This window comes from Pelodiscus sinensis, chromosome 8 (assembly GCF_052426305.1).
Source record: "Pelodiscus sinensis isolate ZL-2025 chromosome 8, ASM5242630v1, whole genome shotgun sequence".
NCBI lineage: Eukaryota > Metazoa > Chordata > Testudines > Trionychidae > Pelodiscus > Pelodiscus sinensis.
The window spans coordinates 57,429,334-57,551,229 of NC_143059.1; the positions used below are offsets into that span (position 1 = coordinate 57,429,334).

General features: G+C 41.6%; 2 protein-coding genes across 3 annotated transcripts; one reads left to right on the forward strand and one right to left on the reverse strand.

Moving 5' to 3' along the window:
- Nucleotides 1-43,883: 43,883 nt before the first annotated feature.
- Nucleotides 43,884-90,147, reverse strand: SEC23IP (SEC23 interacting protein). Its single transcript, XM_075935356.2, has 19 exons — nucleotides 89,922-90,147; nucleotides 81,334-81,872; nucleotides 80,021-80,237; nucleotides 78,292-78,485; nucleotides 76,476-76,565; nucleotides 74,436-74,556; nucleotides 72,910-72,999; nucleotides 72,164-72,305; nucleotides 70,789-70,997; nucleotides 69,210-69,331; nucleotides 68,259-68,429; nucleotides 67,821-67,916; nucleotides 62,777-62,989; nucleotides 61,497-61,652; nucleotides 60,249-60,351; nucleotides 58,170-58,355; nucleotides 57,113-57,275; nucleotides 48,240-48,340; nucleotides 43,884-46,213 (listed from the first exon to the last, which is right to left on the reverse strand). Exons 1-18 carry the CDS (start codon nucleotides 90,070-90,072, stop codon nucleotides 48,259-48,261), a joined length of 3,045 nt encoding a protein of 1,014 aa, XP_075791471.2. The 5' UTR covers nucleotides 90,073-90,147; the 3' UTR covers nucleotides 43,884-46,213; nucleotides 48,240-48,258.
- A 77-nt stretch (nucleotides 90,148-90,224) lies between these two features.
- MCMBP (minichromosome maintenance complex binding protein) lies at nucleotides 90,225-121,593 on the forward strand. Of its 2 annotated transcripts, none has more exons than XM_075935357.2 (16): nucleotides 90,225-90,438; nucleotides 92,454-92,551; nucleotides 95,788-95,928; nucleotides 96,327-96,368; nucleotides 97,687-97,788; nucleotides 98,349-98,481; nucleotides 99,998-100,149; nucleotides 100,853-100,953; nucleotides 105,307-105,479; nucleotides 107,813-107,936; nucleotides 110,179-110,296; nucleotides 111,038-111,203; nucleotides 118,953-119,086; nucleotides 119,855-120,019; nucleotides 120,592-120,680; nucleotides 121,207-121,593. In XM_075935357.2, exons 1-16 carry the CDS (start codon nucleotides 90,381-90,383, stop codon nucleotides 121,331-121,333), a joined length of 1,923 nt encoding a protein of 640 aa, XP_075791472.1. In that variant the 5' UTR covers nucleotides 90,225-90,380; the 3' UTR covers nucleotides 121,334-121,593. The 2 variants fall into 2 exon arrangements, with proteins under 2 accessions (XP_075791472.1, XP_075791473.1); XM_075935358.2 differs by having other exon boundaries at nucleotides 90,226-90,438; nucleotides 92,466-92,551.
- Nucleotides 121,594-121,896: the final 303 nt, after the last annotated feature.

The following is a 121,896-nucleotide window of genomic DNA, read 5'->3' on the forward strand; positions in this document are numbered from 1 at the left end:
TCAGCCATCACTGAGTGCTCAGTGTCAGAGGGTGGCTATTTATTTCCCCACCACCAACAGAAACAAAATGACAGGTTCATAAATGAGAAAAGGAAAAGTTGTGTCTCATCAGTCTATGCAAAAAAATCTCATTAAGAATCTCATGAAAAGTAGGAAAATATTTCTGTGAAACTGTTATGCAATTGTCCCAGCCTGTATTATACATGGCTTTTCAAAAGGAGAAATACAGACTGCAATTACGCATTTCCCTGTGTTATGTGTTATTTATTAGGCATTGAATTTGCTGCAAAATGATGGGGGAGGGAGGAGAGGAAGTAATTTGATGCAAAAAGAGCATAAGAAAAGACTAGGTGCCAAATACAGTTACAGCTAAGGAAATACAGAATGGATGCAAAAAATACTGAACAGACTCTTGAAACAAAACTGACAGACTCAATGGCTAATTCTCAGCTGGTGTCAATTACACCAGTTTAGTGGAATAAAAAAACCTCATTTACTGTTTTTTCCGTTTTTCTTGTATAAAATAAAATATGGCAGCCCTTAACCCACTTTGTCAGCACCTTTTCTTTGCATGCAGCAAACACAGTATTTGGTTCAGAAAAGGTCCATTTCTTTGAGAGCAGAGTTCTAAAATCTTCCTGAGTGAAACCATTTTCTAACCTGAATACTACTATTCTATAATTAAATCTATAATGCTGCAAGTGGACTTCATTGTCCATCATGCTTTCCCTCACACCTGCCCCTCAATTTTATAATTCTTTCATCCCGATCTTTTCTATTTAATCTCCATATCTTAGCTTAACATGCAGTGTATTTTTTTCTGCTGTGACTTATATTAGGAGCTTGAGAACTCCCCTACAAGCCACTTTTCTATTTGGAAAGTCCAGCTAGAGCAGAACTCAAGAGCCAAGTTGCACTGTGGTGTTTTTGCAAAGAGCATGTTACCTATGCATCATATGATCTCTACTGGCCTTCAGTTGTTTTCAGGTGTGATTCATCTTATTATATTTCACTTATAACACCCTCAATGGTGAGGAATCTGGCTTTCTAAGAGATTGCCTCTTTCCTTGTGTGCAGAGCAGTTCTTACCAACGTAGAATATGCAGCTTGTAGGACACCTGAAAATCTGAGGCACCATAGGAGTCTTAATATCCATCCAACCACCTCTTCCTATCCCTGGTCTGTGGCTCTGCTTTCTCCAGGGAGGGTCTAGTTAACATAAAACTAAAAAACTCTGACAAACTGATTAGCAGAGCATGTTTCACTAAACATGTGAAAGAGCCATTCAAATGGTAATTAAACCATTTAATAGGAGTTTGCCAACCCCAGGCATATACTGTCAGTTTCTGAATTTACTGTGTTAGTCTCTAGGACCTTTGTTTAAATTTTTTTTTAAATACTTCATTAATGTGTTGCTAAAGACTATAATAGTCACATCTCTAAAAACTCATCAGGCTGTCGTTGGGCATAAGGCACCAGTTTAACAGTACTGTGTACAGCCCCCTAAATCCTAAGGATGTCCCTGCTTGTGTGATACTGTTGTAATTAAGGACAGCTGTGGTGTTCCAGCTGATAAAAGCCAAGTTTGAATGAGAGACCTGCTTAAGCAGGTATGCCAGGGAGGGGCTGTGGTACTTGGCCTGACAGAGTTTGAAGGTGAGATTCTGGGCTGTGCCTCAAAGAAGTACCACATGAATCTCACAGCCCCGGGGCAGGATAGAGCAGCTTTAAGGGTACATCTACACTGCACACTTATTTCGGAATAAGCTATTCCTGAAGAAATATTTTGAAATAGTTTATTCTGCAATAGTGCATCTACACTACAGGGAAGCTTCAAAATTAGTCCGAGGTGAGCTCCCCTAATGTAGATGTGCTATCTTGAATTAGAGCCTCAGGAGGTGTTGGGAATTAATTACTTTGAATGGCCTTGGGGAGGAACTATTTCAAAATAGCAACGGAATGTCCACACTACAGCTATTTCGAAATAGCTATTTTGGAATAGGTATTATTCCTCAAGGAATGAGGTTTACAGAAGTCAGAATAAGCCGGCCGTTATTTCACATTTATTTCGAAATAACAGTACTGCTGTGTAGACACGCACATTGTTATTTTGAAACAATGTCAGTTATTTTGAAATAACTGTGCTGTGTAGACGCACCCTAAGTGACCTTTACTCCACTGTGATCCTGAGTTGCTCTAGAGCTTTCGACATCACTTAGTTATTCTAGGGGTCTGTCTAAATGGTCACAGTCTCCCCAGGTTGCCCTGTGGGCTGTAGTTCCAGGTGTACTTTCCATAATGCTGCATGGGGCAGGATTGCTCCTTCTCTCTCAGACCCCCCTCCTTACACACTACCTGCAGCCAGCCTTAGGAGGAGAAGGAGGAAGAGGAGGAGGAGGAGATCTTCAGAAGGTAACCTGTTGTCTCCGTTCTGCTGTACTTGTACCACGAGACTGCTTCCCTAGCTGGATATAGGACCCTGTTATACCCTTACAGCGCTTATAAATGGTAGAACGGGGCAAGAACCGTGGTGAGATTTGTTGATGTGAGGCCAAATGAGTTGTTTTCCCAGGTTTTGGTGAGTAGGAGGGTTAAGATTAATTAGCTAGTCTCCCTATGATGCTTTGAAGATGACACATGCAAAATAAATGCTGGGTACTGTTAGTGGAAAAGGGGTCCTTGTTGTTGGATGGGTGAGACATTTGTTATTTGATACATTTTAGGCCTACCACGTCCTGCAGGGGCCATTTCTAGGGATGAGAGTATAAGGCTGCTTCCATGGTGTATGCACTCCACCATCATCTATCCGATTAGGTGCCATTTAGTACAACTGTGAAAAGATGAATGGAAACAGGCCGATAGCGTTTTTGTGTGATTTCTATCATGCTTTTTTTGGGAGGGTGGGGGGAAGGGGAAGGGTTGGTGAATGTAGTGTAGACCTTTCCCACTCTGCTTATCCAGAATACCCTGTGAAGTTCTGAGAAAACACTTCATAAGTTTTCTGGGATCCAAAAACACAGTTCAGCTCTCGCTCACCACTCGGGTTACTTTATTGGGCATGTAGTTCCCCACTGCCAGCAAGATCTATGCCGACATTCAGAAATAATTATGAGTGACACATCCTTAGGCTCTTCTTTAGGACATCTCATAAATAAATGGGGAAAGGGTTTGTGTGATATACCAATATTTATTGGCAGAATGTAATGAAAGGCAGTAACTTAATATAAAACAACACCAACAACAAAGAAATTTACTTATTAAATGCATAAAGTCATAACATCAACCATATCTCTGTCACCACAAAAGTTATATCTGAGAGCTGCTGTACTGTTCTTGTTTTTCCTTTGGAAAATAGTAGACAAAAATAAGAACTTTCAGGCAAAGACCTTTTTAACGAATTACAAACATGTTGGGTTGAGAGTGAAATCCTCCTTTTCTGTTCATTCCCGTATTGCTCGAGTGGCCCCATTTCATGTGTAATGGGCACAAACCAAAAATCCAATGTTTTGGGGTGCTCAGAGCTTACGTCCACACTGCAATCATGTTCTTTTGAAAAAAATCAAAAGAACAGATGGGTTTTTCTGACATTGGTAAACCTCTATGAGGAAGAAGCCTTTTTCTGAAAGAGCTCTTTTGGAAAAAGGTGTGTGGGGATGGGGAAGAAGAACTTCTTTTGAAAGAAGAGGAAATAGGAAAAAGCATAGGTGCCCTGGTGGCCACTCCATCCATAGTAATCACAGTTTAAATGCGAGAGCACGTCCATTCAGTGTGGACGCAATCTTTCAAAAAAGCAGATCACTTTTCCTATGCGATTTTGCTGTGTAGATGCTTACTTTTGGAAGAAGTTTTTTCGGAAAAATCTCTTCTGGAAAAGCTTCTTCCAAAAGAAGGCTGCAGTCAAGACAGCTTCAGAGGGCAATCCAAGATTGGTCCTAAAGAAGTAGCTGACAGCTTCCCACCCCTCCTCACATAAACATCCATGAGACAGGGCAAGGTCACCATGCAAAAGGTCCTCTCCACATGCAGCTCTCTGGGGATCTGGTTCTATTAATCTACTACGCAGAGTTGCCAGGAAGAGCCCCAATAAGGTCTCAACTAGCTTTTTGTTCCTTTTTCTAGCGACTGTGTGAAGAACATGATGGCCTTGGCCATAACACCACCACTTGACACTATCTTCCCTGGGACAGGGAAATAAGCTATGCAACCTCACGGCCCAACGGAGCTTGATTTACCGGGCAAGTATGATGCCTGCATGTTCATTCAGACTTTTTCTAATGGGGTAGATTGAGTCGAAAGGGTCCTAAGTCTATGGTATTGTTGCACCTGGATGGGGCCAGTGAAGTGTCACTGTTGAAACTGATTGTGTTTGTGTTATGAGTTTTCATTTTCAGTGAGTGAGTGACACTGCCATAAGCTCCCTAAGGAAATAGAATATATTTTTAAACCGAATAAATGTGGGTGGACCAGACTAAACTCAGACTTTTTTCAGGGCATGGAGTGTGAGGCGTTTGTGAGATTTCAAGTCAAGAACTCTTCTAAGACTTCCTGCAGCCCTGCACGAACCTCTTCTTGTAAAGAGAAAGGTCCATTCACAGAAATCTTTCACCTATAAGAATCTATTTTGTAGTGCAATATCGCCCTGAACACACACCGTCAGTTCTGGAGAGTAAAATGTCCCCTTGGGTCTGTCCATGCACCCATCTAAATGAACATGAGACCATATTTCTGTTCCCATTAAGCTGCACGGAAACAAGAGAAGGAAAAGCAAGAGCCATGTCGAAATGCAATTCACCCACCTTTCTTGTCAACCCCATGCAATCAGGTTCTCTCATTTTTTTAGGAGGCAGAAGAGCCATTTAATCCCTTGAAAGAAAAAAGTGATGAGCCAGAAAATGGATGAATCATAAGCAAGTGCAGCCAATCCATGGGAGAACAATGATGTGATGTGGTTCTTGCAGTCCAATTGTATGTGCGTGTGCATGTGCGAGAGAGAGAGAAGAAAAATGTCATTGATATTTTCCCACTTCACTTTTAACTCCGAAAAGGAAAGAGCTGCCAAATCAGAATCAAATAAAATGGGGAGGAAAATATGGCCTCTTTAGGAGTATCTTTTGAGCACCACTTACCACACAGTGATTAACATTTTGCAAGGAAATAGGCCTGAATTAATGCTAAGAAAATTAAGTGTGACCTTTAAATGTGACTTAAAAAATATTGTGGCACTAATTGACTTTTTCTACCATCATATTGTTTGTCTGTTAAACCCCCCTTCCCTACCTTGTGTCTGTGTTATCTACTGCTCTATTTGTATAGTGCTCAATGTAATGGGTCCCCTTTCTTGGTCATTTCCGAGACACCACGGCAATAATATAATTAGCAACCATAATTTAGGTTCCCACAAATTCAATAAGAGTCGAGTACCTCAAACCTACCAACTCCACTGAAAATCCCATCCCTAATTTGTTAGCCATAATAATTCAATTTTGTGGGTGTCCTCATCAAATATAAATACCAGGTGTGCCCACATAGTTCAAACCACTGCATGTGACTAGTTTGAGGATTAAGGCCTCAATTCTGCAGTTTGATTCACTTGGACAGACTCACATGGCCAGACATTTAAGTTATAGGTTCACCCATTTAGCTCTTATTCCAAAATCAAGGTCTATCTTACTGTGTGCGCCACAAATATCATGTAGATTATATATTTTCACACATCATATAAGCACATGCAGAGGAATGGGCATATTATTACACTTGTGATGCTAAACTGTGATCATTTGACCTAGTATAAGGGCCATTTGGTTAACTAAAATCCTGGTACTGAAATAATGATTTAAAAATATTTTTGCCTACAATTCACCAATTTTCTTGATTTAGGAACATTGCTTACTTAAATAATTAAAAGCAATTGATGCTAAAACTATGTATGATTTTTTAAATGTTATTTTTATATATATATATAAACACGTGATGCATGTATATAACATGCATGGAGGATATAAAACATATGGCAGTTTGACACTTGGACATACTGAGAGTTTGTTTACACAAATAAATTTACTGTCATAATTATACTGATGTAAACTTCCCTATGTGGACATTTAGACTGCAAAATAAGAGTGCCCATGTGGGGATTTATATGCAAACAATTACAGCCATCTAATTTTACTGGTGTGTTTCTCTGTTTGACATACCTTTACTATATACTGTTGGTTTCGGTTTTGTTAGAGATCAATTAGATTGCTATGGTTTGGAATATAAATTAGGCCAGCAGATGTCAATATTATGTGCCTGTTGTGGGCACCACACTGCTGTAAGTTACTTACAGTGATGGATTGGATAAGTGTCAAGTTTTAGGAGGTAAGAAATAACTGGTTTAGAGACACATAGGCACAGGTGCTTGGAAGGGTTTACCTCTGCAATGGCATGTTAACTTTTTCTTTCAGGCTCATCCAAAGTTCTAGTATAGTGTGTGATAAGATATTATAATATTATGCTTTTAAGGCCATTGGACCTTCCTGTAAACCAGGGGTGGGCAATAATTTTTGATGCGGGGCCACTCCAAGATTCTGGAAAGTGGTCAACAACCTCACTTTTGTGCGGAGGAGGTGCAGGGTCTAGGATGGAGGTTGGGGGGCAAAAGGGCAGACGGGGTAAGAGACTGGGGGTGTAGGAGATGGTGTGAGGTCTAAGAGGGAATTTGGGTGAAGGAGAGGGTTATGACCTATGTCGGGAGATTGGGGTGCAGGAGAGGATTCTAGCCTGGGGGAGATGTATAGAAGGGGGTATAGAGTCTGGGAGGGAGTTGTGAGCTGGGTCGGCAGGGGTCCAGAGGATTTGGATGGTGACCTCGGGGAGGGAGTTGGGTTTCAGGAGGGGGCAGGGGTGCCAGAGACAGGCTCCGGCTGGGAGGCACTTACCTAAGTGTCTCCCAGCCAGAAACTTTGCAGCGCCTCCCCTCCCCCCGCCCCAGGCAAGATGGGCTCCCTGCCTGCTGCTGCCCCAGATAGCTTGAAAATGCAGGCTGCTCCCTCCATGTGGCTCTCCTCTCCAGGAGGGGGCAGAGGCTTGTGCCGCCTCGTCCCCCAGGCCAAGCTCTTCACTCCTATTGGCTGGTTGTTTCTGGCCAATCAGAGCTGAGAGATTGGCTGGGGTCAGTTCCTATTGGCTGATTGTTTCCATCCAATAGGAGCTGAGGATTGGGCTGGGGGCAGGGAGATCACCCAAAGCTTCCCCCTCCCTCCACAGTAGAGTCACACGGAGCAGCCCTGTGCTTAAACCAGCAGGTGCTGTGTGCCTGAGGGTCCTGGCAGAGGTGTCTGCAGGCCAAATCTGGCCCACAAACGGTATCTTGCCCACCCCTGCTATAAACCCAATTTTCAAGCATTGGCCTCTAAAATTTTTCCAACCAACTCTACTGACTTTTCCTTAAAGGGGCCCTAACAGCTCATTTAAATTGTCTGAAAATAGCACTTTACAATATCCGATATTGATTTGCACCTTTCATTTGATTTTTTTTATTTCACTGAAAACTCTTTTCTGATTGAAGTTTAAATGCCATGCCTTTCTACTTGGGCAACTCAAATATTGCAATACTCTGCTAATGCAGAAAGTGAAATACATTAGGGTTATTATTTTTGTCCAAGACAAAGAATGTGTCAACAGTAAACTGACAGCATAATATAAAAGTGGTGAGTGAAAAGTAAATGAGATTTTTAAAATTCATTCAGAATTAATAATATTGGGTAGTAGTAGGTAAGGATTTTGTTTTAATGAGTTTTTATACCTGATAATTAAAAAAACAATTTACAGACAGGACATTAACTTATCTGTTTGAAATGCTAACACAGATTTCATTCGTTACTCATCCCTAGCAATGCTTAATTCAAACAAACATTCTTGTCTTGATTACAACTTATCAATTAACCATAAAACATTTATCTTTCATGATTCTTTTGTCATGTTGTATAACTGCTATTATTCACTGAAAAATCAGCACAGTTATGTGCCCATCAATCACTGATTCTTTTCATTCTCGATTCCCCCTCACCTTCTCCAGGGTTATTGGTTTCTTGCTGGATGGGAATATTGCATGACAGTTCCATTTATATCCGATATGTTACATAAAAATGTGAAATTTCTATTATCTTGTAAGGCTTACAGTACAGTACTTGCTACATATTCTTGCAGGAACAATACAGCTAAATCCAGCTTTCTTCTAGACCCTTATATGGGAAAATGTAGCTGACCTAATTAAGACAGCAAACTGAATTAATCTTAAAATTAGATATGTTGAATGTATTTTGTTACATTTGCTAGATTTTAACTAAAAATCTTGAGCAAAATTCTCAAGCCAGCCAAACTGTTCACCAATATACAATTGGTGCAAAGGGCCAACCACAGATTCTACAAGTATAGGATGAACCTCTCTAGTCCAGCACCCTTGGGAATGACCAATGCTGAACCAGGGAATCTGCCAGACCATGGGAAGTCAATATTGTCTAGCAGCGTAACCAACACGTCCATTGCTTACTGGGCTCTCAAAAGACATTTAGGGGTTAATAATAGCATAAAATACTGAGAATCAGGAGGGGTGGCTGTAAACAAACTTTATGGGACCTCAGAAAACTTGGCCACAGCCATGATAAGTGGACATTTGGCTAACTAAAATCATGACAGACCATGGACGTTGCTGGACTAGAAAGTGTCGGACTAGAGAGGTTCAACCTGTACCAACAAGTTCACTAAATGTTTGCTCTACTACTGGCTGGCTCATACCTATGAGCTTGAACCTATGCCCCGTATTCAAAGACAGGCTGAAATATACTGAAGTTCTAATAATACAAATATATCCTCATCTCTGCTTCCCAAGAGGAAGCAAACTAATCTAATGGACCAAATAGTCTGCTGGTGTAAATCACTATCACTCACAGTTACACGGATTTACATCAGATGGAGGGTCCTGACCCAACTAGTAAGAGGAAAGCAAACCTTCTAACTCCACCTGCATTCTTACAGTAAGTTTCCATTTCACTCAGCTAATGCAGTCTAAGGTCCTGTAACCAGCAGTATATTATTTTTCCAGTACTGCACTGTTCATGCAGATGCTGTGAAAATAAACCTTTATTTCACTGGGCAGAGTGAACATTTTAGCACAGTTGTTACCCCTAAGTGTATTTACACAAGGCCCACGTACAGAGGCAATATGGCCAGTGTTTCTCAATCTTTTTTTTTTATAAAGTACCCCTTTTAAAAAAAAAGTACCCCCAGAATCTACAGCTTTCAGACACACAATATTTTTCTAGCATTGCAACACATTTCTTTAAACAACTTAATCATAGCTGGGTGGGTGATGAAATGTTTGGGTGTCAAAAGTACACAAATAATAAAGTGCTGTAAAACTTAAAACAAAAATTCAATGTTCTCCAAATTTCATTGTGTTGATGTACCCTCCAGACTTCTCTCAAGTACCCCTAAGGGTACTCTTACCACTGGTTGAAAGGACTAGTGGATAGCACTGCACTAACACTCAGTATGCTTCATTCTAATCTGAATTCTGCTACTGGATTGCTAGATGTACTTGACATGTCACTTCACCTCCCCCAGCCTCTGTTTCCATATCTGTATAAAGCCAATAAAACCCTAGCTTCCTCTGTAAAGGACTTTGAGATCTGAGAGTGATGAACACTATAGGAGAGGCATTTTTACTGTTATTCTCCAAACCTTTGACTCAGGAAAGATCAGCTTAATAGCCCTACCATTTGAAAATATCTGCTTGGCAATTAAAACCTCACTAATGAATGAGGTATTGGCAGAATCTCCTCATTCACCACAAAATAAGATGCCTAAATCCTACATTTTACTGACAAATTACTCCTAGCCTAAGTCCAACACAAATAATAACCAGGAGCTATGCCTAGCCACAGGGGAGCACACTGTCAAAAGCAGGAAAGTCCATGAGAGTCACCTGCCATCGTTTAGGCTCTTTTGGGATCTACAAGTCCCCAAACTCCCTCCTCAGAGAGCCTGAAAGTAATGGTGCAGATCTATGGAGCCTCCTAGTTTTCATGGGGTTGGCAAGAGGCAATGCCCTGGAGAACCCCAATGCTCTGTTTCTTCCCCAGCCCTACACAGAACAAGTCCATGGAGCACCAGTGCAGGGGCTCCATCTGTGGGAATGATGCAGCTGAAGAGGTAAAGTCCTCCTCAGAGGATTCTGCCTAGCTAAGATTCCCTCTGCTTACACAAGCCCAAGGGAGGTTCAAAGCCTGGTCCTGTTAGTGTATTTTTCTTGTGCTCCCTTTGCTTCCTAAACCTGGCATCCTTGCAAGGAAGCATCGAAAAATATCACAACAGGGCAGTGTCAAGGTAATGAGCATTATGCACAAAAAATGTATAAGCAATAGCACTTCAGCCATTTCTTCAATCTGTGTAGTATCCACTAAGCTGAGTGCTTGGGTAGCCACTTAGGAAAGATTCAAATGCCACCCAGCTGATTAGCAGAGCCCTCCCAGACAGCAGCATGCATTTCTACTGGTGGTATACATTCTCGTGTGCCTCAGTGCACACAAAAATTATTCTGCACAGAGATGGAAATATATTAGAGGAAACATTGGTAGCACCTTGCCCAAAACTGGCTCCCAGTTCATTCAGTGGCAAAAACTCCCATCAACTTGGGTAGGGGTAGCATTAGCCCCAGTGGTGGAAACTGTCTTCCACCTCTCATTTCCAATAGCCCTAGTATGCTGCTGTACCTGATCTTGCACAGAGTACAGCTACTTTAGATACAATTCCCCCAGGTGTCATCAGAATGGTGAGCACTAGAAAAAGTGTCAAAAACCATAAAGCAGCTCCAACGGCTGGGTGATACCAGAAGAGATTAAAACCAAGCAGGAGTCAGAGCAGAACAGCCTGGGTAAATATGTTGATGCATCATCATGTCAATAAAAACTGGGGGAAAAAATGTAGGAGGCTAGCAAATTGCTAAAATGCATGTTTGTCACCTCCGGAGCAACGCACATGCCATCAGTGATGGCTCATTTTAAGTTAAATCTCTAAGATTCCTTCTAAACTCATCGTATACTATATGCTCTGCTGCTGACATTTAAACCAGAGCAGCATACTAATAAGCCCAGGAAAAGACACACATTTCCAGTACCAGCTTTAAAGCTTCTGTACATTTAGCAAGAGAAACAACACTGCTATAATAGCTGCTTTGCCAACCTGTATTGAGAGAAGAATATAGCAATTGATTACTAGCACTGAGGAACAACTTGTATGGTGGCTCAGCTCCAAAATCATTCTGTGTTTTTTCTTGTATGGCTTCCTTTAACAAAATTGGCTGTTAGGAAAATAATACACGATAAAAACAGATCGGGCCAGATTCTCAGCTAGCATGAATCAGCATAACTCCAGGGAAGTCAAAGCAGCAACACCAATTTACAGCAGCAGAGGATTGGAATCAGAATCTCCAGTTAGTTGATATGACTCATTTATTGGCAGTCCTACATACAGCTCTGCCTGCTTTGCCATGCATGTGTATGTAATCGGGTGGAACTCACCTCACACAAGCGCCCCACTCTGGCCGAGTGCATGTGCCTGCACTGCCTTAGTTTGTTAGCCAAAAGTCTCTTCAGCAACACAGCCCTCCAGCCAAGTCACACTCCTGAGGATCACAAACCCTCCCGGGGTACACTTCTTATAGGGACCCATCCCAGTGCCCTCTTCAGTGTGTCTCAGTTCACTGTCCATTCTCTCAGCTCATTCTCCATGCTCCAATCAAGAGTGATGATTTCAGGGGTCCTCCTCTTGGAGACAACTCCCTTGCCTTTTTCTTAGGGCTTTATCTTTAAATCTGTCAATCTCTCAGCAGCTCTCTACTGGGAGCTGTCCACTACCGCTTCCTCAGACAGCCAGTTACCCCAGTCTCTCCTTCAGGGCTCCACTGAATCTAAACCGCTGCTGAGGTGTTCAGCTCCTTTTGTAGGCCTCCCGGGCCCCCTATTGGTTGGTTTCTTCTGTTGCTGCTCTAGTCTCCTGGAGGACTTGTCCATGGTCCTTTTTGGCCTCAAGCCTAGTACACCTCATTACAGTGTAATTTCATGATCTGGTGGTTTCTAAGTCTCTTCCAAGTCCACAAATACAATGTCTCATTTGCAACAATTAACTACCTAAAACAAATCTAACATTCCTTAACAGCTGAAACGAATACAGGGTCTGGTGGGAGCTATGCATTGCTTAAACAAAATATATACATGGGTTTCTGTTGTGCCATGTAGGGCCAGTCCAAAAAGGGGGGTTGTTTAGTGCTAACCACTACAGGAAGAGCTCAAGATGTAGCATACATCACAGCAGCAAGGACATGAGACCATGCTTCTTCACCATCCCTTTTGGGGATGTGGAGGATAGGGTTGCCAGATGGTATAACCAAAAATACCAAACACCGCCCCACACCCAAAAAAATCACTGGGGGAAAATTCTGTGGAGAGGGGGGGAGAGAAGGGAGAAGACCAAAGTTGTTGAGAAAAAAAAGGACCCTGAAAATTAAGCAAAAAAAATTAAAATAGAACAAAACAAAACAAAACAAAACTGCATTAAAACAGCATTGCCTCTTTAAGTGCGAGATGGGAGAGGTTGAGCACTAAGACCCAGTGAAGGCATTGCTTCAGGTCTTTTTGCCAGCAGCCATCTTGTTTTCTTGATCAAGGCTCTCCTCCCCCGCTCAGGTAAGCAGAGGGTCCAGGGATAGGGGGGCTGGGAGGGGACTGGGTGCTAGGTCAAGTTGCCGAGTATGTCTTAGGGTTGCCAGATGTCTGGTATTTTCGTCTCCTGGCAGGGAAAACCACCACAAAATACCAGACATTTCAGGTGTCTGGTATTTTCTGAATTTTTTTTACTGGACAGGAGGTGAAAATACTGGACTGTCTGGGTCAATACCGGACACCTGGCAACCCTAGTGGAGGATGCAATCCTTGCACTCCTCCAAGACCTACTGTAATAATCCCTTGAATGTGGCATCTAAAAGGGAGCAGTTCCATGTGTGCATCCCACCACAATGAAATGAGTAGGGAAGAAATCGTTTCCCATGATAACCTGCTGTTTACTCAGCACATTTTCATCCCATGGTTCTGCAAAAGCCTCCGAGCACATCTTCATGGACTCATCTTTGTTGTTAGGAGGTAGATGGAAAATGTTCTCACTGCAGTCATTTCCCACCTTGCACCCTGAGCCAATACTTTCATAAGAGAGAATTTGTGAATACTGGGGCTTAAAAAATTAAGGGGCATATAGGTAAAATCCTGGCTAAATAATTGTATATACTGTTTGCTTGTGTGTGTGTGTTACTGGAAAACAACATCCATGCATCTTCATTCAACTTTCCTTGATCAAATACAAAGTGTTCAAATGCCAAATTACTGTATTTTCATTTCATGCAGTGGGAAAAGCCTGGCGTAACCAGAAACCAAACCCATTTCCAAGATCTAGAATGTATCTTCAAATCTATGGCCCCCTGACCTTAGAGAAAGTTTGTGTATGGATGTGAGTTTGCAGCTCAAGCCAATTTCTCAAGTTAAATACCCGATCTCCGTGTTGGCTCAATTAGATCTTCCTTCCTGACCTCTAGATTGCAGATACAGTGGGCCTCATTAAAATATCAGCATTGCCATACTTAATTTTAACATAATATTTGTGATAGTCCTTATATTGAGAATGGATAATACCACAAATATAGTCTTGGTAAACACTGATATTTATAGCAACCACTACAACAGTTGTTTTTTAAAAATATGATACATCTTTGTTTTCCAGAAATATGGTCATTGGGCCATTTGGTTCAACAGCACAAGTAACTCAGAAATAAGTGTGGATGTGGAAAATTGACTTTGCTCATAAGAAACACACAGCAGAAACTGCTCAGTATGAAGTTATAATCTCCATTGTTTGCAAAGAAGTGCCAAAAATCAAGTATAAATGGAGCAAATGAAAAAAGTGCTGACACCTAACACTATAACTCCACCAACAAAATAGGTTAGAAGTTCAGTCCTGAATTTTGACTGTAATGAATTTCTCTATTTTGTACTGAAATCCCTTTCTACCCTGTTTTCCTCTAAAACAGGAATAATATCCCTTATTATAGTTATACAGACTTATGGACCTAAAGCTGAATGTTGTATTTACCCAATCATTGAGGTATTAGTTGGGAAATCAGCCAAAACCCAAATTTCTAGTATTATTTCTAAATTGTATATAAATAACTATAACTGCTTTAATAGTTAAGTTACTGTTGCTGCCCAGTGGCGGCCCATCCATAGAGGCGAACTAGGTAGTTGACTAGAGCGCCAAAGTTAAATGGCATTGAGGAGTTTGGAGGCGGGGGTACCAATCGTGCGCTTAGCCTAGGGCACCAGTTGCCAGCAGCTCATTTAGGGCTGCTCCTGTAATGTTGCCCCTGTCACAATATCGTGTTATTCCAAGGCTAGTGCACAAAAGGATGTGTTTTGATGTAAATGAAGAGCATCTGCTTTTTTAGTCATTGGAGCTACTATAAATGTACTCTCCTATAGGTGAGATCAGAATCTTGTCCCTAACTTACAATTTTATTTATTTATTTATATTTATTTTTGTAATTTACAGAATTCTTCTGCAAATTACTTCTATTACCTTATCAAGACCCAGGAACCAAAATTCACAAACAACTCAATCTTATGACTGTATAAAAGTGAATATAGCAAACTTAAAATTCTGTTTCGGAGGCTGCACCCAATTACAAAAGTAATTACTATGCACTTGTGTCCAATTTGTGAGGAACAAGACAGACATTTTACCATTTTAAATCCTGTATCCTAAATCCCAGGGCAAGATACTGTTATGTGATCCCTCCACATTCCTCTGCTTTTTTACATTTTCTTATTAACTTCCAATTTCCTTTCCATTACATTCCTCGTTATGCCAGCCGTACACTCAGGTGACCCCTGCTGCAGGAGGAAAAAAAGTGGATTTAACTCTGTGAGTTTATAATTACCAGCCTACGAATGACAGTACAATGGATGGAAGTACACTGGCCTCCAGGTAGATAAGTCCTCGTTTTGCTCAGATATGAGCCTTAACTATTAATCTTTCTAACCACAGAGCATAAAACACTCATCATCAAATGGAACTAATCTCTCCTGACTACATTCAAGACACCTCAGCTACTTGCGCTCAGGTGTGAGTATCAAAAGCTGATACGTTGTAGCTGGGATGTTAGTGATGACTCTGCGTTGCATCAATTGTCCCTTAGCTCAGGGGGCCTCCATCTTGCTGAAGAATTCTGAGACCAGAAAAGTGCAAAGATTCTAGAACAAGAAGCACAGCATGGATCTACAGGAATGAAGGTGGGAAAGGAAATAAGACCACTGATGATGCTTGGGAGGAGCTCCCCCAAAACATCTGCAGAGCTACATCAATATCCTGCTTGAAAAACTCTCCTCTGCCATTATTCCTACAAAAAAACCTTGACAAGGGTGAGACCGACCATGCCCGGAGACTATTGCCTATCGTTCTGACCACTAATGTCTCATTGTTTCCTTGTTTTCCCCATCTTTCTGTCTGCATCCTTTGGTTGTCTCATCTTAGATTTGAATTGAAACTGGTGGCAGGGATTGTTGTTCTGTGTTGGTATGACACCTAGCAAGGACTCCTATGCACTGTGGCAATACAAATAAATAATAATGGCACTTCCAAAAGAACAGAAGCAGAGCAGGTGACAGAAACATGAGACTAAAGTATTAGTTTCTGCATGTGCATACTCTGGAAGGGGCCATCACATGCCCCACTATACAAGCAGCTCTGTGTGCTGCCATTTTACAAGGTGAGAACAGGGTAGTGGTGGAACTAACAGTCGAGTTGTCAGCATTTCCAGGTACTTCACTGTACAAGGTTCCAGGGGCCCTCAAGGGCCGCTGAAGTCAGGAGCTGCTCAGCAACTTGCAAAAACCAGCTCTCACTTGACCAGGAAGAAAATTCTTACATGTTGGTTGAGGAAAAAGAGCATGAGCTCCATTAAGGTAAATATGATTGAGGGGAAGGGGGAGAGCAGCTGTCATTTAAATTAGCATCTAGTAAAAGTCCAGGAGCCAAGAATTTCACCTGGGGCAGCACAAATACTCATAAAATCTAGACAGAACTTTTTCTACTTATTTCTTAGTTAATATAGAGGGTACACCCACAGAGAAACTAATAGAAGTATCCAAGAAGCTGGATATACATATTTAATGGAGAAAGCAGGGTGAAAATGCCATTTATTCTTAAAAAAGGGGTAGGGATGCTCATCTGGATCTTCCGAGTTTCCTTCAGTTTAGAGAGCCTGATCCAAAGCCCATTAACTTCAATGAGAGGTTTGTAATTCAGGCAGTGTTTGTTCTGACGTCCCTTGTCTAATTTTCCCTTTTAAATTGAGAGGCTGTCATTGTCTTAATTAAATTCTTATGTGTGTGTGGAACTTACTCACATGCAGAGACCTACCCGTATAAAAGATCAAAGCACATAACAAACCTAATCAAAAGATTGAACATAACAAACCAATATCTTGGTCTTTCTTCAACATCTAGATGTACTATACATTAAAAATGAATATGCTATGCTGTGTCCTCTGCTGATGGGCTAGAACAAAAGCAGAGCAGAGGACAGAAATAGAAGAGTTGTATCTGAGTTGTGTCTTCCTATGATTTCTCTCAGGAGAACTGAGGAAATTCCTGCCAGCATGGCTTCTTATTTATTGGCCCTGAAAGACAGCTACTTTCAATAAACATTTAAAGTATCTGCTCATGCATGCACTTTAAATGCAGAGCTAATTGAAAGTTGTGTAGCAGACTACGTTGATTATAGTCAATTTCCATCTATTTTAAAATGCCCTTTATTAGTATGGTCTTTTGCAATTGCTGTATTGATTTGTTTTGTTTTTGTTTTGTTTTGCTTTCAGAACAAATCTACTTAGACATTCATTTATGGCACTAGAAAGTTAGACTTTTTAAAGGTACGGTGACATTTTTAACAACACTACACACCTGAGCTTTATTTCTGAAAGGCAACTTTGCTAGGAGGAAGGAAAGAATCTTTATTGTACACAATTTTAAGAATCCCTATTTTATAAAAAGGTGCATAAAAAAGTCATTTTCCTTTGAATTGCTAGCTCAGGTTATTAGAGATGGGCCCACTTTGCAAAGCTCAGATCCAGAACCAGAACTGATAATGTTCAGGTCTAGGGTGTTGATTTGTACCCTTTAACTTTTGGATGTCTTGACTAAAAATACATTTTTTTAACATATCTGTCTGATGGAGATCTTGGAAGGGGATTGTGGCTGCATATTTTTCACTCATTAAAAAATTAACAACTGTGTGTCATAAATACTACATATTCCTCCTCTTTTTCTCTATGGGCACATTCAATGTTAGCTATTTGCAAAGCACTACAGGATGACTTTTTCCAGGTGCTGTTGATTTCCTGCAACTCTTTAGTCTGCATTGAGGGTGGGCAATATCTTGCTGGGTAGAGCTTTGTAGTGTTATTTAAAGGGCATGATCCTGATCTTATTTGCACTGACTTTACTCCATTGTCACCAGTGGAGTTACTCCAGATTTACCTCAGCATTAGTGGGATCAGAATCAGGCAAGCTCTATGCTTATTTTTTGTTCAGATACTTAAAGAAAGGGTCTGTTGTAGCAATTTAAATTTCAATCCCTCTGTTCTAAAGTTACCTCAATTAGTTCCAAAGATCTCCTACTAGAAAGACAAATGGGATCCTGTATACTGAAGCATCCCATGTAAAATGGAGGAAAACTTTGGTGCACACTTTGCATTATGGTCTTGGCCACAAGACTCTTATGCAAGTCTTGTCTGGCTACTGGGTCAGGAGAGAAAAACAAGTGAATGGAGAGTAGAGACAAAACAGTCACAGACTAGGAAAATGACTAATAGGGAAATAGAAAACCACTCAAAGATGACAAGAAAATAACTACCAGAGACCCTGAAGCTGAACTGAAAAGAATCAAGAGATGAAGGATGTACGTTATTGTTCTTATTATAGCAGGGAAAGCTGGTATTTAGCAACTAAGCCATTTTTACGTAATGTTTACATAACTAACACAATAGTAACCAGGGTCTTATATACACTGCAGCTCCATAATCTCTCTAGTTCAGAAGCCTGACTTACAAAATGAAGAGTGATCTTTGGCCTCTGAAGCTGCTCCCTCCATCCTTATATAACAATAGTAGCAGGCCTCAAACACATATCAGCAACTGCATCTCCATTTCCAACTGACAGGTGCTTTCTTGTTTCCCTATCCCTTCTGAACAACAGTGATAATTTATTTGTCTTAGAGTAGCATCCATAGCTTCTCCCCCTCTCGCTCCCCGCCAAGAGTGGAGCCCCACTGCACATCACAAACACACAGGAGGAGACAATACCTGGCCCCAGTAATTTTACAATGTAAATAAAGGAGGCAAAGGCTAGGAGGGGAGACAGACTCACAGAGAGGTGAAGTATTTTAGCCAGAATCAGACAGCAAGGCAATTGCTGAATCAGGAATACAACCCATATTCCTAAGTCCCTGTGTAGTGCTCTACCCATTAAACCACACTGCCTCTCATAAGTAATTTCATTGCCAATTAACAAAGGAGGTGAAGGAGAAACTCAGCCCTTTAGATGATGCACAAGGTGAACACAGTGGTCACACAATGCAGCAGTGGACTGCACTAATAAAGTGGAATGAGTTGCAAGCACCACCAACTTAAAGTCTTAGCCTTGCTCTACAAACTTATGTTGACATAACTCTTCCACTTGGGATCTGGAAAATCCACACCCTGACTGATGCAGTTATACTGACTGAACTCCCAGAGTAGAGGAGGGCTGTCAGGAGGGCTTCTCCAGTTGGCATAGCTACCACCTCTCATTTATGACAGAAAGCATTTCCCTAGTCAGCATATGTAGTGTCTTCACTAAGTGCTCCAGTGCCTTAGAGAAGGTGAGCAGCTAGATTTATGTCTAAGGTTTCCCTTCTCTCTTCAAGATGCAGGAGTACCAAGAAGAAAGACACCATCAAAGATCTCTCAATCCATTGTGGATTTCTGATTCAAACGCAATCCTTAATTCTCCTTAAGGCCAGTGAGAATCACACTGCAACACAGATCTCATTGAGAAAGCAACTAAGCAGACCTGAGAGAGAAGGCAAAATTCGATGAAAGCTTCAATACTTGCACATCTTGTGTGTCCTTACGGAGCAGAGGCTAGTACAAAATTTACAAGTAATGCCTATATAAACAGTTTCTTCTGGGACCATGGAAATGTTTAGTTTCTCTTCACCTGGAATCTCTCAAGTCAGGACTACACTACGCAGAAGATAGATGCTGACCCAGTCAATCTTCTGGAATTCAATTTAGCGGGTCTAGTAAAGACCCGCTAAATTGAACTCTGAGGAAGCTAAGCTGATGGGAGCGTTTGCTCCCATCAGCCTCCTGCTGTGTTGATGGCACAGAAACTCGATTTAAGATATGTTGACTCCAGCTATGCAATTAACATAGCGGGAGTTGTGTATCTTAATTTGACCTTCTGCTGTAGTGTAGACCTGGCCTCAGTGCTGCTTTACCAAGCAATGGGGTGTAACTCACTTTACAGAGATAAGCAGCCCTAAGATCCAGCTGACAGTGTAAGATGGAAAAGGTACTAATCCTGAATCTTAGTTGACAGGCAGTTCTGCTGAATTCAGTTTGAATTCATCTCATTTCCAGAAGGCTTTTAGTACCCTCCTTAGGCTTTAAAGGGCACTAATATCACCATGGGCACTTGCTGCAGCTCATTTTTTCTTCTCACCATGCTAATCTCGGGCTGACCTCAGCTTATGGGTTAGAAATTCTATTTAGCTATTTATTGCATGGATGAGCTTATAATAAAGCTCATTTCACTGCCGAATTTTGAAACAATGTCTTCTTATTCATCCCATGGTGCTTTGCTTTTCTTCATAAATAATCAATCATGGCTGTATCTTGTCTCTACAAGGAATTGTTCGATTGCCTTGTCAGATTTCAGTAACTGTGTGTCAGGTTCATACTTGGGAGCTTTCCAACTCTAGCAGACAAGATTCATATGCAGTTTTGTGACCTTCCTAACACAAAAGCCCAGACTTTTCTCTGAGTTACTCTCCCTGGGTTGGGTTTAATTGGTTTGGGTTTATGCAGGGCTGAACACGCGGCCCACAGGTGGGATCCTTTGAACATGGTCTCCACTGGGAACCATAATGGCAAGTCAATATAATATTCTGTTTATATGCGTTTTTGTAGTTAAATTCCTGGACTGTGATTGCTCATTAAAAGTGCTGCCATATGGGTGGAAATCGGGTAAATATTGCATTTTATTAATATCAGCAGAACTGACTTAAATGGGACCTGCATGTTGTAAAGTCTTGCTTTAATCTTTGTATTCATGCCCGTCAATGTGAAAGAAGTTATTTGCATATACTTTTGCATGTACATGCAACCACACTTAAGTTGTAGCCCTTGGCATGTGCTGTGAGTATCATCGTGGCCCCCGTGGCTTCCAAAGTTAAGTAGCCCTGCACTATAGCTTTGCATAGTTTAAAAAAATTTATGGGCCCCTAAACAACGTTCCCTCTAATATTTTTCATCTCTGCGCAGACTTTTTTCCATCCATGTGTGGAATAATTTTATGTGCACTGAGGCATGTGTGAATGTGCACAACCAGTAGAAACAAACTAGCTATGAATGCTCTGCTAGTCATTTAAATTTTTCTTGAATGGCTGCACAAGAGTACTAGGAATGGGTTTACTCTCCTGTAACAGTAACTCCTTACAATCCTGACAAACTCGCTATTCCCAATATATTGCATTCATAGTATTTATCCAAAGAAGGTCAAGTGAAGTCGCTCATGAAAGTCTATATTGTTACCCAGAATTTTCAGAACCCAAAGCAAGTGGTAACTTAACTGACTTTCTCCAGGTGGTGTCAAGACTAAGTCAGTGGGAGGAACAGTTCCTCTGTCTGATATGTGATTGATACAAACCACAGTGCTTTTATCTAAAACTACTTTTTATTAGATCTTAAGTGCATGCACACGCGCGTGCACACACTATTGCAGTAGGTTGAGAGTTCCTTACACCAGTGGTTCCCAACCTTTTTCGAGCATGCAGGCCCCTTTTCTATATATTAACATTTCACTGATCCCCTTCCCTGGGGAGAAAAAAAAAAAGAAAAGAAAAGAAAAAAAGTGAGGATGGGGCCCACCACTGTGAGCCCGTCCTTATTTTTAAACTTTCCTGCAGTACTGGCACAGACCACCAGGAATCCACAGACCACAGGTTGGGAACCACTGCCTTATACCTTTATATTTACCAAAGTTTAGATGGTAAGGCAGAGCTCTAGGAGACCCCTCCTTCCATCTAGCTGCTGGGGAACTTAGGAGTCAAATCCTTGCCCAAAGAGAGCTTCCTTGGACTGCTCCAAAGCAACCTAACAACACTTTTTATAATAAAAGCACATAACACATCAAATCCCCTAATAAGCTAACAGCCAATACATATATTCTCCTTAGCAGCAATTCATTTTTAGTCATAACAGAAAAATATACGTCAAAGCACCTAAAACCAAGGCTATGTCTAGACTACAATTGGAAAAAGAAACGCAATTTGCAGTATGCAAATTGCGTATATTTTTCTGATTTACTTCCGAAAGAGGCTTTTCCAAAATATGGCCCATCTATACGAGCCCAAATGTCTGGAAAAAAAACCTCTTTCAGAACATCTCTTCTTCCTTGTGAAACAAGGTTTACAGGGATGCCAATAAAAGGCGTCTGCTTTTCCAACATTTTTTTCTGAACCCTTTCCTTGGACGCAGTATCCCAGAAAAGCTCTGCAGTCTAGATTGACCCCAATAGTGGCCAAACATTGCTTCTATTTCCGTGAAACCTTAACTCCATGTCCTAACCTCCTATCCTGACAGCTGCACTGCCAACCTGAACCTTGCTTTTTCAGAACCCTACAAAGATTTCTAGCTGTGTGATGTTTGGCTTTCATCTGGCTGTGAGAGAACATACAAAAGAGCTAAATGCAGTACAGTCAAATTCTGGAGTGCACACAGGAATGCCAAGTTCAGGGGTTCCAATGTCCCACTGAACCTCATAATCGTTGTGAGGTGTATGGATGGGTGACACTTAAGGAGTTCTGTGAATAACCTGGAAAATAGGTTTGGAAATCTGAATTAAAGCAGGATTGCTAAGCAGGTTTTTCCCAAGCAGAGGAGGCACAGTCACATCTCTGCCTTGGTTCACATGTAAAATAGACCCTCTAAGCCAACAACAGAAAGCTACTTATATCCGATGTCGACATGAGGCTGTGAAGGCAACAGGGAGTACTTAGGAAAATCTTAAGTAGGAGTAGAAAAGTTGTTTTACCTCTGTACTTGGCACTGGTGCAGCCTCTGCTGGAATAACATTTCTACTTTTAATGTCCCAAAAAATATATTTAAAAATGAAAGAGTTCAGAGAAGAACCACAAGAATGATTAAAGGATTAGAAAATATGCCTCATACTGACAGCTTCAGCTCCCTGAATCTATCTGGCTTAACAAAGATAACATTGCAGTGCCCTGATCACAGTCAATAAGTACCCTACATAGGGACAGAAAATTGAGGATAGAAGGCTTTCAAGTAGCAAACAAAGGTACAGCAAGATTCAATAAGTTCAAAGTAGACAAATTAGACCTTCAATAAGGCACAGATTTTTTTTTAAACAGAAACAAAAGACAGAACTATGTAGCACTTTAAAGACTAAAAAGATGGTTTATTAGGTGATGAGTTTTCATGGGTCTGGCCCATGAAAGCTCATCACCTAATAAACCATCTTGTTAGTCTTTAAAGTGCTACATAGTTCTGTCTTTCATTTCAGCTAGACCAGACTAACTCGGCTGCATCTCTATAACTATTTTTTTTAAAAACAGTGAAGGTAATTAACCATTAGAATTATTTCAGGAAATTCAATGGCCAATGTTATTCAGGAGGTAGGATTAACTCATTATTATCATGTTCCCGCTGATCTTATTATGTTTTACAAACTGGTTGTGATTAGTGGCTAAACGTAAAACTCCCTTGGGATTTTAAAGAGAAGGTATAAATTTCACTTATCCAGCAATACAATAAATTCTAATAGCCCATTCTGAGAGTGTCAAACTTAACATTTATGAATTAAGCTCAGAATACGTATGTGTGGTTAAGTTGTTATCCACATTTTACAGGTGAAAAAATTGAGGTTGGAGCTTTGGGTGATGTAAAAACATTACCTAGTCTGTGGCAGAGTCAAGAATATAGCCAACTCCTGGTGAATCCCCAGTAAGAGTGCTTGTCTTCTCCATCACGTGTATTAATTGTCAACTTAATAGTAATTCAAGACAAAACACGCTATTTGTTAAGTCTTTGTACAGTGCTTCCCCCAAAGGGGTCCAGTGTTCCCTGTAAGCTGAGCGCTTGAGTGGCCACCTAGGTTCAGAAGGGCACCATAGGCAGCACATCCATACATGCCTCAGTGTACATAAAATTTATTCTGCATATGAATGGAAAAAATTAGAGGGGGGACATTGTGCATGACATGGGGTTCCTACACCCTTTGGTAATATAAATAATATCTTTATTTGTATTTGTGAGTTGTATCATGTTATATTGTGCTCTTCTCATCACCTAGGAAGGTTAGAAATTAGTTTTGAAATGGAAAAAAAAGGTAGGCTCCCTACTTCCACTGATATCCCTGAAAATAAAACGTATTTAGGCTCCTGGGAAACTGGGATCTTGGCACTATTTCTGTCATCGTTACCTCTTTCATTTCTCTCATCTTAGACAAGAAAAATTAAAGTCAACTTCATTTTTGACGTTACTCAAGGTTTACATCCCACAACCTTTAAAGTATAGGTCCAACAAGGAGAAGCCCATCTAGAATTTAAATGCAACACCACATTTCTATTGATCTATGGTTTTGTAAAACAAGTTTTAGACCAAGTGTAAAGTAAAAATGTTCCCATAACCTGAACTCTGCAATTTGAAGAGAGCATATGATGGATAGGAGGGGTGCTGGTCTCCTAAAGTGTTAAACTCAGGTAACTAGCAAAAGTGTTGGCAGGGGGGCAAGAAGAACCAACAGGGATACAGTACTGAAATTTTAATTGTATAAGATAGCTTGCCTACTTTCTTTGTGGGGGGAGAATTAAACCAGGAGTTGAGACACACAGAATGATTTAAACCCATGCAGCTACCAGGCTTCGAAGGAATTTGGGGCATGGGAGTGGATTTAACAGGAAGGGATCATGAGTAAATAAAGGGGGAAAATATGTATCTAGTTGCGATCAGGGTATTTTTCTTTATTTTGGGTTGTTTGGTTTAAACTTCTCTGTGTGAATCCATGTCTTCCCTTCCCCCCATTCACCATTTAAGTTACTGCCCAAAGGACTTTGGTCCTTTGAGTTTTGATTTGTTCTTTCCTAGTTGCTCTGTAAAATCTAGCAACCAAGTATGCTTTATCAAGTATCTCTTTTGTTTTGTTAATAAAAATATTTTTTAAAGTGATGATTTGATTCTTGTGTCCTGGAAAATAGCAGAGCTCTGGGGGTATGTCTAGACTACAGCCCTCTGTTCGCAGAGGGATGCAGGTTAGGCAGGTCAACATTGCAAATGAAGCAGGGATTTAAATATTCCGTGCTTAATTTGCATACAATAGCCGCTGTTTTTGCCAACTCAGCACTTTGTCGGCCAAAAGAGGCAGTCTCGAGGGGGATCTGTCGAGAAAGAAAACCTTTTTCGACAGATCCTGTAAACCTCCTTGCAGGAGGCATAAGGGATCTGTCAAAGGCTTTCTTTCTCAACAGATCTCCCTCTAGACTGCCTCTTTTGGCCAACAAATGCTGAGTCGGCAAACATGGCGGCCATTTTATGCAAATTAAGCAGATATTTAAATCTCCACTTTATTTGCAATGTCCACCTGCCTAATCTGCAACCCTCTGCCAACAGAGGGGATGCAGTCTAGATATACCATGTGTGTGTAATTGCTTGCCTGAGACTGGGCAGTTAGCTACCAGAGACAGCAGCTTGTTTCTCTCTTTTCTTTTTTCAAATTCTTTGTAGCAAAAGAGCTTGGGGTACCTGTGGGAGAGGAATTCAAATATTGCCCCCCCCCCTTTTTTAGGGTCAATCACCTGATGGTGGCAGCTTTAGTTTCCCCCCTCCCAGTGCCAGGGCATCTGTAACTCTGGGAGTTTTTAGAAGCAGGGCCCAGAGGCACAGGTATTTAAGGTCTTTGTGGATCACCACATTCTGCATTTGGAGGTCCAGAACAAAATAGTTATATTTAGTTACATAAGCTTTAGAAACCTTGTATTCATCTAAAACGCTGACACTCAGACTGCAGCTCATGAGCCACAAGTGGCGAGGGGGGTGGGTGGGCAACCAAATTGTTGGGTCCCTGGGCAAGATGGAGGGTAGCTCTGTGCTCTTGGAAGGGACGGGGCCTTAGGCAGAAGGGGTGGCACTGAGGGCTAGCCTGCCCCTACCAGCTCTTAAGTATCTCCCAGGGCTCCGGTAGCTATTTAAAGGGCCTGGGGCTTTGGCTCCCATCGTGCCACAAAAGCTGCAGTGACAGCTGGGAAGCCCTGGCCCTTTTGAATCGCTAGGTCCTGGGACAGTTGCCTCCAGTCTCCCCTTTTCCCTCCCTTATCGGTGGACCTGCAAGTGGCTCTTTAATGTGCCTCCTGCAGCTCTTTGCAGCATTTGATATTAAACTGCAGAGTGATTTGATTAACCAACAACGTAAATTAACTACCAATCTGGATACTTTTCCTGTATTATCAATGGTCATTGATAAAATAATAATAATGCTTGGGCAGTCATTTTGCTGTGAGAATAATTTATACACTCCAAATATTTTCCCTGTCCTATTGTTTAAGTATGAATATGTAGTGCTGTAGTAAGTGAAACAATCAATTAACACTACTGTGGCTCCGTGGGCTAATGTGGATTGTTCATTTGGCTCCTGCACCACTGAGGTCTCAGTAAAAAACTCAGCCAAACATACTCTGTATTGTATTGCCCTCTTCACCTAAATCAAATGCTGATCGCGATATTGTGGCTACTGTTCTGTTGAAGGACACTTTTCCCTAATGGAACTAAATAAGAAAACAAACATATCCATTGTTAATAACCTAAAAAAAAGTCTCATTCAGCTGCCTCATCAGCTTCAAAAAGGCAACAAAGAGAACTTAAAACTGCCTCCCTGATCACTCGAGAGTACCATGAGGAGCGCTGTACCTGTTCTCTTTTCCAAATAGCCAATTACACAGTGGCTACGAAAAAGCCACAAGAAAAATTGGGAATGACACTCACTAATCAGCCCATTTTCCCTCTAAAATTTACCTGCCAATCAAGAGCGGTGTTGCTAATTTAGAGACCATCCTCCACAAAAGCCAGAATGGGTAGAGAATGTCATAGATGCTATCTGGTCACAGCAATGAACAACAGAGCAGGGCGGGAGAGAGGGAAAAAATTAGTAAGTTTTTATAACACCAACAGGGTAGGCAGAACTGCAATCCCAGCCTTACTGCAATTATTCAGTTAAAGCTTCAAGAATCAACATGACCAAGTAAGTCCTGGACCAGGAGATAGGATTGCTGGGTTCTATTCTCATCACTTCCCTCTCTGTGCCCATTTCCTCTCCTCTATTCTCTGTCTTGTTTATTCAGACTTGTAAGCTCTTTCGGGCAGGGGAGGTCTCTCGTTCTGGATTCGTGCAGTGCCCAGCATCTCAGGGCCCTGATTATGTCTGGGCCATTAGGCACTATTAAAAGAGAAACAATAAATATTAAAACAGCATAACCCTGTTTTAAGCTCCTCTTTCTAAATACATGATAGCAGTGCAAAGTAGTAACACAATGCCAACACTACATTTATATCTGTATATCAGATGACATGGAGCTTTAAGAAGGCAACTCTCAAAATGTGATGCCAGCAAATCTGGTATGGACTTCAACAATATGGTTATTTGTGTTTTAAAATCTGGTTTTATTAGCATGACATTTTATGTACAATTTTATTGTGCACTGAAAGTATTAAGTTACTAATCAGCTCTCTCTTTTGTCTGCGTACCTATCTTTCTAATTTACTATTTTTTCCTTGGAGGAATGGCAAAAGGAGACTATACTGAATGGAGGCAAATTGAGTTATGCTAGCTCAATGCATCAGCTGCACACCAATAATGTTGCAGTGGCAAAGTGCATGAGCAATACCAACTCTCTTGACACTTCCAATCTGTGCGATGCAGAGAAAGAAGGGTAAGGATATTGTACAACTGTCTCCAGGGCTGACCTTACCATGAGGTGAACTGAGGTGGCCGCCTCAGATGTCAGACTGTGTGTGTGGGAGGGGGAGGGGGTGCCACTAGGACCCAGAGTGTAGAAAATTGTGCAGCTGTTGGTACCTATGTATCCTCTCTGCAGTACCATGAGAAGAGTAGAACAGGAAGAAAGCAGAATTGAGACCTTTCAAAGTTTTGGCCCAAGCGAGGGGGCAAGGGACATCAGTTGAGCTCCCTACCTCAGGTGTCAAAATGTTGTAGGCTGGCCCTGACTGTCTCTGGCAGGCTAGTTGGTAGGAATTTTATTTGTTTTATAAATTGGAGCTAATTTAATACTGGACTGCAAGACTGCACCATCTGAAACTTCCGCTGGGAACACACTCCCTAAGAAAGAAATGTACTATCATCCTAAAAGCTTTACAAGAGGGGATGTATGCTCACAATACCTCGGGTGCTTTTTGAAACATAATGGGAAACTTATGCTCATTCCAGGTAGCAGAAAAAGCCCCATTCGTAGAGTCAAAAAAGGAACAGAACAGGACCCTTTCACAGACTGGTGAGAGCTCTGAGAGGAGTAGGACTCAGTTTTGCCTGTGATGTACCAGCTACCCTCATCTGATCCTGATGTTTGCTGTTACCATCAGTAACCCTTCCCCAGCTGGGGCTCACTAATTGTAACTGAGTCCAGAATAGGACTGGCTGCCAATTAAGTGCTAAGTCACAGGTCAGGCTGAGCTCAACACCTGTTAAAGTGCTTTCCCAGCTGTATGAACACATTTCATTTTGTGATTGTTGGATTATGTGCCAGAATAATAATACAAATTGTGTCCTTACTCCAGTACATTATTTATTTGTATTCACTTGTGTAGCCCTTCCCTCCACAGAGCTCGGTGGAAAGAGACATAGGTATTGGAATAAGCAGGCTCAATAGAATGACAGATGGAGGAGACAGCTGTCAGTCAAGTGGAACCTGCAGAGGCAAGTCTTTGCAGTGACAATCTGGGATGACTCTGGCTCGGAGCCAGGTTATTTTCTTATCACTCTTGACCTGCTGTCCTAGTCAAGACAGCTTTAACTTATCCTGATACAGATGGTCTTTAAAAAAGGCTGGAACTGTCGTCTTTTATTCAATCTTGAGTGTAAGGGCATTTTGAGAGGGTGGGGGAAGCTCTTATAGAAAGAACATCTCAGATATTTATCAATTCTTTCACTTCAAGTTTATCACATGGACTCCGTGTTAGGAATCAGAGAGGATTTGGAATGATTTGGCTCACTTTTCAGCCAATCCCAAACCTGTAAGTTGAAAACAGCATGGCTGTGCACAACAATCTTTGTTTCCACTATACATGCCTGTTAAGTGGGGCAAGGAAGCATTAAATAGCCACTAGTTGACAGGAAATTCATTCATGATTCAAAAATAATGAAGCAACAATTTCTATGGGATGGTGGCACATATCCGTGTCTGTGAATTGCGGGAGCTCCCTGTTCAAATGGCATCTCTTGAAGAAGCAACTATTAAACACCTATTGAAGATCCCATCTCTATCCCCTGTTATTCTTGCTAAATTTGACTCCAATTGTGGGGGTTTTTTGGGTGGACAAGGAGAGACTTCAAGTCTGGCTTACTTCACAAATAGAAAGCAGGGAAGTTGATAGATTATTAGCCACAATTAGGGCTAGTCTACACTAGAAGTACTAAGGTGGTGAAAAACTATGCAGACAGGCAAGCTCTACCAGCAGCATAATAAAACCAACTCCAGGAGGTGTTAACGATGGTGAGATAAACTATCCCGCCAACGCAATGCAGCCCACACTAGTACTTAGGTCAGTGTAATGTACATCTCTCAGGAGTGGCATAAAAATGAGTAGTCTTGTAGCACCTTAGACACTAACAAAAATATATATGGTATGATGAAATTTCATGGGTAAAACCTACTTCCTCAGCTGAACAGAGTGGAGAGAGAAGGGGGGACCCTCACAATTTATAACAGAAAAAGAAGGGGGGGGGGGGGAAGCACCTGTCAAGTGTAGTGCTGGTGCCAGTGAAGCTAATTGAGTGAGCTGGAAGTGTCATAAACTTAGCTTTTGATGTCAAATGGGTGTTGAATGTAAGTAAGGAAGGCAGGTTTTATAATGGGCCATCCAGTTCAGGTCTTTGTTTAAGCCACAAGAGATGGTGTCAAATTTGTATATGAAGGCCAATTCCACTCACTCTGTTGTTGGCTTTTGAAATTGCTTTGTAGAAGAATGGGTACTTAAGTCCATTAAGGAGTGCCCAGGTAGGTTAAAATTTTCCCCTACAAGTTTCTGTTTGTTCCATTTCTGATAGTGGACTTGTATCCATTTATCCTTTGTTGTAGTGACTGTCCATTTTGGCCAAAATACACAGCAGAGAGGTGTTGATAGCACAAGTTATACTGGCAAACAGGTACAAGCGTTTAGCTTATCTGCCTTTGTTTTTGGTGAAGCTCTGAATGATCTCAGAGGTGTGCTACAGTGCAGGATGGATATGCACAACACGCTGCACCTTTCTTGGCACTTGTCTATATTACATATCACTGTGCTCAGCGGTGTTACACAGCTTTCTAACACCTCCCATATTCCAATGCCACTGAAATGCTACTTTGTTTTCTATTTCCCCAGTACTAGAATGTTTGCAATGCAGGATTAAGTAATAGCCTTCTCCTAGTAGTGGTGTTAAACCCGTCACCGAATCAACTCCTCTTTAAAAAGCATTGTAATGATTCCTTTTGTTCTTACAGTGAGAGCTGTTCATGTTATCTAGTCATGTAGAAAACCCCTGGCACCATCCTCTTTAATGCAAGCTATTAGTTTTGCTAAAGATAAAGTGGCTTGGAGCGTGGACGTGGCTAAGAGAACATTTCTGCTCTTGGTTCTCTAATTATTTGCATAAATCTATAAGCACTGCTAAAATTTCATTGTATCTTTATCGAGTTTCATCTATTAGTGTTTGCTTTGACACTGGCATAAGGGATCAGCCTTTTCTACCACAAAAAGCATTCTAGGACAAAAAAGGATCACCAAGTGATGATAATACTGTGAATTAACCAGGAAGTAAGTATATGAGCATGTTTTAGCTCCAATGGTTAATCTCATTTTAGGAACTCGTGCAAGCACTCCCTGACTTTAAATGGTAAAGAAAACAGGCATCACAACTGGCATTTCACCAGAACATTTGATGCCAGAGGTTCGCACCCTGTGTGGTAAGGCATGTGTGACAGACAAGTCTACGACAGGGTACTTTTGTGGGGTTCTGAATAAGCTTTCCCAAGCTGTCCTCCACCTCCAGAAATGTTACTGGGGATAAACTCCTTATCAGAAGGACAAATACATTTCCTTGTGCATGGTACAGGTTTCTGACATAACAGTAGAGCTCATAGATAAACCTAAGCTTTGTATCCTATTCAGACACTCACGGATAATTATTCACACAATGTTGGCCTGAGGAACTGATTACTAAACAAATAAAATGAAAAACATTCACTGTAAGCAAAAGTTCTTTGTTAGAATACAAAAAAAGCGTAGGGCTGACATCACCTGAAATATGAACGGATCGCATATCATCAATGCAATTTCCATTTTCTGGCTACTTATGCATCCCAATATTAAATATGCCAATTAGGGATGTAAAATTCCATTTACTCAGTTCACTTGATAGTGTTATGTTTAACTGATTAACCTCTTAAATAGGGGTACATGGGGGGAAGTGGGGAGAGACACAGAGGGCTGATCCAGCCCACCCATGTGGCTCCGGGTTCCAACTGAGACATGCTCCGGAGCAGGTGGGGGGCTGCTTCAGCCCTCACTGGTTAACCGTAGCTAGTAAGCATCAACTGGTAAGGGTAATGCTTACTGGTTAAACATTCACATCCCCAGGACCAATAGCAAAATTGTAAGCTAGATAGAAAAAAATACCGAAAGCTAGACAAACAAATTGGCAAGATTTCCAGTGAGAAAAACTATTTTAAACCCACTGAAATATGAAACAAAAATACTGAAGAAGGGCTGTTTATAGATTACTTTCTACCAGCCACCTAAATCTGGATATTTTGATGATTCCAAGGAGCCAAGACTTCATCAGATAGAACAGACAAATAATTGATGCATAGTATTTTGGCATCTACTGTAAATTTTGATGGGATCTTTCATGATGGTTTCCCAAAAGGCTATTGCATCAACAACATTAGAGAAAGCATGACAGCCATTAACAATATTTTGCACTGATTGAGAGGATTAGAACTATATTCCTAATTCAAGTGAAAAAATATCAACAGCTATTGCTGAGGCAGTACAGCAGCACATCCCATCGGGGAAAAAGGTATTTTGAGACTCAATGAATTTCAATTTGACTTTGTGCATAACCCTTATTTGTTGCTTCCTAAGGTGAATAATCAAATTTTACAAGAGTAAACTATCATGAAATGTGGATTTAACACTGTCTCAAACATTCCATAAAAATAAAGGTTGAAGGGTGTGTTCATTTGAGATACTTGAAATGTATGCTGTGCTCCAATCCCAAAAGAAAGACAAATACCATCACCTCTTCTGCAGCATCCGACTGCTGCTCCTTCTCTGGAGCTCTGGCAGCAGCTCCTTCCCCTGTGGTGGTCAGCCCTGACTGAGCTGCTCAACTGGCCTTTATACCGGTCCTCCAATTGGAGCATACCCAGCAGGGCTGTAGGAAAGGAGCTCTCTCAGCCAGATAGGCCTGGTTAAGTCCTGCAGGCCCAGTGTAGGGTTGGTATCCCCATCAAAAGGCCTTCAACTCCAATATAGGCTGTAGGCCCCCTTTCACCTTGGGGATCAAAAAGTAGTGGGAGTAGAAACCTTTGTTCTCCATCTCTGGTGGTAACCTCTCCACTGCTCCCATCTGGAGCAACTGAGATAGCTCCTGCTTGAGAAGATGGTCATGAGAAGGGTCCCTGAAGAGGGACAGGGCTGGAGGGTGGAAGGATGGCATGAATGACAGATGAAGGGTATAGCCATGCTATATTGACGTAATGTTCCTCCATGCCGGGAGGAAGGGACAAAGCCTGAAGGAGAAGAGGCTGGCAGAATCTTGGTAGCTCGGTCTCGCCACCCTGGCTGCACTGTCAGAGAACGCTTGCCCTGGAGTTTTGCCTGACTGGTCAATTGCTGACCAGGTGGAGGACGGCAGACCTGTCTCCACTAGCGAGGGCTGTGGGTGTGAACAGGAATACTGGCCCTTTGGTTGGGAGAATTGGGGCTCAAACCTTAAACCTCTACCCAGGACGTAGAGGCCTAGGGCAGGGGTGGCCAGCCTGTGGCTCTTTGCTCACAGAAATGCGGCTCTCAGGGTTACAGCTCATTCGGAGCCGCATGCCCGCTTTTTGCACATGCCCCAGTTTCTGGAGGAAGAAGTGTGTGGCTGTGGCGGTGGCAGCTCTGGTGAGACCCAGGCATTGGGTTAGAATGGGAGGGACCTGGGGGTACCTGGCTCTGGGGTGGGGGGGGAAGGGAAGAAGGGCTTTGGGTTCGGAGGGGGCTGGCTCTGGGGGAGGAATGTGTGGCTCTTTGCACTACTATCCACGGTTTTTTTGGCTCTTTGTGTCTTAACTGGTTGGCCACCTCTAGCCTAGGGTTTTCAAGGTTGTATGGGAGTTCTTGAGCCTGTGCAACAGTGTCCATCTGTTCTGTGGACAGGGCCCCAGTGTCAATAGTGAGGTCCTAAATGGAGTTCTGTGCCTCTGGAGACAAACCTGACAGGAGAACCCAGGCCACACGCTTCATGAAGATGGCGAAAGCCATAGAGCAAGGCATCAGATGCCGCCTGCAAGACCACCAGCCCAACAAAGGACCCCTCCTCATTTAGAGCCTTATGCTCCTTGTCGGAGGCTTCGGGCAAAGAGGTCTCAAATCTGGCCAGTGCCTGCCAGGTATTCACTTCATCCCTGGTGAACAAAGCTTGATGGATTATCACCCTTAACTGACAGCTGTCTGAAGAATAAATCTTTTTACCAAACAAGTCCAAGCAGTTGGAGTCATTCTTGGGGCTGGGAAGTGGGTGGTTCTGGTACTCCCTGTGGTTAACCAATTCCACCACAAGGGAGTTGGGTAGTGGGTGGGTGTATAGGTAGTTATGGTCCCCCACTGGCACAAAGTACTTCCACTCAGCCCTCTTGGCTATAGGCAGGATATAAGAGGGGGACTGTCAGATGGTCTTGGCAACCGCCTCATGCACAGGCAAGGGTACCTTGCCAAGTCCTGCTTGCCCCACAACCCCAAACAACGAGTCCAAGGTCACTTGCACCTCTTCAGAATAGAGTCCCAAGCCATTAGCCACCCTCCTTAAGAGGAGGCAGCCAGGGTCGGTTGGCTTTCTTCATGAGGTGGGGGTTGGTCACTCACCCCTGCCATCTGTTGAGGGGTGGCTAGTGTTCCCACATCCTCTTGAAGCCCACAAGACTCTGTTGGTACTGAGGGGGCCTGGGACAGTCTGGTGACTGAGTGCATAAGCTGGGGTTGTACCAGGAAGCCCTAGGGAGTTCATGGGCACCATTGTGCCTGCCACCGAGATGGTGGCCATGGTGTGCCTTAGGACAGCATCAGTGGTGCCAACGTTGATGGCACTGAGGGTTGTGCCGACTGCCTCACCAGAGGGATGGAGGCCACCTCTGAAGCCACGCTGCAGGAGTGGATGCTTGCTGATGCCCACAATGAGGAGCAGGAATGGCTACTGCAAGAGTGTCTGCGGGAGCTACAACACCCCGAAGAGCCATTCTCAAGTCCAGAGAATGCTGCCAGAGAGAAGATCCACAGTGCCAGGACAGGAAAAAGCAGGATATGCCTCTGGGGCCAGGAAGGCTCGGTGCCGGTGAGTATCTACAGTGCAGCAAACAGTGCCTGTGCCATGGAGAGGAGTCCCTACATCAGTGTGGTGAGTAGGGAGAATCACTATCCCTTCAATGGCTTTTGCACTGGGGGGGGCATGTGCCTGCACAGTCTGGACACTGACTCCAGTGACATGGGATATCGCGCATCGTGCCCTGTTCTCTCTCATGCAGACTATGGGGACTTCAGAGCACTCTCTTCTCAAACTCTGGAGGAGAGCATGATCGGACCGTGCCAGGAGATCAGGGGCCTAATGGCAGTTACCCCTCTGCTGGGGCCCCATCGGCAGTACTGCCATGGCACTTATGTCCTGCATGAGTTGGAAGGCCTCTGGCATGGAGGGGAAGACAAACCTCCAACACAAATGGATGCAGGGCTTGGTGCATTCTGAGGCTTTTCCAGCCTGTCTGCTGGCTAGTCACTCTTTTTCCCCTATCCTTACAAGGGGACTTGTCTCTGCCTGCCTTCCTCGCATGTCTAGCATGGCAATGACCAGTGTAAAGCCATCACCGCTAGCCATGCACTTCACACCAACGCACCCATACTCGGAGTCGAGTCTGACCGCTGATCCTGTGGGGCATGTGCTGACTCCATTAAGAGCACTCTAAGATGAATGTTTTGCTCTTTAATAGCTCTGGGATGGAACGACCTGCAAATGAGACACTTGTCCAAGATGTGTCCTTCCCCCAGCCAGCGCAGGCAGGCAGTATGCGGTTCACTGATTGGCATGGGCCTGCGCAGGCTTTGGACCCAGAGGGACTGGGCATGCCCTGTCCTCCCAAGTAGCGTCTCTTCAGAAGACATGAAATTCCGACAATGTACAGGTTCTTAGTTTGTTTAGAACTATCAACGATGCAAAGAGAGTGCTTGCTACAGCCAAGGCTGGAGCACGCAGTTCCAAGAGCCATCACTGGCGGTAAAAAGGACCTGGGGGGGAGGGCAGAGGGTGCTCTATATAGTGCAGCATGCATGTGCCACTCCAGTGAACACTGGGAACCCTGGCCCCTACAGGTACTGCTTAGGAAAAAGCTTCCGGCACCAGTGCACGTGGCAGGCACACACACCCATGCTGAATGGATATAGCAAGCACTCAAAAAACTCTTTTTACTGAAGGTGGGATCAAGGGGAGGAAGCCATTCTAAAAGCTAGAAAATGTTAATGGATAGACTCCAGAATTTTACAGGCTGTTCACAAGCATTTTAAGAACTGGAAAAGATTAAATTAGAGAGTGGTTTTGTTAAACTGAATTCCCAGCTCTAATAATAGTTTTAGGTCATTAAAAGTGTTTAGTTTGTAAACTTCTTAGGCCAGGGACTTTTCACAAACTTCTCTCTGTAAATAATCATTTACATGCTTATCACTACAGGTTACCAGCTGTTTCAGAGCTGGTTGGTTTTTTTGTTATTTTCTCCTCAGCACTGTCATTTCATCTAACTATTTGCCAGTTAAATTGCTGAAGTTGTCTCTGTTTTGGAACTGAAATTAAGGTTGGTTATACCTCTAGTTAATATTTCTAGCAATTTCTCCATTCAGTTCAGGCTGAATTTTTTTTGGTTAGTCTTCTATATTTCATTCCTTTTTAAAATTTTCTCTCACCTTCCCCATTTACATTCCTGTAGTGCTGAATGCCAATACCACCCATATGCCAGCTGTCTGGGATGATCATCCCTTTATTTCAGTACTAAGTTTTTTACATTGAATTCTCTAATTGTCTTTTTACCATCTGACTTTCAACTCTGCGTGATAGATCTTGCACCATTAATATATCTTCACTTTCTCACCCTTTTCCTTGCCTAATATATTTCCTTCTCATTAGCTTCTCCCCCCCCCCCCCCGCTTTTCTGTTAACTAAGCCTAGTTTGTCCATATAGATGCAAAACTATTTCAAAGTAGCATTTCACCCAACTTTACTTGCTATCGGTGAAAATACCTTTTAAGACCAATTGCCAGATATTCATTTACTATACACTTGCTGTTAATACCAATGGAACTATGCAGATTTAAACCCCATGAATGCATTTGCAGTTAGCTCCATGCTTGTTGTACATGATCAGAGCCATTAACATCCAGCCAGATTAGTTTTTTTAAAACATGAGCTCATAAATAATTTGAAATAAAGTATGCATTTTAGACTCAGCATTTCAGAATATAGTGTTGATAAAAAGTAACAGCTTATGAGTCTTACTATATTTAAAGTACAAATCTATTTCCCTGGGTAATTTCATGATTAAAAACATAGAATATAAAAGAAATCAAACTAATAATATAATGAATCATCCACATTCAGGCCCCGTAAGAGTGGGTGCTTGTAGTGAGCTGCCGTGGTAATGAACTTGTGACCACCACAAAAGAAACCCAAACGGTCAGGAGTTCAAGGAGTTCTCCCATCATGGAGCTCATGTTAGATTTGGGATGATCTCTGCTAAGGTTAAGTAGCATGTGTGTGGTTATTTAATATTTAATGTTTTCTTTGTAGTGCTTTTATCATACGAATAAAACTGGCTTGCATAGAAAGACCTGTGAATTATTGTTGACAATTTCTGAAGGGAAAGCAAGCAGGTGTGCTTCAATAACCTCTCTCTGCTGGGAACAACACAGTGAAGCAACACGCTGTGCAGTCTGGAAGTATCTGTCACAAGGGAACAAAATGGGTTTCCACCCAACACAGGCACCAGCTGGGAAGCTGCAAGCCTGAGAATGGGTACCCTTACTGGACCACAGAGAGAAAATGGGTGCAGCTGCCTTGAATTTGGATATTAATCTTCAAATCCAGATACTTTGCTATCCACTTACCCTTAAACTCACCTTCTTCCTCAAATGCTGGAAGAAAAATACACGCTTAATAGTTAAAGGCTTCATCCCACTTCACAGAGCATCCTTCCTTCCGGTCCCCTTGAGGGAAACAAAACAAACTACCACACACATTGTTGCTCTACTAAATCTGAATTTTCCCCAGCCAGGATTGTGATACACAATTAAATCCCCATTTAATACAGCCACTGTATTAATCACAACCACTACTTTTGCAAGTCAATCAGAAAAAGCAGTGCAATTTTCATGGTTATTGATAAGGCCGATCTTCATTTTTGTTTCACCTCAGTCTTCTGGTTTCTTGTCTAGTTGTCAGAGACTTGCCTTAAGAATATGTCAGCAGTTCAATAAATGTATTCGTCAACACTCTCAACAAAAACTCTTTTTTCTTGGCAGGTATTTTTTAAAAGGTCTTCTCATTCTTCAGATTTCAACACTTTTTCTGATCAGGCACAGATTCATGTGCTGCTGGTTCAATCCATTAAGTATGTGTTTGGGTGGGTTTTGTAAAGTCAGACTTATGGTTTGAAATTTTTATACTAGAAACATCACAGGTGGTTTGACATAGTAAAATTGGTGGTGGATAGCCTATTCATTACTGCAAACATTGAAGTTGTCTGTGGAACTTTACATATGCCTTCCCTAGCATTCAAAGGTTTGTTTTAAAAGTAAACTATAATATTCTTAGTTACACACATAATATTCTTAGTTATGGTAAGCAATGGTAATAAAAACCCTATAACAATATTTTTACAAGTCTTAAAATTTGTCTGGAAACGTACCATAAAATTAAAAACCACACAGCCCTGTGGATTTAAAAGTAGCCATTCTTCTACAAAGGAATTTCATTAACCAATGACAGAGTCTGAAGAACTGGACTTCATCTACAGATTTGACACCATTACCTTGGGCTTGAAGACATTAACTGGCTGGCATATTACAAAGCCAATTACTCCTGCCTTTAACATCTACAAAAGCTATGAATGGGACACATCCAGCCCACTTAATTATCCCCGTTAACACAGGTCCTACAATTGACAGGTACTTCTGCTGTTTTATATATAAATATTGGTTTCTGTTATTTCCACTCCAATTCATCTGATGAAGTAGGTTTTGCCCACAAAAGCTCATGATTCTATATATTTTGGTTAGTCTCTAAGCTACCACAGGACTACTCACTGTTTTTTAAATTATAGACTAACCCAGCTACCCCTCAGATTTTTTGCCATAAAGTGAGTTATTTCTATGTTTCACAACATTATTTTTAACTATACTGTTTTTAAAGTAAACATTTTTATTACTCACAAAAAAGCCTACCACCACCCTAATTTGGGTGAAGAAAAAACCCAGTTAATGAATAGACTTAGACGTATGTATTTACTTTAGGAATGTTCTGATGCAGAACAAAGAGAAGGCATGCCTATAGCACTTCACGAAACTTTGCTAACAAGTAATCTATTTTTTTTTTTAAATTCATCTCATACTTGCCTTATTTGTTATTCCAGCACAACACCCAAAATTCTAGCTTGGAAATAAAGTACATGTGATATTTAGGGTTGCCAGGTGTCCCGGTATTGGACTTGACAGCCCTGGTGGGGTGAAGAGGGGTGGGGGCAAATAAGGGGGGTGAGGGGAACAGGGATGTGCAAGGTGGGGTGGGAGAAGAATACAGCAGGCGCTGAAGGGATTGGGAACATTCAAGGGAAGACTACAGGCAGTCCCCGAGTTACGCGGATCCAACTTATGTCGGATCCGCAGTTACGAACGGGGCTTTTCTTGCCCCGGAGGATGTAAGCGGCGCGACGCCCAGATGCGCCGCGGTCCAGCCGCCCACGTCCTCCGGGGCGACAAAAGCTGCTCCCCGTCTCCCTGGAGCCCCCCCAGCAGACCAGGGAGACGAGGCGCAAAGCCTCGGAGGACGCCGGCAGCGGGACAGCCGCGGCGAGTCTGGGCTGTCCCGCTGCCCGCGACCTCCGCGGCTTTGCTCCGCGTCTCCCTGGTCTGCTGGGGGGAGCCCCCCCCAGCAGACCAGGGAGACGCGGAGCAAAGCCGCGGAGGATGCGGGCTGGACCGCGGTGCGTCTCGGTGGTCCCGCCACGCGCGTCTCCCTGGTCTGTTTGGGGGGGCTGCGCAGCTGGTGTACCCCCCCACCCCCCCAGCAGACCAGGCTTTTCTCCTGACGCCTGGTGTAAAGCAGCTGGGGCCAACCCGGCAGCACCCCAGCTGCTCTGCCCCAGGCGTCCCCAAGTCAGCCACTGCTGAAACTGATCAGCTGCTGATTCCAGGAAGCCCAGGACAGAGCAACTCTGCCTCGGGCTTCCTGTAGTCAGCCACTGGTCAGTTTCAGCAGCGGCTGAATCTGGATGCTAGTTCCGACTTAGATACAAATTCAACTTAAGAACAAACCTACAGTCCCTATCTTGTACATAACCCGGGAACTGCCTGTAATTGAGCGGATAGGAGCAGGGGTTCAATGAAGGGAAACAGAGTGGGTCACAGGGATGGAAAGGGGGGGATGCAGGGAGGGGAGGCTGGCTGGAGAAGAGAAAGACACAGGGCAGGGATTGTGCAGGACAGGGCGAGATACAGTGGCAGCTCCCACACCCATGGGGCAGGAGGAAAGAGAGCAGAGGTGACTGGTGCTAACATTTGGGGCACCAGCTCCTATGCTCCTGACAATTTCTAAAGCAGCTAAATAGGGTGTCCCAAATGTCCGCTGCTTCTGTGGGTGCCCGTCTGCACCCCTCCCTCTGCAAGCACTAGTCACCCCTGGGAGAGGGGCTGCCCCACACAGCAGCCAGAGAGGAATTCTGTTAATTTTTTTTAGTGTTGTAGATATCTACAAACTCTTATCAGTTATGGACTGGTAACATTTTATTTGCATATTCATTATTTTCATAATAAATATGAAAATATGCAAATAAGTTACCAGGCCACCAATAATTTGTGAATGGGTTTGCCGGTCCGTAGTATAAAAAAGGTTGGGAACCACTGGTACAAGTCATTGAAAACATATTACACCAGTTCATTAGGGTAGTGGTTTCCTGTACACTTTTAGGTGCAATAGAAGGCGTTGGGTAAATTATGGAGGGCAGATGAAATGCTTAAGCCCACCTTTTAAAAAGTCTAGGCATTGGTGACCAGATATTCATCATAGAAGATGCACGCCTCCAGAATTCAATTCTTCCAGAACTTTGACAGCATTTAAAAAATAAAGAGCCATGAGAGTGTTGCCTAATAAAGAACACACTTACTGGAACTCAGGACACCCTGACTCTCTGCCTCGCTCTGCCAACCTGCTAGGTGATCTTGGGAAAGGCACATCACTACTTTTGCCTCAGTTTCCCCATTTATAATAACTGACCCCATTTGTAAAGAACTCTGAAATCTTCCGATGAAAAGCACATTAAAAGGGCTAGATATTAGGTTTCATACTTTGATCCATGACATTGGCAATGGACAAATTTAAAATAAAGGAATCTAGGGTCATAAAGGCCAGATTTTCCAAGAAATCCAGTATGTAATTTTGTCACATTTGCATGGACAAGTTATCGTGACCGGGAGTGGCAGTGAGAGTACTGTATAATTTGCATACAAAATTGAGAGCCTTATTTATTGGAAAAGCCAAACTAAGAATTCTAACTAAGTTTAGCACAGCAAGGAGCCCGCTTTATTGTTTTGGACATGATTTTAGCATTGTAAACCCTTATGATTTAGAACCTACGGCTACACAGATTGGCATGTTTATTCCTGAGAGTTTGTTAGCGAGAGATTGAAAGTTATATAAAAATCAAAAAAAAATATGAAGTGATAGGAAAGAACTACAATTGAAGAAATCCACGACAGAGAAATGGAGTGGAAGTCATTGACAATGGAAAGCTGAATATTTGTGTATTATGAGGAACGAGTTAATCAAGAAGCATTTTTGTAAATAAGAGAGATCCAAAAGAAATAGATTGATCACAGTACAGGTTGAACCTCTCTGATCTAGGACAGTCTGGTTCAGCAACATTGACCACAGATATTGCAGGACCAGAGAGACTCTGGAGAAGAGAGCACCAGCAACAGAGGTTGCCAGGGGCTGGAAGCAGAGCCAGTCTAGAGGTCAGCTGGCCACCCATAGGCCCAGCAGAGCCATGGAAGCTGGCTGCCTACAGGGCCAAGAGAGGCTGGTGACCAGAGTGGAACCAGAGGCTGCAGAGTCCCAGCGGCTGGAGCATGGTCAGCTACTAGCGCCCCGCTAGCTGGATCCCTGTCACCAGGGACAACGGAGCCCACAACAGCTGCAGCAGGGCTACTGGCCGAGGGCAGGGAACCCCAGCAGCTAGAGTGCAGCTGCCAGGTGGGAGCCCTGCCAGCAAGAGTGTAGCAATGACATGTAGTGCAATAAAAATGGATGGGGTTTTTAAAGAAGAAACCACCTGAGAGTAGCAGAGAGCTGGGTTTCTTCATCTGTTGATCAACACCCAAGGTCAGGAGATGTTTTAGGTTTCAACTCAAGAAAGAACAGGAAGAAATGAGTACATTTTCAGTACTATGTGAGACACAGTAGTAATTCTCTGTTAAGAAGTTAGCTGTATGGACATTTATCCACATCACAATGTTAGCTCCATCTACTATTTCCTCTGACAGTGGAATCTGTGAACAGGGTATATCACAAATGGAACCTTTTTTTCAGGTACCTTTACAATAGCAAGAAATGGTGAATACACATAGCAGACAAAAACACGGTACGTAAGGTGCATGAAAAGGAAATTGAGTAGAATTGACTTATTTTCCACAAAATCTGTGTAAAAACAGGTTATTTAAAGAAGTATATCTGAATAAAGAGCAGAGCTGTTCAGCAAAGACAGTATCAGAGAAGCGGTATGCATAACCTGGAAATTGGAAAAAATGCTGAGGACGAGTCTTTTCTTAGCAGTCCTTGTATTCTTTCCTTGGTATTTGCAGAGTAAAAATTGTGGATTTAAAAAATATAATGTAAAACTAGTAATTTTTACCTTTTTGCTCCATTTTTCAACATCTTTGGAGATTAGAAAGTTACAATGGTATCATTTCAATATTAGGGCTCATATGCCTGATAGCTTTAATAATTTGAATTTTAGTATTTTTCCCTCCCGTATCTCTTTGCAAAAGTCCATGCCATCTTTTGTATTTTTAGACAAGTACCTCAATGATCTTCAATCTACCCTCTATTTTTATTCTCCCCTTGTGAACACACCCAGGACCAATTTCCAGAACATATATGGATACAAAGTAAGGGGGAAGAAGGGGGGGGGGGGGGGAACTTTACAGTTCCTGCTTCCAAGTGAAACTAGCAAAAAAAAGTGTATAGTCTTACGGCTAGAAAAGCTTCAAAAGTCAGCAAGTCACCAAAACCAGACCACATACATCCAAATCTCTTACCAGCATTCAAGTTATTTCTAAAGAAAATTGCAACAGGGAAGTTCTCACAGGTCAGATGAGATAGCTGAAAATAGTAGACTCAGAGACCAAAAGGCTTCATATGACCCCAGAGGAGTGTCAAGAAATTAAAGCCCAACTAATTACAGTCTCAAACTCTGACATCATTAAATGCTGTAACAAGGGCAGAGGCAGAAGGAGGGGGAAAAAACAATTTAGAAGGGTGGGTGGCATATGTTACTTAGTACATTTCAGACACATACAGCCATAGGGAAGGGCCTTAATGAACTAAAAGATAGGAAACAGACACCAGTGAAAATAATTAAAAGGCTTAAGGATAACTACCCAGTATTCTAATATTAAAGTTTCAATATTACATGCTTTCGTGCCCTTTCTTGGTATTGCTAAATTATTTCTAAATTTAAAGTAATGTTGCCCAGATACTTTACTGATGACCAATTTAGAAGCGAGTGTGATTTCTGTATCATTTGTCAGATGGAAATGGCGCCTTCATAAGATGACAGACACAGAATTAGGGGAATATTACTGAAATAGGTTATTATGATAAATAATACTTTCAGAATACGACATCCTTAGAATTATTACATGGGCTGTTCAATGAAAAAGCCAATAATAGTATTTGAAGAAATGAGAGAACAGGAATCTAGTTCATGATTACAAGACAAGTGATATAATATGCTGAACTGGAAAATATCAGAAATGGATTATGAAATGGCAGATGTGTGCGTGAGCTCACTATGTAAAGAAGCAGTAGAGCGGTATAGTAACACTGCACTAGGGTGCATGAAAGAAAAAGTATTAAATTAAGATTAATGTAATGCCATTGTGTAAAATAGTTTGGAACAGCAGCAGTGGAAAAGCAAATGGATTTGTATGTGAAGAAACACACAATCCCTATTTCCATTTAAGTCTATCGAGTTTTGCCTTTGATATAAATGGGAGCTAGGTGAGACCCGTATCACAGGATGTACCAAATATATTGTCTTGAAAATAACACTCTTCTAATACAGCTGCTCCCTGACTTACGGCCACCTCCGCTTACGACCATCCGCACTTATGACCAAAGCAGTCATAAATGCGGATCCGCGTTACTAACGGCGATCCGCGCTTACGAACGGTGCGGTCGCCATGTAACTCTATGGGATCTGAGTTACAAACAGTTCGAGTTACGGACCAAGTGTTGGTCTGTAACTCATTCATAACTTGGAGAGCGGCTGTATTCATATAAAATCTTAAGTTATGATTATTTATTACTATTATTATGAAAGATATTCTATTTCAGCAACACCTAGACCCTCAGGCAGGAGCAAGGCTCCCATTGTGCTAGGCACTACACACAGTCCTTACAATGTAAATAGCTAATAATCTAGAGTTCTGAAACGAAAACAAATATCACAGGAGTCAGTTTTAAGGTAATATAATGTATTCTCTTGCCAATGCACTTTGTTTCCCAAAGTGCACTTTGTAGTCCTCCTTTCCTATTCTAATAGTACAGGATTCCATGTTCATTGTCTCCGGCATCCAGATCAGTGTCCTTGGTTTACTAGAAAGGATATTTTTGCCTCTAGAGAATAACTCTGAAATTGGATTAGAAAAATCAAGCTGGGTTTCCCCCCTTCTTCTACATGATTAAAATTTATACTGATCAAATTATATCCCACTCTCCCCAAAGGTCTGTACTGCTGTGCATCACCAGCTTGCTATTTCAGCAGAGCCAACGTGATTTAAAAGCAGAAACTTCTGTCACTGCAGTAAGCAAAAAGTGACTGAATACATATAAAAGAAAGCATAGATACAAGGTGATTAATGTGCAACTTTTCGAACAGTCACTTTTCAGAATATACTACACATTTTAGACAGCTCAAACAGTGGAGATTCACCATAAGTCTAAGATCCCAGTGAGAATATTTTCCTCTGAAATAATTGTTTACCTTACACTATCAAGACAAAAAAATATTAAAGTTTAAATTCCTTGGAATTAAAAATTGTTTGTGGATTTAAAATTTTCAGGATAAAAAATAATCTATTTTAAGTGACTAAACGCTTAAATCTGTTTTCAACCGTAATTTCCTTTCACAGTTATGAATAATATACTAGCAAAAAGCAAGCTGAATTCCCAACAGCACCCTACTTTAGATTAAAAGTGGTAAGTTATATTAAACAACCTCTGGAAAGTTTTTTCATTACATTTATTTGGTTTGCCTTTATGTATTCACTTCAGCACACTGTACACATTCAACACTGTTGTAGATTCTTGAAAACTGTTACATCTTTCATTCTTTGGTATTTTATCCGGTTCTATAGGCTACATGATCTGACTACCAATTATATGGGTCTGAAATCTGTTGGGAAACTTATCTTTAAGGATTTACTGAAGGTTTTGGGCTTTTCCATTCATTGTACCATCAGCCACATATATCTGGCAAAAATTATTCTAATTTAAAAATAATTGAAGAGAAATTACTGTATTAAATGTAATCCTGAATATTCAGAATGGGAGAGGTGATAGCAAAAGCATCTAAGGGCCTTCTCATGAAGTGGGAGAAGAAATAATCATTCACTATTGAGATAAGTACAAAAGCTTGCTTTAAAGATTCATTGGTATTACAGTATGTTTTAATTATACTAACCAAAATATATACACAAAAATGTGTATTTTAGATATACTCAAAAAAGTCACTGTGCTCCATAAGAACTCACTATATGCAAACATTAGCAAAATGTACTTGCTGCAGCAACAGAAGCAAATATTGTCAACATTATAGGTGAGGCAATTAGCATTAAAGATGCAGCCAGAGAGTTCACAGGGACTCTAATCCAGAAGCTCTCACCCCATCCAACACTATGATTTCACTAAATGAAAACAGAATATGGATCACAACCCGATCTCAGCCCTGGTTGTTACATCTAGCTCCCATATGCTTGAAAGAGGCTCAACATTCACATTGGTGAGAAACAAATTTTATGAGATTAATGTTATGATTTTAGTTCTCAGGTAGAACAGCCAACAGGCCACACAAACAGTTAATTACCAAAATGAAATGTTATGTGTCTCATCCCTCTTTGTTCTCTACATCAGTTACAGGCCAAGAGATGTGAATGCTGAACTAGCTATAACAAATCTCTATATTTTCTATAGCAAAAGATCATTTCACTTCCCTTGCAAAGAAGTCGTAGGGTTTAAGAGCTTGTAAAATCTCAGCAGTAGGCTCACAGTAGGAAGAAAATCATTCTGGCTGCTAGTTTTAGCAAATACAAATGACTTGATGTAAAGCAGCTTATAAATAAAATTCACATTTTGTTTTTAGAAATGGAAACACTTGTTTTAAAAAGAGCAGATTATTGCTGTGTCTCAAGTCCTTTCTTTAATAAGAACATACTGCCTTCGTAGAAAATACATGTTTGACACCTAAATGAGACAAGATAGCTAGAAGAAAATAATAATTTGGATGCCACAAATATATTTCATTGGTCACGTTTGGCAACTATACAATTAAATTTCAAAAAGAAGGTTTAATTGTGTCATTCCAATTATGGTTCCCAAACTGCAGTGTTGATTGTTTCACAATTTTAAAATTCTTTTGAGTGAAACAAGAAGGCAGTATCTAAATCAAAGAGTTCTGGACTGAAGAAAAAAATGCTGTTGTAATTCTGATTCTTGTCATGTGTGACTAGAGAAATACTGGAGGTTCCTCAAAATGTTTTGTCAGCAAGCCAGTTGGAACATTAGATATGCTGTGCAGAGAAAAACAAAAACAGGAAAGGTGAAACTGTGAACATTCTCATCTTGCAGCATTACCACATTAAAACAAATGTTCATTTTCAAAGAGAAAAAAATATTAAAACCCCCCACAAATTTCTCATCGTTTTATTAAAACGAAACACCCGATCTATTTTCCCCTTCCAACAACACAAAGAGGATCCATTGTGGTGATGTAAGTTATGATTACAAACTAGAGTGATGAGAATACTGCAATGTAAATTGCACTAATGGGCAATTTATGTTCATCCCCCACAACGAAAACTGAAAACATTCCTAAATATCAAAGAAATTGAGTCCTCGGTCTTCATTTCTGATCATGGGATCACTGTGCATTTGGGATAGCTACTGTGTGCATGTGTCTAAGTATACCCTTTACGTCATTTTATAGGATATGCAGAGGCAGCTGAACACAGAATTTAATAGCTTTGGCTTTTTATGAAATTATATTAACTTAAGTGTCATGCACTTTGGAAGACCCACTATGAAAGAACTAAAAATATAAGTAGGGCATAAAGTGGCACGGAAGAACTAGAGATATTTAGGGGACACAAAAATGACAAGTGCAAATAAACAGCAAATCATACAAAGTAAATTATATACAAATGATGAAATCTTAATCTAACACATTTCTATTTGACCAGGCTATATTGGGTATACTATTTTTACATAATGTAGGTTCTAAAGGACAGAAAAATCTACATTTTTTGTTCCCACTGTATCTCCACAATTATTCTAGATGCACCCCTTGCTCAGACTAGTCTACCCTATACATTACTACCAATTGATACTTACGGCAGGAATTCATAAGATAGCTTTTAGGGATGATGCACAGAGAAAGTGAAAATGTGTGCCAATGCAATATATTTTCAAAACAGCATAACAACTCATTTAATATGATTGTAAGTATGCAAACATCACAAATAATCCTGTGAACTTCACAATATTGTTATCAAAGAATAACTTCAAGAAAACAATGCAGAATTCTCATTTAGATGAGAGGGCTGGAAGATTTTTTTCCCAGGGTTTAGATTACTTTGGTCACAGCTGACTGTCAGATCTTGGGAGCTATTCACTGATTGGTTGCCATAATAATCTCAATTAAAGCTGATTTTTTTTTTTAATCAACAGTCCAGATGAAAAGGAACACATCCACCCAGCCTTGTTAAATAACAGTGCACACTCATACACTTACACCTCCTCTGATATTTCACACCAAACTCTCTTTACTATCACACACTTCACGCCAGCTTGTCTCAAACTGATCACTTCACAATTCACTTAGTAATCACCTCTTACCTCAATCATCAATATCCTTAGCTCACCCCCATTCACCATTCTACTCAGTGAACATCATTACACTTAATTCATCACTCTTTTCTCTCTCCATGTTCCCTAAATTCCTCCCTCCCATTCAGTTTTCCAAATCTACTGTCACTCAAGCAGAAATTTTTTATGACTATATTGGTCATCTCAGCCCCTCAGGCTTCTCAAAGCTGCCTCAGCACACTTTCCTAATTGCACTTCTACTCTTTTTCTGAAGGCAAGGACTTCTGGTTGTTCCATGATCACAACTTCGTGGAAAAGCTGGAGGATCCTATTCATTCACCCACTGTTGCCACAATAGCATTGTTTCCTTCCTGTTTTGCTTGAGGTATGATGCAGCTTAAGACAGCAAAACAGGAAGGAGTGTAAGCCTTCATCCCAAGCGGTAAGGAAAGAAGAGGAAGGGGAGCTCAGGGCTATTGATGATATTTATTTTTCCCCATTCATCAACCCAGGAACCTACAAACTGCTCCTCCAGAGAGTCTGCTTCTAAACAGTGACAAAGTAAATGGAGGATCGTTATAGCCAGAACTACAATTTGCACATTTTAACATTATAACCTTTGTAACTGCCTGTTTCATACTGTAAGCTTTCATGGGAAAAGAAAAAAATGGGTCTCCAAAATCATGTCCAAAATTATGCTGGGATGTAAGACCATATGAGGACATCACTTACGAATTCAGGTATACACACATCAGTGCTGCGGCTGTTCCGGGCTGATATTCATAGTCCTATATATTTCTTTGAGAAGAAGCAAAGCTGTGTCTTCAGATTCCCTGTGAATAAGAAGGGTCCGTCAGTGTTTTTATAACCAACATTCTATTGCTTGAAGCAAGTCCTAAGAATTGTTCAAATATTGTGCAAGCCCTTCTCATATCCTTCCAAATACACTAGAAAGCAGCTAAGTGAGAAAGAGGTGGAATTACAACTATGATGATGATCTATATTAAAAGGCTATTACCCGCTAAGGAATGCTGTTTATAGAATGCCAATACACAGTTAAAATGCAACAGAAATGATGTGATTGCATGCATATATTTATTTACAATAAGATTCAGCATACTGACTGGAACCACATTATAACGTCATACCTCACTATATACTTGGACCATATATGTTAAAATAAGCAACAAACTTTCAGGCAGAAGGATCAACACCAATGTTTCCTCCTCCTGAAGGTTTGGCTCATTTCACTGATTCCTTCCTAAGAAACCTTTTAATGTTTGATGCTCATCACACAATCTTATACAGTACTGTGAATGGCAAAGGCACTATCATACCATTATCTACTAATGGCAATAAGGACCATGACAACAGCATGTACATACCATTACCACCTATTTCCACTAAAAGGACAATTTGAATTCTTTGGTCATTACCTGCTATGTTGCTCTTACTTACGCTGAAGCTACTTTAATATGCTTTTGTCTCAGAGTAACCAATCTATTGACAGAAAAGAATAACTACAGACTGCCACCTTGTGGAGAATGCAAACTACACAAATACTGTTAATCAGAAAGATAAATCCAGACAATGAAGGCTTATGCAGAAGAAATTACCATCAGTGGAATTTATGGATTAAACTAGGGAAACCCAACCACTAGAGCAAACTGTTGATAAAACTGGCATACCTCAGGAATGGAGCCTAGATAAGAACACCCCCTATATCATAAACTATCAATTTATCACCATGTAAACATTATCAACATTAAAAAGATATAACTTCAAGTTCGGTGGTTTAACCACTAAACAACATTGCCTATACCCAAACATAATTTAGATTATTTCTATTGAGTTTTTATTGTCCAATGGCAGAAGACATTTCAGTAGCACCCGATGACGAGTGCAATAAGCTACTTGTGTCTCTGTTATGAAACTAACAGTAAAACCACACAGTACCAGTTTCACTCAGGGGAGAAGGAGGGGAGGGACATTGCTCTGAAGCAGGGGTGGGCAATAAATTTTGATGGGAGGGGGCCCACTCCAAGATTTTGGAATGTGGTCGAGGGCCACACTTTTCCAGGATATTAATGGAAGAGGTGAGGGGTCTGGAATGGAGGTTGGGTACAGAAGGGAGCTTGGGGTAAGAGACTGGGGTTGGGAGGGAGTTTGGGTGAAGGAGGTACAGGAGGCCCCCAACTTGTGATGTGATTCGTTCTGGAGGAAGTGTCACAAGTTGGGGGCATTATAACTCAAACGCACATTTACGGTAGGCACCATGCATCGTAAATGCGGGCTGAGGACATAATTCGGGGGTTTCCGACCCCTTCCGCTCTTACAAAAATGGTTGTAATTGGGGGAAAAGGGGAGGGGTTGGAACTCAGGCGGTTGCATCTTGGAGGCCTCCTGTAGTTGTGACCTAGCGCAGGAGACTGGGATGCAGGATTTTGGGATGTGATCTAGGCTAGGAGGGGCTTGTGATCTGGGGCAGGGGATTGGTATGCCAGATCTGGGAGGGGGTGTGGGTGCAGGAGGGGGCAGAAGGTTTGGGTATATGGGGGGGAGCAGATAGGGTTGCCAGATGGTTTCAACAAAAATACTGGACACACGATACATGACATCACAATATACATTCCATCTGAGTTAGAAATACCAGACATTTCTATTTTCTCAATTTGTTTCCTGAACAGCAAGCTCAGATACTGGACTGTCCAGTTCAAAACCGGACACCTGGCAACCCTAGGAGCAGAGAGTTGGGGAAGGGTGGGGCTCGGGTGCCAGAAGCAGGCTCTGGGTGAAGGTAGCTCACTGCTCCATGTGGCTCTGCTCGGGTATGAGAGGAAGGGGAGGAGGGGGAAGGAGAAGAGGCCTCTGCTCCCAGCAAAAATTCTTGGCTCATAAAGGCCCAGAAACTGAGAGATTGGCCAATGGGAGCTAAGAGATTTTGCTGGGGGGTGTGAAGATCATGAGAAGTCCCCCTTCTCCCTCCCCAGCCCTCAGGAGCGGAGAACAGCTGGCTTTCTAAAATGTGAACTGATCTCTGCCTAAGGGTTCCAGCGAGGGGGCTGCAGGCCGGATCTGGTGGCTTGGTGGGCCGGATCTGGCCCGCTGGCAGCCTCTTGCCAACCCTTGCTTTGAAGGAACAACTTTAGTTTACTTTTGTTTTTCTAAATATATCAACTGGTCTTTGCAACAAGAGAAAAAGATACAGTTGACTAATCATTTGGATGTTTAAGGATCAGTTGTTGTTCATGTTGTACACAAGTCATGTCAGCTGTCACATAGGATTTACACAGTACAGTTCAAAATGCACTCATCTAAAATACACAAAATTGAGAAATTAACCATGCATAGGAAGAAACAGATTGGCAACATTTCTTTCAACAGATTATTGCTGCTCATGAAAGTCACTCTATCTTATACCATGTTAAATACATGAAATTAGGGTGTGTGTTTTTAAAGTACTACTGTTTTAAGTTCAAAATCCAGATAAAGTATATTAATTAATGGTGTTTTGCATGGCCATTTACATGATGGAATTGAAATTTCCCTTTTTATGTCCTAAACCCCAGCTGTGATATCATCATTTATATCAGTAGTAAAAATCATAATATACCAAACTTTGAAGAAAAATCCATTTGTGACAAGCCTATTTCTTTACTTGGTTAAAAAAAAATCTAATGACAGAGCAATAATATCCTACAGTTTCATTCCCACACAAAGTAGCCATAAAGTTTTGCTACTTTTACTGTGCTCTAATCTCTTTTCAGGAACGTTTCATTTGATGCAGCTGTCAAAACAAATATGGTGCCCTTGCCTAGCCTTGAAAATGATCTTTTTTATATTTATCTGTTTTGAGTACCAAGTTCAGAATAGGGATAAAGTCAAGGCAAAGAATCATACATGAGATAAGAAAATAAATTTGTTTCTCTGCAATAACAGATCAGCTCTTATTTCAGAACAAAGTGATAATGCTACCTAGATAGCTGCATGCACTTTTGAGGGTGACATTCTAAGATAACCCCCAGAGAAAATGACTGCAACACACTTAATGACGGCAATCTTTGGCTGGACTTGCAGAAAGAGGGCAGCTGTGCATTATGGCTGGGGAAGGGAAGGAAAAATGAGGTCAGAGACTGCTGCAAAAGATAAACAGTTGTCAGCTTTGTGGTGTTCACTCACAGGAATGAGAGGTCTGAAGGCCATAGGCAGCACCCTTCCTTAGTGGGAGCAGATATCAGATTGGGTTAGAATCCACCACCAGATTGGCTTTGGTGGAGTGAGGTTTTTTTGGTGTTGCCTTTCCCAGAGCAAGTGTCTGGGATGACCATTTTTGCTAAGAAAATGGGATAGGCCATATGCAACGAATTATTTTATAAGTGTGGGATAGATGCCCAGTCCACAAGGAAGGCATACAGTGATCAGATAAATAGGCTGGTCAAAGACTTAAAAAGGAAGTGCTGGATAAGGAACAGAATAGTGGAGTGGGGTTGGGGATTCCCATGACTGGTATGGCAAGGTGCCAACCTCCTCTCTTCACACAGGCCGTGTCCAGACTCAGGGGTTTTTTCGGGAAAAGTAGCCTTTTCCCGAAAAAACTTCCCCTGCGTCCAGACTCAAGCCGCGTTCTTTCGAAATTATTTCGAAAGAACGCGGCTTTTCTTTCGATGGCGGTAAACCTCGTTTCACGAGGAAGAACGCCTTCTTTCGAAAGTTCCTCTTTCGAAAGAAGGCGTTCTACAATGTAAAGAGGCCGTCTTCAAAAGAGAGCATCCAGACTCGCTGGGTGCTCTCTTTCGAAAAAGCGGATTTCTCTATCGAAAGATCCGCCTGCCGTCTAGACGCGATCTTTCGAAAGAGGCTCTTTCGAAAGAAGCCTGCAGTCTAGACATAGCCCTCCACTTCCATTCTCTTAGCCCACTTTACTATCCACGCTCCTTGTAGGAATGTTAAGATCTGAGCTCTCTCAAAGGTCTCCTGACCTTTGGGCATGCCCAAACAAACTGATTTCTAAACAACTGGAGGATTTCAGGAGCTTCAGGGGGTAGCCAAGTTAGTCTGTTACAGAAAAAAACAACACATTTTCTGGTAGCACTTTATAGACTAACAAAACATGTAGATGGTATCATGAGCTTATACCATCTACATGTTTTGTTAGTCTATAAAGTGCTACCAGACCATTTGTTGGAGAATTTCAGAATACCAGGGATCTCCCACATTTTCTGAAACATCACAGTGAAAACTTCAGATGCCAGTAATGCAAAACATGTCACCTGAAAAAGAAGCCACACTAGAAAAAGTACTTATTCATCCATGTACAACATGAAGAAAAAGAAATGTTGGCCATTTAAACAACAGGGAAAACAATTCTTAACTTGTGCAGGAGCAGAGATGAGTGAGGGCCTGTGATTGCAGATGAAGAAGGATGCTGCCATAAAAGGTTGAAGCTACATTCATACTACAAGGTTCAACTGCAGTAGCAATGTCTTCAGACTACCTAGATTGGTGATCCTCAATCACGTATCCATGGCCCCTGGGGAGCCACAAGCAAGTTTCAGGGGGTCCATTAAGCAGGACTAGCACTGGACTCGCTGGGGCCCAGAGAGAAAAGCCTAAGCCCTGACAAGCAGCACTCAAGCTCACAGCCCTGAGTTCTGCTATCCAGGACTAAAGCAAAAGTCTGCGCAACTTAGCTTTGTGGGGTGCCCTGCGGCATGGGGCCCAGGGCAACCACCCTGCTTGCTACCTCTTAATGCCAGCATTGGCTTTTATTCACAGAAAACTGATGATCATGGCATAAGTGGGCTGTGGAGTTTTTACAGCATGTTGCAAGGAGATGTGGGGGGCTCCCAAAGAAAAAGGTTAACTCCTGAACTAGATGACCTAGCCGGATAACCTCAGTAGAACATCTATGAGCCACGTACATAGAACTCCAAGTGGTTCAACACAGTCAATATTCTAAATGAGAAGAGTCTGAGGCTTTAAACAGAAGCTCGTGTACAGGCAGTTCCCGGGTTACATGGATCCGACTTACATCGGATCCCTACTTACAAACGGGGTAAGGCAACCCCGCACTAGCTGCTTCCCCCCAGCAGACCAGGGAGAGACAAAGCTAGCGCCCCCCCCAGCAGACCAGGGAGACGCGGAGTGGCTTCTCTCAGCAGACACCTCAGCTTGAGAATAAAGGACTGAGGGAAGTGAGGTGTGGGAGAATAAAACTGAGCTCTGGAGGAAAGTTTGGCTAGAGTTTCCCCTACAAGATGTACCAGTTCCAACTTACATACAAATTCAACTTAAGAACAAACCTACAGTCCCTATCTTGTACGTAACCCGGGGACTGCCTGTACTTCTACTAGGGTGCTCATTAACAGGACCTTGAAACTGTGGGTCAGCCAAGAAGCAGCATTTAGACATGGCTCTCTTGCAGGTAGCTTAATTTAACATGCCAGTGTCAAAAGAAACAAGAAAGCTCAACTGAGATTTATTCAGCTTTTATCTAAAGCCAAAGGACCTTTTATTATTGAGGTTGATACAAAAGATCTTGCTAATCATAACAAGACATATTAGCAGAAGTTCTTATAAAGTGTGGAATACTATGAGTATGACCAGCTCATCTTATACTTCCAAGAGAGTGTATGGTGGCGGTTCCAAGTCTAACTTAGAAAGCGTTAGTGCTGCTCAGGAATATCATTTCTCAATGCTAATTCCCCAAACACATGATAAACCCTGCCTCCTTCACATAACAAGCAAAGCTTACTGTAATGGATGGAAAAGATTAGAGGGAACATTGATATCAAGCTGAGAGAGATCGCACAGCTTTGTGCTTTAGGGGATAGGTTTAAAATTCCAAACGATCAGGACAAACTAGAAAAATGACCTGAAGTACACAGAATGAAATTCAATAAGGACACATGTAAACACTACAATTTAGGAAGGACTAATCAACTGTACACATACAAAATGGAAAATGACTTCCTGGAAAGGATTTAAGATCTAGAAAATATGACCTACTAGGAAAGATTTCTTTGTTTGTAGCAGAAAAGAAGGAAAGGCTATCACAGTTCTCAAATATATAAAAGGCTGTCACAGGGAGGTAAGAAAATTAGTCTCCTTAACCTCTGCAGATGGACAAGAAGCAAAGATCTTAGATTGCAGCAAGGGAGGTGTAGGTTGGACATTAGGAAAAACTTCCTGTCAGGGTGTTTCTTTTTTTGGGGAGGAAGGGGGGAGGGAGGGAGAGCGGTATTTTTGGTTAAACCATCTGCAACCCTAGGAAGAATCCCTTTGAGTTTTGGCTTGGAACTCATCCAAGTTCATAGAAGCCTGTATAGAAACACCAAACCCCAATTTCAGAAGTACCTGTTTAGACTCTCAACCACTGAACCATTCTTCCTCTTTGTATTAAAGACAACCATTATTTTACCACTGTGCATCAGCAAACCCATGCCAAAACTAAAGGTGTATACACTTCAGTAAAAATCCACCATAGCTTGTATTGTTTCTAGCTCACTTCCCTCCACACCTGGTCAGTAACATACTGAGGAAAGATCCCATGTAGAAAATTATGTGTGTTAAAAAAAGGAGGGGGAGGGGTCTGGAAAATTTAAGGTCTATAACAGCGTTTCCCAAACTATGGGCTGCGGCCCGGTACTGGGCCCCGGGAAAAAAATACCGGGCCTCAGCATGGCTGGTGACTGCTGGCAGGGCCGGCCCTCAGGCCGATTCCGCACCCCTGAACCTGGAAGTGCCAGCTGGGTCTCTCCCCTGGTTCTGCCTGGCGCGGGCCCCCCCGCGTATCCTCCCACCCCGCCCCCAGAGCGTCCCCGCCATGAGCGGCTCCTCCTCACCGCCTGCTGCTGCCCATGTGCGGCGTTGCACATGGGCGGGGAGGACGCCCAGGCTTGACGTGACGTCATGGCCCGAGATTTTAAAAGTCTTCGGAGGCACGTGGCGGGGCCACGCTGGGTCTGGCGGCCTCCGGCCCCGCAATGTGGAAGGCAGAAGGTAGGGAACGGGCTTGGGCGGAGGCGAGGAGGCGGCAGCGGCGGGCTTGCGCGGAGCGGGAGGAGTGGAAGGAGAAGGGGCTTGGGAGGGGAAGGCACCAAGGGACAGGGTGCAGGAGAGAGAGACAAATGGTAGGGGGCCAAGTGCAGACAATGAGGGAAAGGGCAGGAGGGGAGGTGTCAGTGGGAGGGGGGACAGGGTTATGCTGGGAGAGGAGAGACGAAGGGCATTGGGGGCTGGAGGGGGAGGTGCTGGGAGAAGGCTTGAAAGAAGGGGTGGGGATGGAGGCAAGTGATGTGTGAGGGCACAGAGGAGCAGGAGGGGATGGGGCAGAGAGTGCTGAGGGGGTGGATATCAGGGAAAGAGGGCAAAGGGGGCAGAGGCAGTACGAGAAGGGGGAGGCACCAGGAGGGTGCAGGGCTAAAGGAAGGTGCAGGTGCCAGGGGATTCTGGGGTGAGGAGGAGGGGAGAGCTGGCCATCAGAAACAGCACTGGATGGGGGAATCGGGGCAGGCTGGGGAGACTGGGAGGCCGGTGGAAGCAGGGCTGCCGGGGGGGGGGGGGGGGTGCGAGGTTGGGGGCAGGGAGCTGGCCGGGGAAGATGGGGGCGGGGAGAAGAAGCGGCCACTGGAAGGAAGGCTGGATGCAGGCAGTGGGGCTGGCCAAGGGAGATTGGGAGGAGAAGTGGACCTGGCTGCCCGGGAGGGGGTTAAGGGAAGTGGGGCTGGCCAGTGGCACAGTGGGGGGAGCAGAGGGGAGGAATGAATCGGCCTGCGGGGAGTGGGACTGACCTGGCCATATGTAGACCTTGGGACACTGCCCCTGTTCCCCCCTTGCTCCCCGCATGAGTTAGTCCAGCCTGGGGATTCTATTGTCCCACACACACTCCCCCTCGAGTAGTTGCGAACTGTCTGGCTGGTAGACACACTCATGCAGCCTGAGCACATTTACCAGCCAGGTAGTTCAAAACTACAAACTGATATATCTAGTAATAATACAACTTACCTAATGAGAAAATACCAGACATGTTATATGTCTGGTATTTTCTCAGTTTGTTTTTTATGTGTTTATATTTTTGGGCTGCAAAAAGCAGTACTGAAAAAAAAGGGTTCCAACTAAAGTAAAAAGTTTGGAAAACCCTGATCTAAGCAGCTTTGTCTGTCTGTCTTACAGTCCATTTATCCAATCCATATTCCTTAACTTGCTGGCAAGAATATTGTGGGCAACCATATCAAAAGCTTTGCTAAAGCTGGCACTGGGGGTTTTGGGAGGACCAGAAACAACTTATTTGAATATTAATCATCTGATTAATGAATAGGCAAATATGCAAACGAACATTATCGGTCCTCCAAAAGTTCGTGAATGGATTTACTGGTCCCCGTGTCAAAAAGTTTGGGAACCCCTGGTCTATAATATTATATTTCTCAGAGTGATCCTTTCACTTTTCATAATGAAAATGCTAGAAACAAGCAGCAGCATTCTTTTTATAGTCACATTGGCCACAGACGCTATACAAAATAACAGTAAGAGGACTGGTAATTAAATATAACTACACTGGAAAAGCAAACATCATGATATTACAGAAAAAAATATAGCATTCTTACCAGTAACACAAGTGACTCTGTAGAGCAAAAAGGTATTCATTGAAGCTTTCTATTGGTTTTTCCTGTAGAACATAGTCAATACGGCGTCCTCCGTTCAGCATCCCAACCTTTACTAAGACATCCTCATCCTTCGAAAGATCCGGACTTTCAACAATCTTTTCAGCTAGAATGGATAGTTTTAACATTTAAATCAGTCACAAGCTCTATTCTTTATTACTGCTCTATTCACTGACTGTGAACGTGTGTCACCATTTTCCACATTCATCTAGGAAAACTACTAGCCTCAACTGAACTATGTTACATTGAAATTAAACAAAAATAAGTCTTCTAATGTTCTCTGTGTGGCTTACAAATATGGGTCTCGGTTTCTTTTTATTGCAAATTTAAATAATAGAGCAACCTTGAAGCAGTCTCTACAAGACATTGGATAATTAATAACTATGTCTCACTATCATACATGGGGCTTCACTATCATGTACTATGTGATTAATAACCACAAAAATGAATTGTTTCAATTTGTTTCTGCAGCAGCACATTCTACCCAGAAATAACAAAGCACACAATGCTAAGTAACACCTTCCAGAAAAACGAGAGCAGGCAAGAATCAAACCCCCAACCTCTCAAGAGATCAATGTTTGTAGAAGGCAACATGTATTACTTAATGTTCATTTCAGTTTGTTCACATCCACTCTGACTCTTGTCTTATTGCTCATCTTGTACTTTCTAAGCAGTGGAGCATAATTAAAAAGCAGAAATCCTACAGATGTTTACTCATTTTTCTTACAGAAGAGTAAAGGCAAGACATTTGGAAACTTGCTCTTGACATCAAGCTCAACTGTAATATTGCACTAATGAAAGCCTCCTTTGAAGTAGATGCTGTTAATACAATAGCAAATATGAAGTGTAACATTAAGAACCTGAACAAGTGTGTTTTCCTAGACAAGATCAAATAGTAATTAACTTAAAATCTAACATATCTAATGATCATTTGAGCTTTGATGTTTACACAAATCTGATATTAGTTTATTAAGAAAACATTAATGAACTGTCCACCTACCTTCTACCACTTGTTTTTCTTCCTCCTCTTTAATTTGATTAGCTACCTTCTCCAATTCTGCTTGCAGCTGAGTTGAAGAGGTATGAGCACGTGCAAATTCATTAAGAGTCTGCCAAGCATTCTTCAAAGAACTGATAAAACCCTGTTTTAGATCTGATCCCATACGGGAGAGAGAATCTTTCAACTCTAAAAAGATCACAATATCAGAATAATTATTAGTGAAAATGTTATGTGAACACAAATTTTTAAAAAGTAAGTACTCGCCAAAGGTACCAATTATTGGTGCATATAAACCCAGGCTTCTTTTTCCTTTTCATTAAAAGATGACATAAAACACAGCATCTCACTATGAAATCTGTATTTTGCCACTCGTTTACTTTTTTTAAATAATGTTACAGAGATATACCTGATCAAGTTAAACTAAGAGTGGATACCTAAAGATGAGGACCCCCCCCCCTGCTCCCCCACTTACTCCCTCTTAAAGTGTCAGCTATTTATTTCTAACACTTACATTTGTGATGTGAAAAAAGTTGGGTTTGAAAAGCAAAACTATTACAAGGGCATAAATTGCCATGGAATCTACAGCTATTCTGTGGAACATTTATCCTTTAGCCATTAGGTGCATTACAGACAACTAGCTTTTCTTTGACTTCAAGAATGAATATGTTGCTACATTTTCCCTTTAACACCCATTTACTCTGATTATAAAAAAAATTCCCAGTGACAGACATGTCTAGTTTACCTTAAGAAATTATAGTCATTAATGATGCACTATAGAGATCTCTTCTAAACTCCTGACTCTGCAGAATCCCCTCTTCAAAGTATCTTAATTACTAACTGTTTGGAGAACTTTTGCAATGGTTGTCTCACCATCCAAACAGTGACACGGATTCCCTTATTTTAGTATGTGAAATTTAAGAGTGCTACCTGTCCAGATGTTGGTACGCATATATGAGAGTGAGTGTGAGGGAGAATATATAAAGCAGCAAATTTTGGGACATAGTTTTAGCTGAAGCAGATTCTGATAAAGCCATTTTTGAACACAGAGAAACAGATAACCATGAAAACAACCCTTGTGCACTAGTGTCCTTGTGTTGATTCTGCTGTAAATGGCCATTTCATCCTAACCCGATGATTTGTTCCTCGAGCTCTAGAGGAGTCTGAACTTCCTCCAGGTTTCTGACAAACCTAACTTAGAAAAAGATCCTTTCAATCCTGAAACATGTGAGTTTAGTCACAAGAGTCAAGAATCCAATCCCAGTTACACCCCAGGTATTACTAAGTGTCTTCCTAAGTATTTTTTCTTGACTGCTCCAAAGTGGCACAAGCAGAAAGGCTGGCTAGCTCAGTAGCATGAAAATCAATGTGCACCTATTGTGTGCATAATTTAACTATATATGAGAGTGGCAGCATTGCAGGGTCTGGGGAGACAGATACGGGATCTAGTTAACTTGGCTATTGCCTCTTCTCTTCTAAATTGTAAGAAGTTAATATGAACCGGACAATTACCGACAGCTGTTAAAAATACACCTCGAATTAGTGAAGTTACAGTCTCAATTAAGAAAAGGACTAATATTTTCAAAACTGAACTAAGATTGCAGATGCTCAATTTGAGACAGCCAGATATCAGAAAGTGCTGAGAATCTGCCCTTTGAAATTCAGTTTCCTTTAAAGCATCTGAAGCTGGGTCCCCAAGAAGTAAAGTACCCAAAATCATTACAAGTTGTACCTCCCTAAACTGGGACACTCTGGTAACATCCATGGTCTGGCAGAGCCCAAGAACAGGAAGAGCTGATGGCCAGGACCCCGTCAGGACAGCCATGGCATTTCGGCTTAGGGAGAACCCAACTGGGCAGGCAGCAAGAGGTCTGGAGCTGGAGCCCAGGGAGCAGCAGGACCAAGGGGGGGGGGGGGGGATCTCTCCTGGCCCAGAAAATCCCCTCATTCAGAACCCGTCTGGTTCCAACAGTTCTGGACCAAGCAGGTCCAACCTATATTCCCTTTTGAAAATCCTGACCTGCATTAACAACACCCCCTCCTCCACCCACCCAGAGAGAGAGAGAGAGATAAATCTTTTACCAAGATGCAGTCTTTTTCTGCCTTTGTGGTGTGGAACGAGAACTGGTTTTATGTCCAACTCTGGAATAATCATAGGTTCTAACCTGTAAGCCACTGGGTCAAGCTGCAAATAAAGAAAAAGCCACAATAACTAAATTTATTTGATAGTTAGCTAGCAAAATGTTAGTGACATTTCAGTTAAAGAAACTAGTTAATAACTGAAAAAGACAATCTACAAATTATCAGTTAACTCAAATGAACTAATGTTTAGTTAACTGCAAAGCACTGCTGGCTCATTAACAAAATGAGTGTTTTTGTTCACTTAAGCGGTGTCTAGACTACATCCCTTTTCTCAAAAAAGGGATGTAAACTAGACACTTCGAAATTGCAAATGAAGCCGGGATTTAAATTTCCTGTACTTCATTTACATAATGGCAACTGCATTTTTTTTTCCCCTGAAAAGGGGCTTTTCGAAAGAATAATGGCTGTTTAGACGGGCATCTTTTGAAAATAAAACTCCTGAGGAGTACAGGAACTTTCGAAAAAAGGTTTTATTTTCGAAAGATCCCTGTCTAAACAGTTTTTCGTTCAAAAAGCCCCTTCTCGGGAAAAAACGCAGCTGCCATTATGCAAATGAAGTGCAGGAAATTTAAATCATGGCTTCATTTGCAATTTCAAACTGTCTAATTTACATCCCTTTTTCGAGATAAGGGATGTAATCTAGACACAGCCTTAGATTCAGAGCCTCTAGAACATGGGTTCCCAAACTGGGGGGCATGATGAAATTCCGGGGGGGGGAGGGGCGGGTGTTCTAACATGCATCTGATGAAGTGGGTCTTTGCCCATGAAAGCTTATGCTCCAATACATCTGTCTATAAGGCGCCACAGGACTCCTTGTTGTAGTAGCTAGTATATTAATTAGTGCTATAATGAGATGGGGAAGAAGAGGATAAGTCTATTGTATTTTATAATAACTATGAAGAGTTTTGAAATCTCAATGTGAACATGAGAAGTGAATTATTATTTTGGCTCTGGAAAGTGAAGAGGGCAGGTGACGAGGTAATTGGGATAGGTATTAAGAACATGAATTGCAACCAACTACTTATTTTCTGTAGAGGTTCAGAAATAACTGAAGGTGATTGCAACCTTCAGGAGATAATGACTGTTCTAAATTTACTTTTGGTGTCGTAAGAAGTTTTAATGCAGCTTTCCCACCTTCCCTTCATCTAAATTAGTTGTAATCCAATCTCACAGGTACTTCACACTCACTGGATGGTAAATATTGAAGAATCCCTTGCAGGTAGGAAGTCTATAGTTCTCATCAATCTTCTCCACTCCTCGTACAGAAAGGAACACACCAATTGGAGAACCCAGGGCAAAGAAATTCTCTGGTTCGAAGTCTAACACACTGTAAGCCACAGAAACCTAGCAGCACAGATTAATCAAACAACATCAAAGCCACCTCAAGTGTCAAGCAATTCACTTTAAGCCTAATTAAAAAAGGAAAGACTGACAAACACCCAACCACCCGCTAGTTTATACAGCACAGTGCCAGATATTTGCTGGGCTATTCTGCCCATATGGCTTGGAAAATCCTCACAAAAGCACCTTACAGGAAAGTATATGAGGCTAAAGTGAAATTAACAGGAAATATTTCAGAGTACTTTTTTTAAAAACAAAACTTTAGAGTAAGGAAAGACCATTCACATTTTAGATCTGCAATGGCAGAGAGCAAAGGTAACCTGTAACCATCCAAAGAAAACTCAAAGTGACCATTCAATACCAGGGTAGAACATGTGCTGTAATTCAATGTGGGTGACAAACTGGGGAATGGATCCACCTCTAGACACTTTAAAGAGGCAAAATCTGTTGTGGTGGCTTCTTTAGTGCTAACTTTAACAGGACGTTTCCATAACGAAAAACAAGAAATACAGATTGGATCTCCTTGGTTCCGCACACTTGGGACCTGAGTGGTCCTGAACCAGGGAGTTTTCAAGACCAGGCAAGGTCAAAGCTCCTCTCTGGGCTCCGGAACTTGGGCTCTCTGCATTGCTGCCAGCCCCATACCGAGACTCCCAGGTTCGGCCTCCTCAGGCTGGGACTCTCTAGCTGCTGCTGGCCCCACTGCTGCTAGGGTTCTGGCCAGGGCCAGGTCTCTTCTCCACCCCCACCCCAGCTCCAGACGCCAGCAGCCCCTCTGTCGCTGGGGTCCCTGAGTGTTGCTAGCCTCACTCCTGCCAGGTTTCCCAGCCGCCATAGGTCTCCCCCAGGGTTGGACTCCCAACCCAGCACAGGATCAGCCCCTGCCAGCCCGGGGACTCCCCAGCTCCCGTGGGATTCCTAGCTGGCTCATGCCCCTCGCCTCTGGTCCAGCAATAACCACGGCCCAGTTGCCAGACCAGAGAGTCACAGATTTTAGAGGTTTACCCTGTATGAGAGTTCTTTTTTTGCGTGACTAGAATGAAGTGGGATTTTTTTTAAAAAAAGTTTGTTTTGATATGTTTTAGTACATCGCTCTATTCTTATACAAGATGTTTTAACAACCTTACCTGGCCAGTACCAACTTCAAAATACTGATAATCAATGTTCACAGAAGAAACCAAGGCACCAACAGGAAGTTTTCTCTTTGACTGTTCATGCAAGCCACCAGATTCTGAAGTGGCATCAGAAGTAACTGCCTCTTTTGCTTTTTGTGCCGCTTCCTGAGTTTGTACCAAGGCCGCCATCATTGCTTTTTTCTCTGCTAATGCTTTTTTCTTTTCCTGTTGAAAAGAAGTTACCAGAACCAGAAAAACAGTTTATTGCTATGGCAACTTTTCTCAGTCCCTATCTTGGGTTTCAGACACACCTTATGCATTTACATTTGTTCTGCTTCAGATGCCAGAAGTACTTGTACCTAGTGCTGCTGCTGCTTTTTTTTTTTTTTTTTTTTTTTTAAACAAAAAAAGTGCCGGTACTCCAGGGGAAAAGTTGTTGAGCTCTGACTGGAGGGGCCGGTACTGCGTATCGGGCAGTACCATAACAAAAAAAGCATTGCTTACACCCCATCTCTTGTTAATTTGTCTATCAATTTTCCTTCTCCTTATGAAGTGTTCCTTATGAAGCACTCTGGGAACCTGCACAAAGGATTCTAGGGCACAACTAGCATGAGCTCTTTCAGGTAGTCAAACAAAGTATTACAGCATGAGAACTGAGAATCTGCGCTATATTACCCAATGAAGTAAACATCACAGTCACAGCCCCACCGTCCTTTATGAAAATTGAGTTATGAACGTGAATAAATATAACTTGAAGATGCTTTTAGCAAAACCAGATAGATGACACAATTTTAAAAGCTGTAATCCACTGCATCTGTATATCCTATTTCTGTGAATATATATTTTTATATGTGACGTTAAAAATATTAAGTGGAAACTTGTTTTATGAAGCCATGTATTCTAGCAAAAGCTTTTGGTGATACTTTAGGAACTTGATGGCTGGGTAATCAATTCAAATAAACTGTGAATAGTTTTGTTTTCCCTATAAGCCCAAACTGTGGCTGGCCCTACAGAGACATGTGACAAGGCCACCTGGTGCTGAAACCCATTTTGGATCTTGTACTTTTCCACTTAAGATGAGAAAAATCCAAACTGAGCACAAAGAACTGCCTTGGGAAAAAGGCATCTAAAGAGATGAAAGGCCAGACCTATGGAGACTCTCCACCCCACCACCAGCACCTAAGACACTTCCTGGAAACAGCTAAGCCTGCAATGAGAAGGATCAGACTCAAGCTAGGAGGTTGCCTAGTTTGTGAGAGATTATTAGAACTTTTAAGATAAGAATGTGCATGTAACAAGTTTCTTAGTGTATTAGAATTAGCTGGTGTGTTTTGTTTATTTTGGCTTAGTAACTTACGTTGATCTGTCAGTTTTCACTTGCAATCATTTAAATCCCATTTTTATACTTAATAAAAACACTTTTGTTTTTTATCAAGCCTAGTGTAAATAATTGTTACCGGGGAAGGAGCAACTATTGTGCATCTTTCACTGATAAAAAAGGGCTAACTTATAAGCTTTCTTTCTTTTATACAGAGTAAGACTGATGTATTTGGGGGTTTGGTTCCTTTTGGGGGGAGGCTATGTTCCTGGGTGCGATCAGTGGCCTTATAGCTGAGCCCTCCTAGAGCTCAGCTGGTTCATAGCTGAGCTGTGTTGCTCTGCAGGGGGGCAGTAATGCCAACTCTGCGCCTCGGCTGAAAAAGACCAGAGCTTCTGGCTCAGAAGTACACTGTAGTGGGGAGTCCCAGAGGACAGGAAGGCAGGCATCAGTGGCTTGATCAGCACACTGGGTGACAAACCCAAGGGGACTTCTGTGATCCAACCTGTCAACCCCATTCTTTGATTCTTCTAGTTAATAATACATTTAATGACACTATATGCAGTTAACATTTATTTCATGTTAAGAGTAGTTAACATCCATCAATCTTCCTAACAAGTATTGTTTAGATATTGAGCTAATTTCACCTTATAAACAAATGAGGCAGTTTTCTTCATCCTCTTTTGCAAATAGCATAGGAAGCTACAACTATGACAATATCAGGGTATAATAGGTACAGGGATGCAAAATCCCGATTGATCAATTAGCCATGTATGGGGCTGCTAGAGCTGCTCCCAACTTTCCCCCTCCATCCCTGCTCTCCCCCCTCCAGCCCTCTACACACAGAGTTACCCATTCACATCCCTAACAGGAGTAATAGAAAACATCAGTCTTAAACTGCAGGCCACCTCATTCTAAATTAAGTGCTGTAAAAACGGATACCTTAACGGAATGTGCAAGCTACCTAGAATTAGCGGCCGATAGCAATTTAGAATATTATACTATACATGGATTTTCACTCTGATGACCAAAAGCTATTCTCAAAAGTTAGAAAGCAGCCATTTAAAGAAGGAAGTCACTTAGAATTGCTGTTGAAAAGAAACACATTTTTCAGAACAGAATAGAACCAGTAAATGAGGTTATATTTATAACTAGTATAAAAAAACATAATGGCAAACAAACAAACAAAAAAAAAGATACAAGCATTAGTCAGAGGAGGGACTAGGGTTAAATCTACACTGTCACTTTACAGCGCTTTAACTTTCTGGCAAAGGGATGTGAAAACACCCCTCTCCCCAAGCACAAGTTACAGCATTGTAAAATGCCAATGTGAACTAGGCTACAGTACTAGGAGCCACACTCCTAGTGCTGTTAGCTACTCCCATGCCAAAACTTTCAGTTTAAAGTGCTGCACTTCAAACTTCCCTCTGTTCCAGCCTCACTCCCTTCAGCCCCATGATCCTTCCCGGTAGCCTGATCCTCTGCATCGTCCCATGCCCGGCATCCTCCTTCACCCCCCTTTGTACTCCTACATCCCTGTATCCCCAGTGTGTACACTGGCAGGGCAGCAGTGTTGGGCCTTGCAGCCCTGCCCGGGAGCAGTGCTGGGGTGAGGAGGGGACCGTGCCACTTCCCTGCCCAGCCCAGCTGTTTGGGGCTCACCCCTCACCCATAGGCTGCGGCAGCCAGAGGCCAGGGTTGCTCGCGGCTAGTTCTAGCCCGGCTGAGAGCAGCGGATTGCTGGGGAAGGGGCTCCCCCACCGCCAGACACATCCCGCAGGGAGCAGTGCAGCACAGCCCAGGCCCCGGCACCCCACGGAGGCAGCAGCAACTTGTGACCAGTTGCCCCAGATCTGCAGAGCCACTCCAGCCCTACCACCCCCTCCCAGAGCAGGGCCAGTAGCAGGGTTAGAGGAGGGTGTTAACCCCTTAGTTCCTGGGAGCTGCACACCCAGGCTGGGCAGGGGCAGCCCCAGGGACGAAGAGCCCAGTGTGGGGTCATGCTGCCCATTCTGCTTGCCAGGCTCCCGTGCCCCCGCTTGCCCTTCCAGCAGGAAGCCAGAGCTGGTTCTCCAGTCTGCAGCTGTATGGCAACTGCAAGGCTCCAGCTGCTGCAGAGGAAGGGGATGGGGGAAGGGACTGAGCTCCCGCCACATGTGCCACTGAAAAATCGGCTCACATGCCACTTACGGCACACGTGCCATAGGTTGCTGACCCCTGTTCTAGATTTTCAGATGATGGTGGCAGGCTTTGTATCTTTTCAGTATCGTCAGTTGGTTGCAACTAGAATTGTCTGAATTTTTCAGAATTTTGAATTTAACAACATTGATCAATAATTCAGTTGTGAATGGAAAACTTGCAAACGTTTGTGTTGATATTTTTGAACAGTTTTATAGATGACTGAACAGTTTTATAGATTATTAAACTTTTCTAGAACAAATAGCTCAGCAAAAAGGTTGAAAAAAAGCTAAAATTGAAAAAAAATAGCCGATTTCAAAAAAATTCTCATGTGAAAGTCAAGCAGCTGATTGTCTACAAAACTGTGGCTTCGTCGACACTGCAGGCTTTTTGCACAAAAACTGTTTTGCGCAAGAATTCCTGCGCAAAAAGTCTTGCACAAGAGCACGCCCACACTGCCATGTGCTTTTGCACAAGAGATGTGCTTTTGCACAAGAGCATCCATGGCAGTGTGGATGCTCTCTTGTGCAAGAAAGCTCCAATGGCCATTTTAGACGTTTAGCCTGTTGCCCGTCCACACTAGCCTTTTTTGCGCAAGAGCTCTTGCGCAAGAGAGCTTATTCCTCGTGGGGAGAGGAATAACTCTTACACAAGAAGCCCGCTGTTCCAATGCTTTACTGTAAATTTACTGGCACAAGAACACGCATGCCGTGTAGACGCTCCACAAGTTTTTGCACAAGAACATTCGTTCTTGCACAAGAAGCCTGCAGTGTAGACGTAGCCTGTATGCCAACACCACTAGGTATCTGAGTCCATTCCTCTCCCCAAGCCTACCCAGAGCATCTTAGACCATATCAAATAGTGTTGCTCCCTGTCGGAGATGATTTCCTGGGAAGAGCACACATTACTCTTTTTTAATGTTTAAAGCTAAAGGTTTGGCAACCTTTAGATGATTGAATTGCTATGTAACAGCTAGGCACATGTACAAAAGTCAGTAATACTAATAGTCAAATCATATCATCATATTAAAAATAGCTTCCCCTTTACCTTAGCCAGTGAATCCCCTACAAGATAAACAGCCTACATCTGCTGGTTACCTATTCCTTTGATTAAAAAGACTATCACCACAATGAATCAGTTCTGTGTAAAAAACCCCAAAACACGTGGGGCAAGATTTTCTGAAGTACCTAAATGACTTGGGAACAGAGTTCTATTGACATTCAATTGGATATAGACTATTAAGTCATTTAGGCACTTCTGTGATGACTAACATTTCATATTCTTTTCTGACAATGTAATATACAGGGCTGTCAAGTGATTAGCAAAATTCATCACAATAAACCAGTGTCAGACAATAATAAAACACTACTGAAATATTTTTGATGTTTTCTACATTGTGCTCTTTCAATAATTGAAGCAGAAGACTGTTTTTAATTACATGCTGCATACCCTCTTCCCCCAAGAGAGCTTCTGACAACCTCTGATGTGGTAATTATATGTACATTATATATAAGTACTAAAAAGCCAATATAAATGTATTCTAAAACAATGAGCATTTACCTGTTTGGCTGCTCTGTCTTTTACAAAGTTGGCAATTTTCTTTCTGGGTCCAAGAGGTATACCCATTTCCTTCAAGTCGTCAACTGTACACATCATCTGATGAAAAAAAAATAGATATAGCACTTCTTAGTGACATACAGAAAATATGGCTTAAAAATTAGCTCAGTAAACTCAAAATAGTGCAGCTTCAGATTTAAACAGAATTAAAGAAAGATCAAGCAGAGTACAGGATAAAAATAAATGTACATAACCAGAAGATTAAGCTACTTCACTGAAAGTGCTATGGAATCACATAATATTTACTCTTAATGCCATGTACAATTCAGGTTTCAATATTTAAAAAAAACCAAAACAAAAACAAAAAAAACTCTTCAGACTAAACTCTAAAGCAAAAAAGATGGTCAGGTTCCTGATGCCAACAGGAAATGTTAGTTATACCAGAGATTCCATATCAATTCTCTCCTTTTCAAATGTGTCGATATACTCCGAGACACTAAGCATTTCAAGAGCCTTCTGTAAGGTTGGAACTTCATGCTCCTCATCAGGACCGCAGGGCTCATCACCAGAAAGAGTAATTACGGGCGCCAAGGAGTTTGTATTCTCTATCATCTTAAAAGAAGATGAAAGCAGCACAATGAGATTGAAAAACAAAGCAAGGTGTTAAAAGAAAAATCTACAGAAAATATATATGCTTAACCATATTTTTTAAATATCAGTATCATCTGAGCATTGTTAATAATCCTAGCCTCAGGGCTTTAAAGAAAGCAAACAGCAACATCAAATCTTCTCCCAATAAGAATGGACTAAGCTTAAAACAGTTAAAGGGAGACTAAAAGTGACAATTGGGTTCCAGGAGTTCTGTAGTTCCATGGTTTACACTTCAAATACCCCCCTAAGGTTTAAAAACAAAAACACACCACACACACATACCTGCCCTCATAACTCTCACGCTGAAAACTTAAGTACACAGAGTCATCCTCTCACCTATTTATCATTTCCCACAAAGTTCTGCAAGCCAGTATTTTACCTCTTTTGTAGACAGCTTTCCCACACCTTTCCCACACCTTTCCTACTTGCTCAATACCACAGATTCTGGGACAGAGCCAATGTCTAGAACTTAGAATTTCTGGGTCGCAGACCCATGTTCAAATCTACAAGAAAGAATTGCCTCCACTGACCTTTAAGTTTATAAGGTGCAATAAACCTCAAGTATACAACCTACAAAAACACAAACTGACTATTTTTAGATTGCATTTTTGCCTTTAGTCAATTAAAATGTACAATCACGTCAGGTACTGATAAATTGGCAACAGTTCTGACAGTTTGAGAAATATCTCCAAAAAAACCACTAGAGTGAATCATTTCAAAATTCAGGGATGCAAGTAATACCTGCTTGTCACGAACACCCACATCATTCACAAGCCCATTAGTAGCAGAAGGAGCAGGCCCAGAGTTCCCTGAAGAAGTCAAGTCCTTCTGGTTGGATAATATGTCAAATAAAATTAAGGCACCTGAAGATATAAAGTAAATTGTTTTGAGTAAATATTTCAATTTTCTTGACGCAGAATCTTCACAAACAGGACTTCATAATGATGGCAGTGGCTGGAAATAGGATGAGAGAAGGTTAACTTCAATCATTTTACAGAAAAATTAAAAAACAAAAAGAAACAAGATATTTAGATACTACACCTAGACTGAAATGAGAATTCCTAGTACAATGGACTTGTACAAAGCTGGTTCACCTGAACAGCAATTATAACAGCCAACATCACCTTTACTCATTATCTCAGGCTTCCTAGAAGCAGGAATGGAGAAGCAGAGCCCAGACACGACAGCAAGGAATTCAAAGTTTCATAATAACCATCATGCAGGCATAGTATTATCCCATTTTACAACTGGGAAAAGCAGGCACAGAACTTAACTGACAAACCCATGGTTACATGTCAAGTTCTTTTTTTAAAACTAGACTCCAAATCTCTTCACATCCATCTATAATCTATAGATTATAATTAGGGCCTTACCAAATGTGAAAAATGTCATGGACCATGAAATCTGATGTCCCACCATGAACATCTGGTCTTTTCTGTGTTTTTACCCTGTACTAGAGAGTCACAGGAACTACCAGCATTTCTCAAATTAGAGGTCCTGACCCCAAGGGAGTTGGGGGAGAGAATCATAAGATTACTTGGGGGGGGGGGGGGGGGGGGGGAGATCATGATATTGCTACCCTTACTTCTGGGCCACCTTCGGAGCCGGGAGGCTGGAGAGGGTCAGTTATTGAATAGGCGTCCAGCTCTGAAGGTAGCAGAAGTAAGGGTGGCAGTATGATGCCATGCTACCCCTACTACTATATTGCTGCCTTCAGAGCTGAGTGATGGGGCCTTGGAAGCTGCTGACTGAGGGCACAGCACTACAAGTAGCAGCACGTCTGTAAAGCTGGCAATATCGTACCATTCCATCCTTACCTCTATATTGTTGCTTGTGGTATCTCTGCCTTCAGAACTGGGCTCCTGAACAGCTGACGCTCTCCATCTGCTCAGCTCTGAAGGCAGCTCCACCAAAAGCAGCTGGGCAGAAATAAGGGTAGCAGTACTACAAACCCCTCTACATTAAACTTGAGAAACTGCCCCTCCACCCATCTAACTCCTTTAGAATCAGGAACCCTTCAATTACAACACATAAAATTTCAGTTTTAAATAGCTAACATGTACAACTGTTAAAATCCTATGATCATGAAATTGACTAAAACGGACTATGAATTTGGTACAGTCCTACTCATTATACCTCTTAAGAAGAGAGTATTATTAACTGATTATATTTACATATTCCATTAGGAGCCAGCAACATTCTAGAAAAGCATCATCATCTAACAGATCAGCTTTCCCCATGCTTAAGTGCAGTATGTGTTGTCCTCTATCAAGGAATGCTATTTTGTCCCAGAAAGTAAACAGATATATTAGTAGATTACCTAAACTGTGCCCAGCAACAGAGACTCCTCCTTTAAAGTCTGGGTTGCGACTCATGAAAAGTGCATGTAGGCGATTCATCTCCATGCCTACTTTATCTACAATGTTCTGACAGTAGGTTGGGCTGTTGTAAAACAGTATATCAAGCAAGGTCTCGTTGGTGAAGTGACGCAGACGTCCAATGCTTGGCAAAGTGATTTTTTTAATATTCCTATGGTGCAAAAACATTAGATGGAGAATGGTTATTTTAAAGTCCATATTTCCATAATTTTGAAGGTATAACCATCAGAATACCATAACCATAGCAGTCAAGTTCTCCACAATCCTCAAACCAATATAAACTTTCTGGTCTTCTCACACATACATTAATGCTAATGCCTTCTCTTTAATTGTTAGTGTTCTTATTTCTATGTTATGGTACTAATATCTCTCCCTACCTTTGCTGAGGTTTCAGGGTAAACCTGTGGCATTATTTTATTATAGTTTTGCCCTATTGCCAAGCATGTGAGCATGGGAAGAAAAGATTGTGTCCTAGTCTACACCACTGTGGAACATCGATCTAAGTTATGCAACTTCAGCTACATAAATAACAAAGCTGAAGTTGACGTACTTAGATCTAATTTCTGTTTCCATGGCAGACACTCTCCCGTCAATTCCACCTATGTTTCTCATTCTGATTGAATACCTGAGCTGACGGGAGAGCACTGCTTATTGCTCTGGTACCTCTCCATACCAGCAGATCTAGCTCCTGGCAGCTCAAGGCAGGCTGAGGGGGAAAGAGGTGCCTGATAATGTCATCAGCCAGCAGCATCAGCTGTCAGAGGCCCATAATGGCCAGCTGGGCAGGCAGGAGTCAGGTGTATGCACCTGAATATATGGCAGTTTTATGGCTGGGGGCAATACCGGTTAACAAAACTCTCCGATTAACAGAGTGCTGGATAACAAGGCTTTCACTGTATTAACCTTTTTACTGCACTTAGCTGTAAAGAAGGATGAGTGAAATACCCATCATGCATAAATACATGGTAATTATTTTCCTTATCTTCCCTCCTATTAATGATTACTTAAGCAATCTTGTTAATCATCATTAGAGATGTTATACTGAAAAGACATGTTAGGAAAATATTTAATCTATTTTTAAGTATCTTTTAATGAAGTTAGCACCCGGAAATAAGCACCATGTGATCATCCCACTTGTCCTATCACCCACTGTTTAGAAACTTCTAAACCAAAACACAACAATAGAATGATTTCTCTGTAATCAGGCTATGTTTATCTACCTTACCTCTCCCATTCATTTTCCTAAACTTTATGAAGTATTGTATTATGACATGCATGACAGACATTGTGCATAGTAGTACTGTACTGTATACAGACCTGTCTACACCTGTCGCATCCCCATGCAGAGAGCTATGCCAGTGAACGGGTAGGAATTCAACTCTGCTCACTTTAAGTTCATCTAAAGACTTCTTAAAGTGAGTATGCAACAGTTTCAGAGACACGGTCCTAAAATCATCAACTTGGTGGAGGGAGCAAGGGGAAAAAGTGGAAATCAGATATTAATGTCAAATAAAACAAAGATGTAAGAACATAATTTCAAACATGTTTCTCAACTATACTGGGCATTTTTAAAGTCCTCTGCCAAATTAATCAATTATTTTTAAAAATTTACTGCATTTCACAAAAACTACTTATTTAAGTATAAGAAAAAACTCTCAGGAAATTATTAAATATCTAGTTCAAAGTTGTATTTGGTGTATCCTCAAATAAACCATATTTAATTTCATAACCAAATTTATTCTGGTGGGTGTTTATTAGAATATGGAATATAAATTTATTTAGTAAAACTTTTACCCTAAATGTACAAGTTGTTGTTAAGAGACTAATAGCAATAGCTAAAAATACCAATAACGATTTTGACTGAAAAAAATCAAGACTACTTTCCATGTTTGGCCCCTTTCTCAAAATAAGAAAATATCTGTGGTTCTTAAATTAACATTGTTCAAATAGCATTTCAAAAAGCAATACAAAAATTGTTTACACCACATTAAAGAATTCAATTAATGAAGAAAACTAAAAATCAAATGTAAATACTTAAGCATAAAGCTATGACAAAGACTTACCACATTCAACGATGCTTCTAAATCTTAAATCACACACAGGACCTATGCCATGAACCATGAACACTAAGTGGTCTATTTGGGACATCTCCCCTATAAAAAAAAAAAGCAAAAGAACAAGTAGTCTTAAGTACAGGTTGAAACTCTCTTAACCAGGACTGTATGATCCAGCAGCATCCGTGGTCTGGCAGAAGCCCAACGCAGAGGCTACAGGGTTGCCCAGAGCAGCAGTAGGAACCAGACTCTGCAGCAAGAACCCGGCATACAGAGGCAGCAGGGATGCACAGAACAGCACTGAGAGCCCAGTGCACGAAGGCAGCAGGGCTGCCAGGTGCTTCAGCCGGAGTCTGGTGTGCACACTGCTTGGCGCAGCAGTGGAAGCCCAGGGAGCAGAGGGCTGCCCAGCGTGGCATCAAGAGTTGGGCACGACAGCAGGAGCCCGGTGCACAAAGTAGCAGGATGCCTGGTAGGGCAGCAGGGGCTAAGAGGGCAACGGCTGGGCCAGGGCTGGAGGCAGGGGTTCTCAGATATGACCACCGCTGATCCAGTCCCTCAGCCAGGACTGGTCAAACCTGTATATGATTATGCTCACAGTGATGCAGTTTATTCATGTAATTTTATATAATAGACTTTTAGGGGTTTATGACAGGACTGTAATAATGTGTCTCAGGATACAACTTCACCTACAATTTTTTTTATAAGAAAATCCATTTCTTGCCAGCCAGCCAATTTTACTTAACTTTTCCTTTAACTTTTGAGTTTTTCTGTCTTCATTATTTGCTGCAATGCCAGGGTCATTCCACATGTAAGAGCAAAATACCTCAGAACCTTCCCTTCAACGTAAGTATAGATCAAGTTCTAAGTACATGCTTAAAATTGACTGATTACTATGTTTGGTCTTCTGTTCAAATGTGAAGAAAAAGCTGTTGTTCCAGCCAAAGCAATCTAACATTCATACAATTAGCACAACACTCCCATCAGCCATATTAAACTCTCACACTGTACACATATATCAGCAGAAAATTAAGCATTGTTAACTCTTCAAAAATTTTCAGAACTATTGAATGCAGTAATCTAGAAATCCTAGAGGCAGATTTAGGAACAGATTTAACTGTAAAAATTAGAACATAAGAACGGTAATACTGGGTCAGACCAACCGTCTAGCCCAGTATACTGTCTGCCGACAATGGCCAATACCAGATGCCCAAGAGGGAGTGAACAGAATAAGTAATCCTTACGTGTGTCACACAAATTGAACATTTATTTGTGAGCAAAGGGCAATCCTTTGACCCTTACAAAATCAAACAATGTTCCCCAATTATATTCAATGATGGTTGTACAGGTAACGCTTTCCTCTTGGTTGTAAGAATGACACTCTCCAGGAAACACTGTCCGCTTGACAAATACATTGAGGCAGAGAGCAATTGTTGTGCAAATCTTTGATCAATCTGATTTACAAATCACAGACTAAAAATAGGGACTCAGGAAGTCTCTCCTACTGCAGTCCACATGTGCTCTAAGTCACATACCATCGGGAATTTCATCAGGATCATCATCAACTCCACGCTTTACTACCCTTGGTCTTGTCTGACCATCTTGAGTGGTCCCCCATTCATCTGGTATTGCAGAAGGTTGAAACTGAACTATAACCTGAAAAGAAATATATTGTGTAACTTTAAACAAGGGAAACTCATTTTCTAGTCGGTTTACCTGAAAATTCTGGCCTTGAAATCTATGAAGGTCCTGTGTTTTAACATACCTCTTCTTATTCATTAGATGCATCTCTTGTGACTGACTAACATATTTCTGCTTTTAGCTATTACTGTTCCTATACTTTACTAGGTAAGAGGCTAGCCAACTGAACTACACTGAAACAAGACTTAAGTCTGAGGGGGGATATGATAGAGGTATATAAAATCATGAGTGGTGTGGAGAGGGCAGATAAAGAAAAGTTATTTATTAGTTCCCATAATAGAAGAACTAGAGGACACCAAATGAAATTAATGGGTAGCAGGTTTAAAACTAATAAAAGAAAGTTCTTCACAGAGCATGTAGTCAACCTGTGGAACTCCTTGCCAGAGGAGGCTGTGAAGGCTAGGACTATAACAGAGTTTAAAGAGAAGCTAGATAATTTCATGGAGGTTAGGTCCATAAAAGGCTATTAGCCAGGGGACAGAAGTGGTGTCCCTGGCCTCTGTTTGTCAGAGGCTGGAGAAGAATGGCAGGCAACAAATCGCTTGATCATTGTCTTCGGTCCACCCTCTCTGGGGCAACTGGTGCTGGCCACTGTCGGCAGAAAGGCTACTGGGCTAGATGGACCTTTGGTCTGACCCAGTACGGCCGTTCTTTTGTTCTAAGTAATGCTTGTTGGTTTGGGGAAAGTAACTAGACAAAATAATTTGTCATTATTAGCAGAAGGAAGTTGGCCTATTATTTGATTCAGGTTTGCACACTCGAAGTTTACTGACTTTGTGGTTACATTGCGAAATCTCTCTGGTTTTAGAAGACAGAATGATTTTCATTTAATTTCGTATTCCCCTACATGGCAGCAATTCCCAGAAGACCTTTCATACTTCTTCATCCCCATATTTGGTTAGCAGGTTAAATATTTTTCTTTCAGGAGAGACTTCTCACTAGAATTACTTAAAATAAACCAGTCTCAAAATAACATTCTGAGGCACTTTTTCACATGTGGCAAATATCTTAAGTCAGTTCAGAAACTTCAGATAATACAGAATATAGATACCTGCCTGCTCACTTGAATTTTCAGCAGAAAGCACGTTATACTTGCATTCTACAAGCTATATGGGACTGATGCAATTTAAGTAGGCATCATTCAGGTAGGCAGCATTCAAATCATTATAGGCTGTTTAATTCAATACTTATAATATGATATAAGTATTGAATTAAACAGCCTATAATGATTTGAATGCTGCCTAACTGAAGGGTTTACTAGCTGAAAAATCATATCTTGCTATACGCAGTGTTGTAGCTATGTTCCAGAATATTAGAGACACAAGATAGATGATGTAATATCTTTTATTGGGCCAACTTTTGTTGGTGAGAGACAAGCTTTCAAGTTTACACAGAGCTCTTACTCATGCTTGTATTATGCAGAAGCTCGAAGTACATGACCATAGTAGTCCCTTCTAGCCTTAAAATCTAATATATATTACTTTCCATGATACCACAATAGCCATGGTCAGCTGAGCTCACAACCGTTTTTTTAAACCAATTGGGATCTGCTGGCAGGTATTCATAGCAAAAGGCCTTTGACTTTAAAAAACTGTCCCACCTCCAAGTGGCCTAAGAACATTAAAGTGTATCAACTTTGTGATTACACTGCAAAATCTCTCTGGTTTTAGAAGAGAGGATGAGTTTCATTTCTGATAGGCTGTTGGGTAAGAAGAGTTTATACACTTTTAACGTACATATAACAGCAGCAGTGGATTAATTTTTAAAACTCCACATAACTCTAAGTTTGCATTCAAGTTATGCTTTAGTTTAATATAAAAATATACCCAAGTCCATGCTATATTGCAAAGAACAAACCAGACAGTTAGAATTACCTTAGGATTATGCATAACAATTGTTTCCCCATTTGGGAATTCAAGTCGCCGGTGCCATTGATTTGTAGTTACAGCTTTTTTATATTCTGCCTGCAACAACAGACAAACTTATGTAAAACAGTTTTTAAACTAACTATATGTAATATGCCGAGTCAAAAGTTAGGGCTTGTCTACATGATGCACTAGATCACTCCAGCTGGGGTGTATATTGTCATGAGCACTACTGTGTCACACAAGAACTAGTTGTATAAACCCTTCTGGCATGTACTGAAAGTTCTTTAGAATAAGGTGATGCAACGCTGTTACAAACAGCACTACAGGCAGTCCCCGACTTACGTGGATCCGACTTACGTCGGATCCCTAGATACGAACGGGGTGAGGCAACTCCCGCACATGCGCAGCAGCATTCCCGGGGCTCGCTCACCTGGGTCCTAGGATCCTCCTCCTCCTCGGGCCGGCTCCGACTGGGGTCCCGCAGAGCTGCCGGGCAGAGGAAAAGTGCCTCCCCACGCCCGCTACCCCCTCACCCCCCTGCCAGCAACAGGCTGCCCCCTCCCCTGAGCAACAGGCTGCCGAACAGCAGACAAAAGCAGCCTCTCTGCCCCTCCTCCCCTCTATACATGCCGGGCTCCCGGAGCGCAGCAGCGTCCCCAGGGCTCGCTCACCTGGGTACTAGAATCCACCTCCTCCTCCTCTTCGGCCGGCTCCAACTGGCCTCTGCCTGCAGCAGCTGGCCACAGGGACAGGGATCCCGCAGAGCTGCCGGGCAGAGGAAAAGTGCCTCCCCACGCCCGCTGCCCCCCCCCCCCCCCCCGCGGCCTCGCATCCTGCACGCCTCCTCCCTCACCCCCTGCCAGCAACAGGCTGCCCCCTCCCCTGAGCAACAGGCTGCCGAACAGCAGACAAAAGCAGCCTCTTTGCCCCTCCTCCCCCTATACATGCTGGGCTCCCTGGGCAAACAAAGACTCCACCAAAACAAACAAAGTGCTGGCCTCATTGGGTTAGCAAAAAAAGGACCCTCCTCCTAGAACCCTGGGTGGTGTGTGGAAATAAAGCTATTAGCTCAAAGCATGGTGCAGAGCTGTTTGGTATTTGATGAGTTACTCCTTTAGTCCTGAGTTTGTCACAGGGACAGAAATAGATGTGAAATCTTCTGAACAGGGGAACAGACAGCAAAACAAACATTAGAGGGGAGTTAACCTTTCCCTATGCTATCCAAAACTAAAAAAAAATGTTTGGCTAGAGTTTCCCCTACAATATGTACCAGTTCCGACTTACATACAAATTCAACTTAAGAACAAACCTACAGTCCCTATCTTGTACGTAACCCGGGGACTGCCTGTATGTCAATGTGCTCTAGGAAACTTTTAGTGCAGATAAGCTGGTACACCATCCGAATTTACAATCCAGCTGATGTGCATTAATGCAATATTTCTCAATGACCAGTGTGTGGAACAGTGCCAGTCCCTGAGATCACCCTGACACAGTTTAGGAAAGCAGAACGTGGTCTCTGATACCAAAAAAGTTGAGAAGCACTACACTAGTGAACCAGATTGACAAAGTTTAGACCGTGTTAAGACATGACTCGCATTATTTTATTTACAGTAAAGAAAATCATAGGGATATACAACATTATAATGTGACTCAATTTGAAATATGGAAACTGCATGAATATATTTTAGACTATATTTTAGGAAACACTAGTTTAGCCCCTTTCCTGAATACAATTTCAACCAGGCATGTAAAAGTTTTTCTAGAAAAGAAATAATAAGTCAGAATTGTTAAGTTCGTAATTATGTTTACTTGAAATACCAACCTCTAGCTTCTCACTGAAATCCTCAGTATAAGGAATAAATCTGCTGTCTTTATCTCCCTTATAAAACCATGTACATCGCCTAACTTCAGATGGCTCTTCTTCCCAATATACAGCTTTTCGTAGTCTGTCATACAAGTAAATATCATAGCGTCCCCCATCAGTGCTCAAAACCACGCTCTCAGGATCAGGCTGGACTAGAATACAAAATTCATGCTTTGTTACAACAGTATTGTGTATTTTTTTAAACTATGTGTGAGATTAGCATCCTGACTCTCATTAACCAATTAAAACAGTAAGTCTTTGATGTTTTGAACTCAGTTCAAAACTCCTACTTTTACCACTCTCTTTATAATGTATGTACTTTCTACACTTTTGAAAATGTTTTCACTCCATCTAACAGCTTAGAGGTACTTAGTTTTTCTGTTGAACAAAAGATGTTACCAAAACACTTGTGGAGAAAGACCTGTTCGGACATACTGTGGTGTGCCACTTTCCCCAGTTGCTCCACTTCGTTCCATTATGAAATTCAATAGGCTGAGAGCAGAGTAAAATATGTTACTATCCTGCCCTATGAAGTGAAGTGCCTTGAAGACAAGGACCCTAATTCGTTTCAGATGCCTGATAGTACCCGGAAGTAAATGGAGTCTGAAAAAGGACAACACAAGTACCACGTGATGGACAATACAGGAAAATGAAAAGAAGCCACAAAAGGAAGGAGGGCAAACGGGAGGGGGAAGAGGAATAACATGAAAAGCTGAAGTCTTCAGAACAGCAATGAACAGGCAAGTTTCTCAATCAGTCAAGTAGTTGCTAGACATTTTCTCTATGTGTTGTTCACTGTGTAAATACTAATTATGTATCCACCTCTCAGATTCAATTGCCTTTTTAGTGTAGGGTGTAACAAAATTGACAGCTGAAAGTTTACTCTCACTGCTTGATTATGTGCAGCAGATCTCACTCCTCCATAGTTGTATTTGCAGAAACAGCACTCTTACGCCATTTTAATCTATACCCACACACATCTAGAAACAGCTAATAACTTCCATTCTTTCATTAATGAAGATCTTGATATCTTGGCCTTTACAGGATAAGTAAACGCATTTAAAATCACACCCTTCTAACACTGTTACTTACTAATTAAAAGGTCTTTAGCGCCAGTGAACTGTTTTGTCATATTTGCCATTATACATTTGTTTTTCCTCAGATCACTGAATGTAAGTTATAAACTTGACCAATTTCTTACCTCCAATTACTAGCAAAAATAAATTAGAGAGAAGTGTCTGTCAAAGCAGATAGCGTTAAGTTAGAACAACCATCTATTTTCTGAAAGACCAATACACTATTCTACCATCTTTAACCCAAAAAACTGAAATTTTGCCTTTCATCATCATTCTAGTGTATAGGCAGACCTAAGAATAAATATAGGTCATACAATCAAAGAAATTGCAGCATAGCAAGTTTATTATTTACAAATTAGACATGTTAATATCAATAGTAATGATGCCAAGTAGCAGACATCCAACTAAATCTCTGAGATTAGTAAAAATAGATTGGCTTCAACTTTATCTTCTCAACACCCATTATTCTCACAGCATTTCGTCTTCCTTATCTTCATAATAAACTCTAATATTTTCTCATTTATATAATAGACTTCTATAGAATAGATTTTCTCATTTAAAGTGAGCAGCCACAATATACAAATAAGATGTAAAACAGTTTCATTACTTACCAGAATTATAAACTTCCTCTAGTTTTACAGAATCTAGTACACTGAATGGCATCCATATCTGCTTGGTTTCCACCTCTTTGCAGTAAAACCAGTGAGGCTGAACTGGCTCATATTGGTTCTGAAGCAAAACAGGTGGTGTCTGTAGCAGTGGACCTGCAGGTCTGGAGGCTTGCAGTGGTTGTGATGGCGATGATAATGCTGGCTGTGAATGAGGAAACTGAAAATACACAAGCTTTATTACATATGATCCAAGTAGCTCAAATTATGATTATGGTATATAGTTTATATCTACTGTAGGAGTTTATTCTCACTCCTCATTCCTACATGCTCTCCTCTTTCCAAAAACTATATTTTAGGCCAAAAGCACAAGAGGACAGAAGTCTTAAAGAATCTGAAAAAGTCCTATTTTGTGCATTAGAAAACACTAATTTAGCCCCTTTCTTGAATACAGTTTCAACCAGGCACATCAAAGCTTTTCTAGAAGAAGATAATAGCTCAGAATTATTATGTTAAGCAACTTTTTTATGCAGGAGCTTCACCTGATTATGTTTTAAAAATCCATGTTGTTTCAAGCTGAAGAGCTGATATTTTTCTCTCCTCATAGTAATCAATTCAAATTGCTGACATTTCAACCTCATGTGAGAAAAGGTAGCAAAATCAAGCACCCAAAGAGTCAAGATATTTCAGATTCCAAAAGTTATGTTTTTTCAGGGATCATTAACTTGGCAATGTTACACACACTCAGACATATACCTTTCTATTCCTCTTTCCCTAGTAAGCAACAGAGGCAGGAACATTTATGTAAGAAAATATAATTAATCTAATATTTTCTCTTTAAAACTGAAATCATTTTGATAACAGCTTGCCCTCCAAACAAAACCATTTTTTAAAAGCTATCTTGAAAATCATAAGAGCTGTAAACTAATTTTTTTCAACCCTATGAAACCCTGGAATTCAAGATTTTATTTGTTACAGAGTCTTGCTGCTAAAATCATGTGGCTTTGAAGATGTCAGTTAGCGTACCAGTATACTTTCCCAAAGCACTGGTCCAAGATTAATGAAGATGTTTTGATAACAGATGTCAAAAACAACTCAAGATTCTCTTAGTTTTGTTTTCATTACATTTTTCCCTAACCATCATCTTAATTTTCCTGTTTTATTTCTGCTTAATGTTACCCTTTTAAAAAAAGTGTAACATTAAGCAGAAATAAAATGAGAAAACTAAGATGATGGTTAGGGAAAAATGTAATGAAAACAAAACTATCTGAAATAATTCTATATTAACACCAAGAAATCAAAGGTCATTTGCATACCGGTGACAATGATCCTGGAGGTGTCTGATATACGTGAACAGGTGGCACAGAGGGCGGTGGTTGGACATACTGGCTTGGCGTCTGACTCTGCTGCAGCTGTGGTGGAGTTAGGTAAGGATTAGCTCTACTGCTTATGGTAGTATGGCGATATGGGTTATATCCTTGCTGAGATGTTCCATGGGGAGGAGTAGCAAAGTTTGCAGGTGGGGGACAACTATCTGGAGGAGTCTGATAAGCACTGATTCCAACCAGAGAAGTAGGTGGGGCATTATAAGATGATTGTGATTTCGGAACATTTGCTGAAAAAACATTCTGCCCCTCTTGTGATCCAGGCAGAAGCGGGAGAGAAGTTGGAGTCTTGGAGAAGGCTGATGGCCCAACAGGTGGTGTCACTGTAGTTAAGGGTGGCTGCCCAATGCTTCCAAATGGATCACTGCTACTAGGTACTTGGGAGAAATAGCTAAAAGTCTGTGGTGGGCTAGGACCAACAGAAGTCTGACCCAAGAAGCTGTCCTCTTCTCCAACATCTGTGGAATCATCTGTAGTGAAACATACAGCAATGTTAATAGAGTAGTTCTAATAAACTTTTATCATTTGCTCTGTAGACAGAAATTATTTCCAAACTTCTACTTAAGTGCTTTGGCAGAATTTAAGGATCATATTCATGAAGATTAAACATGGTACACACTAGAAGGTAATAAGTACCAAAAAATATGAATAATTTTATAGTCGATTTTAGAAACACAAAGACAAAACAATTTGAGTTAATTAAAAATCCTAGATGTTTAGCCTTAGATTTCAATTCCTCTAATTTACAATGTGTTTATCACACCAAACCAGGCACATTTGCACAATACAAAAATTAATTTTAATCATGTAGTAAATAAATGACATTGTAAGAACTTCACACCCTTTTATATTTCTCCACCTGCAAAAAGAGGAACCTTTCAACTAATTGCATCTTCTGAGAAAAAAGGCAATATAAACCAATGTGTAAGGAAGAAGCAAGTTCCAGGTACATGAACATTTTAGAGCACCTTGGCCAAAGCACTCCCTACCCTCTCCATAAGTCAACACCATAGATTTGAGAAAACTTTAAACAATTAGTGCCATGGTTGGCTCTAATCATATTTAGATCCAGATCAAATATGGACAAGAACGACGATCATACTGACAGCTGTTTGCAACCTCTAACACAATTCTATATGAAGCCAAGAAAGATCATACAATAGAGCACTGACGGAATGGAGAGTAGTCTACTGATAACCCAAAGAGGAAGAAAACTGGTTCTCACAGGTAGCTGCCCTAATAATGTTTTTAAATACTATGTGCAATCTGCAAACACTAATAATTGTTATCACTAAGGGCTCATCTAGACTATACTAAAGTGTCGGAAGGGGATATGCAAATTCTGCGGGAACTTGCGTATCTTCTTCCAATCTCATTTTCGAAAGCAGAGCTTTCAAAAGTGAAAGTAGTCAAGACGCTTTTTTTCGGCAACCTCCCCCCTTTTTCGAAAAGCTGCTTTCGAAAGTGAGATCCGAAGAAGATATGCAAATTCCTGCAGAATTTACATATCCCCTTTTGACACTTTAGCATAGTGAAGATGAGCCCTAAGCTAGGCTATAATGAAACAAGTTTCTTCCCTTTATAATGGTATGTATTGCGGTTCCAGGCTTCTCCCTCTGCAATTGTGAGTTTCCTCTCACCTTTGTCTATTATACAGGTTGAACCTCTCTAGTCTGGCACTCTCTGGTACAACATGATTTTAGTTAGCCGGATGTCCACTTATCATGCATGTGGCCAATTTTCCTGCAGTCCCTTAAAGTTTGTTAACCACCACCAATCCTGGCTCAGTATTCTGTGCTGTTATTTAGCTCTAATTTACCCCTAAATGTCTTCTAAGAGCCCAGTAAGCAGAGGAAGTGTTGGTAACGCTGCTACATAATACTGACATCCCATGATCTGGCAAATTCTCTGGTTTAGGACCAGTCAGGTCCCAAGGGTGCTGGATTAGAGAATTTCAACCTGTATTATTCACTTCCAAAATGGAATTTAAAAATCAGCCTAGTATGTGAACCATTATGTGGCAAAGGTCAAACTGCATTATTAATTAAGGCCTGGAGCACGAGGTTCTGCTTCTATACCACAGGTTGAACTTCTCTAGCTGACACCCTCATGACCTGACCAGTGCCGAACCAGAAAAATTGTTGAAATGTGGTAAGTCAATATTGTCTAGCAGCATTACCAACACTGCCACTGTTTAGAAGACATTTAGGGATAAATTAGAGCTAAACCGCAGCACAGAATACTGAGAACCAGGACAGGTGGATGTAAACAAACTTTAAGGGAACATGGGAAACTTGGCTATACCAATGATAAGTGGACATCTGGCTAACTAAAATCATGACAGACCACAGATATTGCCCAGAGAGTGCAGACTAAAGAGGTTCAACCTATACACTCAAGCCATAAAACAATGCCCACTTATGCCAAATGAAGTCTACCCAAAAATCCAGGCTCTTAATTATTAAAACTAACCACAACGTTTGGCATTATTAAATCTCAATGAAAAAAGTAGTGCAGGGCACCGTCAGGTATGTATTTCTATCATTTCCATCTCCTTTTTCTCTGTTTTTCATCTCTTATGCCTGAATTTGTACATTTGTTTCCTTTGTGATATTTTAAGCAAATAAGTGAACTTAAACTCAATTCACAGTAAGTTTCCCCAATAACTAGTGCAAACGAGAAGTTGCACTTGTAATTGCATGGCACTTCACAAGCATTGTTAATGAAGCACCACATTTCAATTTCCAATCCAGAGAAAAGGAACCAGGAACTCAAATATGACTACCAAGATAAGAACTATTTATGTGTTACCTGTAGACGTGTAACTTTGTTTTTGAAAACTCCCATGACTGCTACCTTTTTGATCTCAGTTATATTTTAACTTGTTTTTACATTTAAAATATAAACTATTATGAACTATAATAATTACAGATACTGGAGATAGGGATGTAAGAGGCAGCAGGGAGGAAGAGGGAGAGAAGAGAGTGCTGGAGAGAGCTGACTTAAAAGCCGGTTCCCCCCAGCTCCAGCTCTGTGGGAAGGGGTAGGGATGCCGTGACAGCCAACTTTGAAATATACAAGAGTCCGGGCTGGGGCTCTTGTATATTTCAAAGCTGAAACGTCCCCTACTGACTCCAGGCAATCACGCGGGGGCTTCCCCTTTGAAATGTACAAGAGCCACAGCTGGGGACACTTGTACATTTAAAAGTTGGAACGCCCAGTGCGGGTTCTTGTGCATTTCAAAGCAGAAGCGCCTGCATGGAGCCCAGGGTCAGCAGGACTGCCCACTGGCACCAGGCTCCACGCTGCGTTCCAAGCTGGGGCTCTTGTACATTTCAAAGTTATCAACTAATTGAATAGTCGATGAAAATCCATTGACTATTCAATTAATCAATCAAGATTTAACATCCTTCATTGGAGTAAAGACATTTACAACTTTTTATAAAACATCTATATTTAAAACACCTAACTATTATTCCTTGCAAACAATGCTGTATACTAGAGCTAAGACAGGAAAAAGGTTCCTGATGGAATTTTGTTGTTGTTGTTGATGTTTATGTTTAAAAACAAAAACAAAAAGTGGCTTTCATTTAGCTTTACTAAATTGGAGCATAAAAACAGAAAGACATTTTGCATAATTAATATTAAAAGGAAAAAAGGCCTGACCACTCATGCAATTTTGTTCACATATTTTATATGAACTATATTGTGTATTAATTACTTTTTCCTTTCCTTTTTCAGTACTTATTTAACTAGAGCCATGGCAACAGCCCCAACCAAAGCCATTTGCTCACCAATTATCAAAAGACCTAAGACCCCATCTAGAGAACCTGTTGAACTCATTCGTCTCTTGGCCATCTCTGGATTAAAGAATCTCAGACAAGAGCCTTCAGCAAAATTCCTATTTATAAACTAATTGAGTTCATAAGATCAGAGAATGCTAGAACTGGAAGGGACCTTGAGAGGCCATCAAGTCCAATCATTCCTAGCATCTTAGACATTTGCTCTAAACTACTCTTAAAAATCTCCCTTACCAATTTATTCCAGTGATTAACCACTCTAACAATTAGGAAACTTAAGCTGAGTGCTACTTCTCCTATCCTCAGAGGTTAAGTAGAATGATTTTTCTCCCTTCTCCTAGAAACACCCTTTTAGGTACCTGAAAGCTATGATGTCCCCTCTCTACCATACTAAACAAACCCAAGTCTTTCAATTTTCCCCATAAGTCTAGACCTTGAATCATTTGTGTTGCTCTTCTCTGGACCTCCTCTGATTTCTCCACATCTTTCCTGCCAGCAAAAATGGTTTGCATAACTGGTCATTCACAAGATTCTAGTGTATAGTAGGGATGTGAACAGGTAACTGCTACGGGTGAAGGGCTGTTCCAGACCAGGTGGGGCAGGGGCCAGGAGCCCCAGGCAGGGTTAGGAGGCCCAGGCAGGGTTAGGAGCTCCAGGGGCTGGAGCAGTTCCCCATCTGGGATCCCACTTAACCAGTTAACTGTTTAAATGCAATTATACATTTCTACTGTGTAGCCTTTCCTCACAAATTCGTACAATACAACACAATTGCAAACTTTTGAGGATGTGATAGATTTGAGAGAATATGTTACTTCTAGGATTAGCTGTCAATTCACTTATTGCAATTCCAGTAATTGCTTACCATCAATAACAACCTAGAATGTTTAGGATGACAAGCATTACCTCTCTCAGGTAACTTGCTGTGAACTTGGCAAGCTGTTCTGTGTAAGTGGGTCCCTATAATATCAACAGGGCTATGCATAGTTCAAGGTCCAAGTTGACGGGCAGTAATACTGCATCCATCAGTTCCCATGGTACAGCATGCAGAAGTCAGAAACGCTTCCCAGTAGCTCCTTGCTTAGCCAGCCAGAATTAATTCCAATCTGATAGCGTGTTCCTGACCAACTTTTAGAGCAAAATACGAATTACATTTTTTATCAAGTTTGTAGGATTGGAAACATGTTATCAGTTAAATTCTTGGATGGCTAGCTTTGAAAATCATAATCTTTTAGGAAAAGTGCTTCAGCCTGTACTCCACCTGTAATTTTACTTGAACGACTTGGGTCTCAAAACTTGCTGGTGCTTCAAGGAAAAATGTTGTGTAGCTGTACTGAAGTTGATAAGTATTGCACAGATGAAAGGGCCTGGCCAGATGTATGCAATTGGTTTATCAGGGCCTTAGAATTTTGTGTATCCTTGATTTGTTCACACAACTCCTTATAATGAGAGAGAGTGGATTCCTTCAATATAAACATTGTATTAAAGCTAATGTTATAACTGTGTTAATACACAGGTTAATAAAAGAGTCTGTACTTCTGGGTAGTACAAAATTGGTTTGAAAGTGATAAAATACATATTAGGGATGAAAAAAATCCCATTTCATCAGCTAACAGGTTAAATGCTAGGTTTAGCTAGTTAACTGATTAAGTGAGATCCTGGGCAGGTAACCGCTCCTGTCTTGCTGCCTCTGCATCTAACTATTCAGGTACTTCACTCAGAGGATTATATTAAGAGTAACTTATGGAAAGCAAATAAAGCAATGAGTGAAGATTGTTCCTAAATAATTGAGAATTTAGGATGAATTGTATTTTCTAAGGGACAATTATCAGGGAAGTTACTTTCCTGACTTAGTTTCTCTTCAACAAAAAGAGAGGGTGCTAGGTTATCTGTTAAAGTATGCCCAAACCTGCCACATACATAAATTCTTCTAAAATAAATCTAGAACAAACCCCTCTTTCATAGAGAGTGGGGTTTCGTTCATAGTGCCTGAACATATGTTATTAACTTTAATACATTAATAGATCTAGTGACCTATAGTATTGTTGGAGCTTAACTTTCTAACCTAAGTACTGTACACTTAAATTCAATCACAACACTACATGAATTTAATTTTAAAATATTGATTTCTTGGGTATTTTCTAAAGAAAATAATGAGTTTTGAAGCAGATCCATGCACTACTTGCCACTTTTGGCAACGAAAGTTCATACATACAATATTTTAAATATATTATACAGGCAGTCCCCGGGTTATGTACAAGATAGGGACTATAGGTTTGTTCTTAAGTTGAATTTGTATGTAAGTCGGAACTGGCTCCAGATTCAGCTGCTGCTGCTGAAACTGACCAGAGGCTGACTACAGAAATCTGGAGGCAGAATTGCTCTGTCCCCAGCTTCCTGGAATCAGCCACTGATCAGTTTCAACAGCAGCTGAATCTCGAGCCTGGGACAGAACAGCTGGGCTGCCAGGTAGGTCCCTGCAGGACCAACCCGGCACCACCCCAGCTGCTCTACCTCAGGGTCCACAACAAAAGCCTGGTCTGCTGGGGGGGGGGCACTAGCTGCGCCCCCCTCCCAGCAGACCAGGAACACAGCGAGCAAAGCCGCAGCGGCGGCGGGGTGCCGCACCTCTGAGGCTTTGCTCTGGCTTTGCCAGAGCAAAGCCTCAGAGGCGCGGGACCCCTCTGTCTCCCCGGCTTTGCTCCGGGTGTCCCTAGTCTGCTAGAGACGGTCCCCAGCAGACCAGGGGCACCCGGAGCAGCTTTTCTCGGCCCGGAGGTCGAGGTGGCGGGACCGCTGCGCTCTGGGCGGTCCCGCTGCCTGCGAGCTCCGGGGCGAGAAAGCCCCGTTCGTAAGTGCGGATCTGACGTAAGTCGGATCCACGTAACTCGGGGACTGCCTGTATACACTGTTGGTCTCTAAGGTGCCACAGGACTACTTATTCTTTTAAAAATTACAGACTAACATGTCAACCTCGCTGATAATTTTATACACTACTGAAGTTATTTGAATGCAAGTTTTAAAAAAAATCAAATAAATGCACTAAGATAACTTAATTGTACATATATTTGTCTGGGAATACTGCTAGTAATATATGACTCTTGTGCAGTTAAGTTTTTGAGGAAATTAAGCTGCACATGCTGAGTGTGTTATTTTACTGGTGCTTAGCTTATTTCTCAACTGATTAAACTCACACTTGTGGAGAAAAGGAAGATATGGGACAACTGCATGAGGACTATTTATTGCGCCAAGCTGGAACTTTTAAAGTAAAAACATTAGCTATTCTTGAGCATGAAAGTACCCAAATAATTTGTAATAGCTGAAACAAACACTATTATTTCTCAAGTAGGTAACTGAAAAAGGGGCAAAAATGTTTTTCCCCCTCAGTACCCTCCCAAAGCTACAGCAAAATTACACACATTTCATGGATGAGTCCATTTCAGCCCAAAGATAACTTTCCCCTACTGTTGTTTAAGAAACTGACAAAAGAGGTTTGAAATGAAAGCTAGCTCTGTTACACCAATTAGAAAAGCCCACTATAAGAAGGAGATTCAAGTCAAACTACAACTCAGTTCACACCAATGAAAGTTTTCTTTGAGCAGGTATGAAATACAGTGATTGAAACCTACATTCTTGCTGCTCCTCAGGCAAAAGTAGGGGACACAGTTCCAGGAAGAGGGGAACGAATAGGACATACAGTTCTAAGAACTAACACCAGAGAGAAGCTTGAAGCACAAAAGGAGAAATGTTGTCTCCGCTCTGACCACATATGAACCAGTGAAATTTACCCTCAGTTCAAGATCATCCAGCAAGGCTTCCAGATTAGAATTGATGTAATCAGTGGGAGACCCCTTCAATCAAGCTACACACTTGGTATTTAATTTTTGCTCCTGGTACTAATCACAGCAAACGAAGTAAGCACATATCTCAAAGAAAAGTTCATCAAACGAAAGATCTAGAGGAAAAACTTATTTTTAGGTGGCAGCTTGTCCACAGAGGTTTTATTCATGGCACAGAAGTCACACCTGTGTGTCAGCACAGAATGCTGCAGATCATAACTGTTGAAACGGGGAAAGGCAACTGTACAAACACGCCACCAGGCAACAAATAAAGGGAGCTGAACGGTCACCTCCCCACTCTGAGTCTATCAAGCCCCATGCAACATTCCCCCCCCCCCCCATACCATTTCTCCCACGAGGCCCCATTTTATAGACCCTTCCTTCCCACTACCCCAACACTGAGTCCCCTTCATCAGGGCCCCTCGTCTCTTCTCTGCTTCTTCTAGCACTGTGTCCCCCCCTACCAGGACTCCCATCTCATCCCCCTCCCCTATTAATCCCCGACACCGTTCCCTCACCACCCCAACGTGCACCAATGCCTCCCCCATCTCCTCCTTCTCCCCCCACCGCCTCAACACCATTTCTCCTACAAAGGCCCCATCTCATCCCTCTGCCCCTCAGACACACCCTACCCCATGTCCCCCACACCACGGCCTTTATCTCATGTCCCCCCCCCCCAAGACACCATGCCCCCCATCACATCCCCCCCCCCCCCCCCGACACCTCCCCAACACCGTGTCCCCCGCCCCAGGACCCTCATGCTCCCACCACCCCAGCTACCCCCTCAGCTCTTCCCCAACAATCCCTCATCACTCCCCTCCCCCCAATTCGCGCCCCCCCAGTATCCCCGGCCAGCCGCCCCCAGGAGCTCAGCCCCGCATACCTGTGCCGAGGAGAGCGGGCCCCGGGGGCGCGGCGGGCGCCTGGCTGACCGGGATGAAGGGCACAGTGAAGTTGAACTCGGTAGCGGAGGAGGAGAAGAGCAGGTTGGTGCCGCCGACGGAACCGGCCCCGGGCCCTTTCGTGGCGGCCATAGCTGTGGCTCTTCCACGTCTCCTCCCCAGCCCTGAGGAGCAGCCAGCCCGGCCCCTTCCGCCCTCAGCGCTGCCCGGCTCCAAGATGGCGGCGGCGCAGCCCACCCGCCCCTTCACGCCGCAGCGTCAGGGTGAGAGGGGAGGGGCCGCGCCGGCCGCCGCGGGAGGGAGGCCGCCTCAGCCGGAAGTTCGGGACCCAGCTCGGGGAGCTCGCGGGAGGACGGGCGCGTGGCGACGGTGGGGCGCAGGGCCCGATCTGCGGGAGCGGCAGGCTCGGCCAGTCCCGGCTCCCGCCCAGCGCCCGCAAGATGCCGTGTGTGGCCGACTGGCTGAACAGCCCCCTCAGCATCGTGCAGGGCATCTTCGGTGAGCGCGGGGCTGTGGCTGGCGGGGAGCAGCCCTGTGGGAAGGCGGCGCGGGGCCGGGAGCTGGATAATGGGGCGCCCGGGGCGGGGAGGGGAGTCAGCGGGCGGGCGAGCGCCGGGCCCTGCGGGTGCCCATGGCCACGCTCGGGAGCGCGGCGGTGGGTGGCTGGGAGCCGGGGCTGAGGCAGAAGTGGCCGCGGTGGGGCGGTTGTGGCGGCTTGGCGGGGCTCGGTTGGCGCGTGGAAGGAGTCGAGTAACAGCCCGCGCAGGGCGGGGGGCCAAGCCCGCTGCTGCGTCGGGTGCTCCTGGGGCAGGACCGGAGCCTGGAAGCGATCCTTACCCCGCGGTGCGGAGCGCCGTGCTGGGGGCTGATTTGTGCCTTGAAATAGCCAGAAACAGAAGTTGGGGGGGCTACAAGTACTGGACATGTGGGGGCGGGAGTTGCTGCCTGTAGCTAACCGGGCTGTCAGGCAGCCGAGACATAAATTTCTAAAAAGTCTCGAAACACCGCAAAATTATTCTCTCTCAAAATCTCTTAAATAATACTTTAGTGAAGACGTCTCCTTCCTGATGAGAGACCTGGCAGGGCAAGACATGCACATTCGCTGGTGCCCAGGGTGTGAATACACAGTTACTTACAATAGTCTTTTGCATTAGTAATTCCACTTTGCAACAATATCTCCTCTTTCCAAAAGTGTCAATTTTTCCCCTGAAAAATATGCGTTCAGAATGCAGTTTCTTCCTGTTTACAAGTCTTGAAAGATTATAGTGTTGGAAAAAAAGCATTGCAAGAGTAAGACAAGTCGTTCATGGGTGATGTTAAAAAGTGATGACTAAAGTTCCTGAATTTGAATCTGTTGAATCACTCTACAAACTCTCCCATGAGCTCAAATAGAAAGAAGGTTGAAAGACTCCTTCACCATACAGAAAAATAGGACTCACTATGCAAAAAAACTTTGCTGAGGAAGCAACTCAGGAAGTCATTGAACACTAGCTTCAGGAGGTAGCCGAGTTAGTCTGTTAGAGAAAAAAACAACAAATGGTCTGGTAGCACTTTATAGACTAACAAAACATGTAGATGGTATCATGAGCTTTCGTGGGCACAACCCACTTCTTCAGATGACCACTAGGAGATTTTTAAAGTGTGTACCAAGATGAGGAGTGAAGGCAGCTAGATTCCCCTGTATCTGCAGCTAAAAAAAATAGAGGCAGCTGAGATGGATTAGAAAGGATGTAATTTCAAGGACTTCCTATTGAAACACAGGTACATCATGTATAATTTGGGCTCCTGTCTACATTGGACTGAAACTTAAGAAGCTATACTTTTAATTCTGTCCTTGCTAAGGAGGTATATGTAACAGTTTGGTGAGCTAGTATGGACAGAACCATAGCATGTTAGATGTTTCTAAAACATGTTTTTGTCTAGATTTATAAACATTGTAATGAATTCTAATACCAGCCCATTAGTATTTGAAACTGCTTTTAAAAAAAAAATTCAGCTCTGTTTGATGCCCAGCACTCTAATGACCTTAAACTTAAGTTATATCTCCCTTGTAGTGATGAGTATATTGTTCTCAACTACCAATAATACTATTGAAGAACATGCCAAAAAAAGTTCTTAATTTTAACCAAAACATAATGCATAGTTTCTTAATTACTGGAATAGGAGCTTGTGCAGAAATAACACTTACAAAAGGTTACATAATTCACGTGATAAAGAAAAGTAACACATAATCAGTCCCCGATATTCCTTGCAGTCTTCAGTGTTTTTTAAATCTCTGGCGTCTGAGCTTTCCCTCCCCCCCCCCCCCCCCCACCTATGCAGTGGATATATTTGCCTTTTATCTCTGTTAAGGTTCTTACAGAAAGATAAGAAAATACAAATGGTATCAAGGCTGTTATAATATGCATGTTGTGTAGGAGTAAAGTCCTCTTAAAATTCAGTTCACATCAGCAGATTGCCTATCAGGCTGAATAAAAGTTGAATGTACTGTACTATTGCCATTCTTAATGCAGTTTGTTTTCTAGCTCAAAATGGTCCAAGTCCTGACTGGGAGAAGAAAGTGACCGAATACTTTAGAGAGAAGCTAAAAGAAAATAATGCAGCTAACTGGGTAAAATTGGTTAAATTGTTTGGAGTTTTTTCCATTCTTCCAACTCCTGCCTTCTTGCTTCTCTGTTATAGCGGCAAGTTTCTTCTAAAGAAATCTGTGTGTGGAACTTGCTCGTACTTATCTGAAAGGGACACTGTTGAGATTCTAAGCCCAAAATTTGGTTTATCTTACAGATATTTAAATGTGAAAACCTAACTAAAGTAAAACATATAAGGGTCTGATCCAAAGTGTATTGAAATTAATGAAAGTGACTTCAGTGCACTTTGAATCAGTACCTAAACTGCTGAATGCCAACTAAATGTGCTCCATTAGATGGCAGTAGCTGACAAATATTATTCTCTATTGCGTTTGTATAGGCATAAAAACCTGCTCTGACTTGTAAATTGGAGATAGATTTTTGTACTGCAAATGTTTATGGTTGCCTGCAACATTAGTATCTCATCATGATCTATTATTGCAATACTTGACATTTCAACTGATTGGAGAGCTAGCTGTTATAACTACTGCCTTTCAGTTTGGTGGTGGAAGAAAACAATTCACACCTCCCACTAACTGCATGCACCCTCTAATGCTATCCTAATTCCTGTGCTGTATTTGGAAATCTGATTATAGGTTGAACCTTCTTTAGTCCATCACTCTTAGGATCTGACCAGTGCCAAACCAGAGAATTTGCTGGACCATGGAAGATCAATATTGTTGAGCAACATTATCAACACTTCCACTGCTTACTGGGTTCTTAGAACACATTTAGGGGGAAAGCAGAGCTAAAAAGCAGCACAGAACACTGAGAGCCAAGACTAGTGAGTATAAAAAAGGCATGGGATTGTAGTAAAACTTGGCCGCACCCATGATAAGTGGATATCTGGCTAAGTATAATCATGCCAGACCACGGATATTGCCGGACAAGAGTACGCCAGACTAGAGAGGTTGAACCTGTACTACATTCTCCTTATCTGCAAGTGTAAGGTGCAATATGATTTGAGTCTTCATAGTATGTTTCTATTATGAAAGATGACTAAAACTGACACTGAGTTCTATATTTATTGGCCTTTGGGAACTTTCAGGTCAGATCTGCCCATTCTAATGGTAGAAAAAGATATTTTTTTCCAGCTTGGAATCTGAAAATAGTTTACTGCCTTGTGCATCTACAGTTTCTGCAACTGGAAACTAGTGAACAATTTTGTTAATACACAAGCTGGAATAGAATTTCCTCTCTCTGTATATTAGTCCTGTAGAGTTAAAAATAGTAAAAGGATTGAAGGTAATAAAATATTACATATATACTTATTTTAAACTAAGCAGATCTGATTCAGAATAAACACCCGTTTCGATGTTTAGTTAAAAGTTTTCACTTTTACATGGTGGTATTTCTGATGCCACTCATATTTTAAGATGGATATTTCCTCCCCAAAACTGACAATCCAACCAACACTTGATTTTTCAAAACTGAATAAACTTCTGATAAAGCTTGTGCTGGTGTCATTCATATAATGTGGAATTTGGTTTTCCTGGACAACCCACATTTTTCTCCTTCCTGTTATGTCATCCCATATGGAAAAGCCTCCTTTACCTTAAAGGAACCCTGTGTTTTGACTGCCTTTTCTTGGCTGTTTGGAACTGTGGATGTTTTGATAATCAGAAGAGTTGTATGCAGTATGTGAAACTTTACCCTTGTGTTGGCCAGATAAAGGTAGCCAGACCTGGTGAGTCACTGTGTCATGGCATGGGATGGTTCTGGAGTCTTTCTGCATTAGCTTACCTCTTTTTAGGGCTCCTCAGTAATTTTACTAAGGCTTTTTTGCAGCTAATAAGTAGGTATGTAAAATCCCAGTTAAAAAGTTAACTGGTTAACCATGATCCTGTGGTGGAGGGCTGCTCAAGCTGGGCCGAGCACACCGTACCACATGCTTACCAGGTAACCAGTTAACCCTTATCCAGTTAACCCTTAACCAGGCTGGCTTCTTATCATCATTAATTAAAGTCCTCAAAGTCCAAAAGTTATGAGTCAGTATGCTGAATGTTCATATATCAAAGTTTATATAGTCACCCTTTCCCCTACTTCATCAATCCATTCCTATGTTTTTCTATGTGGAGTCTTTCCTGCCTTGGCAAGCCATTCCCAGTCCTAGCTAGCTGTAGTCTTTTCTCCCTTGGTGTCTCAGGATCTCCTACAGAATTCTTCTGCTTTCTACATCTCTCAGCCTCTGCATAATTCTGAGTCTTCTCCTGATATCTCACTGCTGAGGCCGCTCCCTTGTCTAAGAGTCTTGGTTTGGTTACGTTACATGGCCTTAATTTTCCCAACCTAGGGAGAAGAGTTAGTTGTGTCATAGGTAGGGCTCCTACCTGTTTCCTTCTAATGGGCCAGCCTCTCTGAGAGAATAACTTTATGAATTTTATTCAATTAGAAAATTAAAAATTGTAAAAGTATGATGGTTCAGAGATGTTACAAAGTATAGAAAATAAATTTAAATTAAATTTAAAACAATTTGAAATAGGACAGGGTCAGGTGTCAAGTTTGTCAAAAAGGGACATCAGTTGAAAGTGAAATCTGGTTCAAGAAACACTATCAACTTTAACTTATTTTTAAATTTGATAATTAAAAAAACTTTCTGATAAAATGCCCTTTAAACAGCATGTCTGTAAAATTCTGTAAAGGGTTTGCACAGTGTTTTTCCTACGCCCCTGCTAGTTTCAAGAGCAGCACTACCAAAAATAGGCCCACCTCCATTCCCTCCTTCCTTCTTGTTCAGCTTCACTTTCAACTTTGCTCTTTCCCAGGCTTTGATGCAACAGCAGCCGGATATAAGCACAACTTATATCACCAAATTTGTGAACTAATTATACACAAAGCTGTCAAGTGGCCAAAATAAACAAACTGGAACAAGATAACAAATACATTTTTAATTACAGTAACCTCAACTGTGGTCTGTAACAACAATAGTACGAAACATTCAGATGGAAATGTAATTTACACAGTTGGGTTAGGAAAGTAAAAATTTCTTGTAATTGACTACTTGGTGAGTGGACTAGAGTGAATAATTTTATTCGTAGTGGTGAAGTCATGAAGGAAAAGAAATGAATAATGAGTGCTAGGTGATCTAAGGATAATAAATAAAATATGGTATGGTCTCTCTGCATTATACAATTTCCTTCATGGTACTTATAACTTTTATATTGCATGTTTAAAATAAAATTTCCTGTTCATTTGATATTTGTTCATACTTCTTTTAAAGATACCATCACTGAATGATGTCCCCCTCCATTACCTGAAGCCCAATAGTTTAGTGAAATTCCGTTGCATGGTTCAAGACATGTTTGATCCCGAATTTTACATGGGAGTCTATGAAACAGTTGATCCAAATACTAAAACACGTGTAAGTAAAATATTGATAAACTGTTAGGGTAAATGTTTGGGGTGGACTAACTTTTCATGTCTCTATCCTTCTCTGTCTTACTGAACTGAACCTCTTGAGTATTCAAAGGCTACTCAACATTAGTTCAATTTCAACAAACTCAAGAAGCATGAGGGACATTTTACTACATTTTAGGTTATGATTTGCCACAAGTAGATAAAATTGTGGCAATTATAACGTGTGTTGCGGGATCTGTGGGAACTGAATCACTTCTCTGTTTAAAATCTTCAGGTGGTAAAAGTTTGCACAGATGTTTTGGATGGACTTTAGCCTATTTACTTAGTTTCTGTTATCAGTAATAATTGATGTGATTCAAAATGTTGAAAGGAACAAAATTATCATACTGTTTTATTTGGCAGGTTTTACATTTTGGTAAATACAGAGATGTAGCAGAATGTGGGGTAAGTTGTGAAAATGCTGTATAATCTAAAACTAGCCCTTAATTTAACATATTTAAGCTTTTCATTCTCTTCTCCTTCTCCCTACAATGACCTCCAAGAAAATATGCAATGAGTTTTCTAATTAATTAAAATAAATCCTTGTCAACCAGATATCATCTCTGCCACTTGGTGTTATTTTTAGAGAGCAATATAGATAAGACTTGAACCTACTTCTTTGTCATTATCTTTTATTTTCATTTTTCTGTCTTCAAAGTTGTAGAAACCAAGAGTGTTATAAAAATTGTCTGTAAAATGCAGTTCATAAAAAGTATTGTACATGTGCTGGATTAATCATTTTTTTTCAATCCTTCAGTTCAATTCCTGGAAATATATAGTTCTGTGGATTCAAAGTGAATCCCGGGGAGCATTCCTTGTTATTCATGGTTCTTGAGCCATCTCCATGTCAGTTAAAACTAGTTTTGCATACGAATGTTATTAGTTGTGGCCAAGAAATAAAATTTTGGCCCGTAATCCCATCAAGAAGTTAAAACTACTGGCAAAGCATGTTGCCTTAAAGGAATATACTCTGAGTACTTTGATAGTCAAGTCAGTTTACTTTTTTTAATAGAACAATGTTATTAGTACTAGGGTTGCAGTTAGAAAGTATTGAGAACAAATTGAGGCTTACATTTTGTAATGTAGAATGGATCTGAATTTGTGGTTATAAGCAGGTTCTGCTGGCTTAAGCCATTCTTACTGTTGTAGTGCACAAGTGTGAGTTTGTGGTAGAGATCAAGTAACTAATAATAATCACCCTTTCTTTCCCTACATTCTTGAAAGAGTAATTAAAAGGTGACTTTTTCAACATTTTTCATGCGATTGCATTTGAGACCATAGAATCAGTCATTTCAATTGTTGACCAACAGTAGGGAATCCTTTAAACATTTATTGTTGCTTCTTCCCACAGGGGTTAAAGTGGGTGGAAAGCACCAACATTTTTCTATTCATGTATTCAAATAATGGAGTAAGTCCTATCCTACTCAACTTCATGCAAAAGTTGCAGAAGAATGTTTCCTTATGGCACCAAAAATATGGTCTGGAAGATGAAACACTATGGAAAACTTGTATAGAGTGCAATTTAACAGTGCTACTGGATTATATTTACATTTTTATAGTCTGAATTTTTGTGCTTTAAATAGTAATTTTTTTCATTAGGAAGCTACTTATTCTACCTCATCATAGCTAAGTACATAATTCTACTGACAGAGTAAGGCAATGACTTAAAAACAAATATGGTCAATGTTAAAAATCTGAACCTTATGATCTATTGATATCCTAGCCTCAACAGGAAATTGATTTAAACTCCTCACAAATGGTCACTTTGGAAAGACAGACCTTCTACTGTGTTCCAGTGCCTGGAGAGTCAGCGTGGGTGAAAGAAATATCCTTTATTCAAGCCTGAATTATCTGAATTATGATAAATTTGTTTGAAGGGCCTTGTACTTTGAGAAGATAAGATAGTTATTAACTTAAATGTGCTATGGTAAATGGGTGTCACAAGGAAGAGGGAGAAAAATTGTTCTCCTTGGCCTCTGAGGATAGAACAAGAAGCAATGGGCTCAAACTGCAGCAAGGGAGGTTTAGGTTGGACATTAGGAAAAACTTCCTAACTGTCAAGGTGCTTAAACACTGGAATAAGTTGCCTACAGAGGTTGTGGAATCTCCATCTCTAGAGATCTGTAAGAGCGGGTTAGATAAATGTCTATCAGGGATGGTCTAGACAGTACTGGGTCCTGCCATGAGGGCAGGGAACTGGACTCAATGACCTCTCAAGGTCCCTTCCAGTCCTAGTATTCTGTGATTCTACGGTGCAGTTCCCTGATGAGGCATAATTTATACACTTGTTGTAATAATACCTTATCCAGAAAGCTGGGATAATGCAGCTTGTGCTGGTTGACTTTTTTCATATTAGCAGGATAAGTCCTTAATTCTTAATTTTACGCATATATTAGTGCAAGTCAGGCTCGAGTGAGCCCTTCAACATCCTACACTCCAAGTCGCCACAAGAGGAGTTATGAGGAAGATGAAGATATGGAGCTGCATCCACCTAAACAGAAAGAGCAGCATATGGGTGGTAATTGATCTATTGATTGATTATTTCAATACCATTATGAACTTTTATGTATCATGGTGGTTTACTAGTGTTGTCTTTGTCTTGATCATTGTGCTGGTTGAACGGTGAATGGAAAAAAATAGGAAAACCAGCTGTTTAACTTGTAAATTTGCCCAGGACTAATGTTACCTTGTATATTATATTATTTGTTTTCTGTTGCTTTACAAAATAAACTAGTATTTTTTGGTGGCAACAGTAGTAGAGTGACTATTGTGTGAAGAAAGGAAAGGCTTCTGGCACAGTTTAATTTTCAGTTCTGTCAGACTTCTAAAGTCACTTCATCTCAGTGTCGCTTTTCCCTATGTGTAGAAAGTGGATAAAACAATGGAATTGTCAGTTTAAATTGTAAACTCTTTGAAATAGGGATTGTCTCTTATTACTTGTACAGAAAACACTTACCAAAAAGGGGGCCTAAATATCTGTTGGGGACAGCTTTACTATGAAGAACAATTTAAGTCTCAAGATCTAGCCCACCTTACTTCTCTATCTCCTGTAACTGCGTCCTCCTATACTCAGCTTTTTAAAGGAATGTAATTTATTGGTATTACCTGGAACTATCTTGAGCCCACCATACCTTGAAAGGGAAAATAAGGAATATAAGGCATTTGTAGTTCCCTGAAAAACAAGTCCTAAAATTATGGGTGCAGGGTGAATGGCTGGTCTGGAAAGGCAAGCCCAAGGTCCTGCCCCTTCCATGCCCACTGAAGCCCAGCGCCTATTGTGGCCAGCTTTTCCTTCCTCCACCCCCCAATCCTGGAAGGATGAGGAGCCATATGATCCTTGGAGCAGATGGGCAGCCATGCCATGGCCCCAACTTTCCCTGGTGACCAGGGTATATGTTGGGCCACCTCTGTCTTTTGGGGAAGGCAGTGCCTTCCCTGGTGTATAGTACTTGTTGCCCTTGCCTAAAATCCAAAGTACTGCAGAATCTGTTAAAGTTTTTTGTTTGGTGTTATATTTGTCAGCTGAGCTGTCAGATTTTAAGGTTTTAAATATTTTTCTAATAGTGTACAACTTAAAATAAACCTTTTTCTTATGTCTGTAATAGATTTCAAAATAAATACTCATATTTGTAGTCTGAAGTAAGCAGTTACAGAATGTCATTTTATCTTTGCATTAGAAAATCAAGGTGCAAAATGCAGTATTTCCACAGCTCTACACAAATGGTAGCTTGCCTTGCAAGTGACAATATGATGCTTAAAGATAGACAAGGAGATTTGATTTGACTAACAGATTTTCATGCCTAAAATCCTACATATTCATAATGGTGTTAATTTTTGGTGATAGATATACAAATCTTTTATATTTGAGGGACAGTAGAGTAACAGCTGGTAGAAACTACCGATTTGTTATTCTTTCAGGATCCCTTTTCAATTCAGCATGCTTCTGTATTAGTTTCTGAAGGAAGAAAAATTGTTTAGATTTTGCTGTCATGCTTAAGTAAGCTGTAGAAGGTTGTCATTTCTTCATGTTGCAGGGAATTTAGGGAATATCCAGGGGTGTGGAGAGCCAAAGCGATTAGAAACGGAAGCTTCTGCAGGACATCAGCTGATCTCCCCAAACTGCTCCCCTCCACTGGATCTAAACTTTCCGCTGCCAGGAGAAAAGGGCCCTGCATGTCTTGTAAAGGTAATCAGACAACAGCGGTGATTACCAAAGTATGTTTTTCTCACTGAGGGGATAGATTAGGGTGTGGGAGAGAAAACTCTGAATCCAGATCAGTTTCAGTAAGAAGCCTATATTATCTTGAATTTTTCCTCAAATAACTACTGTCCTGTTTTCCTCCTCACTGCCTATAAGGGATATTAGAGTTGATAACAGCAGTGCTAGTAGGTGTTAAAGCACATATTCATAGCTGCACTTGGCAAAAAGGTTTGTCAGTTCAGTAAGGATGATATTAATTCATGAACTCTTCAATAGGTTGAAGATGCTCTCTAGCAGAAAGTTTCTTTTTGATTAATAACTAATGTTGACTACAAAACTGCAAGCAGTAAAACTCATCTGTTATTTCTATATTTAATATCATATTATTCAGAAATCTTATTTTAAAGTTAGTGCATTTCATCCTTTAATAAGTGCAGAATATGGTGGTTTGGCAGAAGAAACTAGATAATATAAGTCCTACAAAAGTTGAAAGAGTTTTTTCTGATCTCAGCTTCTTAAAAACTGACGTGGACCAGAAGATACAGCCTCACTGCACAGAATCTCTTTATTCTACAGTTGTTTTCTGAAATTTCTGCTCTTGTCTGATTGACAATCCATGCTGTCCTTCTTCTTGTAATACATTCTGTTCTGTCTGCCTCCTTGATTTATCATGCTGTCTTCATGGCAGGTCTATGAGAGATGGGATAGTTTCAAAGTCAACGATATTCTTGAAGTGTATGGTATTTTGTCCGTGGATCCAGTACTCAGTGTAATGAACAATGAAGAGAGGTAAGACTTGGGCTTTTTATTCTAATCTGTAGGGATTTATGAAGTTAAAAAGCAAAGTGCTCTTGAATGGTTTCACCCTTCAAATTAAGGAAGTACTTAACCATTTGTCTGGGTATTAATCTAAAAATGCTTTTTGCCTACATTGAATATAATGCTTGTAGTGAATTGACAGCCCTAGAAATTGAAGTCCTTGTCCACAGAACAAGTACTGCATGAGCAATGGCTGTTCATATTTTCCAGACTGCCCCAATGTGCCTCAAAACCATGGAGAGTAATGTTTGTTCATTTTTCATATCTATTCAATCAATGGTGAAAGGCTCCTTATTGCGTAACCAGTTCTTTTAGTGCTCAAGATCTCTAAACTAAGCCTGGGTTTCATTCTCTGCCATTGAGGGGGCAGTGTTGGAACACTTACCAGTTCATGATTTTAGGAGAATAAACCATGGTAGATAAAATTAAGTTGCATATTCAAAAGACTAATATAATTTGAAAAACATTTAAGGAATTTCCTGTTTTTTAAAGTCTTTTATTAAGTATATCAGAAGCAAGAATCCTTCAAGAGAATCATTACATAAAGGAAAAAATTGAGGATAAAGATATTTCAGAGAAGCTACATTATTTCTTTGCATCAGTTTTCATCACAGAGGATGTTGGGGAAATATCTGTAGTTGTTGGGTAATGCTGATGAGATACTGTCAAACTGAGGTATCAAATATTAGTGCTTGAAAAAACTATAAAGAGGACAGGACTACCTGGTATTCACTAAGAGATTTGAAAGAACTTCAGAATGAAGTGGGAGTCAAGTGTTAATGAAATATTACAGTTAGTTTCTCTAAGGGTGCATCTAGACTGTCATGATTTTGCGCAAAAATCTTGCCGCCTGTCTACACTGGCCGCGAGTATTTGTGCAAGAACACTGACTTTGTAATGTACAAAATCAGTGGTTCTTGCGCAAATACTCTGACACTCCCGCTCAGGAATAAGCCCTCTTCCACAAGTATTCTTGCGCTAGAGGGCCAGTGTAGACAGCCACATTAATTTCTTGCGCAAGAAAGCCTGATGGCTAAAATGGCCATCAGAGCTTTCTTGCGCAAGAGAGCGTCTACACTGGCACGGATGCTTTTGCGCAAAAGCAAATGCCAGTATAGACGCTCTCTTGCGCAAATACTTTTAACGGAAAAACTTTTCCATTAAAAGTATTTGTGCAAAATCATGCCAGTCTAGACATAGCGTGAGAGGACTGCAAATGTATTTTTTTTTCCACCGAGTGCTAGATAATTCTTGGAAATTGACTACAGAAACTTATTTCAAGACCAAGTAAATTGGCTGAAAAAAAATTTTTTTTAAATAGTTACAGAATACCTATAAAAGTATAGCCAAATGTAAGATAAGAATGAGTTGATCTGGAAAACTTTCCATATGAGAATATGAAATAATTAAGACCATTAACTTAGGAAATAAGTAGGAGCATAATAGAATTATACAGAATACTGAATGGTATAAAGAAATTGTATCAGATGTTCTTATTTACCTTCAGAATACAAGGACAAGGGAGCCTCCAATTAAATTAAGACAACAGATTTTAAAATGTTAAAGGAAAATGTTTTCTTTTAATGTGGTGCACCATTAATCTGTACATCTCACTGCCACAGATTAGGTAGGTAGACAAATCAAGAGGTTAGTAAAATCTGAAAAAAAATGATTAGACAACTCTATAGAAAAAGTCTAAAGTAACATTAGATTAAAAAAAATAATAAAAAGAATATAAAGCCTGGTAGTGGTTGGCTTACACCATGATAAGGCTACATCTAAACTAGATCCCTCTGTTGTCAGAGGGATGTAAATTAGACCTTTCAAAAGCACAAATGAAGCAGGTTTTTAAATATCTCGCGCTTCATTTGCATAGTTGTGTTGTGGCACTGTTTCGAACAAGCGTCATTTTGAAACTGAAATGCGTTTAGATGTGTTTGTTCAACAATGGGGTGCTTTTTCGAAAGATCCTGTATTCTGAGGAGTACAAGATCTTTCAAAAAAGCTCCCCGTTGTCAAAAAACAAACAAACAGTGGTTTCAGATTCGAAATAGCGCTTGTTCAAAACAGTGCCATGACGCGATTATGCAAATGATGTGTGGGATATTTAAACCCCCACTTCATTTGCACTTTTGAAATGTCTAATTTACATCCCTCTGACGACAGAGGGATGTAGGTTAGATGTAGCCTAACTGATGCGATTTGGGAGAAAACTGCCCTAAAAGACATGTTATTTTATGACTGTCCACTTGGAGTCCTTGTTTCTTTCTTTGAATTATATTAGCCACTTTTGAAGAGTAAGATATTTACTCCTGGGGGAATTGTGCACTAAAAAAATTAAAACTGTGCGCACAATATTTTAAAATTCTGCAAAATTCTACACGTTATTCATCAAATTGCACAATATAATTATGATTCCATACTAGGCATTTTTAATACAGAACTTTGAGTAATAATTTATTAAATTACAATACAGAAATGAATTTCTGCACCCTTCAGTAGTACCTCTATGGCTTAAGGGAGTCTCATGGGTAAGGGAGGAGCTGAGAGAGAGGGAAGTAATTGCTAGGTGTGAATAGTGAGTGATGTTGGGTGTGGGCAGCAGAATTATAGAATGGGGTTTTGTACCATGGTGGGGGGGAGGCAAGGATTGTTGGAGTTGGGAGCATCATCCGTGTAGATTGTGGCTGACCCGTAGTTTCTCCCACTCATTCCAGCTAAAGGCAGCACTGCTATGGAGCTTTCTGCAGGTGAAGGTGGTTCTGATTTCTCCCTCTTCCCCCTCCCTCCCAGAGCAGCTGTTCTGGGGAGGAGAAAGTCCAGTTGCTCCCCTGCCTGGCCCTGGCTGAAGCAGTCCCAGCAGCATAGGGGAGATCAGATCCATCTCCTCCTGCTGCAGAAAGCTCTGCAGCTGTTCTGCCTTCAGAGTCCAGCTCTGCAGGTAGCAGAAGTGAGAGTGGTAATTCTGCAATTTCCGCTCCCACCCCAACAATAATTTTGTGAACCCCACTCCTCCCGCTCCTTTTTATGTCAGGCCCCTGCAATTATACTGCCATCTGAAAATATTAAATTGACCAGTTTTAAAACCCTCTGGCCATGAAAATGATCAAATGGATTGTGAAGTAGTAGGTTAATAGAGCCTTTCACTTTTGTCTCTGATGCAAATCCAATTCAAGATGGTAGTGACTGAAATTTGTTGCTATTTGATGTCTCTTTATTCCAATGTTTACATTGAAAGACTAAAATAAAAAATTGGAGCTACTTTTGGAACGTCTCAGACTGAAAACTGAATAGTCAGCAGCTCTGAACTGTTTTCTCACCACCTGTTTTCTCAAAGGGTGGTTTTGCCAAGTAAGGTTGAGGCATGCTGATGGGAATTTTTGTTTGCATCTGCACTACATGTTCTGTGGCTGCATAGAAAATTTTGAAGTGTCCAAGACTGATAATCTGGCAGTCTTGTGGAAGTCTGTAGCTACACAAGATAGACTTTACTTGACACAGTTGCTTTATTTTTTCAAATGTTGATATCTACATTAGATACCTGCTGAACAGAAACCTGTTACCATGAAGAATACTTGGCAGGGCTCATTTAAATGATGGAAAGATTTAGGAATTTGCTTCCTTTACAAAACTATTGTCAGTTCATAAGATTTTCATGTACAGTAAAACTCCAATTGTCCAGCATCCAGTGGTCTAGCACTCCTGATAGTCCGGCACCAACTGGAACCTGGAAGTGCTCTGGCCAGCTGGACAATTGGAGCTGCTCTGCCCCCAGCTTTCCCAAGTCCACCGCTGGTCAGTTTCAGCAGTGGTGGACTTGGGGAATCCCTGGAGCAGAGCACCCCAGCTGCTCTACCCCTGGCTTCCCCAAGTCCACTGCTGCTGAAACTGACCAGCGGCTGACTTGGGGAAGCCGGGGGCAGAGCAGCTGGGGTGCTGCCAGGTTGGTTCCGCAGCACCGCCCTCTCCCATGCTGTACAGTTCCCTGCTGACCCCACCCCAGACCTCTCATAGCCCCCCTTCTGGTACTCTGCCATATCTGATAATCCAGCACCCCCTGGGTCCTAAAGGTGCCAGATTATCGAAAGTTTACTGTATTTGGTATTTATGGTCTTTTTATAAATATCTAAGATCTTTCAATTGAGATTTTATAATTCAACACTAATTTATAGTAGTATAAATGTAGACTACAGTAAACTGAAGCAAGGAATGGATGTCACTTGTGTTTGTGTAACATTAGTAGCATAGATTCCAAATTCATTTTGACGAGTGGAATTTGCATAGAGTGTCTTTTAAGCTCAGTTTAATTGTGACATTTACTAGGGAGAACTCCTCACCACTTGATCCTATGGAGTGTATGGACACAGTAGAAGAACAGAGAGTACGTAGTCCTCCTGCCTCGTTAGTTCCCAGAATCCATGTGATTTTGGCACAGAAATTACAGCACATTAATCCATTATTGCCTGCCTGCCTTAATGAAGAAGAGAGTAAAAGCTGTAAGTATCTGAACTGCTAAATGGAACCTTGCTTTATCACAGATTAGTTCACTCTGGACTGCACTGTACTCCTCCCTACTATAAACAAGTAACTGTTTGTTGTCAGGAAAATGCAGCAATGGTAGGTAGGAATGGGGGAGTTGCATTACTTTATACTGAGTTGCCTCAGACATGGTAATAAGTGTTTAATCATCATCAGAGACTTTATTCTGTAAGTCTGAAAACTCAACTTACTAAAACACAAATTGCAAGATGTATTCATTTTCAAATGAGTTGCTGCTTTATTTTTTTTTAAGCTTGTACTTTTTTTTTTGGTTAGCTAAGCAGGCAAATTTGAAGTACTTAAACTATGACCTTGTGAATATAAAATATGCAGTGAATGTCTGTACTCTCAAGGAGCGTGAAAGAAGCTAAGTTTAAAAGAAAATGTATGTGGCTAGTTGCCCATTTGATTGTTCTTAAACATTCACCACAAACTGGCATGTTTCTGTTTTTTCTTATTAGAATTTTTCCTCTCCATCTATGAGTTTCTTGAACTCTGTGTGTGAACTTCCAGGGCTCTTAAAATACTGTTAAGTGGAGACCTATATAGACGTATGTACTACTCATCTCAAGCATTTAGAAAGCCGTAGGTTTTGGAACCCAGTATATAATAAAACTTTCAGTTAAAAATCTGAAAGGGTTTCTAAGAGAATGTTGAGCAGATGATCGTCTATTCAAGTCAGCAGTTATTCAGCAAATTGATTATTAGGATTCAATTCCTTCTCATATTCCTGTTTTAATTTTTAAAAAATCCTGCTTTTGCTATGGTGACTGCTACATTGCTTCCATCTGAGATGAAGGGCATCTCCTTAAACATCATTATTGGGAAATAAATAAGAGTTGTATTATTAATGTTTGAGAATAATCTTCATTTCTAGCCAGAGCTAATTATTTGAACTATATTTTTCTGAACTTTTCTAATTTCATTAACTATATTTTTCTTCTACATACACTACCTTTTCTATTTTATCATTAAAAATCTTGATTTTTTTTTCCATGAAATGAACATGCAAAATAAGTTACTTAACATTGAACACTAAATATTATATCAGAAAAACAGTTTGAGGATTAGAGCAAAGAAAAGTATGAAGCTAAATTTGATGATCCTTTGACTTACCACATTTCAGTTTGTTAGAATATAGCTCCTGTTCTTATTTTCATTATCTTCTCCCCTAGGAGCCTGTGGCAGTGTTGGAGAAGGGTTTTCTTTATGATCATAGTGGCACTCAATTTGTGAACTAGGCTGGAAGAAAAAATGCATAAATCTGCAAGTTACATTTACTAAAATGAGTACATGAATGTAGCAGCAGCATACAGTTATGAATCAGTTTGTCGTGTTAGTAAATGCTGCCTCTCTCAGTATGATCGGCTCAGTATCAGCTTGGGAACCCTTTCAGATTTTTAATTGAAAGTGGTGTTTATGTGTTTGGCTTCAAAACCAAAAATACACATTCTTACTTATATGGTTTCCCGAGAGTTTAAGATGTGTCCATGTGTATGTCTATATAGAACTCAACTTGATAGTAATTTTAAGAGCTATGGTAGCTCATAGGTGGCAGAGGCCAAGGAATAAATGGAATACATACAGAGTGGAATTCACACACACACACACACCTGAGAATACATACAGAGTGGAATTCACACACACACACACACACACACCCCGAGATCTACGAATCTCTGCCGCTGCTACATTCACTTACTAATTTTGGTAAATGTCTTGAGATTTGTCTACTGATTTTTCCAGCATTGTTAACATAAGGAAAAGTGGCAAGTGAATTTTTATTTTATAAGACCACTCCTATGATTTTAAAAAAAAAATTCATTAATGTGAACAGATTCATGGTTTAAAACTAAAACATGAGCATTGGCAGCCTTGAGAGTTCTCAGGTCTAGGCTCTGTGGCAGGACTAGCAGTGCTGGTTTAAGCAGGTTTCACGGGGTCTAGACCACAGGTGGGCATTTTAGTTCTGGTGGGGGGGGCACTTGATTTTGGAAAGTGGTCAAGGGCCGCACTCTTCCATGGTATTAATAGAGGAGTGCAACATCTGGGATGGAAATTCAGTGCAGAAGGGAGCTTGGTGTAAGGGATGGGGTGCAGGAGGAAGAATAGAGTCTGGGAAGGAGTTTGGGTGAAGGAGGCAGTTGTGAACTAGGGCAGGGAACTGGAGTGCAGGGTTTTGGGATTGTGATCTCAGGCAGGAGATTGGGGTGCCAGAAGGTAAGCCTCATTTCGAGGAGTGTGAAGAGATGCGGGGCATTTCTGACATTTGTCTTTGATTTCTTGTCAGTTGTTTCTAGTTTTATGATGGAACTTTCACCAGTTAGAGCAGAGCTGCTTGGATTCCTCACTCATGCACTCTTAGGAGACAGCCTGGCTGCTGAATACCTTATATTGCATCTCATCTCCACAGTGTAAGTACGTAGATGCCAGCTGAGAATACTTAATATGCTCATTTAAAAAAATATTAACTTACTATTTTTTGCCAGTCTCTAACATTTTCAGTAGAGTTGGTGTAAATATTATTCATATTCCTACAGTGTCCAAAGGGGCTCCAATTGAGGACCCCCTTTTATTTTAGGCACAAGTGCAGAGATGATTGTCCACAGGTCCAAATAGATCTTAAAACAAGGCTAATTTCAAAGCTTAATACCTTTTGAGCATTTGAGTTAACAGATTCCCTCCCACTTCTGTTCTCTGTTGACCATTGTTTTTTTTAATTATGTCCTTGGATTAGAGTAAAATCCTCAAGTGATACATAGTTAACCAATGAGGATGTCCTGTTTCCTATCTAATCTGTGTGTGGGAGCAGGATATGCTATTGCTACATTTCCATTAAGAGTTTAGAGCAGTAGTTCTCAGCCTATTTATCTCTCTGGGCTGCACATGGAGCTCTCTGTACATTGACAAAAGCTTTATGATTTTTTTTTTATATTATAGAGATTTAATTTGTATATTATAGGGATGTAATATTATAGGGATCTATGGTCTTTATATTACTAGGGATGTAAGCAACTAGTCGACTATCCGATAAGCATAAGCTTATTGGATAGTCAACTAGTCCCTTGACTAGTTACTTCCCCTCCTTCCTTGCTGCAGCAAGGAGGGGGAGCTAGAGCCAGTGCTGGGGAGAGCCGACTTAACAGCCGGTTCCCCTCAGCACCATCTCCGAAGGTGGCAGGGGAGTAACGGGGACCAGGCATGAGCTGGGAATCGACTGATTCCTGATTCCCAGTCCCAGACGCTGCTCCTCAGCTTTTTTAACGTATTAAGAGCCTGCTGGCTCTTAATACATTTAAAAAGCAGAAGTTCAGTGGGGGAGGGGGTGTCTGATTTGGTGTGAGCCAGGACAGCTGATTCCCTGCTTACTCCAGGACCCCTTCTCTCTTCTCCCCCCCCTCTCCCCGCACAGAAGCCTTTTAAATGTATTAAGAGCCTGCTGGCAGGCTCTTAATACATTTAAAAGGCAGAGCCGCAGCGGGGCTAGCTCCTGGGGCTAACCCCACTGTGGCTCACCCCACTGCAGCTCCCCTGCTTATCAACAGAAATTCCATCTACTAGTTGATTAAATTAAATTCAACACCCCTATATATTACCATTCCAATTGATATATCCCCTTTGATTTCAACACGGGAAATATCTCCCAAGAGCATTTTTGATTGGCAACATATGTCAAAACCTTTATTGTTAAAGTTAATTTACTGTAAGGATGGTGTGACCTATTGCCACCTTCTCTTCCACACTATTGCGGAGCCTGTCTGCAAAGATGGGGAGCCCTGTTCAGTGTGGGGTACCCCTCTAACCCACAGACTGTGTGTAGCACAGAACACCAACAATGTTGTGGGTGTCATACCTGCCCAATGACATAGCCATTTTTCAAATAACTTATTCTACCCTAGTACTCCGTATGAATACATGGTAGGCCAAGCAATCACAGTGGCATAAAGCATGTTTGTGTAAATAGGACATTTTATAGTCTAACTGGATTTCTGTTTTCATTGTTGTTATAGTCAGATTATACCAATCTGCCCTTTTGTGGCATTCAGCCTCAGTTTTCTGGCCAGGCTTCTAATAGTCTCTACAGACTGCAGTGCCTTCTGAATTGTTTATCTTTTCCAGTTAGGTCACACTCAGTCCTGGTGTGCACGCAGTCCTATATATGAAGCAACCAACTGTAAAATCTTCCCCTTTCTTTTGGGAACTCTGCTCTAGTCATCTTTCTCCCCAATAGCCCGGTTCCTACATATGCACTCTGTCACTTCCAAACTGAAAAAGACTCCGTTTAAACTCCTTATTCCTTTCCTGCCTTGCATGGAAAGTTGTAAACCCCGTTACATTAGTCATAATCTCTCCTAAATCTCCTATGGTTCTGTCACTGATCTTGATGTAAAATTCATTTTCACATGTGCCAGCCATCATCTGTTGACAGTAGCACCCAATATATTCTAGCTTTGTGTAGACACACAGGAAAACAGTTACTGTCCCCAAGAAAGAGAACAAGGATGTGAGAAAAGGGACACTGTATAAGGAAAGTGACCAGGGTGATAGTTCACACAAGCTTGTGGCTCTTTTTATGGTTGTGTTTTGATTATAAATAGGTATTAAATGTTCAGCTGATCTATTTTATTTATTTATTTATTTATTTTTTTGGTCTAGCTATGCGAGAAGAGATGTGCTTCCTCTGGGAAAATTCACAGTCAATTTGAGTGGCTGTCCAAGAAATAGCATCTTCACAGAGCACATATACCGCATTATCCAGCAGCTTGTTCCAGCAGTAAGAATAACATTAGTATACTTTAATGCAGTGGTCCCCAATGCGGTGCCCACCAGGGCATTTATGTGCGCCCGCCGAGTGAGGGCCGGCCCAAGCCATTCTTGCGCCCCAGGCTCGTGATGCATGCACGGCCCTGCCCCCGGATACCCGGCAGCCCCAAAAGGTTGGGGACCACTGCTTTAATGTCTTTATGATTGTGCAGTGATTTTTGGGTCTAATGTTGTATTTTTCAAACAAAGCTGAAAGTTCAGTTTGAGGCAGATTCCTTCTGCCTGGTTAAAGTTCTAGGCCAACAACTAAAATGTAGATTCAACTTTCATCCTAGAGAGACCTTAGGTTTTTCCCCTTCTTTTCTTCCCTCTCCCCTCTTTCTCCAGCAACCACAAATTCCTAGAAGATATTCTGGTATTTTGCACAGTGAAAACAATAATTTGAACAGGGACCATATTGACTGGTAACTTGCAGTACAGCAGCACATTATTAATGCTATTCCCATAGCTGTATATAATTTTTAAAAATTTAACTTGCCATAAAATTATTTTGCCCTTGAAATTCTGGTTTCCTTTAATAGTTTTGGAACTTCTGATTACATGTGTTCACTCTGTATTCCATTTAATTGTCCAATTTTGTACATAGTACAGAATTCTAAACTTACTGATCCTGTTAAAGTAGGATACTTTTACATACAAAGGCAGGTGGAGACTTGTCTACTTAGCTAACAATTTTCCTTGCACTTCCCAGTCCTATCGTCTGCAAATGACCATAGAAAACATGAATCACTCACGATTTATTCCACACAAGGACTACACAGCTAACCGCCTAGTGAGCGGAGTATTGCAACTGGCCAGTAACACTTCCCTTGTGATAGATGAGACCCTGCTTGAGCAAGGACAGCTGGACACAACAGGTAGGCAACGCATTGTGTTCCTGTCCAGCCTATAGAACTTTGAGCTGATGTATTAAGACATATGGTGATGTTTATGTGGTAATAGTTAAACTTGTTGATACAGATCATTAGGTTATGTGGGGGAAACCACCTTGACCACAGATACCACAACTGGTTCATGTCTCAGACTAGATTTTCAGTCTTAGATCTTTTTATCGAGAGGTGCCTGCTGACTGTTCAGTGAGGTGGTTGCATTTTATTTCTCTTACTACTGCTTTACTATAAACAAACATTTGGATAGTTTTGTTTGATTTAAAGTCGTATGTATGCTGTTTCAGGTAAAAATTGGTAGAGCTCCTATAGATGGTAAGAAGTACGTAGGTAATTAGGAATCTTTTTCCCGTTAGGTGAGCATTTAAAATATCGGAGAGGGCGCAAATAGTACATACTGTTGTCTGATTTCTTAGTTCACTGGCCTTTGTATTGCAAGAACACCTGAACAACTGACTTTTCTTGCACTCACTAGAAAAGGCCAGGAATTAAATGAAGCTATATCCTAAGTTACTTTATTGCCTCATAAAAGTGGTCTTTCCAGATCTTGGATGAATCATAAGTGGAGCAGTGTGGGGAACTGTATTTCCACCATCTCTATCATACATTTTCAATAGAAGACAGAACAAGCCTTGGCTACATAGCTGACTCTTTTGAGCACTACAACACTTAGCTTTTTTAAAATAAAAAACAAAACCCCTATTACTGTGTAGGAGCAAGAAGTTTTCATTTGTGTATATATGGATTTCCAAAATTCTTCTTGTAAGCATTGACTTGTTCTGTGTATCAAAGAAATGGAGGCCTGGAAGGTACTCTGAGCCTTCTAATCCAGTCCTTTGGCATAGGAGTAAGTATTATCTTACTATCCCTGACAGGTGTTTGTCTAACCTGCTCTCAAAAACCTCCAATGATTAAGATTCCACAAGCTCCCCACATAATTTATTCCAGGCTTAACCACCCTGACAGGAAGTAAAGATGTTAAATTTTGATTAATCAGCTAATGACTAGTCAATAAGGGGGGCGCTTGCTATCCCACTGCACACGGGTTCTCCTCTGTGCCTCTACGTTTGAAATGTACAATAGCCTCAGGCGGCTCTTGAACATTCCAAAAGGAGAGGTGCAGCAGTGGGACCAGTGTGAGTGGGACTGTTTCAATCCCTGCTTGCGCTATTTCCCCGCTGCTCCCTGCGGGTATGTCTAGACTGCATCCCTCTGTCTGCAGAGGGATGCAGATTAGACAGGTCAACATTGCAAATGAGGCAGGGATTTAAATATCCTGTGCCTAATTTGCATAAAAATGGCCACCACGTTTTGCTGACTCAGCACTTCGTTGGCAAAAAGCAGCAGTCTAGAGGGGGATTGTTGTACCAAATAAAAGCAAGCAGGATCTTATGAGGGGGATAAGGCAAAAAGCCACATTTATTGTAAAGATAATAATAAAAAAATAAAGAGAAGATAGAAGCAAACAACGTTGTTTAACTACTTAACCCATATACATATAAACACTCATTCATCCATTCATTCAGGTTCTGTGTATTTGTTATAGTTACCAGCCTGGAAGTTTCTTGTGACAGAATACTGGCCAGGTACTCTGTACACAAGTGATGGTAGTGGGGAGCGAAGTCCTGATCAGATGCGCATCTGAAGCTCCTGGTAGGCTGGCAGCAGAACCTTGGACTCTGATTCCATAGTTTTTTAGTCCAGTTCTTATAGGAATTTCTTCCTATGCCAGTCTATGGAAATTGCTGCATCATGCTGATGTCTCCAGGGTGGCTGCCAGGTGCTCATCAGTGATCTCATCGGGTGGATCTCCAGTACTTGGTTTTCTCCACTTGACACCTTTTGGTTGCACTGGCACCTGACGCCTTCTTCAGCCCTTTGTTGCTGTATTCTCAGGCTGGCACCTCTCAGAACCATTCATTCATCGTCCAAGCACTCTCTCTCTCTTACATACATTCCCTAATTAATGTTTCCCATACAGTATTTTGTATAATAATAAAAGTTGTAGTTACAAAAGTTTCTGGGTGGTATTGCTTAAAACATTCTCTGAGTGCTGAGTAAAGTTACAATGTTTTAAAGAGAAGGGTGTCAATTATGTAACAATGCCCTTAGTCAATTACAGGGCTTGGCTACCATAGTGTTAGTGGCTTGACAATGCATTGTTACAATGTATCTCTGCAATGTCAATTTCAAGCAGCCCCTTGCACAAGCTTGAGCATGCCCTGGGACACAGCGGGGGGGCTGGTTCTGGCTACATAGGATTATATTCTTAACAGTTCTAAGTCACATGACCTAATGCATTATATTCTAAAGGGGCAATAATAATAGTAAATCTAAACATTTAACAATCTTAACAAATAATAATAATAAGAATTAATAATAAATCTAAACACTTTAAGTTGTGGGGAACAAATTATGAGGAGTCACTTCCATTTGGGGGAATCATTTTCAATACATTGATATGTTATCCCTACAGGATCTGTCAGTTGGGGCCTGCAAGGAGGTTTACGGGATCTGTCGAAAAAGGCTTGCTTTCTTGACAGATACCCCTCTAGACTGCTTCTTGTTGCTGATAAAGTGCTGAGTCGGCAAAATGTGGTGGCCATTTTTATGCAAATTAGGCACCGGATATTTAAATCCCTGCCTCATTTGCAATGTTGACCTGCCTAATCTGCATCCCTCTGCTGACAGAGGGATGCAGTCTAGACATACCCTGCCTCCCCTGCTCCCTGGGGAGATGGTGCTGGGGGTGGGAACTGGTTTTTAAGCTGGCTTCCCCCAGCACGGGCTTGTGGTCCCCCCCCTGCTGCCTTTCTCTGATAGAGGCAGCAAGTGTGGGGGGAAGCGACCAGTCGAGTTCCTACCAAACTACCCAATCAACTAGTTCCTTCCATCCCTAACAGGAAGTCTATTCTAATCTCTAACTTAAATCTCTCTTAAATTGCATTAAGTCCCTTACTACTTGTCCTGTTCTATATACAGGCAGTCCCCGAGTTACGCGGATCCAACTTATGTCAGATCCGCAGTTACGAACGGGGCCCTCCTCTCCCTGGTCTCCAGCAGACCAGCGAGAGGAAGCAAAGCGGCGGAACACGCGGGCAGCGGACATGGCTGTCAGCTGGCCGCGTGCTCCGCAGCTTTGCTCTGCTTTGCTCCCCGTCCCCCTGGCCTGCAGACCAGGGGAACGGGGAGCAAAGCAGAGCAAAGCCACGGAGCCCGAGGGCAGCAGGACAGCCACGGCACGTCTGGGCTGTCCCGCTGCCCCCGTGGTACAGCAGCTGGGGCGCTGCCGGTTGGTCCCGTAGCGCCGCTCTGGGCGCCAATGGACCAACCCGGCAGCACCCCAGCTGCTCTGCCCCAGGCATCCTGATTCAGCCACTGCTGGTCAGTTTCAGCAGCGGCTGAATCAGGACGCCTGGGGCAGAGCAGCTTGGGTGCTGCTGGGTTGGTCCAGTAGTGCCGAGGAGTGGCGGCGCTACTGGACCAACCCAGCAGCACCCCAGCTGCTCTGCCCCAGGCGTCCCCAAGTCAGCCGCTGCTGAAACTGACCAGTGGCTGACTACAGGAAGCCCCTGCCCCGGGCTTCCTGGAATCAGCCGCTGATCAGTTTCAGCAACAGCTGACTTGGGGACGCCTGGGGTTCTTAAGTTGAATCTGTATGTAAGTCAGAACTGGCGTCCAGATTCAGCCGCTGTTGAAACTGATCAGTTTCAGCAGTGGCTGAATCTGGACGCCAGTTCCGACTTACATACAGATTCAACTTAAGAACAAACCTACAGTCCCTATCTTGTACGTAACCTGGGGACTGCCTGTAGAACAATGTATCATGCTCCCCTTCAATCTTCTCTTCTCAAGATTAAACAACCCAGTTTTTTCAATCTTTCCTCCTAGGTCATGTTTTCTTGGCTTTTAATCCTTTTTGTTGCTCTCCTCTGGACTTTTTCCACATCTTTCCTGAACTGTGGTACCCACAGCTGGACACAGTATTCCAGTTGAGGCCTTATTAGTGTTGAGTAGAGTGGAAGAATTATTTATCTTGCTTATAGTCCTACATATGCAGCAATGAATCATTACCTACAAAAAGAGGGATGATTAAGGTGAGCTTTGAAGAAAAGATATTTGATAGCTGGGAGACAGGCAGGTAGCTGGGACATACTATTGGGGTGTTATTCACTTTTCTCTCCTTCCCATCCCCATCTTTCAAGTTCAGGTAGGGAACATCGGATTGGGCACAAGGTCAGATAAGAGACCAAAAGCAATGTGTCTGTAAAAGCAAGCGGGTGCAGTTTTGATTTGGAATACAGATGAATAGTAAGTAAAGGTGAATGTGTTAAAAGAAGCACTCTAATCAACTGTACCTTATCTTTCCTGGAGCTTGTGACATCAAGAACAGTCCTGATTCATGATCTTAAGTAGCACCATTAAGATATGTTCTAGTGCATGGGTCCCCAAACTGGGGGTCGTGAAGAAATTCCAGGGGGAGGGTGCAAGGTGATAAGTTTTGCTGCTATTGGGAAGGGGGATGTGAGGGTTCTTCAAAAATCAAAAAGGAGGGCGTGATGCCAGAAAGTTTGGGAACCACTTGTCTAGTGAGTCCGTAGCTGTTGATCACTTGTCATCATCTTTACAAGCGTTAACAGTGGAATAATAGGGAACTTTAAGTATTAATCTGCATATTTTGAACAGACGAGACCGACAGAATATAGACCATTTTAAATGTCTGTTTTTCTAACTGAAGTAACCAAGTTTAGATTTCAAGTTGATAATGGTTAAGAACTAAGGTAATGAGGAGGGAAACAGTGCCAAAAGAAAGAAATGTAGCACAATTTGCCATCCTTTTAAAGAATAGTTAATGACTGCTGGACTATAAGATGCAAAGCATTTGGCACAGATGTTATTGTTCAGTGAAATCTGATTTATCAGCTGGATTTCACTATTTCAACAATCTAAATTAAAAGTTTCAATTTTTGGTCTTTTCTGGTTTGTATTTTTAAGCATCTTACTAAATTTTTAAAATAAAAGGGTTTGATTTCAATCAAAACTAGCAATAATTTGAGAACTAATGATGGTAAACAGAAGAGAGGAACTGATTAATTTTTCTGCTGTTCCTCCTTTGAGTTGGCCAATCTAATGCACCTTTTATGCAATGAGGCATTCTTCTCCATTTGCATTTTAGAAGGTGATTTGATCTCTTATCCAAAAGTAAAGTACCAGTGTATTAGTCTAAAAGTAATGTGCAAAGAAATGGAGGGAAGCAATGTAGAGAATTTGTTCAAAGCTGGTTTGCCAGCTGTGCACAGTGAAGTACTGTTTTTACATAGAATGGGAGCAGTGGGGGGGGGGGGGGGGCAAACACAATAGAAGTTATCCCTCATCTACAAAAGGACCTGAACCCAGAACAAGATCCTTTTTTAGTGTGAGCGAATAGTTGTACCCGTGCCCATTCGTTCTTGGTGAGTTGTGGTAATGTGTTGGATGTTGTATCAGTTCGCTAGGATCTCAAACCACCTAGGGATGTTAAATATAGGTTAATTAACTAGTCAATGGATTTTTCCATTGATTGGTCAATATGTGGGGGAGCTGCATCAGGGTTAGCTGCCGGTGCCCATCAGCTCTTAATACATTTAAAAAGCTAGTGTGCAGTGGGGTGGATACAGTGTAAGCCAGGAATCAGCTGGCCTGGCTCGCGCTCGGTCCCCACCACCACCACCGCACTTCTGATTTTTAAATCTATTAAGAGCCAACAGGCTCTTAATACATTTAAAAAGCAGAGTCTGGTACTGGGCACAAGCCAAGAATCAGCTGATTCCTGGCTTGTGCCTGGTCACCACTACTTCCCTACCCCTTGTGGAGACAATGCTGAGGGGTACTGGCTCATGCTCTCCTCTCTGCCCCCCGCCCCCTCAGGCAGCAAAGGACTAGTCGACTAGTTGCTTACATCCCTAAAACCACCATTTTTCATATAAGCCATTAGATCTGTGTTACCATGTGTAGTGCAATGTGGTATTTGACAATCTTTAATGTTCTGTTTACTAGAGACCTTCAGGTGTAAAATCTAAACAGTGACAATAAAAAGTCTCTCAAACTCATTGCCAGACCACCAAGCTATGTGGCCTTTAAGACTTTACCAAGGCATAGTGACACCATACTAGGCTTCTGTGATGGACTTCTTCATTTTAGAGAGTGGTTTGTAATAGAGTAACATTTGGCAAAACAGTGATTATTCTGCTGTTACAAATGCTGTTTCAAAGTAACACTATCACAATCTAGCTTGCTGCAGCTATGCAGCCAGTTGTGGAGAACAAATTGTGGTTTATGAATGTTGTATGAAAAGATTTGTTAAATTTCACTCACCAGCCCAGCTGTTGAGGGCCAGTGCAGTGCATTACTATGCATATAATCAGCATCTGGGTCCCAAATATTGCTGGGTTATCCTTGAGGCTATAGGGTATGTCACTCCCAGCAATCTCTGCATTTCCTTCCATGCTAAAAGGTTTCTCCTGCCTGGCTAATGTCACAAAGGGTGGAAAAAACTAACTTTCTAAACTTGCTGGAGAAGGTAGCCTCAGCAAAGGGCCTTTTGAAGCTAGGAAAAATGGGCATCTTCCTCAGCCAGTTCATTGAATTAAAATGTCAGCTTTGAGTCCAGTATCTGATTGCTAGTTGGGCTACAAACAGAAGCTTTGTGCCTTTGCTAGTGGTGCTGGATAAAGACTCCTGATCTTGTGTAGTCTTGGGATATGACTTGAAATATTTGCATGTGTGATTTGTTTGTCTGGGGGAAGGGCAGATTGATACAGAAGAGTTAAGGTTCTGAGCCTTTTATTATAGTATGAAGAGCCAGTTGAGCCAGTGCTATCTGTGGTCCCTAGACTTTATAGCAGGGATGGCCAAAATTACTGACCCTCCAAGCCACATACGACTGTCTTCACAAGTTCAAGAGCCACAGTACACCTGCCAAGGTTCAGGGCTTCAGGCTCAGGAGCTCAGCTCTGCTCCCACTTAAGTCCCGGCAGATTCCTCCCATGGGGCTGAAGTCCCAGGTACCCCGTCCCTGCTGACACAGAGGCTGGAATTAGAGGTGTGGGAGAGTGCTGCCATACCGCCCCACTTGACGTGGTTTCCATTGTATACAGGGTTTATAGTCTGGTTCAATGGTTCTCAGCACCCTCACTTGAAAAAAAACTGTTCCAATACCTCCGGCTGCTGGCAGAAATCCCAAACTCCTCCTAACAGTCTAGTAGGTGGAGAATGGGGCCATCAAAAACTACACTTTAACTGTAAAAGAGCTATGTAGGGTTTATGAGCCACAGTTTGACCACTACTGCTTCATAGCCATAAATATGTCAGTCAGTCAACATTTTAAGTGCATTTCTGAAATATCCAGAATGCACAATGGTGCAATTTGGAATAAAGCATTAGCCCTATTAATTTGGGATGGCCTAAATTACTCACTTGCCCATATAACCACAGTGTACTCCCTCTAGTGAATTTTCTGCATAAATATTTCCCATAAATGACATGATTATTAGACCAGGTCATCTCTTATGCCTGAAATCCTTCAGAGGCTCTTGATTTTGTTAGCACCTCTGAGTTTAAGTAACAAACCTGTTTCCATTATGACCAAGTTACAGGTTCTGCCAACTGCTAATTAAACCCTGAATGAAAAGTCAGTTTCTACTCTGGTGATTATTTGCGTCTGTTTCCTTGCTTTTCTAGGTGTACATAATGTGACAGCACTGGGTAACCTGATAACTTGGCAGAAGGTGGATTATGACTTCAGTTACCACCAGATGGAATTCCCATGCAACATTAATGTACTTATCACGTCAGAGGGTCGCTCACTCCTACCGGTATGGCAAGATCTTCTTGAACTGGGGGATAATTACAGTTGATAGCTACTTAATGAAAACAGGGCATTGCAATCCCAAAAGTGAGGGATGTCAGGCAAATGATCCTGTTGCACTGAACTGTGTGGGCAGGCAATGACACAGATTCCAGTGTTCCAGCCAATGCATCTAGAATACCTGTATTCGGTGACAGTGGGTTGAAAAAGGAACTGTCCGGTGACAGGTACAACAAAATTTCTCTGTCTTAGGGGTGCCTGCTATATATTTGGCTGCAAGAGGCTGAAAAATTAGAGTGTAGGCATAGCATTGGTAATGAAAGCAGATTGTAGATGCAGATTTAGTGTGTAGAAATCTCATTCCCATGCAATAACAGGCCTTTCCTGGCTGTAGTGAAGAAAGAACCATCTCAAATTCATACCGAAAAAACTATGAATGGCTTGTATTTATGTATGAGTAAGCACTGTTGTACTGACGACCTCCTTCCTACTTTATATACTGAGCCTTTCCTCTCTTAAAATTGTGATAGATGCCTGTTCAAAGAGAAAGTGTTCTCTTCCAAAGCAGGAAGATGAACAGTGAGATGTCAGACTGGGAGTTCTTCAGGAAAGAGCTTTTCATTTGCTATGCTTGGTATTAAATTGATTTTATCTGATCTTCATTGATAATGTGTGCGACACTAACTTCCACCATTGTATTGAAATCATAATTATCCTACTGCAACAGGCCAGCTGTGCGTGGGGATAGGGATGATGTGCAATTCTTGTTTTTCAGTCAGACTGCCAGGTCCATTTACAGCCACAGATAATTCCACCAAACATGGAGGAGTATATGAACAGCCTTCTCACAGCAGTGCTGCCATCCATGCTCAACAAATTCCGCATCTATTTAAGCCTGCTGCGGCTGATGGATTACAGCATCTCTGATGAAGTTACCAAGGTATGGAAGGCTTCACTTACACCTACTATATAAAACGTTGATTTCTACTAGGGAGAAGTAATTCTGTGGCACTTGGAACAGTGGACTATCAGTAATTGTACTTAACTCTGTGTAGTATTGGACTCTACTGAGAGCGCTCGGAGGTGGTTTTTTGGGTGGGCTTGGACTCTTCTGAGCGCTCTGGGAGGTGTTTTTTTGGGTGGGTTTCTGTTGTGAAGGTTTGCTGCTGCTTAAAGCACTTCAGCAAAAGGCACAAAGACTATGGTTTATAAAGTAGATAATAGTGAAAGCTTTAAATCCTTTGAAAGATCAGAGTCTTGAATCTAAGACACCTTCTGAAATAGAAAGTAACTATTTTATTGCCTTTGTCAGAAATACTCACTTCCCTGGAAACAGGACTCAACCTAGCCTCCCTGCCTGAAGTTGTATGAGTCTTGTAGGAATTTTATAATTTCAGGGCAACATGAAATACTATTCTTGTAGCCCTATCACAGTGGCTTTTTTCAAGTTCCTCATTTATTGCAATATGTTGTGTTCACTGCAAGAAGCACCAATGTATTGTTTTAATGTAGGCCGTAGAAGAAGACTTCGTAGAAATGCGTAAGAATGACCCTGAGAGCATAACAGCGGATGACCTTCACAGAACTCTGCTTGTAGCAAGGTGAGCAGCCTTCAAACTAGTGAACCTGCTTTTTCAATAGTGACAGCTGGATATAACTTCCTCCCACTGACACACTTTCAGTGTGGAAGTAAAGAAAAGTGCACAAGCAGGAAGAATAGGGCTAAGTTAAGGTCATTCCCATAGATATGCTGATTAACTGCTAGTTGTAGAACCAAGACTATTTCGTGACCACTGCAGTGAGAGACTGTGTCCTCCACTCTACTGTCAGACTTCTGCTTGCTTACCCCTGGGAGCCTTTGCTTCTTGAGTATTCTAGCCTACCCCTAGGACCTCACTGGAAGGTTGAAGTGAGAATGTGGGAGGCTTTGCTGCCAGTCACAGCAATTAAATGCCATTTCCTAATTTTAGTTTACTGCTGGAATTGTTAGATGTTGTCAATTGATGACTGACAGCTGCTTGACAGTCCTGTAACTTCCTTTGATAGTAGGGCTATTTCCTTTTGAGCTTTGCAATGAAAGAGAAGGTAGCTCTGATTTCTGATTAACTTCTGCTTTTGCCCATTCAGGTTTCTCTCTCTCAGTGCTGGGCAGACAACACTGTCAAGGGAGCGGTGGCTAAGAGCAAAACAGCTGGAAGCCTTATGTAAAGCCAGGCTCCAGCAACAGAAATGTGTCAACGGAAATGAACTTTAATTCCCTCCTACTACTATGCTTACTTGTGACTATGAACATGAAAGGTTTGTCTAAGTGAAGCCAGCACTAAGAATAGGATACTGTTTATACCAGTTTCTTGTAGATAACTTATACCAAAAAAATTATGGACACTTACCCTTGAAACCGGAACCCATTTAGTCTTTATGCTGAAACTCACTGATTTTATGAAATTTTGGAACTTGTTTTGTAATGAGAATTAACAATGAGCAAATTGTTTGATATTAAAAGTTTAATACTGACATTGTGTAAGTGCACTTAATTGTGAAGTCAAGTGTGGGCACAGGTTCCAGAGCCACAGGAGAAACTCTACATTAGGAAAGGTCAACTCAACTGCCTTACTGATATAGGTTGCAGCTCTTTGGGTAAAAGTCTTAAACTGCTGGCTGTCTCTCCGGCATTTGCTCTTGCAACACAGCAGCTGTATTTAAATCCTGTGACAAGGGTTTTTTGTGAGGGAAGTGGACTTACATGTGGGGGGAAGGAAAACCTGTTTAACTACCACAATTGCTTCCTGAAGTAATAGGCTCACTTGATAATCTCTT

Bases quoted from the DNA above. Each gene is read 5' to 3' on its own strand.
- SEC23IP (XM_075935356.2), bottom strand. From the start codon at position 90,072: ATGGCCGCCACGAAAGGGCCCGGGGCCGGTTCCGTCGGCGGCACCAAC. The intron at 78,486-80,020 runs GTAAGTAATGAA...TTTGTATTCTAG, and splicing joins AGAGGAAGTTTATAATTCTG to TCCAGCCTGATCCTGAGAGC. The intron at 69,332-70,788 runs GTAATCTACTAA...TTATATCTTCAG, and splicing joins TGTTGCTGGGCACAGTTTAG to GTGCCTTAATTTTATTTGAC.
- MCMBP (XM_075935357.2), top strand. From the start codon at position 90,381: ATGCCGTGTGTGGCCGACTGGCTGAACAGCCCCCTCAGCATCGTGCAG. The intron at 97,789-98,348 runs ATATCCTTTATT...TCTTAATTTTAC, and splicing joins AGTCAGCGTGGGTGAAAGAA to GCATATATTAGTGCAAGTCA. The intron at 105,480-107,812 runs GTAAGTATCTGA...ATTTCTTGTCAG, and splicing joins TGAAGAAGAGAGTAAAAGCT to TTGTTTCTAGTTTTATGATG.